Source organism: Triturus cristatus, chromosome 9, assembly GCF_964204655.1.
Source record: "Triturus cristatus chromosome 9, aTriCri1.1, whole genome shotgun sequence".
Taxonomy (NCBI): Eukaryota; Metazoa; Chordata; class Amphibia; order Caudata; family Salamandridae; genus Triturus; species Triturus cristatus.
Window position 1 is genome coordinate 997926692 of NC_140592.1, and position 144179 is coordinate 998070870.

Genomic DNA, 144179 nt, shown 5'->3' on the forward strand with positions numbered 1-144179 from the left:
ATGCATAACTAGGCCCAAACTGAGGTGGCATGGTGTGCAAAATAACGTTGGATTGGGATGTGGCTCGAGTAATTACCAGTGTCTGAGATTAGTTCAAGCACTCCTTCCATAACTTTTTTGTATTCTTTTGAGTATGTAAAACCCCAGCAGATCTGTCTGGCAGATTGCAACATTCAAGCAGGATTTGACACTGTAATGCTAAAAAGGATGCTCACTGCCCCACCTTGCATATTCTGTAAGGTCCAGAGGGGTTGTCTCTGCCCATTCACGTTAGCCTATTATTTACACCTGGGATGAATTTCATGCCTATTCAAATGATAATTACTGGCTGGTATAAGTGGGAAAGCAAATGCAAATGGACCTCCAGAGACTTTAGGTAGGGAAAGGTAACTTCCTAAAAGTACAGTTTCCCTAATATTTATTACAAATCTGACTTCACCATTGACTTGGATTTTTAATAACTATTAAGATAGTCATTTCATTATTTTTCCGGCTACTCTGTAACCAAATTTAGCATTATTAAATGTAATAATTTAACCCAGTAATTTCCAATTAAATAGCCAGCCTTGCTACAGTGAAATTAGCTTGTGTGGCTTTTTAATGAGTGAGGTAGGCTCAGAGGAGTCATTTAAAACATATGCTTATATATGAAGGTTTTCATGTTATGTTGCCAACAGGTAGGCACTGATGCAGCCCAAAACACTTTTGTAGTTTCTGTCTCAATAGAATGGTCCGCTTACAGAACTGTAAATACTTCCCTATGCTACCAATGAAAGGACCAGCATCTGAAGTCACATATGTTGGTGTAGCACTTAGGTGAGAACCTCCACATGTGAGCACTGACAATGCACATAATGCTTAACTAAGGGGACTGAATGCCTACTGCAGAGAGCTCTGTAATGTCTATGTCAGCCTTGCATTTTGCCACAGGCAATATATTGAGTATTGAGTTGAGTATTAGTAGTTATTATTTAGGTGCCATTGAATGATCAGTTTGTGGTGTGCACTGTGTAAATGGTAAAAATATAAAGAATAACCGAAAAAGTAAGATATTTGAGAAAACAATCATGCAGCATGGCAAAGGGGAGCTTTTAGTACCAGTGAAGTAGGTCCCTGTGATAAAAGCACCACTCATTGGGAAGGATATTCCTCATGCCTCTGTCAGAAAGAGTCTTAGAGCTATACAGGGCAGTATGATTAAAAATCACATAATCAATATTTTTATAGCATAGAGCATGTGAAATACATTTTTTTTATGTTAAAGAATTAACAATAAACGCTGCTCACTGTTTTAGAAACTTGTTAAATATATGCATGTTTCTATTTGTTCTTGAAACTAACAATGCATATATACATGCATATATTGGAACATCAAGGTTTTTTTTTTTTTACTGTATATGGTGTGGTCATTAGGGGTGGAAAAAGATTAGGGCTCAAATTTACTAATGCTTAGTGCCAGGTTTGCTTTGCTTTTGTAAGGCAAACCCAGTGCAAAGCGTTATACTGGTATTCAATATCCAAAGCAAATCACGATTTGCATTGGACATTTTACCATAGTAATGCACAGTTGGTCTGTGCGTGCTTTGTATTACTGTGCATCAAGGGGCGTTTCATGGGTTTTATGGGCATTCCCATGCACCCACCAATGAGTTTTGACGTGAATCCCTATCAACAAACATTTAAAGATTTAAAGATGGATTTGTACCACATTCTTACCCCTCCGTGAGGAAGGCACAACAGCGAGAAATGTTTTAATTTCTTCCTGTTTTTCCTCCTTTGCATGTGTGCTGCATTGTAGAGCTCATATATAAAGCAAGAAAAGTGTTAAAAGATAGTTTTTGTACTGTAAGGGTCAGTCTCCTTTCACGACAAATGTCATTCCTTGCCAAGCATACACACCCTTGCAAGAGTGGGTGCGTTGGCACATGGCGGTCTCAAATGTGCCAACGCAGGGAGAGGGGAGAACAGCGCCACATATTCGCAGATGAGGTGCTGTTCTGCTTTCTCCCTTTCAAACACAGCAGCAACCGTAGCTGCAACAGTGTGTGGCATGAATTTTTCGAAAATCTGGGCCAAGCTGCAGAGGGGATCCTTCCGCATTGTCTTGCAAGGGGGGGGGGCGGGGGGGGGGCTGCCCTCAGCTTTTATTAAGCCACTGGCAGCAAATCCATATTTATGCGGAAAAAATGACGCGACTGCACAATTGCATAATTCCAGTGGTCCTGCTTATTGTCCACCCTCTGTTGCTTGCTTCTGGTGTTGTAGCAGTGATGCCCTTGGCGATGCTGATTCTTTCTCCTCTGCTTCTATGGTGTTTGCAGCATGCGTTCGGGTTCTTGACTAGCGTGCTAATCGCCATAAAGCGCTTCGACGCCTCGTCAGGGGTTGTAGACGCTATATAAATACAATTACAATTACAGTCAATTAAGGGCATGTCATCAATTGCTGTGCTATTAATTGGATGCTGCAGGTGTCTCCATTTTGCATGTGTTCCCCTTTGACTTGCATTGCTCCTTGCTTGTTTTTATCTCTGTATTTGCTTTGCTGTGAATAAAAGCTACATGTTATCCAACCCGTGTCTTTATTTTTCAGTTCGTAAATGAAACTGTGAGTGTTTTGAGAGGGCAATGCAATTCAGGTGATAGCGCCTCTTGTGCTATCCTTTTGCGATTGGTTGCAGTGAGAATGGGCCTTGCCAAACAAATACATTTGCAAAGTGGTCTCCAAAGCTGGTGTAGATGGAGTCATTTCCATCTCCTGGCCTGGGTGCTCAATGAGAAGACTGCTTTCACCTTTTTTCAAACTGCGTTCTTCGCCATTTTAGCCGCTGTTCCATCAATCATTGGTATTTTCAGTAATCAGCTGTTATTGATTGCATTGTTGGATGTTTACACTGCAGCTAAATGAACTAAAAGGTGACATGTCGGTACAATTTAAAACGACCAAACAGGTACATGAAGATATTACCCTTTGCATAGTTTGTTGCAATGCACCAGTGGTCTTCTCTGCCATCTTCATGACATGCCATCCACTGTCTTGCAAAGCACCCTTGGAATTTGAGGCATAAGGACATCTGAATAAAAACACCAGTTTTATTTATATTCTTTAACATATACATAGTTATGGGTCCATTTTCCTCATTCTAAGACAAGCACCGCCCTCCCGCTGCGGTACGGTCTGTTTTGCAGGACGCTGCTGAACACAAGTCGCCCTCTCAGTTGTAGTCTATTAGGTGAGATCTTTGCACTGAGCAGGTGCCAGTGTTCATTGATCTGTTTGTTCTGTTATTGCCGCAACAGTTCCACGTGCTCTTGTTTATTTTAAAGTGTTTGCCTTTCAAGCATGCATTGCTGCATCTTTATTTACCCGGCTTGGGGAATGTTTGCGAGGACGTGGTCAGAATACCATCCTGATAGGTTGGCCACTAAAATCCAATGAGGCTGTAGAATACGCAATCCCATGGCACACCCTGCCTTACGCATGAACAACACCAGTCTCTTGGTTCTGTACTCAAGGCCGGTACTACATTAATGCCACTACAAGCAGCTGTCACAAGGAGCCACCACAAACTATCACAAGGTGGCCACAGAATGCAACAGATGGCCTAAAAATAGGGGGGCTTATTTACAAGCCCATTTTGCCACTGGTTTGCAAATTTTTTTGACGTACCGGTGGCGCACTGGGCTTACCCATATTTACAAGGCCACGTAGAGTCACCCTGCATGAATATTCATGGTCTTGTAAATATGGGCCCCTTTCATGTTTTACTCTGCGTGAAAAGCACGTTCCATGGCTGTTGCTGTGGGTGTTTCCACGCAACAACCATGGAACTTGACGCATCCTAGATTTACATCATTTTGTAAAACTGGGAAATGCGACAGAATCCTACGCCTCCCATAGGGAAGTGAAGAAATGGCGCAACAGGGAAAAATACTTTTATTTTTCCACGTTTTTTCCTCTTTCTATGCCAATCATAGAAAGAGGAAAATGCCATTAATTATTGTTTTTGTACAGGAAGGTGTTCCTTCCTGAACAAAAACAATCATCCCCGCGGCACACGCACCCTTGCAAAATGACGCAAGGGTGCCTGCACTGGCGCATGGCAGACAATTGTGCGCCAGCACAGGTGAAAGCGCAGGGCAGGGATGCATCGTATTGTTGTTAATACGACACATCCCTGTGCTTTGAAAATGACACAGAACGGTGCAGCTAAATGGCTTGCACGCCACACAGCACCCTTTTCTTGTAGATGAGGCACAGGATTGCTGATAATGGAAAGGGAGTGCCTCATTATCAAAATTCTATTTTCTCTGTGGTTCTGAAAATTCTTGCACCAGAGCAGCATCTACCAAACCCAAGCTCTGCATCACTGAGCAGAGGAGCCTTCAAGGTGTATTCACGCGATGCAATGAAACACTCACATATCACACACACACAATGCTTTAGCCTTTCTGTGTTTATCCCATATTCAAGTGTTTGCTTGCACAATTTTTTATGAGTAAACTCTGGTGCAAATTGCATGGCTAAAAAACACACATTGCAAGTCTGTGTACCTATGAAGAGCAGGGATGCACATAGTATTACCACATTAGCAGCAGCATAGAATCCACACAACACAGATCTGCAAAGCCACACGGTGTAGATTGCGCCAAAAAGCCATCCTAATGTCAGAAAGTACTTTGCATATCACAAAAATATAACATAATATAACATGACTTGTGACAGATTTTTCCCCTGCCCTACCAGATTGCAAAGAGCACCAGGCTTTGGGGAAAGAGATGTTTCACATAGATGTTGTAGTTTTGGTAATCAGGGAAACTGACTCTTGATCCTTGCTTCCTCACTTGATTATACTGTAAGATCCCTGACTTTTTCCCCAGTTTCTGCTGGGCTGTGAAAGAATGTTCTATAATATATTTTGAGTGAGTTTTGAGATGCATTCTGGGCGTGTGGTCATCTCTTTGATAAATTATGAGTGACAGGAAAAAAATGAAAAATTGGGTTATTTCACTGAAAATCCTTAAAACCTTTTTAGATGCTTTGCTGGCATCTTGGCGCCTGTGATAGTGTTTTGGTGACAACCAGTTCTCGCATCTTCTGGACACTTGAAACTGCTTATTATTCCAGAGGCGGTCATCGAGAAGGCTTTATTGTATATTAAATACCTTTTTACCATTAAAAAAAAAAGATCCCTGACAAAATTGTGAATCCCTCCCATCTCCGAGTGTCCCGATGTATCAAAGGTTTTATGAATGTGTGTGGTATTTTTACAGTGTGAAACTATCCAAGAAACAGTGTAGGGTTAATGGTGAAGACACAGTCACACAAAATAAATAACCCGTGCTTACAGTTAATATATGGAACTGTTTTTAGGTGGATGTGAACAATGTGCAAAAGCTTTCTGCACTCACTCAAAGTGAAGAGATTCAATTGGTAATGTTGACTGACCCACTACCCCATGCTGTATGCTTTAGAGGAAAAAACAATAGTCTGGTTGGTCTCAAAGACCTGGCCTAAAAATGCTATAGTTTTCTCAAAGACCAGACGACAGAAAAGGCTCATCTTTGCACGGCTGCTTGTTACCTTTCTTTAAAAAATTGTTTCTTCACAGAACATAGGGTCTGATTTAGAGAGTGGCGGATGAGTCACTCCATCACAGATGAAAGAGATATATCTGCTGCCTTATGAAAAGTCCCTTATATCCCATGGAACTGGTAATAAGGTAGATGGGATATCCATTACATTTGTGATGGAGTGTCTGCCTGTCAAACTCTAAATCAGGCCTATAGTATTTGTTTAAGGAAAATGTATTCTGGGGACACGTGCACTTGATGCCATAACTGTTAAACGTGTATTACTTTATATACATCTTATCAATGAAAACATAAATTACGCACCAGGGTGAAGTTATGTGGTTATATCAATGTTTTAATAATATGAACCTTAAGTTTATCAACATCGCCGATTTTTCGATTTGTCAAATTACTTGGAAACATTTTACTACTCAAAGTAGTAGTTAAGCCTTTTTCTTTTTTTTTTGCAATCTTACCATTAATTGTATTTTTTTATTACAAGCATATCCCAGTATTTTAATATATCAAACGTGGTTTGTATTAATTTCTGCATTCCAAATAACCCTTGTATTGTGAAGTTAGCTAAGTAGTCCTATTTTTATTATTTTTTATCAGTCTTCGAAAAATAACAGTTCTGTGGAAATGATGGGGCTTCATGTTTGACTGCATAATACAGTCAGATCTCCGAGGGAAGGCAGTAAACCCGCTGAGCTATATTGTATGTTTTCTAGACACGGTGTGCAAAGTTGATGTAAGAAGACAATCCTCACAATATCATTCTGTACTGCAAAAAAACAAGCTTGTTACGTACAGTTATTGTTTGAAATGGTATGGTGTAATTCCAGACTTCAATGCAGTCCCTTTCTTCCTTTTCTCCTTCTCACTAAGACACTCTTCCTTCTTGTGCAGTTCCCCACCGCTCCCCCTCCAATTTGCTCAACTCTCCCCCTTCCAATTGGCTCAACTTTGATGCTGCTGTTTCTCACTTTTATTGACCAAACTGTGCTGAAGATGACAGCCTTGAAACATGCAGGGATCTAGCTACTGATGGAGCAGGTAGAACGTAATGTTGTATACCTCCTCTATTTTGCATGAAAAGACTAACTATATAACCTACTGATTATAATTTTACTAACGGTTTGGTGAGTTATACTAATTTAACCTTTGGATACACAAACTACATGTGGGAAATTGCTGTTTGCATGGCAAAATAACTCAAATAACTAAAATACGTACGCATGTTAATAGTAGTACATGTGGTAATAGATATCGCATGATTTATGTTGCTTATGTGATGTTTGCATTCCTGATTGGATCCTAAAGGTGAATATTATCGCTTTAAATGTCGCTATATGCTAGGAAAATACTAATACATAAAGGGATTAGTGAGGGTATAACATTAGAATCAACATTTCTTTGTATTAATTATTCTTTTGTGTTTGTTTCGCTTAAGTTAGCATTTGGGCCTACCCTAAAATGGAGTCGAAAATCGAGTTCAGAAGTGGCCACCGTCTCGTGAGCGTGATACCTACTGCGCAGACTCGGATGGCTCCATGAACTTCCTGAAGACCCGAGCACCCAATGTCATCGGTCAAGAATAGGATCTCGGTGGACTGCCAAATCCAGACAGTAAAAACTGGTTTAAAATGAACAAGTGGTCTCTGCCGCGAAATGGCGCCCTGACAGAGCGAGCTCCGACGCGGCCGCGACTGCGTCCAGCGGTGGGGGATACCAGGACCCCGGTGGCTGCCCCCGGACTGTCGCTCTCCCGCCAACCATAAGTCCCAGTGCCCGGGGAGATGAGCAGCGGTGGCGGCGGAGCAGCGGGCGGAGGCTATAGCGGAGCTCCGGCGGCACTGAGTGGCGAGGCACCCCGGCGCGAAAATCGAGGTCGGGGCTGTCGGGCCTGCGAGGATGCGCACGGACGCCACTCGCCTTGCGGTGGGTCGGAGACCCCGGCGCTGATCTCTGGTGGGCGCGCATCGGCGTGGACGGCGTGAAACCGGAGTCAACATCCCTCAACGACGTTGCACGCAGGGAGGCCACACATCTGCCAAAGAGTGGAGGTGAGGAGGCGGGAAGCTGCAGGGCCGAAGTGCGTTGCCCCCAGCGCGAAGTATTGAGTCCACAGTGGTCTGGATTGGGCTAGCGGTCCCCCGGGGGCACGCAGAGTAAGATAGCCTGGGAGCACGAGGACACTACCCCTACGGGCGTCCCATCAAAGGCGGGGGCAGCCCTGAAGACGTTACACAGGCATCAGAGGGAGCAGTTGACGGGCCCCCGTGCTCAGAGGGATGACGGCCGGGAGAGTGGCCGGGCCTCCACTGTTCTCCTACACACAGCACATTGGGCCCTAGTAGGCGTTCCCTAACGACAGCAGCAAGGATCCGGAGCCGGCAGCCCCACAGCAGAACACCGGGTCGTGAGAACCACGCACCTGCCACAGAGAGGAGGCGAGGTGGCGAGGGGCCGTGATTCACCGGCACACAGCGGACCAACGAAGGGGGAGGAGGGAGCCATACTCCACGATAAGCAGCGCCCCCAAGGCACGCAAACTCCGCATAGTGGCCTAGGTTCGATCTGCACTCGACGGCCTTCACTGCAGAGGGCACTACGGAAGGACGGTGTGAGAAAGCAGCGGGGCCTTCAGGCGCCCTCAGTGTCACACACACTCGAGGAACAGGTGAACGTACTAGTGGCCACTGACTGCGGCCTGAGTTTTAGGTCCTCTTGAGGTATTGGCAATCAACAGGAGCGGAGCCCTGAGTGGAGACGTTCCATCATGGCTACACCGCGAAAGAAGAAGGAGCGCACGCTGACTGACATGCTGCTTAAAGGCCCCAACAAGGGAGACGGGGGGCCCCCTCCCCCTCCACCTCAAAACAGCAGACAGATTGTGGGGATGGGGAGGTGCCGATCACTCGGGCATTCCTGGAGGCCCTCTTCAACACCCTACGCGAGAACTTTCATATGCTCAAACAGGAGGTGGCGGGGGAAGTGCAGGAGATTCGTAGGGAGGTGGATGGTCTGGGGGAGCGGGTGGCAGCCGTGGAGGCCAGTGACCCACCAGAAGCGAAGAAATTGAACTTCTCCAACAGGAAATAATTCGCCTTAAGGACCAACAGGTGGACTTGCAAGCACATGCTGAAGACCTAGAGAATAGGTCGAGACGCAATAATATTCGGGTCCGAGGTGTCCCATCGAAAGCAGAGGGAGCTGATGTAACCCACTACCTACAGGGCCTCTTTCGGGAGGTACTTGGTGAAGGCTCCCACTTTGAAATTCGCATCTATCGGGCGCACAGAGTGGGTCTGGCGTGGCGTGTGCCCGCTCCCCCGCCGGACATCTTGGCCTTCCTGCCAGACTTTCTCCTAAAAGAGCGGATTCTGCGGGAGGCTCGGCTGAAACAACCTCTCCAGCACCAAGGTCACTCGGTGGCGCTATTCCAGGACCTGTCGGCCACCACTCTTCAAAAGCAGAAGGCATTCAAAGACGTCACTTTGTTCCTGAAAGACAAAGGGATACCCTACGCGTGGGTTCATCCCTTCCGCTTGATTTTCAAATGGAACGGGGCGCTGCGTCAAATGAGATCTCTCCAAGAGACTCGCGCCCTTTTGGGTCTTGAGCGCAGCGAACCGGACGCCTCCCCAGATCGCCCTAAACCTTCTCTGAGGGGAGGATGGCAACAAGTGGGCCGAAGACGACCGCCTATGGCAGAACTGAAACCGGACGGTGCAACCATGTCGCAAGAGCGTGCTGCAGCCCTCACTGCGGTGACTAGAGACACCTCACCTAATGAATGATCTGCTCTACAGATGGGGACACACTCGCAATGCCTTTTAGCTGGCCGGGGTGGGGGGGGTCCGGGGAGCCGGGGATGCTGTAGCTACACGCTCCTACAGGTAACTTTCCCAAAGGCCTGCGATATGAGTGGGCAGGCTTTGGACAATGGTTGGAACTGCTCAGTTGGGGTTAGGGCGGAGGGAGGAGGGGCAATGGTCGGCAGGTTGGTACAAGATGGGGACAGGGGGAGTGGTTGGGGTCGGGGGGGATCTGGGAACAGCGGGGGGGACATTGTCCATTGTTGGTTGTTGGGGAAGTTGAGATGGGATTTGGGCGGGCGGGGTGGGAAGTGGAGAAGTGGGGGATCCCGGTGTGTGGCTATAGGGAGGTTTGCGGGGACAGTTTGCTGCCAGGGCGGCGAGTTTGCCGGAGGTGAGGGCGCCACACCAATTGCTTTCACCCGCGATCAGCCGCTGCTCAGTGCACATATCCTCGCAGTTTTACCAAGTTTTCTATGACTATCCAAGTCCTTACTCTTATCATGAAGGGGTTGAATAATCCCATCAAGCGGCGGGCGATTCTGAGCTACTTGGAGAACTCTGGGGCCTCGATATGCTTGCTGCAGGAAACGCACCTTCTGCCAAAAGACTGGCACAGGATGCGTTCTCGGGCGTTTCCTCATCAATTCTACTCTTCTATGCCGGATAAGAAGGGGGGGGTGGCCATTTTAGCAGCACGACATTTTCAGGGTAGCATTGGTGATAAAATCGCTGAGATAAAGGGAAGGCTCCTAGCGTACAGGATCTGGGTGGGTGGTACCCCTGTTGTAGTGGGCTCCCTTTATGCTCCCAACCAGGGGCAAGAGCCCTTCCTCATCGACGCCCTGTCAGAGATACTTCGCCACCATGACCGGCACATTTTAATTGGCGGCGACCTCAACCTGGTCATGGACCCCTCTAGGGATAGATCTGGTCAGCGGCAGGGGGGGGCAGGGGCGCTTTCAGGTGCGGGGAGGGAGTGGCTGCAGAGTAGGGGGCTGATGGATCTTTGGCAGACGGCTCACCCGCACAGCATGCACTATTCATTTTATTCCCATGCACACCAAACATATGCCCGATTGGATCACTTTTTAGGCACGCCTGATCTCAATGCTCTGGTCGAGTCGGTGGAGATTGTCCCGGCGGCCTTATCTGATCACGATGCGGTGACTGTCTCGCTTGATCTCCGGCCCTTACACCGTCCGAAGGGACGCTGGCGTCTTCGTGAATCCCTTTTACAACGCCCGGATGTTTCCAAGCAGGTGCATGAATGCATCACTGACTACCTGTTGCTCAATGACTCCTCGGCTGTGTCTCTGACGGCAATTTGGGGAGCCCTCAAGGCGGTGGTGAGAGGAGTACTAATCGTCATCTCTGCGGTGGATAACAAGGCCCGCGAGGAGAAACGCGCGGAGTTGGTGGCCAAGGTGGTGGAACTCGAGAGGGTCCACTGTCGTACGGGAGCCCCACGCATGTGGCGGCAGTTGAAGGCGGCGCGGGCCCAACTGTCTAGCCTGGATTTAGACAGGGCAGAATATGCAGCTTTACGACTTAAACATTCCTACTACGTCGGGGGGGACAAGACGGGGAAGCTTCTTGCGAGCAAACTCCGAGCCAGGGCTCAGCGAATTGCGGCCCTTCACACTCAGTCCGGGGAGCGGGTGGAGGGCGATGACCAGATCGCCGAAACTTTCCGTGCATTTTATGCCACTCTATATAGTAGGGACTCTGCGGTCGACGGCTCAGGGGTGGGGTATCTCAACCAGGCAGCGGTGACGGCCTTAAATCTGTCTGGCGCTATAGCTCTAGATGCGCCAATCAGAGTCGAGGAAGTCATTAGCGCGATCTCCCGTCTGAAGCCCCTGAAGTCCCCGGGGCCTGACGGGTTTTCAGCGGGTTTCTATAAAGCCTTCTGCCAGCCTCTTGCCCCGATCTTAACTCGCTTATTCAACTCTTTTGAGGGTCCGGGTTCCAGTCCGACGGACATGTTGGAGGCTGATATTGTGGTTCTTCCCAAGCCTGGGAAGGACCCCACCCAGTGCGCGGCATATCGCCCCATCTCTTTACTTAACCTGGACCTCAAGATATTTACAGGGGTATTGGCGGCTCGTTTGGGCCCCCGACTGCCAGGCATTATTGAGCCCGACCAATCGGGTTTTATACCCAATAGGCAATGTAGTGATAACACCAAGAGGTTGATGCACTTAATTGATAAAGCTCACTATATGGGCTTGGACGCTCTGCTTCTCTCGGTCGACGCCGAGAAGGCGTTTGACAGGGTGGACTGGGGTTTCCTGGATCAGACGCTTAAGCGTTTCGGCATAGGGGATCGCTTTCGGGCTTGGGTGGCGAGTTGCTATGATAGACCCACGGCGACGATCCGGGTTAATGGGATTGGTTCTCGGCCATTCGATATCAGGCGGGGTACCAGACAGGGGTGTCCTCTTTCACCCCTGCTCTTTGCGCTATACATCGAACCCCTGGCGCAGCGGCTAAGGGATAACCCCAACATCTCGGGTATCTCCTTTGGGGGAGAATGCCACATAGTCAGTTTGTATGCCAACGATATCTTGGCGACCCTTGCTACTCCTAGCCGCTCGGTCCCTGCGTTCTTACAAGAGCTGACTGACTTTGGCGAGGTTTCGGGCTTTAAAGTCAATGTGGGGAAATCAATGTGGTTGCCGCTGGGTCTCAATGAGCATATTTCTGAGGGCGCCTTCCCCGAACTCGGGAATGTGCGCCCACAACCGGAAATCCCGTACCTGGGGATCATTCTCACCCCGTCCACGGATCAGACGATCATTCGCAATTATTCTAACCTTCACTCCCAAATCACTCGGGATCTTCGCAAATGGCAGTCTTATCCTCTGTCGCTTTTAGGCCGAGTAGCCGCGGTTAAAATGTCTCTTCTGCCTAAAATATAATACATTTTTCAGACTATCCCGGTAGCGCCTCGCATGCGGTTCATTCCCGCATTACAACGGGAGCTTCACCACTTCATCTGGGCAGGGAAACGCCCGCGCTTACGTCAGGAGATTGCCTACCAGTCTCCAGATGATGGGGGGCTGGGAATTCCCCACCTCTTGACATACTATAGAGCGGCGCAACTTCGATATCTGGTAGAATGGAGTAGGCCCGAATCAGAAAAAAGATGGCTATTTCAGGACCGGGCGATGGCGGGTCTTCCCTTGTGGAAGGTGCCATTTCTGAAGCCTTCTGATAGACCAGCATACCTTAACCGGTCTCCTATCACTCGCTCAGCAGTACGGGCATGGGATGCGGTGGCGACCCAGCGCCATCTCACCTCCTTCCCATTGCCCCTTACGCCCCTATTTGAGAACCCGGACTTCCCACCGGGGCTCGATGCCCGAGCTTTTTCGGAATGGAAGGCCTCGGCCTGTCGATCTGCTGGGCATCTTTTTGATATTGATGGGTTCCTCCCATTTAACGAGCTAACTGACTGGCATGGTATTCACAACCCCAAACGGTTTCAATACTTTCAGCTTCGACATTGGTTGACCCACCCCGACACGCGACCCCTGGTCAGCAGGCATCTTACGGCCTATGAGAAGTGGCTCTTATCGAATCAGTCTGATCGCCACTTGATTTCTGAACTTTATCTCATGCTGCGTCCCCCGGCTCCCTTGGAGCGCTCTCCTGGGCAGCGACGACGGGAGACAGAGTTAGGTAGGAGCTTTTCATTGAAGGAATGGCAGCAGATCTACTATAGAGCTCACCATACCGCTAGAAATACAGCGAGCAGAGAAGCAGTGGTTAAAGTTGCCCTTTACTGCTACCTGACTCCAGCCCGACTCAACAAAATTAACCCAGACCGCAGCCCCACCTGTTGGAGGGGTTGCGACGAGGTGGGCACGCTGATGCACATCTTATGGGGCTGTAGAGAGGTGGCGGGGTACTGGACGGCTGTTCTGAATTACATCGATACCTACTTCGACACAGAAGTGCCCCGCCTACCAGCCTACACGCTGTTAGGGTTACCTAATGATATCACCTTTCCGCTGAAATCTATTAGGGGGAAGCAAATGGGGATAGCAATGGGCGCAGCAGTACACCACATATTGGCACTCTGGGGTACGCAAACTCGTCCGTCTCATACTGGGTGGCTGCACAAACTGTGGTACATTATTGGGATGGAACGCATGCATGCAACTCTCACCCATTCTTCAGAATCCTTCCGAACTATCTGGCGCCCTCTTTTGACGCTGTTGGCGAATGAATTTTACGAAGTTACATGTCCCAGATACCTCCGCCTGCTCAGACTTACTGACGCCTCACCGTCTACAGACGCAGGCTAGAGTTTGCTCCATCAATGCACTTCCATAGCGCAGCCGCACACGCGTAACTTGGGGGTTAGGGGGGTGTAGGGGATGTTGGGTTAGGGAGGGAAGGGGTGGGATATTGTGGGTGGAATGGGAGGGGGACGGATTCCGGCAGGGAGGGTGGTTCGCACATTGTTAATAGCCACCATGGCCTACGGGCCGGGGATGTGTTGCCTCAGCTGGGTAATGGGGTTGGCAGGGTCTGATCCACTGTTATTCCAACTGCGTGAAAATAACAAATAAAGTTATTTTTAAAATGAACAAGTGGATCATACAAGTAAAACCAAAACATTGGAACATAAGGACTATGTCATCTACGGAAGTGTACCAGCAAAATCCATGAGAAACCAAAATGAATAAAAATCGGACGTTTTCGATCAGCCAATCACAGACTTTCTCCGCCTAAAATATTTTCATGTTATCCTGAAATTTATTATAAAAAGAGTAGTATAATAGGGGGGAGCTGGCTGTTCCTGGGTTGATGCTGGCTTATCCTGGCTTGTTCAAATTTCCTGACGTCTATGCTTGCACGATATCTGGTGCTATGGAGATCTTTGGGACTGTAACGTGCTGTGCAAAGAACTTTCGGACTTTGAGCTTTGGCCTGTTTTATTTGGACAATTTAATGGCTAATTAGATTATGCAGAGCCAATGAATTAGAGAAAACCCAGATAGCAAGAATAGGTAAATATTATGACCTGCGATTTGAATTAATTGATCTAGAAATTCTAAAACTTTTGATGAAACTAATGCTAATATTAATTGAAAACAAAATTTAGATAAACACATATTGATTAACAGAAATTATGAGTTTGTGGTTTTTCGTTAAAGAGAATAAAGGATTCTGAGTCTTAAATGTGTTTTAGCTGGTTCTAAATCACCATCAACCAATCCAACTAATTTGGTCCATCGACCAAGTGGGTGGAGTGCCTTGATGTTTGGGATTAGGAATCTAGAGGTGGCGAATGTTAATGTATATTCTGTAAATTGACTTTTTCTTCCCTATAGGTTATAAGGTACCCCCCTACATGTCCAGCGCGATATCATCATCCCTCCTGTGTGCAGACTCGTGAGTCAGAGACATGTGAGTGTTGGTTTTATGGGCCCCACCAATGACTGCATGTGTGAATGAGCCAGTGTGATGTTGGGTCTGCGACGCAGGGAGGATAGTTGTGTATATATAAATTCCTCTTTTTCTCCGGTCTCGCGCTGGATCACTACCTTGGTGAATTAACAACCTTCCTTACGAAAGACAGAATGCAAACATGGCTCTTAAAAGAGCCGTGTTTGCTTTCAATTCGTTGTGATGCCTTTGTGACTATGTCAGCGGCCGCAAGTGCACTGCCAGGGGTAGAGAAGAGCAGGCAAGGCGTAGCATGTGCTACCCCGGAGATCCCCCAGTGGCATCCATGGACCAAAAGTAAAACTCATTTGAAAGGTCCAACCAGCACTTTAAACTCATTTTTTGTCAAAAATAAATACCTGTTTAAGTTTTGCGATTTACCAAATGATTCCCGAACTCCGACGGATTTTGAACGGAAACTTCTGGAAGGATAAACGATTTAGTCAGCTCCTCGTTACAACTTTGAATGGTAAAGACAAAGGACTGTGAATTTGCTAGCACGTTTCAAAAGGCCTAGGAGGGGTATAAAGCCTTAAATACCGGACTTTTTAAATTATACCTCAACTGACTCTTGACTCAAGCCCATGAGCACCGGAAATTCTGAAGCCATTTATTTATCAACTGGTCTGCGCGCGCGTAAAAGCTGAACGGAAAGTGCAGCGGCCGACAAGAGGTGAGGAGTGCAGGGCCTTTGTTTTTCTTTCCGGTTCATGCGGTTGAAAATCCATTGACCGCATTGCACCCAACCTTGGACCAGCCTCCCCTTGTTATGAATCAGCTCTCGGCTTTGTGCGTGCACTCCCGCTAATGACTGCCGTGTATTACGTATATACTGCGCCGGACGCGCGCCTCCGCGCTTCGCTCATTAATGGATTTCGAGGAGGCTATCTCCGGTTTCCACCTGCCTGCCTACGTGGGACGCAAATCCTGCCCGCCTTCCCCATTGTATATTCATCTCAGATCTCAGAACTCAGATCTCCCAGAACAGGTGGGTGCGGTGGTGTTTGCCATAAAATAATTATAAACAGAGCACAAGTCGGGGTTACACTGGGGGACGCTATTTTCTCAGGGTCCACCCTGCCAAGAAGTTGGTCCCCACTGAAATATACAGAACTCATCCCCGTGTAATTTTCAGACACCGGGATAAATTAATCAGTGCCTCCACGGGGGCTTTGTTATTGTAAATTCGAGCTGGGCCCAGAACAGGTGGTCATAATGTGTCGTTTTGCTTAGAGCATCCTGTGTGGTTTTTATCTAGAGCCTCGCACTTAGATGCAAAAGCAATGGAGGGGAAACGATGGCACACAGCTAGTTACTTAACAAGTACTTGAGAGGCATGGTTTTGACTTTGTTCAGTTACTGTGTGTAATAGATGCATGCACTTTAAGAATGTCAGTTGTGTTGGTCTGTCCCAGTATTTACGCAAATAACAACTTAAATATCGCTGATTTGTTTTGTTTCTTTTATAGCGCTACGAATCCTAATGCAGAATGTCAGAACGCTTTACATCACTCATACACATTATAAATTGACAATGAATCATATGTGTATGTATCAATGTATGGAATGTGTTTCATAAGACAGTGAGGGTTACAAAGTGTAGAAGTAACCTGTCCGCTCACTGTGCTGCATTAGAAGGATTCAAGTAACAAAAGGATCTCCGTGTTAAAAGCAGTGACCCACTTACCTGTCTAAATGAAATTAAAAATCTGTCATAATCATGTTACATGATGCGCTTAGCAGGAGACACATTTACCCTCTATGCTACTTTGATTCAAAACTAGGACTAGACAAAACACAGATCTCTCCAGCAAATGCTTTAACCTCCAGAGTTATCTCACCATTGTTCTTATTTCCTGAAATTTACTGGACCCACAAAGATCTCTGCAGCAGGTGCCTTAACCCCGTAAGATATTTTAAAATGTAGCTTTGCAACCAATTGAGCAGAACAAATTTACTGCCATGTTTCTCCTTGTTGCTAATTTTTTGTCTGAGAGTTAAAAAAAATATGTATAAATTGAGGCCCAGATTTTGCGATGGGGTTACGTCACTTTTTTGGCACAACCTTGACGCAAAATCTCATTTGTTAAATCTCATGATGCGCTTAAATGTACTAATGATAGACCTGTTAAAGAGATGTGTGGGGTCTTAAGATCTGATGACACTTCTTGTGATGTCACTTCCTGTGATGTCACTTCCTGTGATGCCATGTGCCATGATATCACTTGCATGCTGCCTAAGTTGGTTAGTCCCCCCCACTTCTTTTTTAGGACTTGTGCCCTGATTATTTGATTATTAAATATTAATACTGTCAACAGTGGACTAAGGCCTTTAAATGGGATGAAAAAACAGTGTGTGTGTGGTATGGGGAAGTGATGTGAGGGGTGTGGCCCACCACATGATCAGTACTACTTTCAAAGAGGTATGGCCTAAGTAATTAAGGCTCTTTGCTTTCAATTCTGAAGTTATGAGAAAGAAATTAAACATTACTAAGGTTTTTGAAAGGGGTTGTAGTCTTTGGAATGTCTCTCAATGAATCATATTTTTCTCTTCACTGCTTTCTTCTGCAGTCTTGCAGACATGCGTGTCCAATTTCACCCCCTATCTTTCTAAAATATTTAATCTGTATATCTCATGCCTAATCCCTTATCTTTTTTTCAGTCTCTTTTCACTCTCTCCTGCATATACTTCCTTAAATCTTTATGACTTCACCACACACACACACACACGCATGCACGCATGCACACACACACACACACACACTGCACTGCACCCCGACCTCTAAGCATTGGATTTTCTTTAACTTTCAACCTATCAATAGTTCACAGCTCAGTACCTCCTTCACACACTCTTGCCTTCAATTACAATTATAGTTGACACACTTGACTGCTGGCCTGTGCGCTCTTCATGGAGGCCAGTGATTGGTTGAGCATGTATTCTTTTTTTTTTTTTTTTTTTTATAAAGAAACCTTTATTTGACTTCAAAGAGTTACAGACATGGGCCTACAACCACTTGGGCCGGCCGCTAAGTAGTACGAGAAGAGTTAGATCATCGATATACAGACATGTCAATCAAAGGATCCCGTTAGTCCGTCCGCACTCTAAGAGAAGGCTGCAGTTGTATTCGAATACCAATATCGAAACAGTTTCAATTTTTAATATAAAACTTATAAACAGTTCACACTAACAAGGCAATAGAAATTATAAGTATCAGGACGTGCTCCCTGGGGTAAGAAAGTCCCCCCCATATAGTAATCATGAATGGTATGCGACAGAGGGGGGGGGGGGCCGGGAGTGGAGAAAAAATCAAGCTGTAACATACTCATGACATAGCAAATTAGGAATGTTCAGCTAGGGGGACAAAGGAGCCTCCGATACTATCGCGAGAGGAGGGGCGCAGATGTCTCCGCGATAAGAATTCCACGTGCCCCACACCGTAGACTATTTCCGGGGCTTGCCTCTCACCACATACACCGTCTTTTCTCTAAACATGCACCAGTCCATATTCTCCTTCAATACCGAGATCGTGGGCGACCTCTGAGAACCCCATAACTGTGCGATGTCGCGTTTAGCCACCATATTCCCCAGAGCCGCCCACTGCGTCTGCGACACATCATAATCATTTGGCTCCCACACGTTCAGCAGACACCTTCTAGCCTCTGGTAACAGAGCGACGTGGGTGGCCTCTTCCATTACCGCATGCACCCGACTCCAAAAGCGAGCCACCTCAGGACATTCCCATATGACGTGAAGGAAGGTACCCAGCAAACCACAGCCACGCTTACACAGACCATCCACGGAGAGACCCATGCGCATCAGGCGGGGTCCAGTGATATACACTCTATGGAGTATCTTCAATTGTACGAGCCGAAGGCGAGCCGGAATTGCCACCTCCCTTGGGGAGGCCACCGCCGATACCCAGTCCTCATCGTCTAATACCAAACCGTCAGCTACCCAAACCTCCCTCAGGTGGGTCAACAGGTCCGCCCGGTCGTTGATAAGCTTTTTATAAATCAAGGAGATTGTGCTGTCAGGCACGTAGCCATCTAGCACCCTGTCCTCCAATGGGGAATATTCCGGGATAGCGGTAGCATCAGGAAAAACCGAACACAACGCATGGCGGACCTGCGCATACCGGAAGTACTCCCCATCGTTCAGCTTGTATTCCGCTTTCAACATGTCAAACGTTTTAAACTTCCCTTTCACCCAAAAATCACTCACCTTGCATATGCCAATCATATCCCATTTCTCAAATCCTTTTGTTTTCCACAAACAGCCCAGCCTTTCTGAAGCATACAGCGGGGTCGCTCGAGTCAGGCGGTCCTTCCATCCCATCGCAGCATTCGCAGCATGCCATACACGTACGGCTATCTTTGTTGGGCCTGTCAACTGCACACCAGGAGACTTCGAATAAAGTGCCCTATTGTAATCCCCACCAGGCAATAACATTTTATCCATCGCAAACGCCGGGTTCAGGGCCAGTCCGTACATCCCGTGATTCACCGCCGCCAATTGGGACGCCCAATAATATCGCTTGATATCGGGGAGTGCAATACCCCCATCATACCAAAGGGGTGTCAATTTTGTGAGAGCGATTCGCGATCGCCCGTCCCAGAACAATTGCCTCTGCAAACTCTCCACCTCACGGAAATAGCGGGCCGGTATAACGTCTAGCGTGTTTTATAGTGCATACAGGAATCGTGGTAGTGACATCATTTTAAACAACGCTGCACGTCCGAGCGGTGAAAGCGGAAGCCGTCGCCAACCCAAAACGTCGGCTTTTAGTCACTGAAGTGGGGGGAGCAAATTCCGCTCATAACGGGCCACAGGGTCTAATGTTATGAAGACTCCCAAATATTTAAACCCCGATTGCGAAATCTGGATAGGGCAGCCACGCGGGAGGAGAGGAGCATCACCCGAGAGAACGTAGACGCATGACTTAGTCCAGTTAATGACCAAGCCGGAGTTACGACCAAATGAGTTTAGAACGTCGACTAATACAAATAAAGACTGCCGGGGAGATGTGAGATACAGGAGAATGTCAAACGCGTAAAGAGAGATGCGGTCCTCAAATTCAGGCGTCCACTGAATGCCCCGCAATGAGGGCTCCCATCGGAGCCAGGCAGCCAGAGGCTCCAAGGCGAGTGCGAAGAGAAGAGGCGACAACGGACAACCCTGCCGCGTGCCTCTTCCCAACACAAAGGGTGTCGACACTCTGCCATTCACTACTAGGCCTGGGCAAAAATTTCGTTCCGTTCGCGGAAATTGCGATAATTTGACATTTTTGCGTTCCGCGGAGAGCGCGAAAATGTCAAAAATTCCGGTTTCCGCAGCTTGGCGATAATTTGTTTCTTGCTCGCGCTGTAAAATGATACATTCTCGCGCGCGCGCGATCGCCTTACCTGAATCCCTGCGTTCGCCGACAAGTTTTCTTGATCCGGTCGCGTTCTCCATGAGATGTTGTATTGTTTTTAGCCATTTGCGCTGTCTCGCGACAGTTCGCGCCCGCAGTGACGTCATGCGTCGCGCGATCACGTCTTTCTTCTCGCGATCATGCACCGCGAGAACAGCTCAAAACAAGATGGCCGCGCCCGCAAGCAACCACATGGGTAAGTTGGCGACCCGCAACCATGCAGAAAATCTCGCGAACATGCCGGAAAAAAACTTCCGCATCTTCGCGATATTTCTGCTTGTTTGCGATAATTTTAAACATTCTCGCGATAATTTGCGAAGGTTAATTCCGCAAATTCCGCCCACCCCTATTCACTACCACCTGAGCCAGTGGTTCATCATACAACAACTTCACCTAACCGATAAACCCAGGGCCAAAACCGAATTTCGCGAGTGCCGCCCAAAGATACGGCCATTCTAAAGTGTCAAACGCCATTGTCGCGTCCAGAGACGCCAAAATGGCCGGCTCACGTATGTGTGCCGCTCTGGCGAGCACTCCATGGAGACGCCTCAGGTTCAGCGCCGTGTTACGGTGAGGTATGAAACCAGACTGATCCGGATGGATCAAGTCGCCAACGACCCTAATCAGACGATTAGCTAAAACCTTAGCTAGAATTTTGGGCTCCACATTCAACAGTGAGATTGGTCGATAAGAGATACATCGATCCCGCGACTTCCCCTCCTTGTGAATCACGACTATTGTGGCAAGACGCTGATCATAGGGGAGGGAGCCCACTTCTCGTGCTTCAAGGAACATTGCACGTAGATGAGGCACCATCTTGTCCGGACGCAGTTTATACAGTTCGATGGGAAGGCCGTTAGGACCCATAGCCTTGCCGGAAGCGACCGAGCGAATGGCCAAAGCAATCTCGTCAGGCGACAACGTCGCGTCCAGCAGTATCCTATCCTCCTCTGACAAAGACGGCAGCGCAATATCTCTCAGCAGTAGTTGAGAGTCATCCTCAGAGCGATCCGAGACTGGGGAGTACACTTTGTGGAAATAATCCGCGAAACATTCAAAAATTTCCACAGGGTCAGTCACACGCACGCCATCCGCTCTCTCAATGACCGGTACCACTCGACTCGCTCTCTCTTTCTTGTCCAACCATGCAATCAACTTTCCAGCCTTATCCCCCACATCGTATAAGCGCTCTTGTTGCTCTCAACTCATCACCTTGGCAGCATCAGTGACCAACGCTCTATAGTCCAGCTGCTTGAGACTGAGAACGTGCAACTTATCATACGTAACACCCCGCTCCAGGTCCCCTTCCAACTCAGCTATTTCATTCTCAAGGCGAACCACCTCCTCAATCTTGCTTTTCTTGGTGTGGGAAATTAGGGAAAGGGCTTGCCCACGGATCACCGTTTTGAAGGCTTCCCACAACGAGACAGTAGATGATATTGACCCCACATTTTCATTAAAATAGTGTTCGAGAGACTCAACCAGTTCCGTCCGGATTTTAGGATTACGCAGGTACCAAGGGTTAATCGGCGCTACCCTCCCCTCAACCCCGGGGGCGACCTCCATATGCAACAGTAGTGGGGAGTGGTCAGAAATACCCCGGGCCAAATGTCTTACTTCCCTAACCATCGCAGCTTGGGCCGCCGGCATAAGGACATAATCAAGTCTCGATAGACTTCCATGAGCCCCTGAGTGGAAAGTGTATTGCGCCTGTCCCGGGTGCAGTAATCTCCAGCAGTCTATAAGTCCAAGGGTATCTATAAACCCACTCAGCCAGGTCTGCGCCCCAGGGAGATCCCTGGGAGGGTGACGATCCGCTCTACCGGATACAACAGAATTAAAATCGCCCCCCATCACCAGAACCCCCCCCCGGGAGTCCCAGGACCACGCGCCCTAAATCAGCAAATGTTACAGTCTGCAGTCCTGGTGGGACATACACAGAAACCAGCGCGACAGTTCTGCCCTCCCACCGTCCTACGAGTGCAGCATACCGCCCCCTGTCATCATGGATTATATCGTCCACCTCCAGCGGGAGAGAGGCTCTAACCAAGATGCCCACCCCCTCGATCCAGAAGTGAAACCGGAGTGAACGGTGAGACGATATCCCCGCCTATTCATAGCATGGCAAGAATTCCCAATTAGATGCGTTTCCTGCAGAAAGACAATATCTGGCGAGAGCCGTTTCAAAAACTGCAGCACTACCCCACGTTTGATCCTGTCCCCCAATCCATTCACATTCCATGAGAGTACTCTCAATCCCCTACCCCCCATTCCAGCCTCACGCACAACCCCCTCCCCCCAGAGAATACGACCCCAACCACCAGTCATATAGCATTACGTTGCCTTGTAAAACATTCAAACATTCCCCAACCCCCCCTCCCCACCAACATTCCCGTTACAACTCCCCCCTCCCTGCACCCCTGCATGAGCCCATGTAGCCCCCCCAACTTGCAGTGTGCCTGTCGCCCTACCATTGACTAACCTACAAAAAGAAACCCCAGAGGAGGAAAGAGTCTCACTAAGCACCCCACAACCCCCGGGCATATAAGAATAAGGCACTGAATAGAAACATCGAACCCAAGTATTGAAGTGTCATCGCAATGTTCAGTCACCGGGAACCTTCTGCCCCGTCAAGCCCCCTCCGTTCTCCTCAGTCTGTTCCTCTCGACTGCGTCGCTGGGGCAAAGTATCAAGCCAATCTCCTACCACCTCCGGCCGATCGAAGAAATGTGACCGATCCTCAAACTCAACACGCAACCTGGCCGGAAAGAGCATCGCATATTTCAGATCCATGTCCCTCAGGCGCCGCTTAACACCCATGAATCCCTGTCTCTGCTTTTGGACCGATTGTGTGAAGTCCGGGTAGAAACTTATATTAGTGTTCTCAAACTTCGTCGGCCCACTCACCCTCGAGGCCTGCAGGATAGCGTCCCTGTCCCTGAAATTGAAAATTCTGGCAATAATAGGCCGTGGGGGAGCGCCCGCTTTCGGCTTACCACCTGGAACTCTATGGGCCCGCTCGACCGCAAAAAATTTACTCAGCCCTTTGGGTGCAAGATGGTTGATCACGAGGTCCTCCACGAAGAGGTCGGCCGCAGGAGCCTCCGATTTCTCCGGCACCCCTATTATGCGCACATTATTCCGCCGAGCCCTACTTTCAAAGTCCTCCAGCCGACGGGCAAATAAATCATTGGATGTCCACTGATTACGGACCTCGGTTTGCAGGTCGGACACGTCTGTTGTCAGGCTCGACGTTTTCAGATCCAAGGATTTGACCTTTTCATTCGTTTTTGAAAGGTCCGCTCTGATTAGATTGACGTCGATCAAAACCGTGTCCAATTTATGGGCCAAGGTGTCGAATTGCTGACTAACAGCAGCTTTCATCTCGTCGATGGCGCCCATGACATCCTGCAACGTTAACTCCGTGGACAATCCCGGGTCCTCCTTGGATCTCTCCGGTGACTTATGCAGTCCACTAGGGGATCCTTTTGACTGAGCATAGCGGTCCATGTTATTTGCTTGGGTATAGCCTCCCCGCCTAGTCGTCTTGGATTTATGCTTATCTCCGTCCGATCTAGCTGCCATTGTCTGGGGGCCACCAAGGTTGTCGTCCACCAACACGATTAGAAATCTCTGGACAGCCGATCTGAAGAGCCTCGGGGATCACGAAGTGTAGGCCAGGCTAGTGTCCAAGATCCAGTCGGGATTCCCGATCTTCCCACTATCGACGTGTCATTGACAAGCCAGGGTCTCCCAGCCAGTTTCAGCGAGGAGACCCGAAACCGAAAGTGAAAGTGCAAGGTACACACCAGCCCAGGTCGTGCATGCCGTTGTTGTTCACTTTCTGCCCGGGCACCACGCCAATTCGAATCCGGGGCAAGGCCAGGAGTAGGCCGCCAACTTGAAGCCAATGCTATCCCGGTTCCTGAAGCCCGATTTAAATTTGGACAACGGGGATCACCTCCGCTTACGTTCGCCCGTAGAAGCCCGTCGATAGAATCAGGATTTATTCAGGATAGACGTGAGAGGTTGCGGAGGCCCTCGGGAGCCCTGTGCCTACGCGGCCATCTTGGTTGCGTGCTAGGCTCCTCCGAGCATGTATTCTTAACACGTTCATGACCCACTGACAGGCACTGTGAGGAATTTGCACTGCTTTTGGCCTGAACTCAAGAACTCTCCGCACACACTTAGGAATATGTTGCATGGAAAAAGCAACAGAAACCCACATCCTGGAAAAAACAAATATTCTTCGGGAATGCGAAAGTAAATGAAATGTGTGAAATGTAAACAGGAGTAACATGGCAGACATAGATTACCTTCATGTTCTCTACAGTCATTGTTTTTGGTTTTAAATATAAAGACGTCAATATAGAGAGCCCGGAAGGGACCCGTTTCACGTCAGTTTATATTTACAGCCAGGTCTGACAAACTTAAAGCCCTAAATTGGCACTATCATTACATGTAAACTCAAGTGGGACATTTTCTCGCAGATTGTGCTACTGAAATGAGCTCAAACTTTCTTTTACGCCTGAATCGTGATTAATTTACCACTCATAATTGGGCCCTATACATTCTGTGTATATAGCGCTTTTCATATTCCTTGCTTTTTATTATATAACTCTTTATACCCCAGTTGAGATTCCAGATTTGGGACTAGCTGAGCACTCACGATTGATCCTGTTACATTATGTGCCTTTATATTACACTTTCCATATCCCTTGCAAGGCATAAAGTGGGGTTCTGCTGGTCCAGTTTTATATTTATAGTGCCTATTACCAGTGGTGGCTGCTCCCGGGAAGCAGCAGTGGGGCAGGAAGGGGTGAGAGTGGGAGGAGGGATGGGGGTGGTAAAATAAAAAAAATCACTTACCTGCTGGCCGGCTGATCAGCCGCTGCGTCCCTCATCCTGGCTTCTTCTGTGCAAGCAGGACCCCCCCCCCACGCTCCCATGCTCCCCATAGCCAATAACAGTGCTGCAATGAAGTGTTGTGATTGGTCTGATCGCCGTGGTTTGGTGCTCAGTCAGGGAATGGGAGCCTGGGCATGTTCTCCACTCAGGCTGAAATGGAGCCTGTGTGGCGAACATTCAAAGTGCACATGACTGTTGGGCCAGCCAAACATTCATGCGTGCTTACATAGTGCCCACCAGTCCTCCCCCTGCTCTGAGAGCAGAGCAGATCCGTCTGCCAAGACGCTGCAGCAGGAACACATAAAATGATAATCACGTTGAGTTATTATAATTTATTTTTCCTTTTTTTTTCACTGCGAAAAGCAGTGGTGCGACGCTCCTCCGCATTAGCGGAGCAGCCACCACTGCCTGTTGCCCCTGGTGAGGTCGTGAAGCGCTCTGATTTTCCTCGGTTCTTTGGGACGCTTTGGATGCTGAAGTACTGGGTTTTTAAGAACCCAGCGGTGCCAGGGAGCACACCCTAGACTTCGAGTTCTTCCTGTCGTGGACCACAGAAACACAGAGTCTTGCGGTGGCGTCAAGGATCGTTTTATTATTGGCTGCAGCCAGTAACAGGTAACCTAGAAGTACAACACAGGTATGTTCTCAGGAGACTGCTCAAAATTACAAAGCCAGTCTTCCCCTTATATACAAAATATTATGCTTCAGGCAAACATTCCTCGTTTTACGGTATGGTCATTCATATGTATTCATTACAAACACAATTATTTACCCAGCGAGGCTCAGAACCCTCATCAGATAACAGCAGACCCCAATAAAAACGGGCACCTCCTCCTCGTAAAACAAGCCATAAAGCAGGAAACAGAGTCAGGTGTGAAAGGGATTAGTCGGGGTTGGTGTGAGATGAAAGACTTTATGGTGTGTCAAGCCCTTATGCTAATCACATGTGGCCGTAGTGAAGAGGAACTGGTGAGACAGGATTGACCTCGGGCAGCGGAGTCAGTTCGCACAGGTCACAAAGAAGCCATAGAAGGTGCACGTGTCCTTTAGGCCTACAAATGGCCTTAATGTGCAGTCTATGTGAGGGCAACCACAAAATGGCTACCGCTCTAAAATGGAGCCGAGGATTCAATATGTAGTATCGTATACAAGGTGAATCCATCGATGAAACGTCATAAAAACACTCGTACATACCGCATTTGCCATTTGCGGTTCGCTGGTACCAAGATCGGCATGATAGGGCCATGCCTCCGAAGTGGTTCCGAAATTTAAAGTACCACAGACCCTCCTTTTGCCCTTACATAGGCAATAACTATACTCATACTACTCTGAGTCCAGGTCTATATTCATAAGGTCATGGAGATGTTGCTGTAGCATCATCCTATTGCTTAGCTCGTCCCTTGATACAGGTTTCCTCACACACAATGTAGCACAGAGGCCACATATTGCAGGAGCACACTGTACACACAGACAGAACAGGAAAAGAATGGCTAAAATCATCCCAATGGCCATCAGAATCTTCCATCCCCAGGCAGATATCAGTTCCCAGAACCACCCCATCAATGACCAATCTCCTTTATCCACATGCATAGATTCGGAGATTTTATGCAGTTTGGAAATGGCCTGGAAAACTGTTGGAGCGTTATCTGGTATGAAAATACAACAGCTAGATTGGATGACCTTACATACCCCACCACGGTCTGCAAGTATGACATCTAGAACCATACGGTTCTGCAACGTCATAAGGCGATCCGCTTGGAGCTCAGCTGTCAAGTTACCAAGGGCACCAGCCGTTATATTAACAGTGGATTCAACTACACGAGTCAGTTGTCTCAGTTTCCTACTATTGACCATTGGTCCCCAAAACGGCAGGAAACCCATGAAGAAGTCTCCCGCTTCCTGACCGGCAGTATCCTCCTGACTAACAACGCCTCTCACAACTCCGGTCTTGTGATAATCAGAAGCAGCAGTAAATGTCGGCGGTAGCAAATTTGCAACATAACACGTGCCCGAGAAATCAGGGGGCAACCATGTATATGCTCTGTCACTGCAAACAAAGTATGTACCCTTGGCAGCCAAAAACGTGATGGAAAGGTGTACATCTCAGTACAGTCACTCTTCCCTAGTTGAGCTCTTGGATTCTGACCATTGCCTTGTAAACAGAACCGACCTATGTGGGGTATGACCCAAATTGGGGATGAACTTTTACGCTGTTTTTCGCCCAGACTGATGCTATACCCTGTCGCGTTCCAACCTACATAAGCTCGCAACTCATCCTTGGGAATAGATGTATATGCATCGATATCTCTGCTCATATCAGCAACTCCTTTCATCAAGGCCTTATTGTTCGTGCTAGGTCTAATGGAACGCGGTGGTCGCGGGGAGTAAGTATCTAGTGCAAAAAGAAACATAGTCTGGAATGCCCATGATGACCCATTATAGCTAAACTGCAGCACTAGATATGGAATACCCTTATTAATGGTATGTGGCATCAGACCACACACCCAGCAATTTGTTGTATTCATAACTAGTTGGTGCTGGTGCAGGAGTTGAATAAACAAATTGTTTACGAACTCAGAACGTCTAGCTTGTTCGTGTTCAGGCAGAGGGTGGAAAGAGTGTAAGGAGACAGTAGGAGGAGGTATAGGCTGTATAGTGGGTGTAAATGGCACTTGAGAAGACAAAAATACATAACCTACAGAAAACATCATTATACTAAATAGTACAAACAGACATAATATTGCAAAACGTTTGCTATTAATTATTTTACATATTCTTTTCTTAACATTTATTTCCTCAACGGGTCTCTCCATCTTGAAAAACTCCATCCTCTAATCGTGCTGTTCGCGGCTGATGAATGTCTTCTGCTCAGGAGTACACCTGTCATTCCAGGGAACGCCCTAGACTAACCAGAACCGTTGACCTAACGTCTCCGGCTTGTACCCCGAGAGTCTTGGCACCGCGACCTTACAGCTGAACCCGGATGGTGGTTCGGAAAAAGCAAAAATCAAAAAAAAGTTTCTCAGATGTAAGAGAGAGCTGCACTTCCCAAAAATATCAAAGAAAAATAATTTTTATTTGTCCATAGTTCTCGGCCTCAAATTATAGCGATTCCTTCCGGGTACTGTCTGGTCTTGAAATAAAAGTTCAGGCTCTGTAGTGTCCAATCGAATTGACGGTGGCACAGCTTCTTGCAAAATATTGTCACTCTCTTGCTCAGAGCTTGTTCCTTTCACATGCGCATCGCTAAAGTGCAAGAAACGAGGCACGGTCTCAGTCTCGGAATCAGCGATCCCCTCCTGGACCCACTGGTCATATGGCAGAGGCAAAGGGATCCTTTTACAATGGACGCCGTGGATCCAGTTCTTTTTGCCTTTGACTCGAACCGCTGATCTTGTTGAGAGAAGGACGAGGTGGGGGCCGGTCCAACGGGGCTCATCATTCTTCGTCCGTTGAAAATTCTTGACCAGCACCCACGATCCAGGATTGATAGGATGTCCTGGAGATTCAGAGACCTGAGGCAGAGTATCATGCACCTGTTGGTGTAAAACACGCAAATTAGCCGTCAATTCATACAGATAATCAAGCAGTACTGGATGTTCGATCTCACTGAATTTTGTAGGCCTTGGTACTCCCCATATATTGGCCAGACGGCCAAACATGATCTCATACGGACTAAGTCCCACTCGTGAGTGCACAGTCATTCTTGTTGATAGGAGTGCTAAGGGCAGCGCGTCAGGCCATTTTAGACCGGAGCTCGCCTGAATCTTAGCCAACTTAAGTTTCAAAGTGCCGTTGTAGCACTCTACTAGTCCAGCTGATTGGGGGTGATTTGCAGCGTGGAATTTTTGCCCAATACCTAATCCCTCGCATACTTCTTTCATCACTCGACCCACGAATTCACTCCCATTATCACTCCATACCATTCTTGGCATTCCAAACCTAGGGAAAATTTCTTTGACAAGGGCTTTAGCTGTGGATAAGGCAGTATTGTTTTTTAAGGGATATGCTTCTATCCACCTTGAGAAGCGCAGACAACAACGAGTACATATTTCAAATTGTTGCACCTTTCCATGTGGATGAAATCTAGCTGCAAAACCTCGAATGGATACGTCGGAGGCGCAAAATGACCAGCTGGAGTTGGGGTTCCCCTACCAGGATTGTATTTCAGACACACCATGCAATTCTTGACCACATTCTCTGCACACTTAGGAATTCCAGCATTTTGCCATACTGGAGCTAACAACTTACAAATCCCTTTCACACTAATATGGGCCATTCCACGAGCCATTGTCACCACTGCAAGCACATATGCATCGGGTAGCAACCATCGCTGATGTTCAGACAAGTCAACCCAACAACCATTTTCATCCAATTTACCCGTTCTTTCTTTCCACACATTCAACTCTTTCCCTGAAGCTTCAGCTTGAATAGACTTCACACTTTCTATTGTATCTTCACACATTCCAACATCACCAACCCATCTTGCAGGGCCGGCAACATACATTCGATTCTTCACATTCTTTGCTGTTTCTTTTGCAACTTCGTCAGCAAATGCATTACCACGGCCAACATCATCGGTAACTTTCTTGTGTGCACTGCATTTCACAATCGCAACTTGTAACGGCAAGGTCAATGACTCAAGGAGATCATTCACCAACTGACCATTCTGAATTTTAGTTCCATGCGAAGTCAGGAACCCACGTTCTTTCCACAAGCACCCAAAACTATGGGCCACGCCAAAGGCATACTGACTGTCAGTATATATGTTCACTTTCATTCCTTTCGACAACAAGCATGCTCTTGTAAGTGCAATTAATTCTGCTGCTTGAGCCGAATTATGTGGTATACGTGCAGTTTCAACAACCGTGTGCAAAGTCGTGACAGCATATGCAGCAGTCGTATCACCATTCGGAAGCTTGAAGCACGAACCATCCACCCATAAGGTACCATCGCATTCAACCAAGGCAGTATCTTTAAGATCCACTCTCCCTTTTGTTTCTTCTTCTGTTCTGAACAGACAATCATGCTGTTCAATCCCATCTGTGTCTGCTGAAATCGGCAATAAAGTAGCTGGATTCAATGTGTTGCATCTTTTTATGTGTACATGACTCGCTAATAGTGTCAACTCATAACCGGACAATCGAGCACTAGTTAAGTGCTGTGTCTTGGTCCTATTTAACAATGTGTCCACTGCATGTGGAACCATTACAATCAACGTGTTATTCATTACTAACCCAGCAGACTGTCGAATAGACACAGCTGCTGCCGCTGTGGCTCTCAAGCAACTTGGCAATGCCTTAGCTACTGGATCCAAAGTCGATGAAAAATACGCGCATGGACGCTGTTTGTCTCCAAAAGACTATGTCAACACTAACAATGCACAACCTTCTTTCTCGTGAACATACAATGTAAAAGGCTTGCTGTAGTCGGGAGTACCCAACACAGGAGCCGAACATAATGCCTTACTCAATTCCGAAAAACTTTTCTGACACTCTTCAGACCATGGGACGAGATTCGGTGTATCTTTACATGTCAATGCTATCAAAGGTTTTGCTAGCAAGGAAAAACTCGGGATCCACTGCCTACAGTATGAAGTAATACCCAAGAAAGCACGCACGTCTCTCTGTGTTCTTGGCACGCTCAATTTTGTAATGGCCTGAATTCTTTCTGGGGTCAGTTTCCTTCCCTCCTTCTTGTCGACAATATTGTAGTTTTGAGAGAGACACTTTGTGATGGAAGGCAGACAAATGACGCAACAATGACACTGTAGCTTCTTTACAAATTTCTTCAGTATCCGCGGCGATTAGTAAATCGTCAACATACTGAATAAGAGTAGCACCACTAGGTAAAACAATTGCATCAAGCTGCGCTTTTAAAGCTTGACTCTATATTGATGGGCTTTCACAGTAGCCTTGAGGAGCGGGTTTGAAGCGGAAGGTTCGTCCTCCTAGGCTGAAACCAAAAATATCCCTACTTTCCTCTGCGATCGGGATGCTAAAGAAGGCATTCTTTAAATCAACCACTGAGAACCAAGCAGCGGAAGATGGAATCATAGTTAACAAGGCAGTTATATCAGGGACAACTGGAAACTGTGGCACAACTATTTTATTGACCTCTCTGAGGTCGATCACAAACCTGTAAACAGGTGGCTTAGAGGGGTCAGTACGTTTTAAAACAGGCAAAACAGGACTATTGCAAACGTTGCCTCTTGTCTCTTCAATTACATCCTTTTCAATCAAATCATAGATGATTGCTAACAATGCTTTCTCACCTTCATTAGAGATCTTGTACTGGGGAATGCGTGGTAATTTAACATTCGCTTTCAAAGTGACCACATGTGGCGGTATTTCCAAGAGGCCCACATCATTAGGACCAGTAGCCCAAAGGACATCCGGAAGAGACGACAATTCAGCTGGCAGTTTATTCTTTGACAAATACATTGAAGAAATCACTTCCTTACCCAGTGTAAGTTGTACTCCCGAGGGGGAACAATATAATGTTGCATGTAATCTTTTCAACAAATCTAATCCTAACAGGTTTTCACCACAACCTGTCGTTAGGATAAGGGGTGCTTCCAGCTCGCAAGGTCCAACAGAAAGGGGCATAGGACTAGAGATCGGATTTCTAACCGGGGCGCCAGAAAAACCTACTGAAACATTCATTTCGCCAGACAAATGCGCGCCAGGGAGTTTTGAGTGCATAATTGAACTCTTTGCAGCACCAGTATCCAACAGAAAAGGCTCTGACACACCCGCTGTAGTCACCTTAACATACGGTCCACTCTGATCCACTGGTACTGAAACAACTCCCTCTCTTTGTCTACGGCTGTCCTAGTGATCATTACCTTCTGCATTTCCATCTTCTGCATAATAGTCATTATTATAGTACTGAGCTGTCCCACCAGTGACACTAGCCTGCTGATCAAAACTGTTCATCGTATTCTGAGGCGGAAGAGGACGCGTGTTCTGAGGAACATTCCCACGCCCTCTACCTCTAGGAGCTGGCTGACCACCTCTACCTCTCGTGCCATAAGCATTATTCGTGCGCTGCAACAATATAGGACAACTATACTTAAAATGACCTTCCTCTTTGCAATACGAACACTGATTGGGGCCCACAGGAACACGCTGTTGGGAATACCCGAACCTTTGCGAGTTACTCTGAAACTGTTGGGGTTGTTGATAGTTACTCTGACCTTGCCTATAGGTATTCTGCTCTCCACGTGGCGGGTAAGCCTGCTGTAAAAGAACCTTCGTCTTCAATTCTTTTGTTTTCTTGTCTGCTCTATCCTTCTCATCTTTATCCCTATTTTCGTAATACTGTGCAGTAGCCAGTATTTGCGCTGATGAGGACACAGCCCAAGAACTCTCCGAATCTTTTAATTTCTTACACAACTCGGGAAGCAAGTTATGCACAAATTTATCAACAAATAATCGTTGACCACCTTCCGTACTCATGTCTTGACCACTGTGGTTGATAAACGTTTCTTCAAACCTGGTGAAGAAATCAGACACTGTTTCGTCTTTCTTTTGTTTGCATGCGGATAATTTATCCCAATTCACACGCATCGCCGGCATTAAAGTTTTCATATAGGTAATAATTCTACCAGGGAGTTCTGCTACTAAGGGCTCGGGTTTTGCACCACAAACTTGTCTAGTGTCTGTACCAATGATATTAGCCCATGTGTCACCTAGTTCTGCACCATGATCTGTATTACGAACCAACCCCCATAAAGGCTGCGGAACGACATTCCCGAATAACATATCTATGTCAGCTAGGTTCATGACACACGATTCTGCAGTCTGTGATAACTCCTTATAATATCCTGCAGGGTTTTTACGGGGGTCAGGCAATGTCTGCTTAAGGGCTAAAACTTCTGATCGCTTCCAAGGAACATGTACCCAAACACGCTGAAAATGAGCTGGAGCAGCAACGATACCGCGAGCGGCATCAGCTGCAACAGCGTCCTTCCATACTGGAGGGACTTCTCTCATAGGGTATTGTTTAACCTTCCTACCAGAGGAGTCATGTTCAAACAGTGACTGAGAAGGACCCTCGATCCTAAAAGACAATAATGTCGCAACTGCTTTCTCAACATCGGGACCCACAATCGTACCTTTTCCAAATTCAAACCGTACATGACACAACTCCTGCGGGCTTAAATCTAAACCATTATCTTCCAATTCCTCACAGAGGAATTCACACATTTTCTCAAAGACGTACCTCTGTTTTGATGCTTCCCATTGATAAAAAACATTTACAACAGACCCCACATTATACCTTGAAGGATAAACAATCCATCTACGTGCCATGCGGTCTAGTACCTCTTTCTCTCCAGGATCAGGCAACTGACTACGCAACTGCTTACGTTGTGAACCAGGGGTCATACTGGATGACCCAAAGAGAGGCGATATAAAACTAGTGACCGCACTAGCTATTCGTTGTCGTGTAGAAGGAGAAGTTGAGGCAAGAACAGGGGGAAAGACAGAGGGAAGAAAAACGGGTGCAGATACAGGTACAGGGATCGTATCAGAAAGAGCACCGAGGAAGACAGTTGATGTACTAGGTAAAGTCGCATTAAGCGCAGAAGAGATAGGCAGTGAAACCGGCGGCCCTTGAGAGGGCTACGCCGTAGGCATAGGAGCCGGCTGAGGAGGAGCTGGCGGCTGCGGGACAGCTTGCGGCAAATTAACTGGAGGCTGTACATTTAAAGGTTGCGGAGGCGCTGTAGCACTCTGCGCATACGGGGTGGCGAACTCAGCAAATGTGACATTAGGGGATCTTTCTCTTTTTCTTCTGCCGCATCTTGCTGAAGGGGCGGCAAAACTGGGTAGCATTTATCAATCACTAGTTTACGTTGCCTGTGCAACTGCTCATTCATTTGTTCTTCCTCATTATCTTTAAACTGCAAGGCTGCTTGCATTATCGACATACCTTTCTCCCTTTTATTTTTCTTTGCCAATTTGATTTCTTTCTGTTTAGCTTCCTTTCGCCATAGGCGGAAAGAATCAAACATCGCCGGCCGGGCTTTCTTTTTAAATAATTTGACTTCCAAGTTATCTAGGATTTCTGTGTCGAAACTACCAGTTTGGGGCCATTTTAAAACACCATCCTTCCTGGTGTATCGGATTCATACTTCATTATACGTAATGGGGCCCACGCCATGTTTCACATAGAGCTCATAAGTTGGAGTTCCAATTGGAGGAACCGGACACGAGTCCTCTAATCGGGAGTCCCTATTACAACCCAAACAAAACAAATTTCCAAATATACTAGGACCAGGCATCGTCGCTCACTAGTCTAGTTTCAAACTTCAAAGGTTTATCGAATACGATAGTCTCGTAAATACACGAGTCCTTCGGCTTTGGCACTTGCAAGTTCCAAATCAAAGCGATCCCAAAGGGATACCAAACTAAGAACCAAACTAAGGACTGGGAGACGCTCCACTTATACTTAACTGAGGTATCGATGACGTCACCAGAAGACTCGTTTAATCGTTTCGCTCTACCAAATCATCAAGGGTCCAAAACAGGGCGATAGTCAGGGCAGCAGTCCTTCGTAGCCGTCGGCAAGCAGGGAACCTCGCAGCAAAGACTTTCGGACCACGTCGACATGCAGGGGTCGATGAAGTGGCGGCCTTCCTCCAGAATTTTCACACGAAGCTCCTCACGAACCTCTGGCTTGGAACAGTACCGCTGAAATCGCCCCGAGGTGGGCGCCAACTGAAGTACTGGGTTTTTAAGAACCCAGCGGTGCCAGGGAGCACACCCTAGACTTCGAGTTCTTCCTGTCTTGGACCACAGAAACACAGAGTCTTTCGGTGGCGTCAAGGATCGTTTTATTATTGGCTGCAGCCAGTAACAGGTAACCTAGAAGTACAACACGGGTATGTTCTCAGGAGACTGCTCAAAATTACAAAGCCAGTCTTCCCCTTATATACAAAATATTATGCTTCAGGCAAACATTCCTCGTTTTACGGTATGGTCATTCATATGTATTCATTACAAACAAAAGGCAGAGTCATGATGACGATCTTACATTTCAGTTCGGCCAGCCCACAATTATTTACCCAGCGAGGCTCAGAACCCTCATCAGATAACAGCAGACCCCAATAAAAACGGGCACCTCCTCCTCGTAAAACAAGCCATAAAGCAGGAAACAGAGTCAGGTGTGAAAGGGATTAGTCGGGGTTGGTGTGAGATGAAAGACTTTATGGTGTGTCAAGCCCTGATGCTAATCACATGTGGCCGTAGTGAAGAGGAACTGGTGAGACAGGATTGACCTCGGGCAGCGGAGTCAGTTCGCACAGGTCACAAAGAAGCCATAGAAGGTGCACGTGTCCTTTAGGCCTACAAATGGCCTTAATGTGCAGCCTATGTGAGGGCAACCACAAAATGGCTACCGCTCTAAAATGGAGCCGAGGATTCAATATGTAGTATCGTATACAAGGTGAATCCATCGATGAAACGTCATAAAAACACTCGTACATACCGCATTTGCCATTTGCGGTTCGCTGGTACCAAGATCAGCATGATAGGGCCATGCCTCCGAAGTGGTTCCGAAATTGAAAGTACCACAATGCATGATTGAAGTATGTGGTTTATGGATTGGCCTTTAGCACATTGAATATCGCTACGCATAATTATGGGTGGTCCAGAAAAATTTGAGAATAGACGCAGCCATGAATGTAGGAGCTTGCCTCAGTTTGGAGGTCAGTATCATACCTAGAACCAGCAGTCGATGTGCATGAGTATTAAATGGAGTCCACCCAATAGTCAGATGAGCAGCCTATTGGCCACTTTTAAATGAGGAGTGTTAGCAATCTGTTCAGAAGAGACAGATGAGCGTCCCATTGAAGAGACTGCTTCACAAACTTGCTAGGGTTATTAAGGTGAAATGAATGAAACCAGACCGGCTGGAAAGCACCTTTGGCGTCCCAAGTGATGTGCAAAACACTATATAAATACCCATAGCATAAAGGACCTCACTGCGAGTGCCCTGCTCATCTCAGTTCGGCCACACACAAAAAAGTATGGGCACACATCAGAACTAAAAGATGTGATATTTCACTCTTGCATTTTTCCCATCTTCACATATTTCCCATGTACCAGCCCATGGCTTGAAAGGGGTAGAGCAAATGCAGTAGTACCATGTGATTCCCCTGTATTGGGTGTGGTATGGCTCCTCCAAAAAACCGGGTATTCAAAGTAAGACCCTTAAGGGTGCACTCACGAGGGTATTTCGAAGCGCATACAGTAACACCCCTGTAGTACTCTTGCACAAACTTACGGTTCTGTCAATTGACCCTAACACATTTAAAAGTAACCAAATGTGAATATTCAGGGAAACGTGATATACTGTTTTTCTTTTATGGTGTCGTATGTATATATATGTATTGAGATGTACTTTATAAGATCTTTGTGATCGAAAATAAAGTTTTATGATGATATACAACTAGTACAAATTGAGACAACTGTAGGAATTGATGTTTTGGGGTCAGTTCACAAAGGCATGAAGAGTGGTAAAGTAGTACTACAGGGGTGCCAAAACCCATGAAAGCTTTTGTAAACCAGCCCCATAGTTGGGCGATAGTAGTGTGAATTGCTGATGCGCAAACGGACTGTTCAGTTTGTGATGGTGTGGTTGCATACATGCCCAATATCCATATCAATAAAGATGAGCTAGTGATCGTATTTACTTATGTATTTTGCAATGTGAGCCGGTAGCTACGGATGGTTGACTCTTTTTTTTACACTTTCCATATCTGAGGTCACCCAGAGCACTCAGTCTTGTAGTCTTTCCTCTTGTGATGTTATTCCAAGAAATGAAAGCTGTGTCCTCCGGGGAGAAGGCTATTTTCCACACCCTGGACTTTAAAACCTTCTAATGTCTTTGAAAGTAAAATCAAATGACACATGAAGAGAGTTGATATGTCTGAGAGACTTATTTTATGTGGCATCCCTGAGAGCAGCACGGTTGTACAAGGAAGAACTACTTTGCTTCAGAATGCAAACCATGTCCAGGCCATACAAGGCAGCACCGGAAAAGAACAACCTGTTCTGAGCCAGATCAACTGCACAGGGGCCCCGGGGCATGCAAAGTGCAAACAAAATATTGACAGCCAGCTAGACGATTACAAAGAGTTTGGGAAGTACTCTTAGACACAGAGCGTGAAGGAGAAAAAGTGGAAAGTATGAGTGGAGAAAATCATATACCTGTACGAGGCTGAGTGATTTTAAATGTATACATCTATTTTAAGGTGCATTTGAAACACTGGCCACAGTATTACCAGGAGGTAACACTGCCTTGGGGAATCCAAGTACCCTGTGCTTAATTTGAGCTTGTGGTGGCAGGTGGGGCTCATCTGCACTCATTTTTAGGGACCTGCTCTTATTTTTCATCAACAGATTCTGATCTAGAGCTAAAGAGAAAACACACAGTGGCGTGGCTTGGACGCCGAGCAGGATGGCCGCCTGAGCTCGGAGCTCTGCTGCACCGCGGCGGACTTTTCCTTTCCTTTCCGCTATCTGCGGCCGTTTCGTCTGGCTTCTTTCGGCCCCTTCGAGCGGATGACACCAGGCTAAGGATGTGACCGCCAGACTTCTCCTTCGTGCAGTTTTTGCCCCGCTCTCGCTCCTGCATGTAAGTGCCTCAGCGCGACCGCCATTTTACGATCGGCGCGACGCGCACGCGAGGCTGAGGAGGGCGCAGGCATGTTGTTGTTGTTATTTCCTCAGAGCCTGGACTTTGATGTTATCGTTTAATCGCTTCTTCCTTCTGCCTACAATGCTCCTACCTCACCAATCCTCCAGCCTCTTTCCATTTTCCAACCAGCACGGCTCTGTTTTTTGGGATATGCTTGGAAAGAGCAATTGCTTCATGTTGACCTAACGAGTGGAATTCTTCCTTCTTTCTCATAAATACTGCCTCACGGAAGACCCCTACCTTTATATTCTCCTCACAAAATGTTGCTTCTAATGTGCTCTATTTGACGAATTATATAGTTTTTGCTTCTTTTTTCATCCTTGAGGACTCCATATTTAGAGTGAAGTCAACCACATCCATACTGCGTGTAAGTGCTGGGATTTCTCTGCAATTATCGTACTAAGTCTCTGTGCATAAGACATCCGCGCTGGCTGGTGATTTCCCTGTTACTATTGGAAGTAGACTTTAATTACTTGTTGGAACTAACTCTGAATTTTGGTTTTTCCATGGTTTTTGCTGTTGTCCTTTACTGCTTCTGCTGACCTCTGTGTCTTCCAACTAAGCATATTGAAATTTTTGCATTTCACGTACGAGGCACATTGGTGGATTGCTTATTATTCATCCCGTCATTGGCACATTCAAGCTTCTATGGGCAAACTACGTAACCCAAAGTTTGTCTTTGTGCCTTCGAAGAGCTCTCCTTCAGCCGCCTCTTCTTCAACGGCAGGTCGCTCTTCTCCCACAGATCAAATGGCGACAGCGTCTTCCAGCCGATCTTCTCCATCACAGTCTGCCTTAAACAAGTCTTCTCCTTCTACTTCCTTGTCTAAGCGCTTGAAACAAGACTCTCCTCCTCCTCCACCTGAGACGCCTCCATCCCCTATATCGATGGAAATGCTGCTGGAGGAGATACGCGCTTTGCGTCCGTTTGTGGAGGAGACCAATACGAAGATGCAGCTTTTTGAGGCTAAATGGTCAAGTATGGAAACTCGTGTGTCCTCCGTAGAACAGCAGGTTACAGAGATTCATACTAATTCTCAGCGTATTTCCTCTCTGGAGAAGTCTCTTCTCACCCTCCAACAGCACACTGAGGATTTGGAAAATAGAAATAGGAGGAACAACTTGCGCATTTATGGCCTGCCGGAGTCCTTGGAAGGAGATGATCCTGTTGCGTTCTTTTCCTCTTTTCTTCTGAAACTTCTGGACATTCCTGCTACTACTTCTCTAAGTATCCAAAGAGCCCATAGGCTTGGCCCTCGTTCCTCCTCCTCAACTAAACCACGAGGGGTCATCATCCTCTTCCTAAAGTTTACTGATCTTCTTCTGGTCCTCTCTGCAGCTCGAACAAAGCGTCAAGTATCCTGGATGGGTCAGAGTTTTTCTCTCTCAAGATGTCTCTAATGCCACTGTTGCCAGAAGGAAGGAGTTCCTGTCTCTTCGAGCTCCTCTACGCTCTCTTGGGGCTAGATATGGTCTTTTTCACCCCTGTACCTTCAAAGTGACTCACCAAAACAATACCTGGACTTTTCAAGATCCAGCTGAACTCAAGAATTTTATTCATATCCAGACTAGTGCTGGCATGGATACATCCAACCCCGCTAATGGTTGATTATTTAACTTTCCCATTTTTCTTGCAGGTTTTGCTGATATGTTCTTATCTTGGCATATGTTTTGTTCCTTTGATGTGGTTCCTAAGTGGTTGCCAGATTGGATTCCCTTTTTTCATGTGTCGTTTGCCTTTGTGTTGTTTTGTTTAACATAATTTTTGTATCATCTGTTTCTCTCATCCTCACCTAGATTTCTCGATGTGTTCCTCTTCATCCCATACGGTTCGTCTTACTCATCTTCCGTCCTGGTGCAGTATGTTGTTCTCCTGGCTTAGGAGGTCACTCTTGTCGAATCCTCCCATACCCCATTGTCATCTTCTTTTTCCCCCTCAGGTATGTGTTTTTCAGTCATCCTATTTGGATATGTACTGTCTCTTCTTGTACTTCTTCTCTCTTGCCTTTTCCCCTCTCTCCCTTCTCTTTATCTTACTGTATCTCTCGATTCTCTTTTTGTCTCGTTCTTTTTTCTCATATATCAGTTGGCACATTTTATGACTTTTTTGTATTCATGGCTTTTCTTTGTTCCTTACAATTTTACTGTTTTTGATTCAAAGTTATTTCATGGAATGTGAAAGGTTTTGTTAACCCTATTAAACGACAGAGAATACTTTCCCATCTAGCTTCTTATAATCCTGATTTAGTCCTTTTACAAGAAACTCATCTCTCTGAGGCTGAATCTCTTAAGCTGAAGAGAGGCTGGGTGGGAACGGTCTTATTCTCTCCTACATCTAATAAAAAGAATGGTGTGGCTATTTTGTGTCACAAGAAGCTCAAATGTAAAGTTCTTTCTCAAGATAATGATACTGAAGGCCGATGGGTTTTAGTTAAGTTGTTAATCAATTCTGTATCTTTGACTGTATTTAATGTTTATGGTCCTACCCACCCTGATTGCAATTTTTGGCCTTTAATCACTTCGAAATGTTTTCAATACAGTGATACCATGTTTATCTTGGGAGGGGATTGTAATCAAATTGTTGATCCGTTTCTTGATCGCAAATCCTCTGCCCGCTTTACACCTCACAAATCACATACACAATTTCTGGATACTTTTTCTAAATCACACCTCATTGACTCATGGAGACTTTCCCATCCTGACACTCTAGATGACTCCTTCTTTTCACCTCCCCATGCCTCTTTTTCTCGGATTGATTACATCTTCCTCTCTCAATCTCTTTCTCAAAATCTTCTATCTTCGTCTATAGAACCAATAGTTATCTCAGACCATGCTCCCATTGTCACAGTTCTTGATCTTCTCCCTCCACATCCCAAATCTTCGCGTTGGCGTTTCAATAATTCTCTACTTATGGATCCTCTTTTTTCTTCTTCCTTTCTCTCCTTTGCTACAGAATTCTTTTTGCTCAACTCCGACCCCTCTTTAGCCCCTCATGTTATCTGGGATTCTTTCAAGGCAACCGCTCGTGGTTTTGTAATAGACTTTGTTTCAAAGAAAAAGAAACGCTTCCTTAATAAACAGAAAGATTTGCTGGCCCATATTAAATCCCTAGAGCATAAATTCTATACTTCCTCTAACAAAACTGTTTTACCAGATCTTATACGTGCCAAACTCGACTTCAACAAAACTACTACCGATAATGCTTCTTCAATCTTACTACGGAGCAGTGCTCGTTACTACGGAGGTCTCAACAAATTGGGTAAACTTTTAGCTAACTATCTTAAATCCCGTAGGGAGCGTAGTTCTATAGACTCGATTTATTCTACCGACAATCTTCTCTTACACAAGGAACAGGATATACTTGCCCAATTCCAACTTTTCTACCAGTCTCTTTATACTCCTGAATCGCCTCCCTCTGTCTCTCTTATTCAGTCCTATTTCGATAGCATCCCTGCCCCCTCCACCTCTCATCTCAACTTCCCTGGTCTTGAGCATGATCTCTCTATTACCGAACTTGATAGCGCTTTAAAGACTCTTACTAAAGGTAAATCCCCGGGTCCTGATGGCTTCTCTGTGGAATTCTATCTGCATTTTTCAGACCTTCTGCTCCCTAAACTTCTCTCACTTTTCCAGTCCTTCTTTATCTCTGGCACCGCTGCTGGTACTTTCCACGAGGCTACGATCTGCCTTATACCCAAGGATGGTCGTGACCCCCAATTCTGTAAAAACTACCGACCAATATCCTTAGTTAATGTGGACTACAAATTATTTGCTAAACTTCTCGCCTTACGCTTAGATCCTCTTCTCCCCCATCTCATTGGCAAGGAACAGTGTGTTTTTGTTAAGGGCAGACTTACTTCGGATAATTCCCGCCTTTTCCTCAATGTCCTAAATAAAGTACCTTCTCTCACCATCCCTTTAGCCGCCATCTCGGTCGATGCTGAGAAAGCGTTTGATAGAGTGGATTGGTCCTTTCTGTTTGCCGCCTTGCGGTGGCACGGCTTTGGCCCTAATTTTATTTCTCTTATTTCTTTACTTTATTCTGCCCCTAAGGCGTCTGTTTTAGTCAATGGTCATCTATCCCCTTATTTTCCCCTCCAACGTGGAGTCCGTCAAGGTTGTCCTTTGTCCCCACTACTTTTTGTTCTGGCCCTAGAGCCATTTCTAACGTCTATTAGGAATAACATATCTATTTCTGGTTTTCCTTATGACAAGACCCATTTGAAACTCTCTGCATATGCAGATGACATTCTCTTATTTATTTCTGATCCTGAAAAATCCATTCCCGCCCTATTGCTCGAGTTTAATTCCTTTTCGCAAGTCTCTGGTTACAAGATCAATTCTGATAAAACTGAGATTCTCCCTCTCACCAAATTTTGTCTCCCTCATCAGTTCTTTTCCACTGGCTTTGCATGGAATTCTTCTAAAATCAAATATCTCGGAATATGGTTTTCTAACTCCATTTCTTCATCCATTCGGTTGAATATGTCTATTGTCCAATCCCGTATTGATAAACTGTTATCCTCTTGGAATCCTCTTTTTCTCTCATGGTGGGGTCGGCTTGATTCGATTAAAATGATGATAGCCCCCATTCTTATATACATTCTTTCCATGCTCCCCATATATATTCCTGATATTTATTTCAAACGCATCGACTCCTGTCTTTCTAAGTTTCTATGGAACCATAAAAAATCGAGGGTTGCTCTAGTTGCTCTTCGTAAACCAAAATCGAATGGCGGAGTCAATTTTCCGGACTTTCGTCTCTATCATAAGTCATTCTCTCTCCGTCAGGCCTCTAACTGGCTTTCTCTGACACCTTCCCCTCTTGCTCTTCTTTGGCTTTCTATTGAACGTTCATTGCTTTCTCCGTTCTCTTTATCTGAGGTTGTACATTTTTCTGCTAAGAACTTAACCACTCCTCTCCCCTTGTTCAAGCACACTTCCTCTCTTCTATACGCTTTGGTCCGTCCTGATCCTATTACTCGTGAATCCTTTTTAGCCTCCCCTATCTGGTATAACTCGCTTATTCTCCTAAACAATCGCCCTATTTGCTGGAATGCGTGGAGATCAAAAGGTCTGGTGTGGGTTAACCAACTCTTTGATGGTTTTCTCCCATGCTCATTTCCTCGATTCTGACTTTTGTTTCACTGCCCGCAATCCTTTTTCCACAGATTCACTGTCCTCATGGCCCTTATACTTGATGTTTTTCCCTTCCTTCGTCGTCATCTCCCATATCTCATTCCCCCCTACTTCAGATTTTGTCTACTCTCCCCAAAGCTTCTCTTATTTATAAGTTTTTCTCCTCCCCCAATCCGAATCGTCCGAAATCTAAATTGGAGTGTGCTTGGGAGTCGGATCTGGGCTGTGACTGGTCTATAGCTCTTTGGGACAAAGTTTGGTCCAGGTCCTTAAAAATCTCTCGTTCTGCCTCCCTGACCCGATCTATGTTTTTTCTATACCACAGATTGTATCTTTCTCCAGTTTCTATTTCTCGCTTTTCTCTTGATAAAGATTCTAATTGTTGGGCGTGTGCCTCCCCTAATGCTGATCTTTTTCACCTACTCTTTCTTTGCCCTTCTGTTGTCATACTCTGGGGTCAGGTGCGGTCTTATGTCTCTCGCCTATTTTCGATCTCTACTCCCTACTCTATCCCTCTTCTCTTTTTAGGTAGTCTTTCTGACACTTTAGATATTCCTCCACACTCCTCTGGTCTATTAGATCTTATGCTCGCTCTGGCTTTTCAACACATATCCTTTAACTGGAAAGATCTTAACAAACTCTCTATACAATGTTGGTGGAACTCTCTTTGTCATTACCATAGGCTTGATGTGCGCTTTGCTGCTGCTTCCACCCCTACCCTTAATAGAGATTTATTTTGGTTGCCTCTCACAACATATCTTGACCGCATGGCTTTGAAACGTACCTCTCCTTTATCCTCTGAGAATTTTAAACCTCCATGAGCGGCCCTTTCTCTGTCCTTCTTCTTCTATCTTTCTTCTATTTTTCCATTTACATCTATTTCTCCTGCATTTAAATATTCCCTATCCTAGGCTTTTTGCTTTTTCTACTTTACCTATTCTTTTGCCTGATTTTCTTCCTATTCTCTTTATAATGCCTTTTACCTATTATTTTTCCTTTCCCTCCTTTCCTCTCTCCTTCTCTTCTCTCTTTCCCCCCCTTTTCTGTCCATAAAACTTTTTTACAAAATGCTTTTTATGTTTCTGTTGTTAGCGAGTATTGATATACTGTTTTCCTTTTTTTAATTCAACATGGACAATGTTATTTGTATGATCTGTATCTCGTTGTTCTCTCTAATTTTCTTTAATAAAGCATTTTCAAACTTAAAAAAAAAAGAGAAAACACACAAAAGGGAGGAGAAGGAGTTAGAGAAAGAGGGAAAACATTGACAAAGGCAGAGAGCAGGAATGAAAAGGAATACAGAATAGGCAGCCTTAGTATTCTACACCTCTACCTTCAATAGGGCTGGCTGGAGGCTTCTGATCAAAACTTTAGGCCCTGGCACTTATTCTTTTACAAATTAAGCAGTACAGTAATGCAGGGTTTGGTTTTCCCCCGAGTATGGTATATTTTCCCCATTCTGAGTTTTGCTGTTCGGAATGGGCTTAACGCAATAATACTGCACGTTTTCCCATTCCGAGATGTCCAACTATGAAACTTGTGTTTTATTTTCCTCATAAATTTTGCAAAGTTTATCTTACACAATTTATGACAGGGAAAATCACGGACTCTTAGCTTGTATACTCACTAATACTGACACTTCACTCTAGAAATGTACCCTTTCTTTCATAACTTTTGAAATTTGGTGTGAGCTGGAATCCGCAGGTCCTCTCAGGACTACAGCTGTGGGTAGGGGGAGAGGTTATCATATGGAGGTATGCTATGTGCACAAACTACATGGGCTACAGTGCACTTTGAGGCATGTTGTGGGCGTGTTTTGGTCAATAGGCATATATTCTGTTGGTTAGTATTCCATAGACAGTAAAGAAGTTCTCATGGTGGCAAAAGCTATGAAAACCTCTTTAAGTAAGTCCTTGTGGGCTGATCATCTTGACAAAGTCTCATCAGATAATCTAAATGGATACCTATAGCTTAATTGCTATCTAATCTAGCTATCCTAGGCTTAGGGATCCTGTATCGTATTGTACTTCAGTGCATTTAGCATTTACATAGCCTGGTGTTGTCCCACTGGCCTTTACAGCCATTTTCCTGGTTGCCTCAGTCTGTATCCGTGGTTGGTTAAGTGTATGTTTATAGTATGACATATATAGGATATGGTGGGTGTCATGAGAGGGAGGGCAAATTGTTGCTTCCATTTTGCTGCTTGGAACTTAAGTGCTGTGCGAAGACTGGTCCTTGAAGCAGAAAAGTGTTTGTTTGATAGTTTAGATTTAATCATTTCGTATTTCCTCTTGTAGACCTTGCTTTTTTTTAGTTGGCTTACTGTATGTTTATTCATTGGTGTGCATCTCTACTGCCAACTGGAGTTTCTAACTTAAAATTATTAAACAGACCAATTCCTATTGCACTGAATAATTGTACAACAAAACACAATAGAAAGACCCCTTATACCGACTGCTTCCATCCGTCAGCATCCCATGCAATAATTTAGCACATCGTAAACATTTTACTTTCGATTTGTCTCTTCTCTATTTCCAACTCATTATCTCGTGAGACCCTATATAAACCCTGAAAACACACACACTCACCCTCGCACTCACACACACTCTCTTTCTCTCTCTCTCTCTTTCTCTTTCTCTCTCACGCTCGCTGTTACCCACTCCTATGTTGGGAACACCAACAACCACTAGAGAAAAATACCAGCCCAGAGCAATGTAAAATAAGCTATGAGAAAATAGACCCCACATAGGCCCCCATTATTAGTGGCCTCCTGTTGGATGTAGCAATTGTTGCACCTCGCAAAATCTGACAACAAGGTGTTTGGAATTTATCAGGTGTGATACCTATTGTCTGTTGTGAGATTTGGCTGCTGAATGGGTAATACCCTGAGATTTTTGGTGCTTAGAGCACAACAATCCACATGTCTCAGTACTTGCTGGGCAATTTGACCCATTGAAACTTAGTCACCTGGTAAAATGTGCTGGTGCAGTGTTTGCAGCAAATGTTGGTATTCTTGGATGTGCAGGAACAGGAGTTACTGCATACATGACAATTTATTGGTCTACTTAAAATGAGGGGCTAATACATCAAATAATTATCAAGCTAAATAGGTAATTTGTGTTCTCTGAGTTCATTTTTACCATCAAGTTCTGTAGAACTACACGTCACCTGAGCCGCCATTACTACCACCTGTAACACAATTCCTTGATGCAGGATTCACTCTGCTACCCAAACCAGCACCGCCACCAGCCATCACCATCACGGTCTAAAAACACATCACCTTCGGGCAGCTATTTTTGCCTTGCAATATAGATAATCTTCCCAAGTTACGTATTTCTCCATCTTCCAATTTTTTCTGCATTGTGGAATACCTCAGCCAGTTTCATGGGATCTGACCACCGAAACATGCCCTTACCACTGTCACAGTGATAATGTGGAATGATTAATCAACATCTATGAAATTCCACTTACCTCATCTTCAAAATATCCCCCCCCCCCCTTTATTTTGAATCACATACTGTCTGCTCTTCTTCTGAGACTCTCTCATTGTCACCTCTATGGAACAGTTTGACTTGCATCTCCTCTCAGATGGAAACACAAGGACATGGGGGTCATTACGATGCGCCTTCGTGTCGGGGAGTGGGACTGCCGCCTACAAGGCGGCAGTCCCACAGGGGGTATTAAAATGCAACCGCCACAGGGGCGGTCGCATCTGCTATAATTAACTTTGCGGCGAATGCTGCTGGCTGCAGCACCCGCTGCAATGTTAAAAATGCATGTTTTACATTTCCCTGCACTACGTGGCAGGCACCACAAGGTGTCTGCCACATGGTGCAGGGAAATGTAGAGGGCACCAAATGTGCCCCCCAAGAGCTACAAAGAACTGCCTCTGGTCAAGGGGGGCCAGAAACAGGCTCGCAAAGTCCATCCCCGCTAGCCTTTCCATGGCCGTTGACCCACCATGGAAAGGCTGGCGGTCATCCAGCATCATAATCACACCGGCGGTGCCTGCTAGGCCTTGCTGGCATGCATTGTGTGCTGAGGGCCTCCGCTGAACCGGTGGGCTCTACGAGCCCATCAGATTGCGGGAGGACGGAATTACAGAATCTGCGATTCCACCCATCATCATAATATAGCAGGCAGGAAAGTGTCCCGAAATCGAGGTGATCCCGGCAGCCTGCCAGTGGCGGATTCACCGCAATTGTAATCAGCCTCATAGTTTGTACATACTCTCAGGGCCTGATTCTAAATGTAAACTTACACCTTTGTGTAAGCTTACTATTTTTATGGTATTCACAAACTACAAGTTAATAGTAAGTTTATGTATTCACAAACTACAAGTTAATAGTACGTTTTGGGCTGCGGAAACTCCGCAGTCGGGGCAGAAAACTCCGCACATAACAAGAAAAGACAGGCCTATTTCTTTGTGTGGAGTTCTCTGCCCCAACTGCAACGTCTGCATAGTCATAAACTTACTAAACACCTGGGAACATATTCAGTTGTTAATACTTGCATATTTGCCATCACAGCTAACCTGAAGGTCAGTATCCTACCCACTCCTGTCCAAAACATATTGACAGCAGATGAATGACTTGTATAAATTGTGAACCAAATTCTACACAAATATCACATGGAAATGCTCACCATCCCACTTAAAGCTTATAACGCTCTCTCAATTACAGATCACATCCTCTCAGTTTCCTAAATTGTCCTTAAAAGAAAATCAATAATCCAGTCCCTTCACCAGGTTTTTATTGCTAGTAACGTAAGAGTATGAACAGAGGTTCATACTCTTACGTTACTAGCAATAAATGATGCAATGTGTTACTCCTGATCACAAATGACTTCAAGAACATAGGTTTAAGACTTACGATAAGATGAAGTCATTAAGATGAGCCAGATCAGTGCACAAATGTAAATCTCAAGTAGACTTTTGGGAAATGACCACTGGAGCATGTCTGCCTGATGATTCAATGTTTAAATTATGTTTATCAGACAATAATTAAAACATTTTCTTGAATTTATCTCTAAAGGTTAAGGATACATTTCAGACCTTCCTAACTAATTGGTAAACACATTGTCGCATATTTTTTTCAGAAATGTTAGGTTTACTGTTGCTCTCCTGTACTCCATTTACACCCCTATCAGGTGCACATTCTACAGTTTACATTGGTGGATTATTTGTGGAGTCTGATTTGATACACTTTTCCTCCTGATGTGGCCAAATGAGTATTGCCATACCTTTGTGTGCTTCTTAAACAATTTATTTTGCTCATCTCTCTTTGCAAGATATACCAGTTTAGAACTAGGTCTATCTGGAGATAATTGTTACAACCCAATCTTACATTGACAGGATATATGTATTTCCTTCTGCACAGCTTCTCAAATAATTCTTTCCCTACAGTGTTGTTACAAGTACCAGAATAAAACTGTGTGACGTTGTGGATAATTCATTTGTGGGAGGGGACCCACCAAATTTGTAATCCAGTATTTTGCTAAGCCAAAACACAGTTTTAATGTCACACAGAAGCAGTGGCACAAAGCAACGCACTTTTCTCCATGGAAATTCATGTTAAGTATTTAAATTGCACCAAGTCAACATTAAAGCCAAGAAACAAACCAATAAAATTCCAAAGCCAGATAAGTAACAGAAAGTAACACTTAATAAGAATAGTGACAAAGACATTTTCAAAATCAGATTAGGAAACCTGGACATATCATTTTACGGTGCGAAGCATCTAGGGTTGTGGTTGACTAGAAGTTAGGTGCTATTTCAGGACTACCAAACACACAAAAGTTGATGGGAGAAACACTTGCAATTTGTCTAACCAGTGGCAATGACTTGGGGTAGCATTCCAACCCATCGTTCTTTTACCCACCATGCCACCTCAGTTTTGACCCACCCATATGTAAATCAGTCTTGATCCTGCTCTAATAAACACAGTTCAGCACGGAGTGCCAGGCCAAGTCTGCCCTGAATCGGAACACAAGCAACCCCATTGGTGCCCTTTAGTTGGGTGTAGCTTGGTTCCTGAGGCACAGTAAGCACAGAACCTATGTCTGGGCCTAAGCTTACCACTTAGATTGGGGCATCAAACACACAAAAGGTGATGGAAGGAATGCCTTCAATGTTTCTAACAACTGGAAATTGTTTGGTGCAAAATTTCATCCCATTGTTCTTTTGCCCACCATGCAACCTCACTTTGGACCCAGCAAATCAGTCTTGACCCTGTTCCAATAGGAACAGTCTAACCCGAACTGCCTGGCCAGGTCTTTCCAGAACATAAACAACCCAAGACTGGTTTCAACCTGATTGGGGCTCTTTAGTTGGGTGTAGCTTGGGTCATTTGACACAGTGAGCTTAGGTCCTACATCTAGGCTTTCAGGACTACTACAATGGAGTGGAGAAGTAAGCATGGCACATTTCACCAGTCAAGAGTTTTTCTTATGAGGTACTCTTTTTAATGTGAATGCTAGTCCTCTACTGAGGCAAGGCTGGACACTGTGTCTTGTGAGGTATTAACAAAGTTCAATAGCTTATTTCTGGAGTCTCACTGAAGCCTTGAGCTTTGGTCCCAAAAACGTAGTATGGTGCAAACTTCAACAACTTAGCCATCGAATATCTATTGGTTGCCAGGATTGTATTGCTATCCTTTTCTTACTTTGGAGTTCTACCTTTGTGCTTAGTCACTTTTTGGGAGCTGACATTCCTCCAACCAGGTAAGGCTGAACTCTGTAGTCGGGCATGGCTCCCTCAGGTTGAGATACTTAATTAACAAGATCCAGCAGAATTGTTTTCCTCCATGGCAAAATATTTGCCCTATGAGGTCATCCCTTTCTTAGGCAGAATTAGCACCATATTCTGGGTCTCCTTAAGGTAAAAAAATTACTTAGTCACAACTTTTTCCAGGTACTAAATATCTTTCTCCTGGTTACTTCTTAAGCTCCAGACTGTTAGAAGAAGCTCCCAGGTCACAGATGGCAAAAGGGCTACTCAAATCTACAGGTTCTGCAGCAAAATCAATTCTAGTGCACTTCCAATTGGTGAGCTGGCTTCTACACAGAAGTCCTTCTTGGTTTTATTTTATATCCATGTGACTATAACACACCACTTGGTCTGACCCTTGAGACCCACTTCTAGGCCCTGCGTACCAGTGGTTAACAAGCAAAGTCCTCAGTTTCCTCTCAGGCTGACTGAAAGCAGAAACTTTCTGTTTTGATCTTAATCTATGTCCGGTTGTTTTCGATGGTGCTGGTGTTGAGAAGCCTTTCTTATAGTGCACACTAACCAATGATTGGTAATAACTCCTTATCCAATTCTAAGAAAATTCTAAAGCATCCTACGTTTGCCTCAAAACATGATGTCTTACTGTAAACAATCTCAAGGATACTTGTTCTGTGGGTCTTTCAAGATTGTAGGATCCCAGTGTCTGTGTGTGAAGCTCTTAATTCCCGTCCAGAGCTAGCTATTGAAATGAGAGCACTTCCCTTGAAAACCTATCTTGGATGGTTCTGAGGTTAGGTCCCCTCCTGTTGCCGCTGGAGTTAGGTTGGCTAAACCCTGTTTACTATCAACGTGCCTCAATGTAATTGGGGGTTGATTCGTCCCCTTCACATTCTGCCTGACTATTTTCAGGGCGGGAAGGAGTACGATTTGTGTTTGTGAGTGGTCACAAAACTACATGTTTGTAGGCTTCTTCAAACTTACAAGGCTAACCACATCTTGTAAATACTCAGTAGTAAATCCATTTATGTCTGCAATTAATCTTTTTGTGAATTCGGGCGAGCATTAATGGATTTATTTTCAGCTATAAACAAACGTTTATTGGCAAAAATACCATTGTGAATCGAGCCCTATACTTAGAGGAAATTTTCTGTATACACCTTTCAGACTGCATAGTCACATGGCAATATTCACTTTGGCCTGTAATGCGGTGATAGTTCTAGATCATAACCTTTTTTGTACTTTTTAGTTTTTTCCCCAACAAAAACTGGTCTCTGATTAAATGATCATGAATTATGTTATTGAAATCACGCTGATACTCTTAGCACGTCCCTTCATCATGGACTAGAATTATATTTGAACTTCTCTAAAGCTGAGTTGATTATTCTTCTATACCCTTCATCAATCTAATGTATGACATACCCATATACTTCTAAAACAAGAGAACATCACTTAATGCTAGTAAAATGTTGTAATTCTTCCAGACTTTTTGCTGTTAAGTTCTATTTGGCAGAGAGAACTTCATTTGAGCTCCACAAATTGCTCCTGCTATAACTTACACCTAAATTTCAAATTACCCAAGCGTCATGAACAATTACACACATGGTTGAACAATAACACACATGGTTCACTAAGTGACTGCTAGAGTGGTGCTGGTGGTTGTTCATTAGTCATTGTTCCAGTGAAGCAGTCACCATTGCTCTGCACACCATCCTGCTTTTTTACACCAGTTCCTGGTGCCTTAGTGGGGGATACCCCCTATGTGTGGAAGATAGCAGGTGAACTCTTCAATCCTCTGTAAGGGGGAAGAAATATTGTCTGATGCCTGGGGGTGGAGACTGCTGACCAGTGCCAGGATGGGCAACCCCCACACCCCATTCTGTTTCTCACTTTTTCCCATGAAGGTTTGGTGGACTTTTGGACCTCCCACCCCCTCGAAATGGGCAGATGTAATGTAGAGTAGAAACCCCAATGTGCCCACACAAGAGGTCATAAAAGCCAGCAAACTTCCAGGGAAAAATAAGGAAAGGGATAGCGTGCAGTGGGGCTTGGACCATCTTGACATCGGATCCACTCCTGGGCATGACACCGTATTTTTGACCCCAAGGGAAACGGAATGGAGGGCTTAATCCCCTTCCAGCCAACCAATATGTTGAAACTATGCCCAAACAAACCTCAAATAGCTCTAATTGCCATGATGATTGACTACAGTTTTCTGGCGCTAGGTGGACTGACACTTGGGGAACCCTACCAACCCTGGGTATTTCTGCAACCAAGAGGCCCAAGTAATTCAGGGCGGTGTACCTTCCATGAATCCCAGCACCTTTTCTTACCAAAAATGCCCTGCAAGCATGAAAATATGCCTAAAAACATACACTTTCCTCTCTCTGTATGTGGGGGATGAGTGCAACATTTGAGACTGGGGTCAATCAGCACCCAGGAAATTCTACGATCCTTAGGCATTTCTGTAAAGTAGCATCCCAGAGGAATTCAAGGTGGTATAGCTTGCATGGATCTCAGCACGGTTTCTTAGAGTGCCCTTCAAACATTAACGTATGGGTTAAAAAACACAATTTTGCAAATCTTTATTTGACACAAATCAATAACTGGCTAAAGTCTTACCACCCTGCACTCCCACTCTTCTAAGTGCTACTCTTTTGTGTGTTGGTGGGCCTAAAGCACTTCATAGGAACAACCAAAACTGTAACCTTGTGAAGACCTCATTGACATCACATGGTCAAAGTTTTGGCTGGTTCCTTTTGTTGGCGATAAGCCACCCACACAGGTGTGGGGCCATGTTTATCGGGGAAAGTGTGGGGCATTTTTTGTCTATCCCTACAGATTCTAGAACTTTCTCTCCCAGAAATCAGAGAAAATTCTGTGATTTTAGCCAAAGTTTGACATTCCGTTTGAGAAAAAGAAGTGGGATCCATGCAAGTCACAATACACTGGACCCACCTCGATGCCTAGTTTTCAAAAAAAGTCTGGGTTTTGTAAATTTTCCTGGATGCCAGCTTAGCCTGAGACCAACAATCACAGCTACCCACATCCCGAGAAAGATTGAAATTGAGAGGAATTTTAAAAAATGTTTTAACATTATATTTTGGGACTATTCCTGTTCTGTGTGAAAGGCCCACCCACACAACTGGGGAACGGCTTTTGTTAGAAAAAGTATGGGAGTGCTGGGTGGTAGGGTTTTGTCGATCCCAAAAAATTATGGAACATTCTGTCTCAGAAATATGTAAAGAATCTGTTATTTTATCCAGTGTATGATGTTTGTAGGGCCTTAAGGGTAAGGTAATGTGGTGGGATCTACATAAGCCAAAACAATCTAAAATCCCATGAGTGTTTAGATTTCCGGAATGTCTGGCTTTGGTAGAATTCCTTGAATGCTGGCAGAACATGTGCCTAAATACTATAGATATTCACATCCCCCAGAAAGATTGAAATTCCAGGGAAAGTTTTTGTCATCAAATGGCATTTTGGGACCTTTCCTGTCACAGGTGATGGGCCCAACCACACAAGTGGGGAACCATTTTTCTTGGGAGAACATTATCTTTGCAGATTCCGAAATCTTCCCTCTCTGAAATGTGAGGAAAATCTGTATTTTTGCCTAAGATTGACATTTGCAGGGCATTCTGGATAAGAAAAAGTGGTGGGATCCACGCATGCCACACCACCATCAGGTGTCTAGTTTCAGAAATGTGTGAGTTTGTTAGGTTTCCTTGGATGCTGACCAACCATGGGCCTAAGTACCCCAGCTACCCACATCCCAAGAAAATGTTTAATTCCAATGAAAGAATCTTGATGTCTTCACATAGCATATAGTGGCCTTTCCTGTCGCGGGTCATAGCTCACTCAACCAAGTGGGATATCATTTTTATCCGGAGAGGCGTGGAAACGCTTGGTGGTGGGGATTTTGTTGATCTCCAAAGATTCTGAAAATTTCCCTCGAAAATGTGGACAACATCTGTTATTTTAGTCAAAGCTTGATGTTTGCAGGGTATTCTAGGTGAACAAAGTGGTGGGATTCATGTAAGCCAAACCGCCTTGACTTCCATAGATGTCTAGTTTTCAGAAATGTCTTGAGTTTGGAAGAATTTCTTGATGCTGACTGACCCTAGGCCTAAATACTGCAACAACCCACATCCCCAAAGGATTGATATTACAAGGAAAATTTTTAATGTCTTCACATTGCATTTTGGGGCATTTCCTACCAGGTGATAGGTTCACACACACAAGTGGAGGTCCCATCTTTTACCAGGAGAAATGTGGAACAGAGAATAATAAACCATTTGTTATTATTTATTGTATTTATCTCCATTTATGGCTTCCAATGCAATTTATTGGGCAAGAAAGACATTTTTTTACAAAATAACGTCTAACTAACATGATGTTATGGGTAGCCCTAAATTCGGAGTTGCATGAATACCTGCTATTCCTCAACTCAGATGCATAAGTTTAGTGCATACCCATTTTTCATTCAGTATATTTTACCTTATAAATTGATGCGTGGTCGATACTCCCTATAGGCTGCAGCTCAGTTGATGGTTCCATGTAGCGCATGTGTTTGAACAACCAACAAACACTATATATCCTTGTGACTGGAAGAGGCTGCTGGGATATAGCGAAATACTACTTTTGTAGATTGGCTATCAGGGTAAAAAATTTACAGATGAAAACTTTGTCACTTATTTTAATTTTTTCCTACTTACTTTCATTAGTTCAACGATTAGTTGCAAGATGCACCAATATTTGGTCGCCAAATACTGGTCGCAAATTGCGACTCACTACATTTGGAACGCATCGCATGGTGGACTGGGGACAGCAGAACGCCATGTCTGAGATTGTCTTTCAAAAAGTAAACTTTTTTTTTTGGGGAGAGGAGTTGGCCTAACGGCTAGGGCGCTCGACCTCGTACCTGGGGAACTGGGTTTGAGTCTCGGTAATGACGCCGAACATCCTGTGATTCTGGGCAAATCACTTAATCTCCCCGTGCCTAACAAAAAATTAATGTGTGTCCTCATGTAATGTAACTGGTGCTATGTAAAGCGTTCTGATACCTGATTGGATTTGGGTCTAGTTCGCGCTATATAAAACTCTGCAAAAAAATGAAAAAAAAAATGCATCCCATTTTCCTGAAAGGAAATAGGACTGCAGTTTAAAGGAAAAGTTTACTTTATTTTTTCTGTTTGCTTAAGTTTACAGTGGTCCCATGGCCTACTCTTCAACAACCTTTTTTGACATTATAATGAGGGAGGTATCCCAAGTGGGCCATTTCCGTTTTTGAAAATGTGTTACCACCTCCTTTGAGGTGTTGGTAAAATATAAATGTTGTGTGACCAGATTTCTGTCACAAAACATTGATACATTAGATACTTATATGGTTTTTGGAAGTGAAATGTGCAACTCGCCCAATTGAGATACGGAATTGGTATCCATATGCGTAATTCCCATTTTTGACGTCAGAAAATCTTTATCATCTCTTTCCCCCACAAGTAGGTGGAAAGTGCAAAAATAGGAAATAAGGAATAGGAAATGTGATTTTCACAAATCTGCATGCATGTGAAAACTGGAAAAGGGTGACGCTAGCACAGCATACCTTTCGATGATGCAATTCTAAGAAAACAACAGACTTTTTTTGCACAGCACATTTTTCCACTTTTTCTCCCAAAAATTCCCGAATTTTGACACATTTTGGCTATTTATTTTATTCTCTCCAGGAAAATCCACAAAACGTTGATGCGTTTAAAGCCCCAGTATGAGGGGAAAAGTATGCACATTTGATCTGGGTATCTTTTGTGGTAAAAAATAAAATAAGTAGGCTTAAGCCCGATCTGCTCCAAATAGCCAGGTGTGTGTTTTGGGTAAAAGGAAAACCTTAACACTTAAGGGTTTAAATTGCAGTGCAGTAAAAATACACTAGATCTCTTGACTGGGGGAGAATGTCTGCATTGTCAGCATTCCGTCCATCATTTGTTTGTTGTAACGTAAAAATACACTAGGCACCAAGAACATAGGTAGGTGGCTATTTCTCCCCTTCAACACACATGTTAAGTACTAGTTACAAGGTAATGACAGAATGGCACAATTATAAAAAACAGTGTTATTGATTGGTAGTCTGACAGAGGAGTGCTGCACACAGTCGAGATTGCTGCCTGTGGATTGCCTCACATGGCAGTCTTTCCCAGCTTTCATCCAGCACTTCACAGGCATTCTGCATTCCCTTCACCTTTATGCGCTAAATCACACTAGCAAGAAACTTCATAATGCCTCAGTTCCTTAATAACCTTCTTCATAATATGCAGTTTCCTGAACATTACATTTTCTTCCGAAAACTTTCCTAGGTATATATTCGCCATTTGTGTTTTAAAACAATAAGAAGTAAATTTCTGCCTGTAATAGTGTTTTGCGTGATATAACTTGCAAGTATTTCTTTCTGGGAGCCACAATGCATCTACACAGAAGCAGTACATTCATCCTTCGCTCATACATATTCAATCCACTGCTATGATAAGAGACCTACTTTGTTTCGGCTCTTGCTTATAACCTGGTTACTACTTTTCCTAACTGTAATGTGTCATCTTTTATAGACAGTTCTCAGACCCACTACATTTAAGGCTCAGACGATTATTTAATTTTTCAAACCAGGCAGAATTTTAGAGTAGGCATACCGATTTCTCATAGTGTTCATGTAAACCACAACAAACCTATCATACAATATTAGAATTTTACAATTCTAGTAATTTTGTCACCATTTTTTGGTACCATTTCCTGTAGGTTGTGTTTTTTCCAATGTTTGTTCAGGTTTTCACAGTGTTTTCTAAACAGATAGTAATAGCCTCAGCAGTATTTTCATGGTAATGTTTATATAATTGGATTTCATTTTGGCAACTTTAGCAGGGGTAAGGTTAAGAGGGCTTAATAAATTCTTCTACTGTCTCTCCTCCCAAAATTCCCTGTGAACAAAATCAATGGGTGATTTTTTTGTATCACTAAGTTTAATGTCCGAAGCAAAACGAGGCCTCCAATTAATGTAACAAACCATTATTACGCCTGACAGAGCTGGTGTAACCTTCAACAAATGCTGTTTTATCATTTTAAGTTACTTATCTCCGGTCAAAATATTGTTCAAATCCGCATCCAAAAACCCTCTACCAGTGCTGTCCAATCCCTAATCTGCCCTTCTCCAGCAGACAAGTGAAAAGCTAACTGCAAGACAATTTGAACAAAATCATCTCTTACACAACCCTCAGCCATGCTGCAGACCTACACAAACTACACAAGAAACAGAAGCAGCTCTTGCTAATACCAGGGAACAACTCTCTTTGGTCGCTAGCAGCGTATAACATTGTGGACAATTAAATATTCTGAACAGGCGGAATTGACTGAAGTATTCCAAAGAAAATTGAGCATCATTGCAGGACTATGTAACATTCTGAAATTAGAGTATGGTGACATGTAACTCTATATAAAACTACCAAATACATTAGGAAGACCAGGGAGTTCTTCAGTACAGATTTTTGTTTAAACGCAAACGGGGAGGAGACAACTTTAGCTAGTCTGACATAATCAGAAATGTACAGCATGAACAATATTGGTGCTAGGAGGCACCATAGACATACACTCATATCAAACATACACTCTTGTTGGACACACTACACATACCCACCATCAAAATTGTTTACAGTTGGCTTGTGAATACTTTTGAAGACTGTGTCACTACTTTTTGTTCAATTTATTTTTCAATATTAACTCTTAATAATCCGTAATGATCTCTTAATCTATTACATCTCCTAAATGATTATTGGTACTTAGTTCCTCTTCCTTGGCATCACTATGGCCCAAAATGCCTGTTTATTTATAACAAACCTGGACCTTTGTCTAAATAATCTTGAATCATTTAAGGCACTTTTTTATAATATGGCCAATAATTTCTTTCTTCTAAGAATATTGGGAATTTCCTCCTATTGTGAAATGCTTTTACTAAAGTTGACAGTAATGGAGCCATAAAGCTGGCAGTAATATAGACCTGTTGCTGACCAATCCTTACACTTGCTAAAATAGTTAATCACTGGCTACATTTGAATCTAGAAATAAAAAACCAAAATACCTACCCAAGTGAACAAGGAGATTACAAATCCTTGCTTCTAGGTCCATAATTGTATTGTGGACTAAACTTTGGGCTTGTAAAGGGAAGTCAGGGCAGAGGTGCACACTCCACCGAGCCATGCAGGAGACATTGCCATCAAAACAGTATACCATTACGACCTGGTTCTCCAGATGAGCGCAAGTCCTGAATAAGACTCTTAGCAGTGCTTTCTGTGATCTTAACCTCATAATTACTGAGCCCGGTATGAGAGACCTTTGAAGTGTGCAATGGCCCTGTTTCATTGTTAACCCTTAAGGGTTTCATTTTACCATCTAGGTCAAATGTATGATGTTGTTTGAGCTATCATCTAACATTAATCTGTAATGGAAGTTAAATGTGTTGCAGATCTAATATATGATGAGCCATTAACCATCAACACTATCTAGTCCCTTGGCTGCTTCAACAGGATTCTTATCCACTTATTTGTCCCATTCTTCTGAACGCTCACAGTAGAAGCATGCCCTGTGCTTCTAACACAGAGACTTTTATTACAAGAGGCTTTGTTGTTAATATGCAGCCCATAGATTTCGACAAGCAGTACTGACCTCTAACTGCAACATGCTGTTCTTTAACTGTACTGCAACATGCTGTTCTTTAACTGTGTCATGGGTGGAAACAACTTCCAAGAATCTACAAAAGGACCGGTGTCACAGTCTCACATTCCCTTGTTTATGCTCTATATAAAGAAAGTAAGAAATAGAATTTATTGTGTATAGTTTATTAAAACCATTACAATTTTAACTTAAAATCATCAGTTTGACAGACATCCCTATTTACAAAAGGAAAAAATCATTTGATCTTATTACATAAAAACTTGAACATAGTGTGTTAGATGCCAAGTCAGCACAATTAAATTACAAATTGCAGAAAAGTCAGCTGGCTGCTTCCCATTGTTTGTGTGGAAGCTCTTAGTGCGTGCTAATAATTGCTCAGTTCTTTGCACCAGTCTTAAAAATTGGCGGTATGCATCTAAAACCCAAGAGAAATGTAAACTGTGTACAAGTTAATGTTGGATAATAATCATCCTCAATTTCATAGTTAAAATGTGTGTGCAAAAATACAAATTTGCATATCACTGTGAAAATGGTACTATCTAAAATCGGCTTAGCACTAAAGGCATTAAGACGTGTATAGCGTGCTTATTAATACCAGGTAAGCACTGTACTTCTATGCTAAGCCTTTTATAGCCACCACCAGGATGAAAATTGTGCAAAATATGTAGATTTGATGTGGCGGTCATATGATGAAAAACACTAAAGTAAGCCCTATTTATTTTATTTTTGCAGTAATGTGCTGACTTGTTGCAAGAATTTGGCTGCCCTGCATGAAGTCTGTAACGGCTGGCTATTTAGTAATGCCATTACAGCTGGTCAGCATGATCTAACTTGAAGAGAACGGAAAGCACGGAGTAGAAAATGCCGTCTCCATTTGTTTACAGCTGGGCAGATACACAGAAAGTGTATGAGTGTCTCTTCTGCCTGTTAGCAAAGTCTGCACTGGGCGGTCGGCCATGTTTGTTTCCATAGTGGGACATGATCTTTTGAGCAATAGGCTCCTAGTCGAATCAAAAGTAGAAGATGCTGAACAGATGGAATTATGTGTTGGACAAGATACGGCTGTGATGACCGGATCTCGTATGAAGATAAAACCATCCAGCCGTGTTTTTTCTTTGCTAGAGCAGCTTTGTCCATTAGCCAGGCTTTTTGTTTTGCAGCATTATTTGCTATTTTTTTAAATGCAGAGAAGCTACAGTTTGTATCCCAGGCTTCGTGCAGATTGAGTGTAGTTAGCGCGTGTTCAAGTGCAGTTGGCAAGTCTTTCTTTCCTTTTGGCTGGTTCTTCAATTCCTTCCAGCAATGCCCAAGCAAAGACTCTTCTTGGGCTGCTCTTAATTTCCAGCACATTTTTAATATCACTGCTTGCCTTTTCGGGAGTTGGTTTGATAACCCAAATTCCAAGCGAACTTGTGCTTGAGATATGAATTGTGGAATCCGAAAGATTAGTTTGAAGAGGCCTGATTGTTGGAGATTCAGAAAATTTGCATCCTGGCCCTTAAATAATTCAGAGCAATAAGTAAGGGTTGGAAGAAACTTTTAGTAAGGGGGAGTTTGATGGACACTTTAATTTCTGTTTTAGAGTGTTTAGTGCAAAGCATAATTTATTTGCCTGTGCTCTTCTTTTAATTAGATGTTCTTTAAGTGTGAATCTTGAATCAACCACCACTCCTAGATATTTGTAGGAGCCACTCTGTTCTATGCTGTTCCCTGCTGCATACCACTTATATTTTTCCTAATGGGCCCCAGTGTTTGCTGCAAAACAGATGACCTTGGTTTTGTTGTAATTTAGCGATAGACCAAGCTCATCTGTGTATTCCAACAGGTTCGTGATCAGGGGCTGTAAGCCTACTGGGGTCTGACTACATAGAACAATAGCATCTGCCTACTGCAAATTTCTAACTTGGCGGTGAGCTAGCTGTGGAGGGTCGCTTTGTACTTCTGTGAGCCTTTTATCTAGATCCGCGGTAAATATATTTAAAAGGCTGAGAGCTAGCACACATTCTTGTTTTAGGCCAATGTGCATTGGAAGCCTTGCTGTGGTTCTTTCCTCTTTCCCAATTTTATCTGGAACCAAGTGGCTGAGTACAGGTTAGCTATAGCCCGTAGTAGCCGTGGTGGATTGACCCATTTTGCCATCTTTTGCCACAAGAGTTATCTGTGTACCATGTTGAACGCTGCTTTCAGATCGACAAAACCTGTGTACAGTTTGATGGACTTTCGCTGCGCTCTTTCGACAAGAAGATTCAGGGCCAGAAGATTACACGTTGTGTTTGTGCCAGGTCTGAAACCTGTTTGAGAAAGTGGAAGAATCTTGCTGGAGGTGACCAATTCTTCAAGATCTATGAGGAGATTTTATGCATATAGTTTGGCTTCTACGTCAATAAGCGCAATTAATCTATAATTTGCCGGGGTCTGTTCTAGTGCTAGCTTTAAATCGGATGGAGAATGTTGCCTCTCCATGATGCTGGTATGCGGTTTGATTGGAAAGCAAAATTGAACAGTGGTGTGAAAAATTCCACCCAAAAAGAATTATCTTGTTTAAAGAGCTTGTTTGGAAAGGCCTTTGAGACTGGTGCTCAATTGGATCTGAGTTTTTTTTAAGACAGTCTCAACTTGGTTGGTTCGAATCCAATTACTCTCAGACACGATTTCTGCGTGGTCATTTTTCGATTGGTGCAGGACGTGCTGATCTTTGTCCATGGCTTCATGTTTGATACCCTTGTAATTGATTTCTGCATGATCGTTTTTTAAATTGAGCTTGGCGTACTGATAAGTTTCCATAAATACATGCTTGTTGTTTTGAGTTAAATGGGCTATCCAATCTGCCTCTAGGATGTTTGCATTATGATGGCGGAAGGAGCTATATTATTTATTTCTGCCCAGAGCTTCTTGTTGTTATTTAATGTACTTGTCTGCAGCAGCTTTAGCCAAATGTTTGTTTGCTGTGATTTCTTTGCAGTCCATATTTCCTGTTTGTATTTCCGCCTTAACTGATGGATTTGATGATTTGCACCTTCGCTTGTTATTAGGGCGTTACCATGTAGTTTTCTTATTTCCCGGTTAAATGCCCTTTTGTTCCCTGCAAATGAGCTGACAAACTCTGGTGTTGTTATCCTGGGTTCATTTCCATAGTGCTTTTTTTGTGATGAAAAGTTTGAAATAAACATCATTATCATGTTATCCCAATTTGACCATGGCGGTTTCATGTTTTGTGCTTGTGAGTTCGCCGTTATATTTTTTTTATGTAATTCAATAATACTCTGGCATTTTTGCCGTTCCACGCAAGCCTTTTTAGATTGTACGGGTTAGGGACTTCCAGCAGATCATTACTTTCAGCTGCTCTCGGGATGTGGATGCAAAGATCAATTTCCTGGGGGCTATGTTCGCTCTCTAATCTATGGATGATTTGGTAGCTGGAGATCATTTGTAGTAACTCTATATCCACTGTTGTGTAGTCTAGGACTGACTTTGCATGCTTTGATATTCTAGTTGGTGCAGCTGGTTGGTCTTGTGGTAGGCATCCATTTTAAATTAGCATCCCTAGTTCGGCTAATGATGAGGAGCAGAATTTTCCATAACGATCTTTTTTGCTGTGATTTATAATTACAGAATGGATGCTTTTCCTTTTAAATTTGTTTTTTTGTGTGCTTTGGAGTGGGTCCTCTAGTAATAAAAACATATTTAAGTTGCCTGACAGCACAGTGCCTGCTTGAGGGAAGGTACATTGCAATGATTTGAGCAGGGCTATAAGGGTCACGATTTTCTCCAGTTTTGCCTTAGATCCCGGATGTATGTACACATTACATATTCGTAGTGAATTTTTCTCATGTTCATGCAGCAATTCATTAGGAGGATATTGCAATAATGAGATTTTAATGCATTGAATCCAGGTTTGTCCTAGCTCAATCGATTCAGATGTCCATGGTACGTTGGTGTTGAGGTAAATTGATAGGCCACCCGATTCTCTTCCTGATGCTTTTCCCTTGGTGGCGTGTTGATGGTATTCTTTAAAGCCGTTGATCGATGTCGGTGCCATAGACCAGGTTTCCTGGGATAGTAAGATATCACATTTTTTTCAGAATAGATAAACGGTCTGCCTCCTCTGTCTTGCTGCCAAAGCCATTGATGTTCCAAGAGCACAATTTTAAGTTGCTTACTCATGCCTCACTTATTTGTTTCTCAGTGCCCCGAGTAGTTGAAAAAATAACTTTTCTGCTATGACAGTCTGCTCCAGGTGCTACCTGATGGATAATGCGTAGATTGGACCAGCTCTCCAGGGTCCTACTGCCCCATGGAGTAATCCGCTGTCTTTTACCATTCTGGGTTCTACTGTTGGACGTAGCGGGCCAGGACACCATTCTGTTTCAATTGTTTTTATTTCAATTCCCCATTTTGCAAAAAGTTCTCTATGGCACCAGAATTCCATTGTAATTTTTGGGTCGCTCCAGGTTACCACCGTCATTTCTCTCCCTTTTGCGCTTGAGAGTGGTTTGAATTTTACACTTTCAATATGGTTTGTGTTTATGTGTTTTAATGTTTCAACAGAACTTGTGAGCTTTAGTATTGCACTGCGGTTAAGAATATCATGTTGTCCTCTTGAGTTGTAATGAGGAATCAATTGTAGCATTAATAAACCTTCTGAAAATATGTGTCCATCATTGCCTAATGGAGTGTCAGCTCTGTGATGATGTAATCCAGCAGAAATTCTGCTGAATACATTTCCTCCTGTAGACATTTTGCCTTCAGTTGGATTTTGAAGGCGAGTTGTTTTTGTCAAGTCTGTTTTTGTTTTCTGAAATTCAGCTTGATCACCTATTATAAGAGACAGATCGGTCTGATTTGCCAAAAGTTGCTTCGTTTTAGGCGGTGGCTGCATTTCAACCAAATTTTTTCTGATATGAACATTTGTTTTTTTGGGAAGTATTGGGATATGCTTGGTTGTTCTAACCGGGGAACGTGCAATAAGAGGCCGCTTTTCTTTTTGGTCTTGGGAAGAGAGCGAGATGATGATGAGAATGCTTTATGACTGCTTGTCTTTGATGTTGTTGAAGCTGGCGGGAGTATGAACTTTCCACAATGATCAGTATGGGGTCTGGGTTCAGACGTGTTTTCGGGGGAATATGTGTTTGCCTTATTTCCCATTAACCCATTTCCAAGGTCTGCCTCATGCAAATTCGCGTGCTGACCGTGTGTGGCGGGTAACTCTTGTGCCTGATTTTGGAGAGTCTTTACTATGGCTTGGCACCTCTACTGTTTGTTATACCTTGATTTTCTCAGTCGCTTGTGTTCCCTTTTTGTTAATGGGTCGGTAGATTTTTGTTGCTGCGGATTAAGAACTGCTGCTGTATCGGGCGACAAAACATCAGATTGTTGATTGCTTTGCATGGGAGTATTATTCGAGGTTTCTGGCTGAATGTCATGTGAGGCTGAATCTCAACCGTTAATTTCGTCCGCACTTTCCAAAGTGCCCGAAGAATTAGTGAGATTCTGTTGACTTGAACCTGTTTTGGTGGAAGCGCTAAAAGCACTGGCTGATGTGACGATATTCATTGTATTTTTTAGTTCTACCAGAATATCTGTCAAAATCCCCGGGATGGACTTCAGTTGGTTCATGGTGCTGGAACATTGACATTCATGATACGTTGTATGGGGGTCTTTTTGCACCTGCTCAATTATTGAATTTAGATCTTGACTATACCCAAGACATGAAACGCTAGGGCTTGCAAAAGGTCGACTTGCAACTCTAATTTTTCTGAGTGCTGAAATAATGCTGAAGAAATAGTTTCCATGATATTGATGAAAGGAGACCATGATGGAGCTTCAAGGGGTGAAAAATGGTCTGCCTGATGGACATCCGTTCGCTGACTTGGAGGGGTGCCATCTCCAGAGTTGTTCATGATGTTCTCCATGGCGTCCTCCTCCGGACCAGTGCTTGATTGAGTATTGAGACCAGACACTGGTCGAGTCTCTATCAGAGAGAGTAAGGTGTTGTAGTCATGAAGGGGACCTGTAAATGTTTGTGTTTTTGCATTAAGAGAAGGAATTTCTTCCTTCTGGGCCTCCTGTGTTAGCCCGAAAGAACTTATTAAGAATTCTAGTGTTTCCAGTCCAGGTTTTGGCAAAGCCTCTAACAGACCCCCTAAAGCTTTTTCATCTTTAGTTTCAGCAAAGTAATTGTCAATGCTGTCCCTGGACAGAGCAGGTGTTTGACTTTCGCCTGATTTAGCCTCCGGAGTAAGTGGGGGAGGTGATGAAAGACTCACAATTTGTTGTTCTAGTGTTGCTGCTTGTGCCGCTTTGGTTACGTTTGTTTGTGATGTTTGTGGTGGTTCGTTTACATTTGCGTTTATTTGTGCTATCACATTTACTTGATTGCTAGCTAGATTCAAAATCTTTGGAATACTAAAGCTGTCCTCTGGCGGGATGATGGTCTGTACAAGCGGCATGTTGGATATGGTTGCGGTTGGAGATGATATTCTTGTTATGGAATCCTGAATTCGGAGCCCTGGAGAAGTTAGGAAGTCTGTAATTTTTATTTTCCTGCCTACTAGTTTTTTTATTGGCATTGGTAACTATATTGATGCTGGTTCCGGGTTTATTTCCAATTCTGTCTCTTCCGTAGATAAAACAGGAACTCCCTTACTGGTCTTCCTGATATTCTGGCAAGCTTTTTCCTTCGGCTTAACTTCTGATCTTGTTCTCCCAGAGCGCATTATGGCCTTCTATCTGAAGGCTGCCCTGGGGGTTCGCACTTACCTCGATTCACGGTTCATGGGGGCTAAGTCCACTTTTCACTTCAAGAGGATTCCTACTTATAATAGCTTTGAAGAGCTCCGCCCGATTAAATCAGATTTTGGTAAAAGGGTGCAAAAAGTTTTATGGATTTGCAGTTTCTCTGCACTGGCACTCCGTGTCTCATGTGTCTGATGGAGTACAACGGTAGGGAATTCTCCGTGTCTCACGGTTTCCTCATGATCATGATTACCCCACCTGGTAACTGAGGCCTGACATTTTTGGCTCAGGCTAGGGCTAGGAGGGGGAATAGTGCCAAGTTCAGCACATGTGTGCTCGAAAGTGTTCAGAAGTGTTTAATAATTCATAGCCTGTCCGAGGCTCAAACTCCAACTCAGTGACTGCGCGGAGGTGAGAGGAGGTGAGGGTAGGGGGGTGGAGACCGGTAGGAGCAAGCCAAAAATAAGCAGGAGCAGGGCACTCTTGTTGAAAACTAAAACAGCGATATGATTAAGCATTCACTGAAGACATGAATTCTCTACAGTCAAAACGTGTTTCTTGTCTTATGTTGACCAATGTCCGGACTCCATTTTGTATTGCCATGTCTCCACGTGCTTTGCACAAGAAGAGTCCTACCTCTTCCCTAGTTGCTCTTGTAATCTGCCTAGTAACAGTCTATAAATAGCTCCTTTGTCCGTCTGGCGCATGCCCAGACTTGACCACATCTGTAATCAGTCAGTCCTTGTTTGACCATGTTTTCGCGGGCTCAGGAAATTGTTAACTCCGCCCATATATTGATCCTGTATCGAAAATGTCCATAAATGGTAATGAATTTTGCTCTATGTTGTATCCACCCACTTATGAGCACCTCTGTTGTGTATAAAAGGGGACCGTGTACGCAAGTTCTTTGTGCTACTCTATGCAATACTGAAGAGTGTTGTGCAGGTTGTAGGACCACCCTTAAGGGTTAATAAACTCTGTCTTTGTATTTGCAGTTTCCGTGCCAACTTCCTTCTAGTTTTCGTACATAGGAGGGCGAACCCTTGTATTTGCGGGCCTAGCTGGGGCCTGTACTCATCAATCTGGCAAGCCACAAGCCGCACCCAACCTGGTTGGGCCGCTTCTGCAGACTCGCCGGGCTCACACTCAGCGGCCACAACTAATGGCGGCCGCGCTCACTGCACACATTCTTACCCCCGCGTCTGGTTTCCTTCACCTTCTAGCGTTGTCCTAATTCTTCTGGCGTTATCTCCTGTCGTCAGCCTTCAAGAGGAGTTTCAAAGGAGCTTTCCTCGGCCGAAAATGTTCTGGTTACAGCGAGTCACAGAGGCACCTCCGCGATACCTCCTTAGCAGGGAATAGGTCTCTTTCTGGTTTGGAACTTTCTTTTCAGAGTACCTTTTTGCTCCGGAGAGGTGCTGGTTTTGCAGAGGTACAGAGAAGCGCAGCAACTCTCCCTTCCAAATTAAAGACGTGTATGCTCTATATAATTTGCTATGATCATACCTCCAATGGCTTAGCAACAATAGGAAAAACACCCTAGCCAATTTCCTTAGATATGACACCAATCTAATATAGCCTGACAAAACTATGATGCATAAGAGTAATGTACTGACCTTAGGGAGAGTGATCAGTAAAAGATCGTAAAGCGTGAGCATGTAAAACTTCTCAAAATAATCACATAACTTGATTAGGATCAAGGCTTATTGATTTATTTGCTTGTTGAAATGGAACAGTGGCCAGAACTCAGAACACCAGCAGTAAAATATCTAGCATATCCTGAAGCCACCATACCATTTGAGTGGCTTTTTAGTGCAGCTGGCACAGTGGGCATAGTTAGAAGGACCAGTCGCTCTCCTCAAAACGTGGAGAGACTCACAGTGATCAAGATCAAAAACTATTTCCTCGGAATAAATGATCAAGCTCCAGAATAAACTACAGCGGCTGAGGACTTCTCAATGTCTCAGATGTGGTGAGTGATCGTCCTCCAAAGCAAGTCCCTGAATGTGAAGATGAACTCTACTGACTGAGCTAAAGTAAACGTTTCGGTTACAAAACACAATGTCTGATGAAAGAAATATAATTAGCTTGTGTTATATTTGGTGTGCCAAGAAATGTAAAACACAAGAGTAGACCAGTGTGCAAGGCTCACACTGATAATTATGGCCTGGTGACTGGCAATAGAGCAGGGCAACTAATTCAACCTTAGGGTCAACCTTGGGAGAGACTTTACAGTGAATAATGGCCTCTAATTCTGCAATGAATTATTCCATTTGCTAACTGAAAAAGGTGGGTCCCTTGCTTAACTTTTTCTTCCCTTTCTTGACTGTAAGTGAAGACTGCAAGAACTGTAATGCTTATGTGTGTATCTTCCATGGAAAAAGAGACACATACAGACATACCCACACTTTTGAAAACAGGGGACTAGAAATTATTGTTGAATGCCAAATGATTAAAGTGACAGACTGGAGTGGCTCGCAAATATTGGTATTTTTCCCAACACTTTCTTTTGATTTACAAACATGATCAATAACAATACACAGAAAGAACGAGGTATGAGGCCAAAGTGACTGCACCTATCATTCAGTGGGGTCCAAATCAATATTACTTCTTTTTGGGTGCCAAGGATCTGAGGTTCAATACCCCTAAACTCCTAGGATCTGAGATTCTACAAATCGTAAACGAAACACAGTGATCCAGCACACCACATAGTCAGTTCAAGATACAGTAATGCAAGACAGAATATGTCAGTCCATTCAAAAGGTCTGGTTTCAAATTTTCTTTATTGAATTCTTCTTTAAAATCAGCGTAGCCAACGCGTTTCGTCCCTAAGGACTTCTTCAGGGCTACAAATGAGTAAATACATAATATTTACAAAATACACGATCATCAAAATATTTACAATTTTATATATACAATCTAAAATGAGCTGTTTTTATATATACAATATTTAAAAAGATGAATCAACAGCCTATATTTTGTAATTTATTCTCCACATTTTATAACAAGACTGTGAAAAATGATAAACATCACTGTCTTTAAACTTGCTGAACCAGTATACCTTTGTACAGCATGTATCGGACCTGAATGCCACTTCCTAAGAAATGTCTTTTGGAACAAACATTCGTTTACAAACACTATCTTTTTTCTTTTTTCACAGATAGGGAAAAAACATCCATTTATAGTGACTACTTCAGTTTTTTCACAGATGGGGCAAAATTGTTCCAATAGTGACAACAATGTTTTGGACATATAATATTCCAACAGATCATAATGGATACAAATATACCTTCTAATAACACATGGGGATCTAAGATATATTTATTATATTTCAAGACCAAAGTTTTAATCTATAAATGCAGAACACAATCTTACCAGAGTTTGAAAGCAAAGGGGCTTAATTTTGTTCTTCTTCAGAACTGCGTTCTATGGCCATTGCTCCCCTTTTTTTCAACCAGAATTATATGTAGCCTAGTTATATAACAAAAGGAGGGACGTAAGTGTAGAATATACTAACTTATTATTTATACTAGCAATTTTATATTTGTCCACCGCTCAAAAATAAACTGTGCCTACCAAATTGTTTTTGTGGGTTAATCTGATGTTCTTGGTGTGGTTTTACCCTGTCCGGGTTCTTAGTAATAGTTATATCTGCAATATACAAGGAAAGGAAAAAAAAATCCGCTCATATGTTTTATATTTTACATTTCCTTATTTATACAGTTAGATATTTTCAAATGGTGTTACACGTGAAAACCAAAAAGCTCTCACAGTGTAACTAACTCAAATTACACTCAATAATATACAAGTGACTAAAAAATAATAACAAATCCAAACATACATGTTGAGAACATATGAGTCCCAACATAAGAATATATAAAAAAAATATATTTTTATTGTTTTATCCATATGCAAGAATTAATGATTCCCGTGTAGAAATTTAAAACATGAGTGTTTATCTGTGCGAGTTAAACTTAACAAAGTATTATTTATTTTATGCTAGAAGTTCTTGATAGCGCTATCCCAAAAAGGAGTCTTGAATAAAAAAACAAAAGACCAAGTATTAAAGCGTGAAGAATTCCCGCCTGCCATTAAAGCATCCAAGCCTCTAAGCCACATTTGCCAGTTAACGCTTACTTGTATTTAGGAGAAAGGTCCCTCAATCAGACGATCAGTGCGATAATGAGAATTCAAAGTTGCTCGCTTTAAATAGCCCGAGCTGTCGATCACCTGTAGCTAATTAGAGCCATAAGGGCCATGATTAGTCCTGTAATCAGCCGCCATCTTGTAAGGGCATTTTTAACTCTAATGTATTAAGATACCAAGAAAAAAGTAGAACTCCTCAGAAAAATCCTATATCTGAGTAGTATTCAAAATCGATAGATAAATAATATACATAAAAAATGTATATCACTTGTACTATCGTCGGCGATATTTCAAAAAAGGAAAGGTACAAAAATGAGCGCCATTTTGGGCCGGTACCAATAGCAGAAACAATTTAGGCGCCATCTTAGAGTGTCTTATCATACCCCAAACACGTTAATATACTATATAATGTTCAACACGTAGCCAATTTAAAGAGAGAGGATGGACAAAAGCGTGCGAATGATCGCCATCCAAAGGTGGCTTATATTATATACAGTTTAGAAATGTAGGAAAATAGGGCGCCATCTTGGAATGTCCAAAAGGGACATATTACAAAATTACTGCCGGTACTAATAAGGGGAGCCATTTAGGCGCCATCTTAAGGTGTCTTATTAAACCTCAGACGCACTAGTGAACTATGTAGTGTTTAAAGAGTAACTAACTTAAAAGAGAAGTAGAACAAAAGCGTTGGGATGATCGCCTTCCACGAAATAGCTCTTGTTAGACCAAATATATATCACTTGTAGTTGCAACATCACAAACTGGGGAAAAGGGGGATTCATAACAGCTGGACTTATATTGATGGCTGAATTGTATAATCTATAATAATCACTATAAATAATTTAAATTATATTACACAACACGAGATATGTTGTTCTATTATAATAATAATTTTTCCCAAGAAATGTCTTTAACATCGTTATTGTTATTCGCGATATGAGTATACTTATTGGTGTACTGACAAACTCCCCTCCTTTCTAAACTCGCATTTTCGAGTAAAGTTGGGGTATAGTACACATAACCTTTTCAGGGACTTTTTAATATGTATCTCCCATACACTCTAAGATGGCGCCTTATTTACGACCTGTTTTTTAACGTGTGTATATAACAAGAGCTATTTCGTGGATGGCGATCATCCCGATGCTTTTGTTCTACTTCTCTTTTAAGTTAGTTACTCTTTAAACACTACATAGTTCACTAGCGCGTCTGATGTTTAATAAGACACCTTAAGATGGCGCCTAAATGACTCCTGTTATTGGTACCGGCAGTAATTTTGTAATATGTCCCTTTTGGACATTCCAAGATGGCGCCCTATTTTCTAAACTGTATATAATATAAGCCACCTTTGGATGGCGTTCCTTGGCACGCTTTTGTCCGACCGCTCTTGTTAAATTGGCTACGTTGGGGAAAATTGACAGCGATCCGTGTTAGCATTTAGCTGAAGCCATCTTGTTTCCGGCAGCCATTTTGTCTGCCATGTGCTCACCACGTGCTGTTTCCTTCTCCACTGTTGTTTACCCTTGTGCTCTGTTTAAAGAACTGGCTATACTTAGACTCTGCTACTCTGCACATGCGCAGAGGAATCTGTAACTGTCCATACATCTGTTTTTAGTCTGTAACTGTCAGGTTGTTTCTACCGGAGTCAGCAACTGCTAGCTCCTCCTTTACTGTTGACTGTGCATTTCTGAATGACCATGTAGGTATGTAATTCTCCTATGTGTGCTTGTACCGCACTCTTTTGAGCCCCTGTGTGGGTATAAAAGACCCATGGTTCTTCTACTCCTTGTGCTGCGTCATACACTACCGAAGGGTGTTGTGTGAATGTAGTTCCACCTCATGAGGTTTAATAAATCTTTCCTTTAACCTTTCAGCTTCCGTGCCAACTTTTATTTACTTGCCTGAGGATTTGTGTGCAGAGAAGGGCGAACCCCTAGCACTGGTAGGCCTGGCTGAGGCCCACTTCTACAACGTGTTGAACATTATATAGTATATAAGAGCCTGTTTGGGGTCTGATAAGACACTCTAAGATGGCGCCTAAATTGTTCCCGCTATTGGTACCGGCCCAAAATGGCGCTCATTTTTGTAACTTTCCTTTTTTGAAATATCGCCAACGATAGTACAAGTCATATACATTTTCTATGTATATTATTTATCTATCGATTTTGAATACTACTGAGATATAGGGTTAAATAGTACATCTTTTCTGAGGAGTTCTACTTTTTTCTTGGTATCTTAATGCATTAGAGTTAAAAATGCCCTTACAAGATTAGCGGCTGAACAGGACTAATCATGTCCCTTATGGCTCTAATTAGCTACAGGTGATCGACAGCGTGGGCTATTTAAAGCGAGCAACTTTGACTTCTCATTATCGCACGGATCGTCTGATGGAGGGACCTTTCTCCTAAATACAAGTAAGCGTTAGCTGGCAAATGTGGCTTAGAGGCTTGGATGCTTTAATGACAGGCGAGAATTCTTCACGCGTTAATACTTGGTCTTTTGTTTTTTTAATTCAAGACTCCTTTTTGGGATGGCGCTATCAAGAACTTCTAGCATAAAATAAATAATACTTTAAGTTTAACTCGCACAGATAAACACTCATGTTTTAAATTTCTACACAGGCATCATTAATTCATGTATGTTTGGATTTGTTATTATTTTTTAGTCACTTGTATATTATTGAGTGTAATTTGAGTTAGTTACATTGTGAGAGCTTTTTGGTTTTAACGTGTAAAAATATTTGAAAATATCTAAATCTGTATAAATAAGGAAATTTAAAATATAAAACATATGAGCGGAATTTTTTTTTTCCTTTCCTTGTATATTGCAGATATAACTATTACTAAGAACCCGGACAGGGTAAAACCACACCAAGAACATCAGATTAACCCACGAAAACAATTTGGTAGGTACAGTTTATTTTTGAGCGGTGGACAAATATAAAATGTAACTTTTTGCTAGTATAATTAATAAGTTAGTATGTTCTACACTTATGTCCCTCCTTTCGTTATATACCTAGGCCACATATAATTTTGGTTGAAAAAAAGGGGAGCATTGGCCATAGACCGCAGTTCTGAAGAAGAACAAATCAAACTCTGGTAAGATTGTGTTCTGTATTTACAGATTAAAACTTTGGTCTTGAAATATAATAAATATATCTTAGATCCCTATGTGTTATTAGAAGGTATATTGGTATCCATTATGATTGTTGGAATATTATATGTCCAAAACATTGTCACTATTGGAACAATTTTACCCCATCTGTGAAAAAACTGAAATAGTGACTATAAATGGATGTTTTTGCCCTATCTGTGAAAAAAAGAAAAAAAAGTAAAACCTAAGATAGTGTTTGTAAACGAATGTTTGCTCCAAAATACATGTATTTTAGGAAGTGGCATTCAGGTCTGATACATGCTGTATAAAGGTATACTGGTTCAGCAGGTTTAAAGACAGTGATGTTTATCATTTTTTCACAGTCTTGTTATAAAATGTGTATAATAAATTGCAAAATATGGGCTGTCGATTCATCTTTTTAAATATTGTATATATAAAAACAGCTCATTTTAGATTGTATATATAATTGTAAATATTTTGATGATCTGTTTTTTGTAAATATTATTTATTTACTCATTTGTAGCCCTGAAGAAGTCCTTAGGGACGAAAGACGTTGGCTATGCTGATTTAAAAGACAAATTCAATAAAGAAAATTTGAAACCAGACGTGCTGAATGGACTGACATATTCTGTCTTGCATTACTGTATCTTGAACTGACTATGTGGTGTGCTGGATCACTGTGTTTCGTTTACAAACATGATCAATGTTTAAAATAATCAAACTAGTCATATAATTTGTGGCCCACCCAGTCTCCCGGCCCCATGTTGGGCTGTGATATACCTGGTGTAGGTATTTAAGTTGGATCAGCTGCAATATCATGGAGACAGTCAGGTCCCAGAAGGCTATCCTTGCCTTTGTCCAGTCCCCTTCCTCCAGCATACCCAAATCACCCTCCCATCACTCTCTCTGTGCCGTCAGGGGATCTGGGGTGTTATTTACTAGTGTTCTGTATATTATCGAGATCCTCTTCTTCCCCATGAATGCACCGTCACATAGACCTCTAGGGTATTGTAGACCGGGACAGCCTGTAGGATGTCACAGTGCTTGTCAAGGGTGTGGCGTAGTTAAAAGTAGTGATTAAATTGTGTTCTGTGAATGTCGTGGGTATCTTGAAGGTGCTGAAATGTGCATATTGTGTTACTCCCCATATGTTTCTTAGTTTGGAGATGCTTATAATATCCAAGGCCCGCAAGCCTTTCCGAGTTGCTGTATGATGTGGCCATATTCCAGCCCACTAAGGGGTTTCCCTGGCGGCACTCCATGCCATTTGATCCACCTCAGTGCCCTGTGCTAACAGGCTACGGATGTCGCAGTTGCAGGGGGGAGGTCGGTGTGGTCAGATGGCCCGAACAAAAGGGTCATCATGTTGTCCCGCTCCATGATCTGGAGTGCTAGTGCCATTGCTGGGTCCCCGGTATCCGCAAACATCCAATCATTGAGCAAGAGAATTTGACTGGCCCAGTAATACAATTGCTGGTCTGTAATGCCCAGCCCCATATCATAGGGACCCAGCACTAATTTAGGGAATGCGATTCCTGGCTGGCCCTCTTTCCATAGGAATTTCACTATAGCTGCGTGTAGGATTGTGAAAAACGTGTAGGGTAGAGAGAATGAGTAGTTTTGTAGAGGGTAGAGCATACAGGGAAGGGAGATCATCTTGAATAAGGTCTCACGGCCCTCAATATTCAGAGGAAAGCTTTCCCAAATATCCATGTCCCGTTTCACGCTGATGAACTGAGGTGCGATATTCATGTCCCATGCATCTTGTCTTGGATGCGTGATATACATACCCAAGTACTTAAAGGTTGGTCTGCCCATTGGAGAGTGGTATCATGTCTTATGTCATCCTGCGGTCCAGTTAGAGGTATGTACGTGAACTTGGACCAGTTGACTGTGAGGTCAGATGCCTCTTCACAGAGTTGGAGCATAAGCATCAGGCGGGGAGGGAGGTATCCGGATTACTTATATAAACAAGGGTGTCATCAGCCTACAGTCAAATTTTGTCTACTAGCCCCGCCAGGCCTACAGAATCCACACAGCTGGGCGTCTCGCCGAATCCATTCGGCTAGAGGTTCTATAACCAGGTCAAATGGATGGGGGAAAAGGACACCTCCGAGTTCCCACGGCTTATGGTATAATGTTGCCATGCAGTGCCTAAAGCATGGGAGAAAGTTAATTTGCTCCATCCCTCAAAATAGGAACTCCCATAGGACTGAATCAAAGGCCTTCTCGAAGGCCAGGGACACCAGGACCCTGTGGTCTTTTACCCTGGTGGACATAGCTATTGCAGTATGTAGGTGACAGAGACATTGTCGGGTGCCACGTTGTGGTGTGAACCCATTTTGGTCTTGGTGCACTGTCGGTCTGATTACAGGCAGCAGCCTGTTTGCCAGTATTTAAACCAGCATCTTCAACTCCAAGTTGATAAGCGAGATGGGTCTGTTGGACGCGCAGAGGTTTCACGGGTTTCAGAATCACTGATATCGTGCCAACCCCAGAGACCATGCAGGAGACCCCCCGAGGCAAAGGCCTCTGCGTACATGCACAGGATGAGCGGTGAAAAGTGTGCCGAGTCTTTCTTTTAAAATTGTAGCGGGAATCCATTCGGGCAGGACCTTTTCCTAACAGGAATTGATTGGATCCTGGCACTGATCTCGTCCTCCATGAATGGCTCTTCCAGCAACTGTCTGTCTGCGCTTAGATAGTCCAGGGATTAAGAGATTGTTAAGGGGGTACAGATAGATGCTCGTAGAATGATGCAAATTCACAGGCAATCTGTGTGGAGTCAGCAAGGAGATCACCACTCTATGCAGTTAATGCAGGAAACTATATGGTGCTACAGATCTCCTTGTGCCAGCCAGTAAAGAAGCTTCCCCGCCTTGTCCCCCATTTCATATATAGTGTATTGCGTTACTAGGTGGGAAAAGGCTCCAGAGTCTATCAGCTCTTGCCAGAGTGACAGTCTCAGCAGTTCTATGTTGTGCTGTGCCAGGGTGGTCTCTCTCATCCTCCACCAGAAGTATTGCCATTTCAAGCTCAGCAATGTCTCAGTATTTCTGTTGCATAGCTGTTGTTTGGTATGAGATCGCCTGTCCTCTTAGAACCGTCTTCAGTGCCTCCCAAGTATTGCCAGGGAGTCTACTGAATCCTCATTGAGTCAGTAATCTGCTCTCTGAGGAAGGCGGCAAAGGTGGGGTTCCACAGCCGCCAGGCATTTGAGGGCCTGGATCCTGGTTCCCGAGACATGGGCAGTCTTAGTGTGAGCAGCAGGGGTGTGTGATCTGTCAACGCTTGTGACAATATTTTTACTTGCACCACTTTGTTGGTGTTCGCTGAGGACTGGAAAAAGTAATCAATTCTGGAAGAGGAGCTGTGTGTGTGAGTAAAACATATATTCTTTGCTGTCAGGGTAGAATATTTGCCATATATCAGAAAGGGCTATTGAGATAGCCCATGTACTTAGGGAAGAGGATTTGCAAAGGTGAGCACTGTTTGTGTCCGCAGTAGGGTTCATGACTGGATTGAAGTCTTCCCCTACCACCGTTCTCCAGGGGGTGGGACAGCAGCAGTACACTTGTGAGTCTGAAGTGTATCTTCCACCATTGCAGGGGGCATAGACAGACGCGAAGGTCCAGTGTTAATCACCCATTCAACCCTCTACCACTGTGTATCACCCTAGGCTATTGTGATGTGCAGCTGTAACCTGCAGTGGAAATTGCTTGTGGAGGAGAATGATTTTTCCCCTACAGGCATTTATTTAACCGCTGTGGTATATTTTAGTGTACCCACTGTGGGTGAGGATGGGGCACAGATTTCGAGCAGGTGAGTCTCCTGTAGCAGGACTACCAGTGGCGAATAGCATTTCAGGAATTGGAAGATGGTGCTCCATTTGATTTTATTATTTAATCCGTTGATGTTACAGAAGAGGATCTGAAATTATTCATGTGCAGCTGTCATGGTGGGTCATCGAAGTAGGAGAGTAGGTGGTAGGAGTCAGTGCTCCTTGGGTTGGTGTATGAAAAAAGCTAGTGCTAACTAAACTGAATGGTTATCAACTCCCTTCTAAACGTGAAGCATCTGTTGCCATCCCCTACTGGTGTGTGAGTGTCCCAGGGGGGTACATCCCCCATGCCCCTCTCCTCGGGGTCCGTGTGCATCATGGCCACACCACTGCCTTGGCCCAGGGGTGAGCTCACCCCAGTTTCTGGTCTACCCCCGCAGCCCTCTGAATTCAGCAATTTCATCACACCAACATTCATCCGGACGTGCAGCATCTTCTGAGCCGTGCCCAACCAGTTCGGCTCCCAGCTCGCGCAGCTAGGCCTTGACCAGGGGAAACCGCCGTCCTAAGTCTCCCACAGCATCCAGCTCAGCTGAACTCATGACATGGCTCAGTCTCTGGGGCAGCTTCACGGGGGGTTGTAGCGACACCAGGTCAGCTGCTGGCTGCAGATATCAGACAGGCTCAGCTGAGTGTCCTCAGAATGTATCCGCCATTGTTCGTGACTGGTCACACCACCCAATCTTGGAATTTTTAAGGGTTGGGTGATCATTCTATGTGCAGATTGGCTTACGTTCACAAGTCTGTGGGAGAGGTAAAAGAATGGACTTTAGTTTAAGGAACTTATGCCAGCTTATTCTCCACACTCTGAAACTGTGCACACTACATTTACCTCAACTCTAAAAGATTCTTATTTTGCTTTTTCTCCTTCAGCATGCCTTCTCTTGTGAAAGGAAACTCCTTTGCCTTCCTGCTCTGTGGTTCAACCCTACTCCCAAGATGGACAATGCCAGAATGCAGTTGCACTATTTTTATGCAGCATCCTTTTAAATTATTATAAACATTTTATTTTGAACTATCCGCGTCTCTCCCTTTTTGCCTTGCCACCGATGTTTAATCTCATCAGTTAGTGGGTTTTGAGCGGATGAGCAAAGGGATCAGATGCAGTGGAACGAAGCAAATGTACAAAAACACAATTGCACAATTTTTCTACACAGTAGTACATGCTTAGGTGTATCTGTTTCCTCAGTACAGCGGTTCATTTTTTGTTTTTACACTGACGCCTCACTCTTTGGACCAAACAAACTCCTTAACATTTGAGTTAGGCAAATTTTAATTTTCCATAATCCATTAGTTAAATCATAAAGCAGAAGTAAGCAGTTCTTAAAAGTACAGATGACTTTGGCAGAGATTGACAACTACGGCCTTTCTAAAATGACGTAATCCTGGAGAATGTGCGCAAGGCCCTAGCAGTTTCCCCATGCAGCAGATTTTCCTGATCCCTCCTTGTGCTGAAGGGCACCTGTTTGACATAAATATGCCAAACACAATCATTGCATTGTGAATCTTTGTATCCAACCGGAATACAGCTCTGATCCTTGGCGAATGCTAAATCCTCTTTCCTTGGCGAACAAGCAAACAGTTAAGGCATTTAAATGGGCAAATGGGTTTAAACTTTGCGCATTGCAGCCTGGCAGTGGAATTAATGCACGCTAGCCGAGCAGCGGCAAGAGCTGGACTTTGTAGCTGCCCAAGGCCTAAAGGTAAAAATTAACATTCAGGAAGGGTAACGGTTTTCAAGGGTGAGTAGTGAATTACGCCAGATTTCAGATAGGTCCGAAGTAAATGACGTAAAACTTCAAGTCTAGTGAGAGTTACTCTGCAATGAGTAAATGCATAGAAAAGCAAAGTGAGAGAAACTCTTTTCCAAGAACCCATGGGGCATATTAGCAAGGGCTGGCGATATAATTATCGCCGCTTTAGCGTCCGTTTTTGGGCGAAAAGCGGCGATAATTATATCGCAATATCATCAAGGACACGCTAGCGCGTGTTTCCTTGATGTAGAGCCCGTTTTTTCACAGTCTCGCCTCGCATCGCTAATGAGATGCAAAAGAGGCGTGGCTGTGAAAACAACACATGTTAATATCGTGAAGGCAGCTTCGCGATATTAACAAGGAGGTGCAGCGATAAAAAAAATCGCGCTACCTCAGCCTTAACTCAGGAATTTAACACCTGTTAAATTCCTGGCTAAGGCATACTTCTAATGGGATATGGATTATGCTGATAGGACCACAGGGTCATATCAGCAATGTTATCGCTGTTTTCAATGGAACATCGCTGGAAAACCAGCGATGTTCCATTGAAAACACCGCTGTCGCTGAAATATTATCGCCATAGTGCTATGCGTTGTAAATATAGCGTTATCATGGCGATAATATTCAGCGATAGCTGGCGATAATTCTTCTATCGCTATGAACGGCCAGCGATAATTATCGCTGGCCGTTGATAATATGCCCCTTTATTAGCAAAAATCAATTTAGAGGAAAAGCAAATTAATATAAATGCAGTTTCATTGAAAGTAAAATCATCCCTTCCTATCCACTACCCCTAGGAAAATTTAAAAAATATAAATTCCCTAAAAAACATATGTGTAAAAAAGGAACAACATTGCGGAGTGCATGATAAAACCATAATTGCAATATTAAAACTGAAAACGGGAAAGGAAGTTCCCGTAGCGAAAGAATGGTAAGGCCGAGGAGGAAGAATGATGTACCAGAGAGTGAAAAAAAAAAGGTTGAACACAGAGAACAGGGAAAAATAAACTGACTTTTCAAATGGATGAAGGAGGAGTTGTCCGACTCCTAAATTACTAGAAGCAAAAGAGCACATAAGGGAGGAAGGGAGGACGAGAAGTGGGGCTTGGGAAGTAATCTGCCAGAACAGTCATTTTAAATAAATGTGACTCATCACCCAATGACAGAGCATGGCAAAATAACAGCGGGTGAAGAATGAAAAATCTATGTAATCCCCAAAGAAAGAACAACAAAGACCACTTATTTTGAATTTGAATCATTTACGCCTCAAACAAGCAATACAAAAAACCTTATTTGAACATCTTTATTCCAAATGATAAATGCGTTTTTATTGTAAATGTCAATTGATCCGTTTTAAGTACAGTGGTTTTTCAGAATCAATATTCCATAAATTTGGTTGACTGTAAAATCGCATAAAAAAAATAATAGGCAATCTCATGAGGATAAAAAGTATTTCCAACTATAGTAAATGGCATAAGAAGTAATATATATAGTGCATGAATTTTTCCAACCTAAGTGAAACCCACAAGTGATCTATAACTGCAGTAAAATATGTACAAATTTAGCTAAAACCAAAATGGGTCTCAAGTAAGGTAAAACAAAGGTAGTACCAACAATATTTGTGACACAGCCATATTGAAACACCCGAATGTTACAATACAGTCAAAAAATAAGTGCACACTAATTCATATATAGGAGCAGGAAATCTCACAATTTAAGTACTGAAAATCATCACTCTGTGGAAGGAACATACATTATTTAAAGGCTTCTGAAATAGAGACAAAGAATGGGGAAGTCACTGCATGAATGTGGAGCAGCAAGGTAGCAGACTTAGATGGACCTTCCAGCGGCTTGCAAAAAATGTCCTTCTGTATTTCTCAACTATATATTCCAACTTAAATCAAATGATCTAGTCTTCGAGTGTTTTATCTCGAGTGTTTCTAAGTAAGAGAGAATCATGGATTTTTCCCAACATTGTACAGCTAGAGAGTAAGGGCCCTGTTCACAAAAGCACATTTGGAGCATGTGCAGTATTACTGCTTTAAGTGCTCCAAAAAGCAATGAACAATCCTGGCGATGGAAATGTCTGCACAGGTAGTGTAGAATTTAATAGTTAATTTATGAGGGACAAGTTGAAGTTGTTGGAAAGTGGGGAATAATTGCTAAAAAATGGGTGCAGTTAAGTGAAATTGTAGGAGGGATTTAGGGAGTGACATGCTTAGACAAACATACATGCACCACATAAGTGTGAGCAAAGTACAATTAGTAAAAGACATATTTAATCTAGTACATTAGTACTATTGAGAACATAGGCTTAAATGTACTCCAGCCCAAACTCTGATTAAGTGAAGCACCACACATGACCAATCACTGGTACTGCAACACACTCCCACAGAAATGAACTAACGCATAGGGAAACATATCAAATAAATGATATTAACCCGTTCGACGCGCATGACGGAACGGTTCCGTCATGCACGTCGGTTGCGCTATGCGCATGACGGAACCGTTCCGTCATGGCCCCGCCCGCGCACGGAACCTTCAGCGTGGCGCGGAAATCCGCGCCGCGCTGAAGGGGTTAAACAACATTTAAAATTGTACTTGGAATTATTTTTAAGTTTATTATTACATTTGTTTACATACATTGTTAGATCTGGCATCCTTGGCGTGGTTTCCCCAGTCTTTTTGCCACCACATCCTATATTTTTGACTGTGCTAGACTTTGTTTTTGCTGGGTTAGGTACTCTGGGCTCTTTACCACTGCTGATCAGTGCTAAACTGCAAGTGCTCCATGTGTAAATTGTAATTCTGATTGGTTATCCATGATTGGCATATTTCATTTATTGGTTAGTCCCTAGTAAAGTGCACTTGGTGTGCCAAGGGCCTGTAAATCAAATGCTACTAGTGGGCCTGCAGCACTGGTTGCGCCGCCCACATGAGTAGCCCTGTAAACTTGTCTCAGGACTGCCATTGCAATGTCTGTGAGTGCAGTTCTAATCTGCCATTTCAACCTGGCAAGTACACCCACTTGCCAGGCCCTAACCTTCCCTTTTACTACATGTAAGGCACCCCTCAGGTAGGCATGAGGTACCCCAATGGGCAGGATGTAGTGTTTATGAAAGGTAAGACATGTACTGGTGTGATTTACATATCCTGATAGTGAAATACTGCCAGTGTCATTTTTCACTATTGCAAGGACTAGCTCTCCCATAGGTTATCATTGAAAGGTTCCTTGTAACATTTTTCAAGTGTAACTTTCAATTGGGACCAGCTAGAGATTTGGAGTTCGAGTTCTCTGAGCTCAGAATTTAAAAACACATCTTTTAGTAAAGGTGGTTTTTAAATTGTGTGTTTGGAAATGCAACTTTTAGAAAGTGTGCATTTTCATGTTTAACCCTCCTGTGCCTCAGCCTGCCTGTGGAATCAACATCTGGTTTAGATTGACAGGGGCCTGCTTGTGTGTTTACTCTAGACATCCACACAAAGGGAGTTGAGGTGTGCCCTGCATATCCTGATGACCCATCACAAGGCTGATGGGTCTTCCTGAGCTAGAGTGGTGGGAGGAGCTGTCACCTGCACCTGAATAGGACTGTGCCTGTCTCTCACAGTGCTGTCTCCACTCCCCTGGAGTGTGTCTGGAGCCAAGGCCAGGCAAGACAGGAACTTGTAAACTACTAAGACTTCAAAGGCCATAAGGGGTATAAGTATTGGAACTAAAACCCCAGACTTTTAGATCACTTCTGGATCTAGGAGAAGAGCTGATTAGCTGTGAGGAGGAGTACTGCCCCTTTGCTGTGTGTTGCTTTGCTGGGTTGGCCTACATTTGCTGCTTCTGCTTTGGAGAGGACAAAGGACTGCACTATGCTGTGTATCCTGCCTGTGAAGTTTCTCTAAGAGCTTGTGTGTGCTTGCCTCCTATTAAGAAGTCTCAGGGCCATCAAAGACTGTTTCTGCAGCATCCCTAAACTCCACTGCTGGGAGTTCTGACCTGCCTTGTGGTGCCAATTCTATTTCTGGGATCTAGGATGTTGTTCCTGCTGCAAAAAGCATTAAAAAGACATCAAAATTGATGCATCGCCCTTCCAGCCCCTGTTTCTCCAACGCAGCACTGCTGTGCGGCAGATGTTTTCACACACCGCCACTGTGTGCCTTAAGAAATCGATGCAGCGTCTGCCTGCTGCCGAAGAAACTGCCGCAGCCCGAGTTCGGCGCACTGTCTCAGAAGTCTGAGACCACCGCACTGACTCTGATGCAGGCCCTGCTGTTTGGCTGACCAGATCGACGCATCGTGGGACCACCGCTGAAGAAACCGATGCAGCGCCTGTTTGCCGCTGCCACATCGATCTCCAGCGCGTCCAGATTTCCAAGCATCGCACATGTGCGACAGTTTTTCCGACGCATCACCCGCAGACCAGAACCGTCTTGGATTTCGACGCATCGCTTCTCCCTACAGTCCGGGTTCGATGTAACACTTCTGTGTGCAGCAGAACTGACGCATTGCCTCCCCGTGGACTCAGTAACCAGCACATCGCTGTGTTTTCAAATGCTTCCCTCCTCCGCAACTGTTTCTCCTTGTGAATTTTGATGCATCTGAAGGTACTTTGAGTAAAATCACCACATCCTTAGTTTCCTATGGGCAAAATTGCTTAAACCTTTAAAAAGTCAGATTTTGAGTTGTGTATGTAGCATTTTTGTAGTTTTGGTCATGTTTGGTTTAGATAAAGAAACTTTATTTTTCTAAGCTGTTGCAGTGACCATTTGTAGTAATTTCACTGTGTTACTGTGTGTGTTATGGACAAATACTTTACACATTGCCTCTAAGATAAGCCTGACTTCTCGTGCCAAGCTACCAAGGGGGTGAGCAGGGGTTATTTGGGTGCATAACTCCCTTATCCTGACTAGAACGAAGGACCCCTACTTGTACAGGGTGTGTACCACTGCCAACTAGAGACCTCCATTTCTGACATACTTTTTTAAATATGCATAGTAACATTTGAACACAATTTATTGTAAATGATATTACTTTATAAAATGTAAATCATAAATTAAATAATACAAAACATGCATCAAAGATTGTGAAACATTCAACACAAAGGATACTGTATGAGGTGAGGGAGAGAAATTAACATTTATTTCAATTTAATTAAAACATAATTTCAAAATAAAACAATAATTCCATTAAAATGTCATATGTTAAGTTTTAGTGCAGGTGTGCTGTCCCTTTTTACTTTGATAGTCTTAGGCAGATAGAAGTTATGGAAATGTGTTTTAATATTTGTTAATGAAACATAAACATATTTTGTAATTCAAAATTCACTTTCTTAAAATTCCCTATTCGCTCATTTTAGGCGTGGAGACTCATAGTAAGTTTACATCTAGATAGAAACCTATATATGGAAATGGTGAATCCCATTTGTAGGAAGATTTACACCTACATGTAGGTGTAGATCTGTAATGGGATCTACACACACAAAAACAAGCATACCTTTGTTAATCAACCCCTACTTGCTGATCAAGCAAGTCAAATAATTTATTTCACACTCACCTGGAAAATTGGAGTTCACCAGTCTGAAATTAATGTGTGAAAGGTGGGATGCAGCAAGCAAACCAAGCATACCAAAAATGATATTAATAATAATGCAATATTTCCCGGCACTGCTACACTGGCACAAGATAAACCTTTGGCCTAAATAATCCCATACCCATTGCCTATGTCACAAAAGCCCCCAAGTATGAGTAGCATCCCACACATGGTTGAGTATGCAAGGCACATTTAATGCAGTCAACAAGTACCTAGAAACAATATGCATACATAAAAGTAGATGTAAACAGCCTTAGGCCATCCAGGGCGTAGGAAGGCACACAGTATAGGCAGGTTGGAGGCGAAGCAGAAAGTAGCCCACTTGGGACAAATAAGCATCTCCATCCATCCGCATGATAAAAGAAGGTTACAACAATACAGCCTATCACATGGTTCCTACCACAATCGGTACTAATTCTATTGTTCACCTACCTGACCATCACTTTACTCCAGTACTAAAAATCTTCATCCCTTCAAACAAATTCAGCCTCACCACTGCCAGCTCAAGCACCATGGCCAGGACAGAAGAATTGGCCAAGATAAGCTCTAACTACTTATTAAGCAAGTCAAATCCATCCAAGCACTGAACATCAGATCTCCTATGTAGGAGACAGCAATTACTCAGGAAAGACACGGAACAACTAAGAACTAAACATCTGAACCTATTCTCATCCTAACCAACAGTTTCCCCCGCATAGACCTAGTTCTACATATAACCACCACTACAGCTCCGTACCTAAACAGAAGTGTACACTCCAATCGCTTTGCTAATGCTGCAACCATACAGCCCCCAACACTACAGATTTCGAACAAATAGCAACCATACAGCCCCCAGGGCTACAGATTTCGAACAAAGAGCACCTACCATTCAAAGCCAAGACCAATCACACCTACAAACTGGCATTAAGTAATAATGGACTTTAAAGGGCTTCTGACGAAATGAGAGCAGATGAGAAATCCAAAACTGTTTTATATTCAAAAACACAAACACTTTACAGAGCTGGTTGAAGCCCTCAGTGAAAGCAAGACTAGCACAAAAGGAAGATTTCTACCTCTAAAAATAAACTGCCACCACAGACATTCCAGGACTGTACTCTAAACAATGTACCATTCAGCAACAGTACTTACAGTGCCAGGCAGGTCTTCCTGCTAAGTAGACCTCAGGAATGCATAGGTGTCCACACCTGCCACTGATAACACCACCGTTGACACATGCTCCATAGCCTGTGCCTACTAAGTTACTTGACTCTTAGCCACTTTGATGCCCATGACCAGTAGCGGTCCGTGGCGGGAGTTCCGTGAGGCGGTGAGGCGGGGCGGGGGAATGTAAACAACGGAATATGGATGAACAGAGGTAAGTACACATTTAAAAAAATAAAACAAATTTCGTTGCGCGCGCTGCTTCCTGGATTCCCCTGGGTGTCTAGTTTTCAAAAATGTTGTGGTTTGCTAGGTTTCCCTAGGTGCCAGCAGAGCTAGGTACAAAAACTACAGCTAGGCACTTTGCCAAAAAAGGGTCATTTTTCACTGTGAAACTGTGGTGTGTCCACGTTGCGTTTTGCGCCGTATCCTGTTGCGGGCACTTGGCCTACCCACGCAAGTGAGGTACCATTGTTCTCAGAAGACTTAGGAGAATGTGGGGTAGGTGGAAATTTGTGGATCCACGCAGATTCCAGAACTTTCCACCACAGAAATATGAGGAAAATGTGTTTTTTTGGATATTTTTTTACGTTTGCTAGGGATTCTGGGTAACAGAACCTGGCGAGAGGCAGTCAAGTCACCCCATCCTGGATTCCCCTGGGTGTCTAGGTTTCAAAAATGTATAGGTTTGCTAGGTTTCCCTAGTTGCCGGCGGAGCTAGGGTTCAAAAACTACAGCTAGGCACTTTGCCAAAAAAGGGTCATTATTCACTGTGAAATTGTGGTGTGTCCACGTTGCGTTCTGCACCGTTTCCATTTGCGGGCACGAGGCCTACCCATGCAAGTGAGGTACCATTGTTCTCAGAAGACTTTGAAGAACGTGGGGTAGGTGGAAATTTGTGGATCCACGCAGATTCCAGAACTTTCCACCACAGAAATGTGAGGAAAATGTGGTTTTTTGGATATTTTTTTAGGTGTGCAAGGGATACTGGGTAACAGAACCTGGTGAGAGGCAGTCAAGTCACCCCATCCTGGATTTGCCTAGGTGTCTATTTTTCAAAAATGTATGGGTTTTCTAGGTTTCCCTAGGTGCCGGCAGAGCTAGGGTTAAAAAAATACAGCTAGGCACTTTGCCAAAAAAGGGTCATTTTTCACTGTGAAATTGTGGTGTGTCCACATTGCGTTTTGTGCCGTTTCCTGTCGCGGGCACTTGGCCTACCCACACAAGTGAGGTACCATTTTTCTTGGAAGAGTTTGCGGAACGCGGGGTGGGTGGAAATTTGTGGATCCACGCAGATTCCAGAACTTTCCACCACAGAAATGTGAGGAAAATTTGGTTTTTTTTACATTTCTTTAGGTTTGCAAGGGATTCTGGGTAACAGAACCTGGTGAGAGCCAGTCAAGTCACCCCATCCTGAATTCCCCTGGGTGTCTAGTTTTCGAAAATGTATAGGTTTGCTAGGTTTCCCTAGGTGCCGGCAGAGCTAGGGTTAAAAAACTACAGCTAGGCACTTTGCAAAAAAAGGGTCATTTTTAATTGTGAAAATGTGGTGTGTTCACATTACGTTTTGAGCAGTTTCCTGTCGTGGGCACTATGCCTACACACACAAGTGAGGTTTCATTTTTAACCGGAGACTTAGGGTAATTTAGATTTGTAAAGCAACTGTTATTACCTATTGACTTTCAATGCATTTCTGCCTTCCCAAATGAAAGACAATGTGTAAAAAAGAAGTCATTTTGAAAAATAACCAATAATTCTCATGCTAGTATGAGTATTCCCAATTTTGGAAATGTGCAAATATCTACTGTTTCTAAATTCTATATTTTGTTTCCATTTCAGAAATACATAGGTGTCTTTAATACCGATTTTTCCATGTATACATTTTCACAGAATAATTGCCATATACCCGGTACATAATAAAAAACCATTGCAAGTCGCTGCTCAGTTTTTGGCTCTGGGTTCATCGGGTTCTTGGTTACCCTACAAGTCCTATATATCCCCACAACCAGTAAGGTCCCGCGGATGTAACGGTATATTGCTTTCAAAGAGCTGTCACAATTAGAAGAAGTTACAGATGAAAACGTTGACACAAAAGGCTGTTTTTTTCAACTAATTTTCAATTTTTCCTATATTTAACTGTTCGTTTCTATAAAGAAACCTTGAAGGATCTACACAGATGACCCCTTGCTGAATTTAGAATTTTGTCTACTTTACTAAAATGTATAGCATTCTAGGATCCATTATTGCTTTCACACCCATTTCTACCATTAACTGGAAGGAGGTTGAAAGCAAAAAAAAAAGCAAAAATAGTCTATGTCCCAGAAAAATGCCAAAACTGTGTAAAATGTTTTAGTTTTCTGACAAAAGTCTGTCATTCCCTAAAAGCTGGGAAAATGGTGATTGCAGCCCCACAAACCCTTTTTGATACCATTTGCAGGGAAAAACCCAGATGCTTTCATTTGCAGCACTTTTTTCCCATTTTTCCCCCAAAAAACAAAATTTTGCTGTATTTTGGCTAATTTCTGGGTCCCCTCCAGAGGAATCCACAAATCCTGGGTACCTTTAGAATACCCAGGATGTTGGAAGAAAAGGACGCAAATTTGGCGTGGATACCTTATGTGGGCAAAAAGTTACAGGGGTCTAAGCGCGAACTACCCCAAATAGCCAAAAAAAAGGCGTAGCACAGGGGAGGAAAAGGCCTAGCAGCGAAGGGGTTAAAAGCAACAGGAAACAGATAGGTGCAGCAAGGAAGATGTCTAATATCACCTAAGATGAATTGAAGTATCGCCCCTTATTAGCTGGGACTGGGCTTCTGTCACTCTCAAGAAAGCGGATGTGGTCTCACGGCTAGACTGTCGACCTTGGAGTTGGGAAACCAATGTTTGAGCCTCGGGGTCGACTCCACATCCTGTGATTCTGGGCAAATCACTTAATCTCCCCATGTCTACCAAAAAAAAAAAAGGAATGTGTCTTTGTGTAACGTAAAGGGTGCTCATGTAAAGCGCTCCAATACCTTCGGGCTTCGGGTCGAGTTTATGCTATATAAATCTGCAACAAAAAAAAGCCACAAGTGACACATTGGGGGCAGCCACACACTGTGGTTGTGTCATGGTTATGTCAAGAGTGACTAACGTCTATTCACCTGGCTGTAGAGGACCAAAAGTGGCAGCCGCAATATCATTCTAGAGGAGCAGGACGGGTATTTTTCCTGTTGTTGCTAGCGAAGATGGCATACCAGTCACTCCCATATTTTTAAATTGGTCTGTCAGTCACCTGTAACCAGTCCTTCACTTATTCATGTCAAACTTAGATGTTGAGTATAGTTGTATCATTACTTGTGTGGTCAGAGGACATGTGGAGCATGTATAACACATGTGGCTACAGCCACACTGAATTCCATTTTGTGTTTGCTACATTCTAGTGGTACCTAAGATGGAGGGTTGGAGTGAGAGCCCATACAGCAGATGTAAGTTTCACTGCTTCTTCCCAGATGTTTCCAGGAATCCTCCCTAGTGGGTCAGATTGAGAATTGTTAACGAAAGGAAACCGAGGGGTCCTTAAAGGCTAGGGAGTATTTTACTGCCCTTTTCTGGCTCATTGTTCTGTGGGAGGGCTAGCACCCACAGGTTAACTGGCAGTTGAGAGCGGTAGCCTCCTTGCAGGTTTTTCCTGAAAGGAGACACCCAGCTCCAACTCACCATCCAGTTTGACACCTTGTAACAAATATATTGGCTAGATCAGTCAAAGAGAAATAAGCAAAAGAGAAGAAATGCCCAGAACCAATCTCAGAGACTAGTGTTCGGATGCACAATCTTTCAGACAGTGAAATGTTAGTGTAAAGATGCTACAGAACTTCCAACCATTATTCCGGGATTTCTCTACTGGATTCCAGGTTTTCCACACCAACATGTTCTGCAGGATGTGGGCTCTCCACTGTTAGCTCCCCTTCCCAGGTTCTAGATTAGAAAACTAAGAATGACATTTTGGACTGAATGTCAGAACTCTGTAAGAGAGATCTTACCAATTGCTAAGGATGGACTTTGGAGGTGTCCTTGCATAAGAGATCTGCTGCTTGCAAGAAGTGGGACTGGGAAGGAGCTCCAGTGAAAGATTGGAACTGCTATGTGAGGGTGAAACCCTGGAGTCCTAGAAATGCCACTACAGCATTCATTACCCAACCCCTTACCCTCCTTTGATGGAGGGCAACATGGAACCTAAGTCTGGCCAACTCCCCTACAACCTCAAAGCACCTCAAAGACGTAAGACACTGCAAGAAACCACCTGAGTGCCATGATGTCGAGGGCAACTACAAAAAACTGTACCCTAGTCTGGGGTCTGCTCAAACTACAAGCCTAGGTGTCAGAGATGAGAAGCAGATACATAGAGGCCAACATGATAAACTTATACTCATGAGGGGTAGGCACCTAGCTAGTTGATTGATGGGTTTTGTGTCTGGACCCATGGACTATCCCCAAGTCAGATAATCCACCGAAGAATTAGCATTGTGATTACACCGCTACATCTACAACTGGTGCTAACGCTGTCTCCTCTCACCTGAATTCTGCATCTGTGCCACATCGCCGACCACACAACAGATGGTTGTGCGTGGGTGAGGTCGCTGTTCACTAGATGCTGGGTAACTTGCAGTGCACACTAAGTAAACATCATGGTCAAGCCAGGGTAAGCCCATGACACGGGTATGGATGCCGCCATGCAAGCGCTGACAAAAAAGTACTGTGCACTAGAATGGAGCCTGGGGAAGGGGGGAGCGAGCCCTACAGCACCGGAAAGGTTAACATCCATGAAGCCCCCTGTCCCAGTATTGTCACCCTCTGAGGAGTCCAAATACTCGTACACATTACTATAGGGAACCCAGAGACAAGGGGTGGGTAGAGAGAGTTGCATGAAAAGTGTCTTGCAAGGCTGTCCCATGGAAGTAGCCTAGGCTACATCCCACTCTATCTGTCCCTACTTGTATTTGCTGCTGGTTCATTCATGTGAACAGTTACATTGTGTGTGTGTGTGTGTGCGTGCGTGGATGCCTGTCTTTGTGTGTGTGTGTGTGTGTGTGTGTATTGTTCTTTTCAAAACAATTTATCACTGGCTGTCTCACTATTGGCTTGTATCAGTTGTGTTATTACGTTCTGAGCTTCTCACCCCACAGGCTGCCTCCCTGACTAATCCTTACACTGCTTCACATGGCTACCCTGGCGGTCAAGTAATAAAGCGTCTACTTGGTGCTCAGTTTTGGGCTCATTGGTAAAGTTAAGCTCCAGGACACCAAAGGTATAAGAGGCTCCGATTGTCAAAATCTGAGCCCAGTAACCTCTGTCTGCCCTGGAATTCCTGAAAAGCTTCCCGCAAATACTATTTGCAAGGGATTTTTTTGCCTATGAGATATTTTGGAAAAGTGAGGTGCCCAAACAGTCTTAGTGTGCATTGAAGTGTATCAACAGGGCTGCAGGAGAGGAATAGGTATGCTGAAGTTACTTCCACTCTATCTTCCCTTGCTTGCTAGTGGTGATTCCAACTCCACAGACAGGTGCTAGCAATAACAGATTTCAAGGGTGCACCAGCTGCACAAGTCTGTTCCCTATCCTGCTCCCTCCCTATCATGGTATGGCCCTTTTGCTACGAAAATGCAGCCAGCCTCAGAGACCCAAATGTGCATTTATGACCCTGGATTTCATTATGTTCTAGCAGCAAATTGTATTTGTATTAGTTTCTCAGTACAATGGAGGGACTGTGCTTGACCTTTGGCCAACCTCCTTCCTCACACCTAATGCCAAGGCATCTCCGACAGTTACCTCTTTCTTGCCGATAACAAGCTATATATATCGGGGGCTGGATGCCAAGCTTCCGCCACTTATACCGTTGGTAGGGCAATGAAGGATACAGAGTGCTAAGAAGCAGGAAGGTGCTCATGTTGGGAAGGAGGTCAGTAGGATGGAAAGATATTGGCTGTAAGTGTCCAGAAGCAGGATGACATGCATGAACTGGGCACTTCCCATTGGGTCAGTAGTTTTCCTGCCTTTTTCAGCTCACATTCTCATGAAGAGGTTTGGATAGAGAGGGCATCAACAGCTCTATCTCATCTGCAGGAAGGACTATGTATGAGAGGGAAGGGCACAGACAGAGGCTAGGAAAGAGCTACGGATGAGTAAAAAAAGAGTGATAGCAGACACGCGTGCCGGAGGAGAACAGTGGATGGGGTAAGGCATCGGCTGTTGGTGAAGCCACAGATGGAGTGCTGAGTCCCTTTTATACTATCAACATGATCAGAATAGGCCCACAGGGGACCAAATGGAGCTGGCAGCATTGCCTGATTCTCAATGAGCCACATAGGAGGAAATCAGTTTGCCACATGAGGCAGTGACGGAATGCATGTGAGCTGTGAAGCACAATAAGAGGGTGACTAGCGCAATGCTGAAAGTGCAACAAAAGGCATGGCAGTGTTAAATAAGTGTAATGCTGTTGGACTTGGCTCTTTTTGCAGGGTCACCCCTGAACGTTTTGCCTTCCTCCTAGCTTTTTTTCTGACATGGTGTTGGTGGTTCTAGGACTCTGGGCACTTTAGCACTGCTGTCCAGTGTAAAGTGCGTTTGCTCTCCGTGGTAAACATGGTAAGATTCGTCTACACTTGCTTGGCATATTTAATTTACCTGTCAGTCCCTTGTAAAGTGGTATTTCAGATACCCAGGGCCGGTAAATTAAATGCTACTGGTGGGCTTGCAGCGCTGATTGCGCCACCCACCAAAGTAGCCTTTCAAACCTTTCTCAGGCCTCTGCACTTGCAGGGCCTGTGCGCGCAGTGTTACTGCCACTGTGATGTGACACCTAAAGTGTGTGCCATTTCTGTGACCCCCTTTTACTACATGTCAGTCACCCCTAAGGTAGGCCCTAGCTAGCCCTATGGGCAGGGTGCATTGTAGGTAAAAGGTAGGACATGTACTGTGAGTGTGTGACATGTCCTGGTAGTGACAAACAGCCATTTTTGTTTTCTCATTACTGTGAGGCTGCCCTCTCATGGGAATGCATTGGGGATTCCCTGATAAGTGTTTCAGTGGTATTTCCTGAAATAAGAGGAGCAGCGTGGTCAAGTTTGGTATGGTTGGAAAAGTAATAATAAATGCTGTGCAATGGTGTGCACAGATTTATTATACCTATTTTAGAAATGCCACTTTTAGAAGTTGGCATTTCTGTGTACTATGTGTCTGCCTATTTGATGTATATTGCATGTCTGGCTTTGGAGTGACAGGGGCTGGTGAGGTGTGTGTGGCTCCAGGGAGGGCAGGGTGAGTCAGTGCTAGGCTGAATAGGGGATCTGCATTTGGAGTAGTGGGAAGAGTAGTCCCCTGACCCTGAATAGATCTGTGCCTGCCTGGGTGAATGCTGGCTCCGCTCCCCTGTGGTGGTCTGATGACCGAGCCCCCACCTGACAAAGGGGAAGAGGAGCCCTGTAAACAAAGTACTCCAATACCCCTCAGAACCAGTTGAGACTGGTTCCCCCAAGCCCTGTGCCAAGGGCAGAACAAAGGGAACATGCAATATAAATATTGGAGCTGTGACCCCATGTCTGTGTGCTTCCTTGTGACTTAGAGGGGGACCTGCAGCTGCTGGGTCCCAGGAGGAACCGCCATGAGGGAGTGCCTCCCTGCTGGAGGGCCCTGTGAGCTGGCCTGCCTGGGCCCAGCCTTGTGCCCATGAAACTTTGGACTAAGCACCTGGAGAGCGCTATATTCCTCTCCCAGGACAGGGAGAGTGCTGGTGCCCTGCAGCGCGAGGCTGCAACCTGTCTGAAGGGAATCCTGGCGTGGGGATTCCCCGATGGTTCAAGGAGTGCAGCGGGAGCCTACCCCGCATTTGCGTGCCGTCCGGAGTGAAGATTCCCCGAGGGAAGCAGGAGCCCACCCCGCACCTGTGTTTATTTAAAGGCGGGAGCCTACCCTGCAGTTGTGAGCTGGGAACAGAGTGGGAGCCCACCCCGCATCTCGCCTTTCTGAAGAGGGGCTACCGCACCACGAGCGGCGACCAGGAAACCAGGCGGGCTGCCTGGTTGTGGGCAGAGCCTTGCCAACACTGAAAGTCAAGCGGGGCTATCGTGTGGAAGAGAGAGCCCCGTGTGTAGTGCCCAGGAGGAGGCTCGCTCCGTGTTGCCCAAGAAAGAGGGCTTCCACTGTGCCCATGCGAGCGGGTGGCAGGCGCTTGATGCCACCTTGTTCCATTTGCTGAACCTGTGGGAGTCGGCCCACAAAACCAGAAGTAAGGCAGGAGCTCGCCTGGTTGTCGGCGGGACCTGGCGGAAGGTGAAGCCGGCGCCTCGCGGGCTCCGAGACCCAAAGACAGACGAGAAGAGCCTGGAGATGGCCGCCTGCATCTACACGGTTCCTCACGAGAAGAGAAGGATCCCTGCTGGGATCAGGAGACCAGACGTGCCGGCGCAAGACCCTTTGGGTTTCTGGGGGCCAGCATCCGTGCAGGTTGGTGAGTAAGGTCTGTGAAGCACCCTGTTGCCGCCTAATTGTGTCACAGCTGCACCGCCGGATTGCGGGCATCTGCAAAGTCGAGGGCACCACTTTGGCCACATAGAGTAGCTGCCCCGAGTGGTAGTGGGCAGCTGCCCTTGAGGAACCTATGGTGTGTACTCTAAGTTTGGGGGCAATATTGCTTGTAGAGCCCCAGAGTGGGACTCAGGAGGCACTGCGGTGCCAGGGCAATTTCTCCAGCTGCACCGTTAGAGTTCGGGTAGTTGCAATGTCGGGGGCATGTGTGTTTTCAGGCCCTAAAGCTAAGGGCCCTGACATTTTGGACAGAGGGCATTTTTAGCCCAGTTGTCCTGGAGTCAGGGTGGGTACCTCAGTGTTGGTAGGGCGCAAGGCCCTAGGGTGATGCCTACCGAGATTGCATAACGTGTTTACGCTGATGATTTGTGCATAATGTGTTTATGCTTGTGATTTATACACAATGTGTTTTATGCCTAATGTAATATAATGCTGAGGTCATTATTGTACCAGTAGTTACTGGTTGTGTTATTTACTACTTGTGACTTGTGCTGTGATGGTTCTAACAGTGGCCCGATTGGCCCTGCCTTGTATATAATCCCCTGTGAATATTGCCTAGTGCCACTTGGCACAGTGTACATTGTGTGATTATGATTCTAATGTGTTTTGGATAATACAAAGGCTATTTTTTATATAACTTTGTGTGGAGTTTCTTTTGTGGTGTGCCTAGTGTGTTGCTGCTGTGTGCGTGTGTTGCGCAAACGCTTTACACATTGCCTCTGGGATAAGCTTGACTGCTCGTGTCAAGCTACTAAGGGGGTGAGCAGGGGTTATCTTCAGCGTGTAACTCCGTTGCCTTGACTAGAGTGGTGGTTCCTGCCTTGCTTTGGCGCAAGTCCGAGCCAACCAGAAATCCCATTTCTTACAGATGCTCTGCAGCAGCATACTATACCCATGCCAAGGATGTAGATGGGAGCATGGACTTGTCCATTAATTGTGGGTATGTTCCCTGGAGAGTGATACTGAGGGTACATATACTGAACCGAGTGTTTGACAGATAGATTCACTACCTAGCCCACAGTATTCCCAAACCTATGACCATATGTGGCAGGAAGTATTGGCGATGCTGATGTCTGTGCTTTAAAGAGGCTTGCAAGTCTTTGCTCGCATGTTCTTGGCTTGATTAGCGATGGTTGCAACATTGCATCCGTTTCCATCTAAGTCATATGCTGCCTTGGCTTCGAATGTCTTTGTCTGCAATACTCACACATGCCTTATATTGCTTCTGTTATATTCCTTTCTCATAATAAATGTTTTAATCACATTCTTGTCTGTGTCTGTTCTCCCTTTTTCATTGAGAAACACTTGGTGGGAGTTTTGCTTTTGGGTGGATGGACTTGCAAATTGTTGCATTTAATGACATTTCCACTTTTCATTTGTGAGAAACAACCCTTGGTTCTGTGAATCATGTGTTTGTTTTGTTCTTATGTGTTTTGTGGGTTCTTTTGGTTCCTTGATTTCAATCTACGCTTTCTTGGTGGGAGTGGCCAGAAAATTTCCCTTGTGTTCATGGAGTCTAGGAGCTTATTTCGGTTGGCAAAAGTGGTGTAAATGGTCATATTTGCCCTGTTTGCTCAATGTGTTGTTCACTTTCAGTTACAGTGGATTTTGGGTTTGCATTTTCTTACCGTTAATAAGCATCTGTTCCATAGCTGGGGAATCAGTCATGTATGGAATAATACTGGCTATATCATCAGTCGCGGCAGGCTTCTGGATCCGTGGCCTGTTTCCATCCTAAAGGACCAGGTGCAGGTGCTCACTGCTCCACTCTGCTGAATTATGAACAGCTCCCTCATGGCTGCTAGACCACCCAGGGAATTTAATGAGGTGAATGTTTTGCTTCTTTAGAAAAAAACAGAATTATCTCAAGAACAGCTGTCAAGCTACAGAACAACCTCTCATCTGCTGGCCACAGCCAAATTGTTAGAGTTCCACATGGCCAAACAATTGTCTTTGTTTCATGAAGAAAGCCATACTCTCGATGTCGCCCTAGCCAGTTTCTGGCATCACAGCATTGGGAAGGCAGTTCTGGTCTTGATCTTGATCATGCATTCCATGAATGTTCTGCATCTGGCTTCAGTGCCCTCATTTTACGAAACCTCTCAGTGGCATTTGACATTGTTGACCATGGCTTCCATTTGTCCAGACTTGGCCGAGATCAGAGTGAAAAACATGGAGTTGTGGTGGCTCAGCTACTTTTTGAGGGAAGAGATACAGATTGGGTCACAGCCTCTTTTCTATTCTGAGGCTTTTAATTCCTCTAATAGAGTGCTTCATGTCCATCATATTGCCTCAGTCATTAAATATTTATGGGGCCAAGAGTGTCTTCTCCGCCGTGGTGGTGGAGCGTCATCCCACTGCTGAAATGCAGCAGCCAGAAGAAAATAAAATGACAATAAAACTATTTTTTTGTCATGTTATTTTTCACTTCCAGTCGTGTAGTCTAGGGCAGGGCCATGTGACAGCATTACCAGCAGGGGGAGGAGAAGTGATAGGCACTGCTCCCAGACCGACATGCGCACTTTGATATCTCCAGGCTGTTCCTTGGAGATATCAGCAGTGCTAAGGGGCACATGCTCCCAGTCCCTTCTGGAGTGTGAAACCGGCCCTCTCCGCCCAATCCTAGCACTTCTTGTGCTGGGAGTAATAGCATGAGAGAAGCACTGGGATTGCATGTGGAGTCTGGGAGCCTGTGGTTGTAGGGATTGCAGTGCCAAGAGCAGCGCGATGCGGGAGTAGAAGATCGCGGCAGCCAGCAGCAAAAGCTAAGGCTATATAATTTTTACCCTGTGCTGCCCCCCCCCTTCAGATTGGCATCCGTAGCCACTGTATGTGGTCCCACTGGCTGCATTCATCCAGACCATGGCCTATGCCTGTACACTTATACAGATGACCCGTAGATCCTGCTCAGGGTCGGTGGCGATGGTACTTCTCTGGCCTCTTTTCATGAGTGTATGTTGGAAGTTTGGAACTAAATGGGTGGCAAATCTCTGAAGCGTGTCTGATAAAGCAGAGATTATGATTGTAGGTGACATGGCTGGTCTCTTTCCTTTTCGCCTAGGGAAATTGACATGTGCCCTGTGCTCCTTTAATATTCACAGAGCTGTAGGATCAATGTTTGTGATTGCCTTCAGTTTGATGCCCAGGCGAATGCTGTGATATTAACCTGTGTCTTCCCGCTGAGGAACCTCCAAGGTATCATTTCCTACTGAAGTCAAGAGACTGCAACATGACCTTCATTGACAGTCATTTGAACTACTGCATGACCAGTATTTAGCACTTACTTCACTGCTGTTGAATACTGTTGAACAAATTACAAGTAGTCCAAAATAATATGGACAGGCTAGCCTTCAGCTCATCTGGATAAACTCAGACAAAACCTTTGCTTTACACCTTGCAGTGGCCATTGAGCGGGGCTAAAGTCCCTTTGAAAGTGTATGGCTTGTCCAAACATTAGGCTTTGATTCTGTTTCTTCCTGTATGACAACATGTTTCAGTTCTTATATTTCAGGGTGAAGGGTCTGATCTTCTTCAGAAAATTGGCTCATGTGTCTAGCTGAGCAATCCTTTCACCCACTTGTGTTTTGTGCACATTAAAGAAGTTACTAATTAACATACTATAAAGAGCGTCTTCTGGATAACAACAGGCAAACGTGGAGAAATGTGAGTTGAAATCTCTTATTTATTTTTTAAATGATAATAGTGAGTTTAAATCACTGTACTCTTTGAACTATACAATCATCTCAGTGCTCGTAAAATAAACTCTCATCCTCAGTTAGACCCATTTCTTTCTGCACTACATGTTTTTCATTACATATCAGCTGGTAGAGTTTCAAGAACAATAGACATTTGGCAAGAATTGACCAAAACAATGTATTTTACCTGTAACGTAATCAATTTGACAATAGCACATAAACTATCAAGGGTGATGAAACCCTTATCTAATCTATTGATGGTTCTCAAATGGATGAGAATGTCGACACAGGCCCCATTCTCAGGGACTCTTTCTAAAAAAGCTGTGGATTGTGATTTTTAGTGTTCTTGTAATATATCTACCCACCGCTCCCCATGGTGAGGGCCCATTTGAATTCGGTGTGCTCAATACAACACTGTTACATTGGTTATTTGTGCCAACAGGACTCGATTTGCATGGGAAGGCTCACTCTTTGGGAAATAGTCTGAGAAAGCCGCTGCTTAGGAAGCATCTCTGCTACATGAGAAAGGAAGACCCCAGTAGGATCTGCTCCAGCAGATTACAGATAGCTAAAGAGTGTGCCTCACTTATGGGAACATGCATTGGCAATGCCAGTAGGTCTTACACATGACACCTATTGGCTTTTCTAAGCCATTTTTCCCTAGATGACTGCCATGCATATGTTGACACACACATGGTGGTCATCTTGGAAACGTTTTCGTAAAGCAAAAAAAAAATATTCAAAGATGGCTGCTGGGCGTGTGTACGCATATGCAGAGGACATCTGGAAAGGGGTTTTCTTTATTTGGTATGAGTTAGTTAATAAAGAATCCCCAGTTAAGAATATGGAGATCTCATGTGCTCCAGGTTTAAATTTCCAGAGTATGTAAGAATACTCTTCATAATGTTGGACAGCCTACAACTTTGTACTTCTTCGCTCAAAGAAGAGCGGGTTTTGGACGTGGCCCTTTTTGCAGGGTTATCCCCAAACCTTTTGCCTTCCTTTTCTGTATTTTTTCTGACCTGTTTTTATTGGCTTTAGTTCTCTGGGCACTCTACCACTGTTATTCAGTGCTAAAGTGCATGTGCTCTCTCCTTAAACTTGGTATGATTGATCTACACCTGTTTGGTATATTTAATTTACCTGTAAGTCCCTTGTACAGTGGTATCCCATATGCCCAGGGCCTGTAAATGAAATGCTACTGGTGGGCCTGCAGCGTTTTTTTACGCCACCCACCAAAGTAGCCTTTCAAACCTGTCTCAGGCTTCTGCGGGGCCTGCATGCGCAGTTTACTGCTGCAGTGACTTGGCATTTAAAGTTACTTGCCAAGTCTGTAACTGCCCTTTTACTACATATAGGTCACCCATAAGGTAGGCCCTAGGTAGCCCTATGGGTAGGGTGCTGTGTAGGTAAAATGTAGGACAGGTATCTTCACAATGTGACATGTCCTGGTAGTGACAAACAGGCTATTTGGGTTCTCACTGCTGTGAGGCCTGCTACACTCATAGGTTTGCACTGGGAATTCCCTGATATGTTTTTCCGTGGTCATTTCTGATCTAGAAGGAGCAGCATTGCTTTGTTTGGTATGTTTGGAATAGTGTGGATAAATCCTGCTTATTGGTGAAAGTGGAATTTTCATTACTATTTTAGAAATGCCACTTTTAAAAAGTGTAAGTAAGATAATGCTCCGTCTGTGAAGTCTTTGCCTCTATGTGCACTACACTGTGGCACTCGAAGAGTGCAAATAGTATTCAAGTACTCAATGCTTTCTAATCTCGTCATAAGTGTTACAACACTCGGGATACAATAGAATTAACAAATAATGTACAAAAACATATACAATCGATGTTTGCCCAACAAAATTCTTCTTCTTTTATTGAGCTGGTTTGCAGTCCATTCAAATCAAGAGTACTTCAGGTCATGAATAACAAAGTTTGTGGATGTAAGCTTCTTATTACAGTGTTCAAAATTCCCAGTGCATTTAGGACGATCTGTTCCGCCCTTCATCAGGGCAATCTATAATTCAAATGAACATGAATGACTATATACATTATTACATTTCTAAACGAAAACTAAAGTCAACAGTACGCATCTGAGGATTACGCTGGGTCTCAAGAGAAAGAGTGAGATAAGAAATTGTCAAATTTAGATGGAATAAGAAGCCGACAGCTGCATGAAAAGGAACAACAGAAAAAAGCTGTCACCAATGATGTGTCCGTCAAATATACAAAAAAGATGTGGGTGAAATACTGCGATCACCATTCCGTGAATTGGTGCTTGTCCAAAACGGTGAAAAAAACACAACCGTACCATAGAAGCTAATATCGGACGACCTGGTACGTCTAATGACACCACAATTATCTGATAGGTATGATCAAAGAGCACAAAGTGGTGCTGCTGTAAAACCAAAATCATCTAGCAACCATGCTGCGACTGTATTGTCAATACCATCTGCAACACAAACATATAGGAGAGTCCTGTAAGTAAAGGTCTAACAACGCTCTCAGTGGTCGAACACCCCAAAGTATCCTGTGCTCACCAGAATGTAAACACTTTAAGTGAACATCCGCGAGCAGTTACCCAAATTTGTTGGCGAAGTCCGCATGACAATACTGTAGAAACATGTGGTTAGATCATCAACACATTCTCTCTGGGATAAGCCTGACTACTCTGCCAAGCTATCAAAGGGGTGAGCAGGGTTATTGTAAGTGTGTAACTCCCTTAACCTGACTAGAGTGGTGGGTTCTCTCTGACTTAGATGCATACCCTAGCCAATCAGAAACCCTATTTCTAACGGCAGGATTCTCACACTATAAAATGGTGTGACGGAACAATTAAAGTATGGTTAAGGCTTATGTTTGTATGAAAGGTAACATTCAGTCTTGTGCTGCCAATATGTTTTGGGTATATCAAAGCTAATTTGGCCTAGTGCATTCTTCAGGAAAGTTGTCAGATAAACATGCATTACGTTGTCATTTATTAAGAGGGGTGCCACGATCCATTGGGTCAATGCTTAGTTTGACATCATCAAAGGGAGGAAGGCTCTTGAAACCCTTACTGCAAATATATCTATCACAGTGCATTTCGATTGCAACCCAAGGTGCGGCGTATGGGGGCTGGGTGCTTCTACATGTCTCCAGAGGGAGGAGAATCGCTTCCTGAGAAAGTTAGTATCAGCCCCAGCATCTTCCTCCCATTTCATTTGCCACAAGGAGCTGGGTATAGGCTATCTGAGCAACTATCCAGAGTTGACCAGCTACCCTGTGGCTATCCGTTTGGAGTGCAAAAGGTGCCACACTAACAAAGAGCATAGTCAATGATTGTCTGGCCAGCAATAAGGGCCTCTCTATCCTCTGGTAGGCCTTTGTCTAAAAAGCCTTGGAAAGCGTGGGCCAAATAGATACGTTTTTGGTAAGAGAGCCACAGACTGCTGTTTGTAGGAAGCAAGTGGAGCATTTATTACTGGAGAAAGCTGAAACAGACAGATTATGGGCCAAGAGTAAGAAAAGTAGTGTTTTAAATTATCTGCATTATAACTAAGGGGAGCTCAGCCCAGATTACTAACGGAACACGAAAAGCAGCTGGGCACGGTCCTTATTGTTCAGCTTTAGGGCTGGAACGATAAAATATCTTTTATGCTTCCCAAGTGGGTATCAGCACGATTTTGTTTGCAGGCATATTGCTTCTTACATGCCCTGTCTGATGATGACATTTGTTGCTGCATAACTATGTTCATTCAAGCTGCTGCCTCTAGAAAATAACAATGATAGATTACTGATTTCTTTCTCTCTCATTTCAATGTTTAACCACTTAATCACTTATGAAATATGATGTTTTTTTAATGTATATTTATTGTATTTTATCATGTGCTTTTATTGCCTATTTCTAAGCTGAATAAAGCTGAATAAAGAAAAAACCAAAACGAAAAAAAACCAGGAGTGGGTCAGTGCCTTAAAGCTCATGCCTCGATTTCAAGGAGAGCTATATCTGTGGAAAGAAAAACAAATATTAATGAGAATCCTCTCCAATCGGCATTGTGCCACAAAGACAATCCCTAGTTGTGTGTTTCTTTACTTTTCCCACAGCACTTCTCTGGTGCAACCACATGCATGATCTGGTATCCCAGGTTCATGTATGTCTATGGTTTATTTACTTTGTTATACATTTCTACAAGGGTTTGCCTGGTAGCCTCATTTAGCTCTAAAAATTGTTAACCCAATCTTGTTGTAAATAGGATATGCCCATGGTTTCAAGAGAGCAGAAACAGCAGACTTGATAATTGAGGCTGCCATACTTTAGTAAAGTGTATGCATGTATATGTCAGTGTTTGAATTTTGAAGTCTTGGACCCAGATTTACGAAGGTGTCATGCAACGCAGCACAGGACCCAAAGGTACTGCACTGCGTTGTGTGATGGGAAGAAATTAGGAGAATGCCATATCTACCGAGATATGTCACCCTAGCGCTGGTGCAGAATTGTGCTGCCTCACGCCACGCACATACCTTCACGCAATAGTAAAAGGGTGTGTGCATGATTCTAGCATAGCTTTTGTACTGGAAGGATAGCCTTCCAGTACTAAATACTATGACTAGACAAGTTTTTAAACTTTTCTTACTTTGTATGGGTGCTGTACAGTGCAGCACACATACAAAGTCGGAATAGAAAGTAGAACTCAGAAGATTTCTCTTGGTGCAAATCCCTGTCTAATAAAGTTAGTTGATACGTTTTTGCTCAGAAAGTAAGGGTGGCTGAATGGGAACACACATGCACCAGCCATGTAATGCCCCATTGAATCTAAGGCCCCGATTACGAGATTTTAGCGGAGTGGTGTTGCGCCGGTGCAAATCGCTGTGCCGCCACTCTGCCAAAGCTTGCGTTGCCCGCCCACCAGATTACGACTTTTTCATAGTCTGGCAGGCAGGTGGCATGATGGTCCTATAGCGGTGCCTTGTTTAAAGGCGTCAGTGCCATTAAAAAAGACACTGCAATGGCTCCTTACTACAAGGTTCCGGCACTGCATGGACTCGAAAGTCCATGACGTGCAGGAACCTATGTGCATGCACACAGGGGGGCACATGTTATGACCCCGTGTGCATCCACATATGTTTGTGGCACGGGGGGCTCCCTTTCTTGCCTCTCAGCCATGCTTTTCATGGTGTTGGAACCACCATGAAAAGCCTGGCTGAAAGGAAACTCGTAATATGTTTGGCGTGACCATGGTGGCCTCGCCAAGTGTATTGTGGCCTCTGACCACCGACTCCTACGCCAGGAAACAGGGGTTCCTGGTGGAGCCGTTGGTCCCAGGATGGTTCGACTGCCTGAGTCATAATGAGGCGGTCAAACTGCTGGTGCGACAGTTGCTGGATCTGCTACGGCCGTGCCACCATGAGTCTGGTGGTTTGAGGACCGCCAGACTCGTAATAGGGCCCTACGTAACCGAAAGCAGAATTTTGTGCTGGTTTGCATTACTTCTACAAGCACATTTTTTGCATTTTTTTAAATTATTTTTATTTTGAGAAAAAAAGGCACAAATAAATATGTTGTACTATACATTACAGTTGGATGATCTGTTCCATTTACACACATATACTGTTAGCAATCTTATATACACAGTACATAGAACCATTCCGCTCAAAGTGTAATTTATACAGCATTACCTTCAGCAGTATTGAACCCCTGTAAAAGGTAATCTTCTTGAGGTATTGATGACAGTTCGCAAATATCTCCCCTAGAGGTATTCAATTTTCCCCATTTTTTGCCCACGTCTGCCTGCCACTTATCTTTAAGCTTCTTCATCTGGTCTGACATGTTATTAACGATATTTTTATATGTTAAGGAGATTGCTCTTTTGTCTAAGTAGTCCGTTATTAATCTGTCCTCTAATGGGGATGCTTCTGGCAGGTTGGTGCCTGGGGGGGATTAGTGCTTCAAGGGCGTGTTTAATCTGTTGGTAGCGAAAGTGTTCAGTTGGTGCCAATTTGTATCGTGTTTGGAGATGTGATCACTTTTCCCTTCACCCAGAGATCGCCCACCTTCGATATGCCGATGAGGCCCCAATTATGGAAGCCCTTACTTTTTTCCAGTCTCCCCAGCTCGCCGTACTCCATAGGGGTGTCGCTTGTGTGAGTGTGTCGTACCATCCCAACTTTTTGTACACTGATTTCCAAGTTTGGAGTGTATGGTTCATTGGGCCTAGCATTGGACGGGTCTTATTGTAGAGTGCTCGATGTAGTCCCGTTGGTCCTAGCTGTAGCCTATCGAGGGCATAGGCAGGGTCCGTGTAGGGAACATGAATCCTTTGGTTCACCACTATTAGTTGGGAGGCCCAGTAGTAATACTGTATGTTAGGGAGTGTGATACCTTTATCGTACCAGGAGCGATATAATTTAACCATAGCTATGCAGGCTAGTTTATGGTCCCACAAGAGTTTAGTCACTTCTTCCTCGATGGCCCGAAAGTATGTTTGTGGGACTGGGAAGGGCGTGTTTTGGAGGGCGTAGAGGAACCGGGGGAGCGCCATCATTTTAAAAAGGGCTGCTTTCCCTAGGAACGATAGTGGCATTGATTGCCAGTGCTTAGTATCTTTTTGTAGTCGTATAGGGGCTTGAAGATTCATGAACGATTCCGGGTCTCGGGTGATGTGGATCTCTAGGTATTTAAAAGTGTCGTCCACTACTTTTGCTGCGCAGCCAGTCGGGAGAAGTGGAGGAGGTCCCTTCAGGACGTACACACTGACTTTGCCCAGTTAATCGTATACCCTGAGTCTCGACCGTAGGAGCTACAAATATCTAAAAGATAGGATAGTGAGCATCTCGGGGAGGCCATATATCAGAGGATATCATTCACATATAGTGATATGCGGTCCTTCTGGTCCACAGTCCATTTAAGTCCCCGGATAACCGGGTCTTGACATACCCAGGATGCCAAAGGTTCCAGAACTAAAGCAAAGAGGAGGGGCGATAGCTGGCAGCCCTATCTTGTACCGCGGTGTAATGAAATATCCCTCGATCTACGTCCATTGGCTACTACCTGGGCCACTGGATCAATGTACAGTAAACGGACCCAGGAGCAAAATTTCGGCCGGAAGCCTAGTTTCCGGAGAACAGCGAAGAGGAGCGGCCACTCGACTGTGTTGAAAGCCATGCAGGCATCCAGGGATAGCACCATGGCCTCTTCCTGGATAGTATGACTACAGCCAAGCACATTATGAAGGCGTTGAAGATTTAACGCCGTGTTTCTTCGGGTATAAACCCGGATTGATCCGGATGTATCAACTTTGCTAGGTGTGGTGTAAGTCTGTTAGCCAAGGCCTTTGCCAATATCTTGGCCTCGGCATTAATTAACAATATTTTGGTCTGTAGGAGGAACAGTCTTCTTCTGGTTTTCTGGGTTTATGGATGGCCACTATTGTCGCCGTTCTCTTATCATGGGGCAATTCCCCTTTTTCTAAACAGTCTCTATACATTGTCGCCATATATGGTGGAGTGTTGTCGTGTTACTCTTATACCACTCGATGGGAATACCGTTGGGACCCAACGCTTTACCGGACTGTAATTTGCCGATTGCCATTGCTATTTCGTCAGCGGAGAGTTCTATTTCTAAGGTTTGAGCCTCTGCTTCTTCCGATTGAGGAAGCTTAATATACCGGAGGAACTCCTCCACGTCAGTTTGCGTGAGTGTGATCATGGAAGCTAAGACCTGTACAGAGTGGTCCGCTAGCAGGTCCACTATGCACTGGGGATCTCGAGTTAAATCACCCGTGGGGAGCTGGAGTTCTGCCACCCATCTATCCGCCTTTTCTTTTTTATCGAGCCAGGGCAGGAGTTTCCCGGCCTTGTCCCCATTTTCATAAATAGTATGTTGGGTTCTGGTGAGTCACGTTTTTGCTGCTTCCCAAAGAAATTCCTTGTATTCTTGTTTCTTTAACTGCAGTAGGTGGGTATTCACATCAAATGGGTCCTGACTGTGGGATCTCTCCAGCTCCTCCACTTCCTTTTCTAGCGTCTCTACAGTTTTAACTCTCTCCCTCTTATGGTGGGTGATTAGTGAGGTAGCTTGTCCGCAAAGTACTGTTTTGTAAGCCTCCCAGAGGACGGTTGGGGAGGAGACAGAGGGCACATTTTCAGTGAAATAGTATTTAGTGGGCTTGGTTAGCCCCTTCCCTATCTCTGGAGACTTCAAATATCCGGGATATATGGGGAAAATACGGTTCTGTGCTGTAGAGTGCCAAGTGTAAAGAGCACTAACCGGGGAGTGGTCAGAGATGCCTCTTGATAAATGTCATACTGATTGGAAGTTCCCTAGGTCGGCTGCAGGTGCCAATAAATAGTCGATTCTAGAGAGGCTTTTGTGTGCCCCCGAATAGTAAGTGTATTGTTTCCTCGATGGGAAATGGGTTTGCCAAATGTCCACCATACCTATCGCGTCCAGGAAATCCATCAGTGCCGAGTGTGAGCGGTGTTGCTGTCGTGGGGGTGTACGATCTAGAATGTCATTCAAAGTGGCGTTGAAATCGCCACCTATTATTAAAGAGCCATGTGGGAGGCGTAGGAGGAAATCGCATAGTGCTGCAAAAGCTAAGGAGTGGAGCGCAGGCGGAATGTATACAGAGATTATATTGATTATTCGGCCTTCCCATTGACACAAGATCGCATCAAAGCAGCCTTGGTCGTCCGTGTATGTGTGCTTGACTATGATCGGGTATTGTTTCTGTAGAAGGATTCCCACCCCCCTCGAGCCAGATGTTAATTCCGAATGGACAGCTAATCTAAAACCCCATCTGTCCAGTGCCTTGCAGACTGTCCCCGTTAGGTGCGTCTCCTGCAGTAGGGTAATCATGGGCACCTTGCGTTTCAGATATTGTAGGACTAGCCCCCTCTTTAGTTTATCCTGAAGACCATTGACATTCCAGGAGATGAGCAGTAAATGCTGTTTGAAGAATGTCATGGGGAGTATGGGTTCACGTGACTGCAGCATGAGGCCTTTGTGTCGCTTGCGCAGTTACTGGTAGATTGCATTCAAACATTGCATGAGTAGTATGTATGGTCAGATCATGTGCCCAAGAGTGTAAACAAACAAAAACAATAAAGAAATATGAACTGTCCCAGAACATCCCAACTCCCTCCCCCCTCCCTTCCTCCCTGCAAGACCTTTGTTGAATTTCCCGCCACCCCAACTTTGCAGAGTGCCTAATACCCATTACCCAATTACTATGTGGGGGGGGATTGAGCCCTCCGTATGTCCCTCGGGGGGTCAAACATTGGATAAATAACCTTTACAACCAATATTGATGTAAAGTTTTGAGATGTCATAGTTCCCCTGCATACAAAAAGTCTTATCAAAGGATCAATAGTCACTTGCCCAGTTTTTGTGTATTGTTTCAGTGGATCAGCAAGGTGATGGATGGGTCTTTGCTGCTAGCGGCCATGTCCCGTTGTGCCCCTGTGGCTTTGATTGTTGTTGACGTCAAATAGTCTTTAACAGATAACAGATCATGCAGAACCTGTCCCAGTGTGAGTGTTTAACAGGAGTAGTTCAGTCCTCCTCTGGCCGGCGTTCTGTTTCCGATGGGTTTGCCATCTGAGTCATGGATCGCTGTGTTGAGTGATTTCGCTCGTTGTTCCAACCGGATCTTCCCTGTTGTTGGACCGAGTGCCAACCCTCCAGCCAATCTTGTGCCTCCTTTGGGGTGGTGAAGAACCATGCCTTTCCATCTGCCTCCACCCTCAATTTTGCTGGAACAGCATAGAATATTTGAGCTCACGGCTTCTGGGTTCTTGTTTCACCGCCAGGAAATTTCGCCTTTGTTTGGCCACTGCCACGGTGTAATCTGGAAAAAAGTAAATCGTGCTTTGTTGAAATCGGAGTGGCGGGGCCTCTCTCGCTGCCTGAAGGACAACGTCCCAGTCGTGAAAGTTAAAAGAATCAGCTTTTGACAGCAGCAGGAATCATCTGGTTTGAGTCAGTTCCAGCGTTTTTTCAGTTTCAGGTCCATCTGAAACAAAGGAAGAGACAAAGGTTAGAGACAGTCATGCATGGAATAAGATAAGATAACAAATATTTTGTGCAATGCTATTGAATTCAGTATAGAATACTTTTAGAACTTTACAGTGTAGTGGCAAGATATGAAAATGTATTTAAATTGTTTGCCTTGAAAGAATACAGAGAAGGAACATGAAAGCTTTGTATGCATATGTGACGTCAAAGTTATTATTGGTATAGTATTATGAAAACTTGCAAGCTCTGCTGACTTTCTATATGATCATCATGACCTCTGTAAAGGATCAGAGGTCTGTTAACAAAGTAAGCTTCTACTGAAAGACATCTCATAAAACAAACAATCCGCAAGTCTTCTGCATGCAATTAATACATATAGGTTTAATGGTTTTTGTAAATAGAAATGACGCAAATACTTTATGTTTAATACTGAGGGAACCTTTTGTTGTTCTGTTCTGTCTTGCTCATAGCCTCCTGTTTTCAATAGTAAGACAGTAAATACCATGGAAACATGGAATCCACTAATAACTCTGATGCCTGGTGAGTAACTTGAAAAGCTGCTCACCACAAAACGTACCCATATCCTTTCCCCAATCTTAGATTGTCCAGTGCCCATGATTGATAGTATACATTGGATGGTTGGTAGGATTTTTCTGACTGTATCTTTGTACATCGACAGGACTTATGCTATCTGTAAGAAATTTGAGTATTAGTTGAGGGGGGTGGTGAGAAACCACCTCAAATAATATTTGCAATCCTAGTCAGAGTGAATCACAAAAGACACTGCTCAACCCCCTGCTATCTATGGCACAGAGCAGCCAGGCTCAACTTAGAGGCAATTTGTAAAGTATTTATGCAGTACTCAACCAGTAATAAAGTGACAACACAACACAAGAAAAATCCCAAAACAATTTAGAAAAATAAAGAATATTTAAAAAAATAAAATGACAAAAATCGAATAACTAGAACCAGAGGTATGAAGTGATAAAAGCTGGTTGTGCTAGACTGGGTCAAAGTCAAAAGTTTAGGCCAGCTGCTACAGATCACCTATCGGATACAGGGACTAGGTTTTCCTGATGGAAAGTTTACTTTCTGACTTGGAAACTCTAATGGAGGAAATGTTGTTGTTGACATGTCGTGGAAGGGACAAGCTGTAAGCTGGATCGAAATCGGTGCTCGACGACGGCATGTGGCTGAAGCATGGAGTCCTGGTGTGGTCATCAATGAAGGTGGGAAAACTCCGAACAGGCACAGTCCATGCCCAAGAAGGCCTCAATGGCGATTGTATGTTGCTCGGTGTTGGTCTCGGTGAAGTCCTCTACATTTGAACTTAGACACTTTTCTGGAAGTTATTTCTCCTTCAGCGGTGCATGCCAGCAAGTCCAGACGGACCAGAGATTCGACTGCTGTGGCTTCAACTATGCCTCTGGTTACCATCAGTTCTTCAGTTAGAAAGTTGCCAAAACGTTTTGAATGTCTACTGCAGTTTTAGACTCTGGGCGACCACACTCTAACACCAGTCAAGGGTCCTGGGTGACGCCACTTGAGGGTTAGTACTCACTCCAACAGAGGCTAGCATCAGGGTCGAGAGCAGGTCCAGTTGGAATTGGTCAGTTGGGCATTTGCAGGGGCAGCGGCCTCTGGAACTTATTGCGTCCCTGTAGATCAAACAGAAGGTCAGACAACTGACCCACGGAGTAACTTCTGGGGTCCGGGGATCAATGCAAGCAGAACCAGTCTTCTGTCAGGATTCAGACAGCAGGGCAGTCTGTTACTTCACAGGTCCAGGAGTGTTCTGAGGAGAGATCTGTGGGGTACTGCCTGTGGGTGGAAGGCAAGAATTTTGCCATAAGCAAGTTTTGGACAGTTAATCTCCTCCTGCTGCGTTTGGGCCCAGCTTGACCAGAGAAACAAAAGAGAAGCAGGCTTAAATGTGAGCTTCATTTGGCACTAACAAGGTAGGCATCCTTTGAAGCTCTGGAAGGGTCTGGGCACAGACCCCAGGCCATCTTGTAAAGGGAGAAGTCCCCCTCCCCATCCCTACACCCAGAGCACTTTGTCCACTGTCTGGGAGCAATACCTATCTCACTACAGGGGGGGGGGGCATCAGGGGTCAGATGACAGCTGGTCAGTGACAGGAAAGCCTTTTGGTTTTTGCAGGGAAATGACAACTTTCTAAAAGTCTAATTTCCAAAATAGTTACGAAAATACTACTTGACCATTAAGTTGGATTTTAAATTTGTAGTAAAGTGAGCCGTTAAATTATTTTTCTAGCTACGCCCAACTGGTTTTAGCACTTATTAAATGTAAATGTATAAACCAGTGTTAACCCATGGAACAGCCAGCCTTGCCACAGTAAAATTGATATTTTTCACTTCCAGGACATGTAAATCATTAAATGTAAATATCCTACTTTTTAAATACCATGCACCCTGCCAGTCAGAACCCTTTTCTTCTTGTCTTCTGGGCCCAACCAAGGGGGTTGAACCTTTTATTTCTGTTGTTCTGGGGCCCGGCCTACTATGGATTCTGATTAACAGGGCCAAGTACCCCTTCTACACTTGACTGTCAATGGCAAACGTGGTTGTGCAGTCCTCTCGGGTGGGAGGTGTGGATACAGTTTACTGAATGTGCGCTTACAACTCAAAATGGGCGCAGCTGCAGCAATAAATAATTTGCCAGCCAAATACTCACTTTATGAAAAAACAAAAGTATTATGTTTCTATCAGTAACCACGCAAAGGAAAAATATGACATTCTCAAACAATAACACAGTTTACCCTTGAGGTCTTCACTCTAGTGTTTCAATGGTTATTCCCTGTCCCACTCCCCTCTCATGTTACCGATAGGGGTTATTCCCGATTCAGTGTTGGCAACATCCAGGGAATACCTTACTAGCAGTCCACATCTTAAGAGTCAATTCTGATTCTTAAATTCAAATCAAAAGTGTCCTAGCGCCGCAGCACTCTCAGCAGCAAGTTTACCCGGGATCGATAGGCCCGAAAGAAGTCTTACCCGCTCCGGTAGTAGTGAAGCATGCAGATTACTGAAGTGCGCCCTGTCTGTGGGCGCTCGATGTAGCTTAATTCTTGAACAGGTGAGTCGGCTGCACTGTGACGCACCGGCTGCCCTCTACCGGCGCAAGCTGTCTCCCGTGGTCGCACTACGGCAGTGATGAGAGGTTTCTTGCACTCATCCTGAGGGATAAGCGTATCCATGATTCCAATGGGGGTGTTGCTTGATTCTGATGCTCTCGTCCTTGATCCTGAGCTTGTATGATGTTGCTCCCACGACATCCTCACTTTCTCAACGGGGTTGGACGAGTCACAGTCCTCATTGTTCCCACTGACCTACGAGTCACCACCACTCGCAGTCTACGGGCTGCAGCATGATCAACACAGCATAAGTATTTCATGCAGCCCCTCCTGGCATATGGGATTGGCACACAGCTGCCACACAAAACGTCATACCTTACCACACAGCAGTCTTTACCACAGCAGCCCCTCCTTGCATACGAGGTCGGCGGAACATTACCGCACAGGCTTCGCATCTTACTGCATGCCAGGCTTTACCACGATGGCCCCTTCTGGCATATGGGGTTGCCACAAATTTATCGTTAAAGGGTTCGGCCCTAACAACAATGTATTCTTTTCCATGACTATCTTCATAAGGGTCCTCTCCTAGCATATGGAGATTGCCGACTCAGTCCTGCACATGGGCAGAGGCCCGATCGGTCCAGTAGACAGTTATTCACAGCTTGCACTAGGAGTCCACTCGACAGGGCACCCCACTGCACCTTGCTCCATCCAATGCCTCCTCTTTCTCACAGGGCACACTGGTCTTGGCAAGCAGGCAGGCGCTGGTGCTCCAGGGTAGGTGGTCTTTGACTTCCCTAGGTGATGTCCCCTCAGCCTGCATGTTTTGGCTCTTAGTCCTGCTCACAGCCAGAAGCCTTGCAGTGCTTCCCCTCTTCACACAGCCCGTCTTGCTGCTTGGAGTCTAAACCTGCCCTTCTTTTAGTCCATTTGCAGACCCCAAATGTGATTTATGGTCTCAGTCTTTGAAGTTTTATTTTGGGGTTCTGCTTCATTTGAAGTATCTAATTCTCTGTTCCCTCTTCCGCTTGAAAATCAGTCTGTCACAGCAGGAGTGTCTCTGAAGCTAATAATCCCACAACGCAGGCCATGGGAGGGACTAGAGTTCACAGCTGAACGTCAGCCACAGTGATATGGGTTTCAAAAGGTTAGCTCTGGGATCCTAGCCCTGCTCTTTATGGTTCTCTTATTAGCCCCATCATCTTCCTGAGATGTGCCTAGGCCCCTCCCATGTGACCTCTAACTGAATCAAAGAGCATCCTCTGAAGTGTCCTGGGGAGGCCTGGTCCTCCCCTCCCCAGTGTGTGTCCCTCCCAGTTTACAGGAATGCAGCAATCCACAAATTTGTCTGCGAGGATCTCTCTACCGCCACTCCATGTTTCACCATGCAGGCCTGGGTCTCCCAAAATGGAACCCATGCTCCTCCATATATTGTACCATCTACAGGCAAACATAAACCTAGGGCATGCATACATGCACTGCACAGTACTGTATCCTCCAAGTACTGTACCACTCACAGGCACACATACATCAAGTATAAGCATTTAACATGCACACATGGCACTCAGCACTGTACCTTTATTTACTGTACTACTCACAGCCACACATACACCCAGCATATGCACTTAACAAGCACACACTGCTCCCTTCATGTATTTGCACCACTCACATGTACACATACAACCATACATGCACTACTCACTACTACATTATCCCTGTATGGCAGCCTCCCCAGTCACCCATACACCCAGCGCAGGTACACCGCGTCTGTGCTGCGCAGCACTTCACACCAATCTGATGCAGGCCAAGGGTGAGTTAAGCACACAGCAGAAGATCCTTTAAAAGCAATTGATACTGTAGGCCTCAATCCAGTGACACAGGTTAAAAAGGACTCCTTTACAGTGATACTTTAGTGGGTGGTACAATAAGTGTTGTAGCCCCCTAGTAGCATTTAATTTGCAGACCCTGGGTACACACAGTACAATACACTAGAGACTTAAAAGCAAATTAAATGTCAGTCATATATATACCAATTTTAACAAGTTTGAAAGGGAGACAAGCACTTTACCACACTTTAGCAGGGGTAAAGTGCACAGAGTTCCACAGCCAATAAAAATATGGTGCAGTAGAAAGGAAAAAAAGCCTGGTTGATGCTGTAGGAAGAGCTATCAAGTTAATGACTTGGTGGAAAATGATCTCACTTTGATAATAATCAGTTTTTTTAGATGGTACTCAATATTTCTGCTATTCGGGATCTCACCAATACACATCGAGGTAATGATGACTGGTAATATTAGGTTGTAAATTGTAGTTAGCTAGCTACGGCCAGTTCACATGATCATTTAATCCTTGGATGTGTCTAGACAACCTGAAAATCCAGCATTGCTTTATTTGATGTTTATGCACCTGTGAAGAGCTACCAACATGCAGCTTATGTAGTTTGTATCAGATCATCCATTTGGGAGACTTTCTATGTCATGCTGATGTTCCAAAGAGTGAGTTACTAATTTAGTGGATACATGAGCACAATGCATGCAGCTTTTGAGTTTCATAATTCAGAAACTTTCAGATTGTAATTCCTATGTAGCACGTGCAATCATTTATATTATATGATCTGCATTTTGTCTTTGTTGCTTGGGAGTGCAAAAGAGAAAACTCTCTGCCACTAGTTTTCGAGGTAAAAGTCAAGTTGGGATCCTGGTGTTTGAACCATATCAGAAATGGCATTGCTGAGTTGCCTCTCCAATCACAAATGATGAATACATCAAAGATATGTCACTTCTGAAGGTCGATTTTCTTCTCTATATTTGTTTTTCTCTGTTAGGATACATTTTTGGTGCTCAAAGGTTAGGATGTATCAGTTTCACAAACTTAGAACCAAAGTAACGCCCATGGAAGTGCCACCTGAAAAGATGCCCGTTCAAGTACCTCATGCATGCCTACAAAGCCCTCCACGACTTAGGGCTTGCGTACCTCAACCATCGACTGAACTTTGACAACGCGCTAGACACCTGCGCTTCTCTTAACTTGCCCCCCCATTCGTCGCAGCGGCGGGTGCTCCTCCTACATCGCTGCCAAGACCTGGAACAACCTTCCCCTCCAGCTCCGCACAGTCCCTCACTGGCAGACTTCAGAAAGAGACTCAAGCCCTGGCTCTTCGACGGAGACACAGCACCCAGCTACCCCTAGGGTTGACAGTGCTGCGCTCTACAAATGCTGTTGATTGATTTTTTTTTTACTTTATTAATGAGTTTTCAGAAAGATAAAGAGCAAGAAAAACACTACAGCAGTAATTTCGGATTATACACTGCATAGCACGAACAGTAAACAGAGCGACAATAGAATAGTATTAGCATGACATTTGTTACTCATAGTCTGCAATCTATCAGCATAATGACAAAAGGGATTACTATGCTTCCCGGAAACATCAATATATTACTAAATGCGTAAATAATCTATTGTAGAATAGACAACCAATTTCACATGTGATCCCCACATCGGCATATTGCTCAACCCACTCCAGTACGAGCATGTTCTGCTTGGGCTTCATCCTCTGCAAGTTTTTCCAGTAGGTATTGCCGATATGATCCCCAAATATCTTTAGGCTTACATTTAACAGGCATCCACGCATTGTAGTTTTCATATTGCGGGGAACAGCATACTAAGTCAGTGTGCCATTTTGTTTTAGTAGGCAAAGGACCCCGCAACCATCTCATTGCAACCCTGCGCTTGGCCAGCGCTAAACCTATGGCGGCCTGCCTACGCACGTTTTTGGTATATTTTTATCAAACCCCAGTAGAGCAACCAAGGGGGATGCTGGTAGACTCTGATCTAGCATTTTAGACAGGACAGTGAATACCTCACCCCAAAATGCACGTATTCCGGGACACTCCCATGCTAAGTGCGTAAAGTGAGCATCTGTTGCAGCACATCTCGAGCATCTATTTTCCTCCCTCAGCCCGTATCTGAATAGCCGCACTGGCGTATAATAGGTTCCATGAAGGTATTTAAAATGAAGCAGTCTGTGCCGACCATTCTGCGAGATCGATTTAATGTTACTGAAGCACCAAGACCACTGCGCCATTGTAATTTCTATCCCAAGTTCTTCCTCCCATTCCAGTTGAGATTTCAGTTTTACCTGCGCATCCTGCTCTTTGAAAAGTGTGTAAAGCATTGTAATACCACGTTGTGGAGAGTTAGCTTACAGCAGGTATGTCAGTGATTTGATTTCTTAAGGTTCTTGCATAGCTGGATCCAACAGTACGCGCAGTGCCCTGCAGACCCTGTAAGCTGTGGTGGCCAGCCTGCCGTCTATCTGGGTGAGATAGGTCTTTTCTCCGCCACTCTGGCTGCACTGCTGTCCAAAATATATTGAGATTTCCACTGTCCCTGTGTAGATCTCTGTGCTTTCAGGTGAGCCTCCTTTATGACAGCTCCTCTGAAGGCACTGAAAAGTAGGTGAGCAGCCACAATTATTTCAGGCGGCCGCAATGCAAACATTTGTTTTCCAAAAACAAAATTCCAAATTGGTAGTTTAAGTTTGAAAAAAAAAAATTACCCTGACCCCAAGGGAGTTTTTTGGCAGGGGTCATTTTTATAGTTTTTTGCTGCATGGACACCAGGATTTTCCTGGAGGTTCTGAAGAGGAAAAGTACATCCAACCATCCACTCTAATTAGGGCGGATGGTTTGCACCTACACTCACTGTCCCAGCACCTTCGGGCCCTTGACAGTGGTGTAATGCAAAATTAGGGGGCCACCCTGCAGAATGTGATGAGGGGCCACCACGTCTCCTAGATCGCATAGATATTTCTTAGTCTTGGGCTCAATGGAGGCCCTATGAAGGGTTGCCCTCCCCCCATGCTGCAGGTGCCAGCATTACGCCCCTGCCATGGGGACATGCTGGGTCTCAGCAAGAGATATTAAATTAGCAGTGTTGCTTTTCTGTATCCTTCTGCTTCGGAAAGCAGATTGTTTTTCTTGAGCGTCTATTGGTTTCCTAGTCTATTCTTTGCCCTTGCATGTATTCTGCCAGCATGCAATGGCATAGCTTAAGGTCTGACGGGGCCTCCTCTAGAACAAGGAACACTGGGGCATCAGCCCAATATTTTGGGATATGATATGCTGATTACAATTATAGTGTACTTTGGTATTTCTGTACCCGATATTGTGACACACAATCCCGTTATTATCAGCGGCAGGCGGCGCAGTTAAGCGTGGTGGGGTGGGGCAGGGTGGGAGGGGGTAAGTTGACAAATGATGGAATAGGTAAAATTAAATAAATAAATAAAGCCTATTCCATCACCTGTCGACATCCCCACCGCTGCTTACCTTAAGTAAAACTCTTTCAGATGAGTAATTTCTGTATATTCATTGCTGAATTCCTGCATCTATTCCAGGCTGCTCGAAGAATCCATTCTTTGTGGCATCCTGATAGTACTATAGTTTGCAAGCCTACTCTGCACCTTTGGTGACAAATCTGGTAGTGTACCCAACGTTATCAAAGAGTGCTCACTTGTGCTTATCTTTGTGTTGCATTGCATTTTGATGACTCCAACAACAACCATACATGTTTCTTGATTCATTGCTCATGGATCACCCCATTCCAAGGAGGTGGTAAAGCAAAAGTTTTCTGCCGACAGGGAAAATGATGCCAAAATAGAAAAGTCTCTTGGTATGGTCTCGATTCTCCAGTATGTGCCAATTACTGCAGGGAGGGAACCGTACTTATCTTGGATAGGGAATCCCGAGCAGAGATTCTATCGAACACGTCTAAGATTAAGCACAGTCCAGTTCTTAGTGGCCTTCCCTCTGACAGGCTCCTTGTTTGCCTCATTCCCTAGGTCAGGGGCCGCTCTTAGGGCGGAGAAGTGTTGCCCCACTGCTTTTTCGCAGTGCGAGAAGCAGAATCATATAATGGTATTTTAAATACCATTTTATATTTCAGCATCTCGTGCTGCGAGAAAGCAGAAGGCAGGTTATGCCTGGTTGGGGGCGGGCGGGAGGGTGGGATGGCCGGTATGCCTGGTTGGGGCGGGCGGGTGATCGGGTCAGGGAGGTGTGGCTGATGTGGGTCCTGACTGTTTGGTCGGCCCTCTGGGGTCGACCAAACCAGTCATGCTCACTCTACATTTTCTCTATGTAGGCTGCATGCATCCTCATTGAGAAAATGGACTCCGTACCGGCGCACGGCTGGGCGCCGTCCTCACCAATCACAATGCTGCCATTTCAGCGTTGTGATTGGCTTAAGGGGAGAGGAGAGAGGATGCATGCTTCCTGTTCCAGGAAAACGCGGGCGTGGAACCCGGCCAGGTGCAGAGGCGGCGTGGGACCCGGTAAAGTAAGTTGTTTTTGTTTTGTTTTTTAAACCCCCGTGCAAATTCCGCACAACCCCTCCCCCACATGCCCCCCCACCCGCAAGTCATTTGAGCCGCGACTGCCCTAGGTGTGCCTTCAATGTGGTCTTTCCCCAATATACAAAGCCCTCTATGCTTTTTTACACCCTGTATTGCACTTTAAGATCGTGCTTTCTGCACCCTCTCTTAAATCATATGAATCTTCTTCATACACACCGAGAAGGGTTGTACATTTTACAGCATTTAGATGCACCTTCAGTATGTTACTCAGTTGTAAATTAAATTTCTTCTGCTCGAAGATTAAGAAATGCCTCATAATTAGACTAATCTCAGACCTTTGTCTAGTTGTGTAGCACTCATTTTTACATGTTATTGTATTATTAACTAGTGTATAGACTGCCTGGTTTTATTGATGTACCCCTTTCATATTTCCTTCTAATTTAATGGGCCCAAAATCGGGGCTTTTGTCTTACTGGTAATGATGGGTTGGTTTACTACAAAGCACTAAGTTGTTTTCACTAAATGGGCATGTCTTCACGTTTTTATGTCTTTTGTCTTTTCATGACACCCTAATATTGAAAGCTTGTTTTTATTATGGAGTGATATTGATGTTTTATTCTGTGCTTTTATGGCCATGTTTTAACCGTATAAAGATTTCATTGACTGACTGACTGATTGAGTAGTTTCTGCATATTTATGGTTGCATTTCCGCATCTCTTCCAGGCTGCTCCAAGAATCCAGTCTTTGTGGCATCCTGGCAGGACTATAGTGTGCAAGCCCAATCTGCACCTTTGGTGAAAATCTGGAGGAAGGTAGTGTACCCAACGTTATCAAAGGGAAGTCACTTGTTTTTATCTCTGTGCTGCATTGTATTTTGAGAGCTCCGAGAACTGTTCATGTGTCTTGATGCATAACTCCTGGATTACATTTCATGTAATTATTACAAGAGTGACTGGACTTTCAGTCCCTCCCAGGGCGGTATATCGAGTATCATTTCAAAACACGGGCATACCGACTCGAAACACTTCTTTGTCAGCACCTTGTAAGAAAGTCTGCCATTTTGATAATTTGAGACTTCATTCAATTTCAAAACAGTTTACTGCTCTAAAGATTTTCCATAAGTGCCAACACCTGCTGCAGCGAAAATGGGTCGCTTCATCAGTGCAACATTCTCCGGTGGCATTGCAGTAGAACAGTGCCAGTTATGTACTTTGACATTCAATCTTTCACGTAACCACTAGTGATGCTCGAAGAACCTCTGTAGGGGTTCCGGGAGGGACATAGTATCCCCAGACCCCACCTCCTCCCCCACCCACAAACACACACACGCATATCTTCTACCCCCGCATTACTAAAGAGCTCTGAAATATGCAGTATGTTGTGTAGGGATCAGAAACGTTATGCACCATTAACACGGAAGTGGGAACTGGCACACGCGTTGTTGCCATTGGTCGTACTTAAATAGCGCTGACTCATTTACAGTGGGAGAAGGGAGGGCCCACGAAAGGGTACAGGGCGAGCAGGACGGCACTTGCAGCCCGGACAGGTCCAAACGGAAACCCGCCAAATCGGTAGCAAGCTGAAGCCTAGACCCGAAATCAGAAACCCAAAGAAGGGGTCCCTCCCCTCCCAGGTGATTGAGAAGGCTGGGTCTATAATGCAAGGCAGTGCGAAACGAGCAGAAGATATGACATGGCCAGCAATGCAACATGTACATAACCATGAGCAATGTGATACAAATATATATAAATTGTTGTTTTACGAATAAACTGCGACCTTTTCAGGCACCCAAGAAAGTTGTCTGTGGTGATTTAAGGTAGCAGAGCGCAGTTGGTTTGAATGATGGGGGGAGCAGGGAAGGGAGACTCGCCGCCTGGAGGGTGTTATTTACAGTGCCTCGAAATGACAAAAGTGTGTTTCGAGACCTTCTTTTAAACCCATTATTGAAAACAATGCAAAAAAAAAAAAAAACTATGAGAATTCAGGTGCACTAGCTGATTGTATTAGGCATGACTGCATGCCGTCCCTATAGCCTCTGGCTTCCCTTTCCCCTTTAAGCTTCCCCGCCCCCGTGTCAAGGTACAGAACAGGACAAGGAAGACTTTTTTGTACCTTTACAGGCCTTGGTGTTTTTTTCAGTTGTGCTTAAAGCTGCCTAAACAAGTTGACCTCAGTCCAACAGGCAGCGGAGACAATAAACAAAGAACTAATTAAATGTTTGAAAACGCCTTGAGGCAGGGACAGAGATGATGGAACCGGGAATAAACAGGGAAGGCAGCACTGCACGCCGCAAACGTGCTGGAGAACTGGCTGGTCCAGGACTTCGCCAGGGCGGAGAAGCAACCCGGAATGCATAATGAATGTCAAACAAATCTACAGGAACATAGGCTCGGGGGAGATTAATGCCTCACACATGGGAACGTTGCCAAGGAATGCCTGAACTGAGCAACAGCAGCACAGGAGAAGGGACGTGCTGTCCTTTGCCACTGCAAGGCTGGGTTTATTGCATGATTGGGTGGAGGAAGAATTTGCAACTCTTCATGCTTCTTTGCTGAATGTCCTGTCCACATTTGGATTAGGGCTGAGAGGTAGTCTTGAGTTTTTGTGTACTGGGGTCACAGTACCAGTGGTTGAACCACAGTTTCTCTCTCTCTATAAATATATAAGTTGCACATTACATTTTGCAGAAGAGCTTCACGCAAAAGCTGTCGAATGTTGGAATTACAACCTTCTGAGTTGTGTTATAAGAATTAAAGATGCTCAGTCAGGGCTTCTTTTAGTATGACACATTATTGGGGTTGCCTTGCAGGTGCCCCATCAGGACTTTGGTTTATTGGGTCAAAGTCATGGATGTTTGGAGGAAGAGGGTGTAGAGTGTTGCGAGAAGGCAGACAACGCAAGTGTGGGCATTATTGAAGAGTTTTTTTGTTTAGGTTTCTTGCTAAAGGCACATCCTTTTTCTATTCTACCCATTCATAGAAGTTTGTTTGGCAGAACAGGCTTTGTTATACATCTGCGTGCCATCGGCTTAGGGGAGGGAATCCCCGAGGTAGTCCTATAGAATGTGCATGTTCAAAATGTTGGGGGGCACCTCATGGCCTCAATAGTGGCCAAGTCACAAATAAGAGAAGCATGGGCCAAGTGCTTAATTTGAGGTGGCGGTTGCTGTTGGGACCCACCTGCACTCCTTTTTTTCATCATCAGACATTTACTGAGAGCAAGAGAGGGAAAACATAAGGCGAAAGAAGAAGTAAGAGAAAGACGAAAAAAGTGTCACAAAGGGAGAAACAGGAACATAAGTGACATAAAAGGACAGGGAGTGTCGCATTGGTAATCGGTGTGCTAACATTTAATAGCACTGGTGGGGGGCTTCTGAGCAGAGCTTTGGACCCCGGCAACCGTTCAGATACAAATTAAGCACTGCATGGACCAATACTTCATGAATAAAAAGGCTGCGATGGAGCTGGGCTTGCGGTGAGGGTGTGGTGGTTGGCACTGTCGATGGCAGTCAGCAGGTCTAGGAGGATGAACATGGAGTGGGTGTTGTCATATCCTTGGCCGCGGCAGTCCTGCCTTATTGTGCCAAGGGCAGTATCAGGATATATTTAACAGTGCTGTAATACGTCACTGCATTAGGACGTTTCACAACATTTAGATATCTTTTATAATGGTAGCACATATTAAATTACATTTGAAATATTTGAGGCCATCCCTCAAAGTTGTTGGTCTGAATGCCCTATTGATTTATTTCAGCAGCTTGCTGTTGTGTGTAGCAGGGAATAGTGTATCCAAAGCTATCAAACGGGGAGGGAATCTGTAGTTCACATATCCAGTAATCGCAGCATCTCTAAAGAGTGTTAAAAGTTAGTTATGGATACAGACCGAGACCTTTCCAGCAGCCAAAAGGATGTTATAGAAGTTGTAAGTGAGGTCTCACCGAACGATCTATGCTCACTTTTGAGGGCTGCATGTGCAGAAGGATGGAGACATACATTCACCATGTCGCTTGTGAGAAGGCCGGATTCTTGTCTCTACCTAATTATCTACAAGAACCCTCTCAGTTCGCCAGGATCTTTTTACTTGCCAAATAGCGTAGAGGGAAGAAACACAATTATCAGAACATATCTACCGCAATTTGACATCATTCATTAAAGAGGACTCAAAATCTAGGAATTTGACCTTTTATTATCAGCAAAAACATCTGAATATATAGGCACCTCAATACAAGGCACAAAAGATAAATGGGAACTAACACAAATGCTACTCTAAATGCTACTCTACGAAGTATCCGCATTCGACTAAAGATAAAAAGGATTAGAGCTTCTAAAAGCATCAGGTACAAAATTGCTATCGTGATGTCAAATTTCAAAGTCATTAATCAAAGCATTTCTGTCCCTACTCTATTCTAAAGTGACATCCCTACACAACATTCCCTTTCAGGTGAGGAAAGCATAAAACGGTGTCAGCAGTGAAACTTCCTAAGAAGTCTTCACTTGATGAGAGCTCGATCTGTGGTGCTCCTTCTAGCCTCGATCCTAAGTCTCGTCTACTCAACCCACGGGGCACTGTCCCTAATACAAAACCCCAAAATCTTTGTACAGGCCCTTCAGCACACCCCTCCAGACAGGTCTTCCTTCTGTAAATTTCCATCCGGACTTTTTCATCTTCCTTTCCCCGAATATTTCACGTATATTCCAGACAATAGCAAGGAATTGAGGAAATATATAGTTAACATTACTACGATTCACCAAGAGATTGCAAGTTTGGCAGAAGAGAATGTGTGGGAAAAGATTGGCAAGGGATTTGGGCACGTAGGGAACTGGTTTGCAGATTTGGGGAAAGGAGTTCTCGGATACGTGCTGAAGCCAATAGTCATTGTGGTGGTTTGCGTGATCTGTTCAACAATTTGCAGACTCTGCCCTCTTTTGCCAATAGTTCATCTAATGCAAGACGATTTTGCAAAACCATCGTTCTTATCGATAACTTCTCTCCATCCACCAACAGCAATGATTTTGCTGTGTTCATTGACAACTCATCATCCACGGTTGCTAACTTTCGTATCTTCACATCATTCAAGACCACGCCCAAACTGGGTATCATCGCTCCAAAAATATCACCAATCACTGCTCCTGCACTTGCAGCTCTCCGCACTCTAGAATGATGTCCGGTCTCCAGCAGATTAAAATCTTCTGCGTGATATATCTTCGGGAAAATAACAGCCAAATAACAAGTCCCATACCACTGCGCAGGCAATCTCACGTACGCATTCCTTCCGCATACATAATACACTGTCGGAATCTCTTCTACCGGACCTTGCAAAAAATTCCTAGCTGAATCTTCCATAGTAAAGGTATGATCACACGTACTATGTCCAACCCAGGTCTTGTCCTTATCAGACTGAGGACGAGCAACACACAAATTCCCCTTCTGGACATGGTCTAAAGCTATGGGTCCATAACTTCCTTTTGACTTATGTAGTTTTTCCTCATCAGTCCAGTCTGCTGACTTCTTTCCTTCATCTTGATTCTGGGTTAATTTTCTATACCTGTCTTCAACTTGACCAATACATTTCTTTTCAGTGTCTGATAACAAACATGTCAGATTATGTCTATGCGCATAAGCTGTATCTAAACTTGTAGTCGGTATGAAATAAGTCCGAAGTCTTTCTTCTGACTTATAATAATCATACTTATTCAAGTGCTTAAATGCCGGTACGTCAGGAAGCACTGTGTCATAATTAGAAAAATAATACTCGAACTGTTTCCTTTCATAGAACATAATAAGCAATAAACTGGAAGAGATCCCATATGTCAATGGAAGGTGATGGTATCTAATACCCTCATCTACGGAGCAGGCAGCTGCATACACACATAGCAATCCTTCGCATCCATCGCATCAACATACTCATACAACAGCTTCGCATAAGCATTAGGTTTGAAATCGCCTCTAGACAGATATATATGAAACATACGACTTTCTTCTAGTGTCAAAGCTCTTCGGGCTCCTACGGTATCCCCCTTTTTACTGGAAGTGGTAGGTGTAGGTGTCCCCTGAACCTCCCCCTCCTTCTTGCGTGCCACTACATAAGACGCTATAACTACTGTAAATATAGCAACTATCACTACCCCTAAAATTGTACCTATCACTAATTTGGCTCTACGATGAGAATTTCCAGCTTCAGCCATCTTCCCACTGTGCTCAAAGTCCAATTCAATGACAATGGGCAAGAGTCTCCTTCTCATCCAGACTTGCGTCTCAACCCAAGGCAATCGTCCTCTGTAGCAAGTGTTCCCTAACAAAATTTCAGTTCCTTATTTACTCGGTTCAGAAAAGGCTTCCCTAACCCTTTTTCGATATCTCCAACGGAAAAGTCCCTAAATTTATTTTTCTTCCACTCGGGTCTAGGTTATCTTCTTTTCGAGCTTATACTCAACAAAGTTCATCATTAGTCCAAAATATTTGCCGGTTCCAACAGCTCTAGGACCCCCTGTAAGATTTCAAGTTTGAGATTTTTCAGTTCTTGGGGAGCGGGTATGATAGCAAAGGTCGGGAAAGCCAGTGTATCCAAGATCAGACCACGGACGTTACTCAGAAGCGGTGGATCCGGAATATTGATAGTCAATATCCCCTCTATCTCCAATCCTGGAATCTTCAGCAGCCCTTCCACTTTCAGAGTCGGATAACTGCTGACCAGTGTGATCGATCTCAACCTCCACGTACTCTGCAAACCTGGCATCTGTCACTACGTATGTCCACTCTGGCGAGGCGTACCTTTGACACGGCACTCTTGCTCCCCTCGATCTTCTCAGAGCATCTGGAGCTTGATCTTCGTCACTCTGCTCTGACTCTGTCACCTCAGACACTGGGGCAAGATCTCTTCTTTGTGCCAATCTCACGTTTACCCGTTTCTGGCTCGCGGGCCAAACTCTTCCTGCTTCTGTGACACCACTGCTCTCCCTTCTGGTACCCTGTGCACAGCTCTCTTCTTCGGCAGAATTTGACTCAATACTGCCCACTGCAACTTCTCCTTCCTCCGTTTCCGATTCAGGGTTATTCTCACATCCCCTTTCGGCTCGGTCCAGTGGACAACCAGCTGCGTCAGCCACCCCTACAGCTTGACTTGCCCCCTCAGATGGCTCTGCCACCCCAGCTGGGTTTTCGTTCACGAGAGGGGCTGTATCTTCCAAGGGTGCTGGGACTCTACGGGTATGGGAGGCATGCACCCAGTTCGGCATTCCCCCACACTTCACTGCCGTGTTCGTGACCAGGATGACTTGGTATGGCCCACGCCAACAAACATCCAAGCAACTCTTCCTCACGTGTTTGCGCACCAATACCCAATCTCCTGGGCACAAGTCGTGGCACAGGTCACTTGCGGCTGGAACAGCTACTGCCTGCACCTGCTGGGACACAGAACGGACCACATCAGCCAGGCCTTTACAGTAGTCGAGAATTACATCATCAGTGATATTAATCAAAGCAGAGGCAGGTATTGCTGGCACACGCATCGCTCTCCCCATGAGGATCTCATGGGGTGACAATCCAGTTCTCCTATCAGGCACACTCCGGAGACTCATGAGAACCAAAGGCAATGCGTCTGGCCACTTCAGAGAAGTCGAAGAGCACACTTTTGCCATCCGGGCCTTCAATGTCCCATTAACTTGTTCCACAATCCTAGAAGCCCCAGCAATTTCATGATTTCGCTGTGGAAATGCGTTCCGCTGTCTGATTCAAGAGAGGTCGGGAAACCGAACCGCGGGATAAGCTCCCTCAGCAGTAACTTAGCTACAGTTAGTGTGTCGCATCTACGTGTTGGGTAAGCCTCCACCCATCTAGAAAAGACACATACTATGACTAATATGTACCTCAACCCATTACACTTTGGCATCTCAATGAAATCCAACTGCATCCTGTTGAAAGGCCCACCTGACCTCCCTATATGACTCAATGTCACAGCTGTTCTCTTCCCTACATTCATTTGTTGACAAGGGACACACCTCTGGCACACAGCTTCAGCCACTGCCCGAAACTTCGTATTATACCATGTTTGGCGAAACACTCGTACCATGGCATCTCTACCAAGATGTACAGCACCATGTATTAATCTTGCCATTGGGTTCAACAGACTTTCCGGTAACACAGCTTTTCCATCATTGGAAACCCACACATCCACGTCTCCTTTCTCACATCCCGCTCACATCCAGCCATCCCGTTCCTGGTCAGACACTTCATCCTGCAGCTGTTTTAGCTCTTCCCATGTATCAGCCATGGCTAACATCACACTGAAGTCGGTTCTCTCTTGGCTTCCCTCAATATGTCGTTCTGTGAAATTACATCCCTGTTCTGCACAAAATCGAGCAACCTCATCTGCATAATTATTACCTAGTGACACAAAATCATTTCCCTTCGTGTGAGCAGAACACTTTACAACTGCAATTTCATCTGGACATTGCAACGCTTCCAACAATTGCCTCACATAATCCCCATTTCTGATGGGTGACCCAGATGATGTCATGAACCCTCTCTGGGACCATAGCTGTCCGAAGTCATGAACGACACCAAACCCATACTGGCTATCCGTATAACTCATTATACGGACCTTGTCAGCAGCCAAACAGGCACGAGTCAAAGCAATAAGCTCAGCCACCTGTGCGGAGTATACCCCTTCTAAACAAGCGGCTTCAACCACTCCAGTGATGGTACATACAGCAAACGCTGCTCTCACCTGACCAGCACTGTCTCTCAAACATGAACCGTCCACAAAGAATATTTCATCTGACTCTGGAAGTGGTTCATCAACAATATCAGGTCTAGGTTTGGTGCACAATTCAGTCACATCGAGACAGTCATGATCCTCACAATCTTCCTCATCTTCATTTGGGGTAGGTAACAATGTGGCAGGATTTAAAACAGAACACCTCTTCAAAGTCACATTCTCTGCCGCGAGGATGACTTGTTCATAACGCGTCAACCTATTGTTCGTGAGGTGCTGTGTTTTAGTCCTGGTCATCAATAGTTCAACAGAATGTGGCACATGCACAGTAAGTGGGTGACCCATTACAATGCTCTCACATCTTTCGATACTGACACCTGTTGCAGCAACGGATCTGAGACATCCGGGCAACGCAGAGGCTACTGGATCTAAGGTAGCCGAAAAGTAGGCAACTGGTCTACGGACATGCCCATCAACTTGAGTTAACACTGCCAATGCGCAACCTTCCTTTTCACAACAGAATAGTGCGAACGCCTTGTTATAGTCCGGCATCCCCAAAGCTGGGGCGCAACACAAGGCCTCTCTCAGTCTCAAAAATGACCTTAAACAGTCTTCATCCCATGGTACCGGATCACTCACATCCTTGCGCGTCAGCCGCTGTAAGGGCTTCGCTTCAAAGGAAAAGGTTGGGATCCATTGGCGACAATAACCAACCATTCCCAAAAACATTCGAACTGCCCTCTGGGTAGTCGGAACAGGCATTTTCAAAATAGCCTCTATACGGTCTGGTGACACCTTCCTTTTACCTTTTTCAATCCGGTGACCCAAATACTGCACTTCACTCAGACAGTACTGTAATTTACTCGAAGACACCTTATGCCCGTTCTCCGCCAGGTAGTTCAACAACGCTACCGTATCAATCCTGCAGGCGTCTTCAGTTTTTGACACCACGAGCAGATCATCAATGTACTGCACAAGGACAGACTCCTGTGGAAGCACCAGACCTTCAAGGTTCCTTTTCAAAATCTGATTGAAAATAGACGGGCTCTCAGTATATGCCTGTGGGATACGACACCATGTTAACACACGATTTTCCAGCTGAAAAGCAAAAAGAAATTGGCTCTCCTCATGCAGAGGGATCGAGAAAAAGGCTTGACACAGATCAACCACTGTGAACCATTCCGCTTCACATGGGATTTGGAACAGGATCACAGATGGATTCGGTACCAACGGGACAACATGGGACAACTATCTCATTGATTTTTCGCAAATCTTGCACTATCCTGAATTTTCCGCTCGGTTTCTGTAATCCCATAATGGGCGAATTACATGGGCTACCCATGATCTCTCTCAAGATTCCCTGCTTGATCATAGACTCGATTACAGGTCTAATTCCCTCAATAGTTTCAGGTGATAACTTATACTGGGGTGTTCTCGGGTAGTCTGCGTTTGGTTTGACCTGGATTTTCACTGGATCTACTCCTTTAACTAGTCCGATCTCCTCACCACTGAGGTCTCATACATCAACTGACACGGAGTCCCTCAGGTCGAATGGGAGTTCTTCCACCGTTAGTGCTGGATACATTTCCACACACCAACGTTGGTTCGCAACCTTAAAGGTTGCATCATCGTCCCTCATCTGCACTTCCACTCCCTTCGGGGTACAGTAGGTAGTACAATTAAGCTTGCACAGTAGATCTCTTCCTAACAAGCAGACTGGGCTAGAATCGCACACCACAAACTGGTGTAGATTCCTGAAATTCCCTATCCTGATGGGTATGGGTTCCATCAGTGGGCTAGTCAGTTTCTTCCGGAACCGCTGCAGACCTTACAGTCGATCACGTAGCACCCGTATCAACCAAAAAGGTCGTAGGGTGACCATCGATCTCAGCTTCCACAAAGGGCCCCTTCTGATCTACCTCTAGGACCGCTCCGAGCATACAATCATTCTCTCCTCCCCAGCAGGGTCTCGCCACTGGATCTGGGTCATCTTCCCCATTCACTTCGAACAGGGGCATCTGCACATAGGTCCGAGCTCCCTGCTGCATATTCGGTATCCGGGGGGGTTGGGGAACCTGCACCTGCGGAGCACCCGTCCCCCCTTTTGTCATCCTTGGTCGCGTCACTGTAGGGACTGTGTCCGTCACAGGAGCCTGAGCTATCTCCCCTTCTTGCTGCATTTGGTTCAACGGGTTCAAAGGACACTCACGTTTCCAGTGTCCAATCTGATGACAAAGATGACAAGCTGTGTTCTTTTTCAATACCGCCACATCTATTCCTGTCCAAGGGTCTATTCCCCTTGGCCTTCCCTGTCCCTGGGCATTCTGTGCTCCTCCTTGATAATTTCCCTGTCTTCTTCTCAAGGTTCCTCCATTAGGCAGTCCCTGGGCTGTCTGCATCTGTACCAATAGCAAATTGTCTTTCAATTTCCTGTGCTTAGATTCTATCTCATCGCTACAGTATCTAGCATACCGTAGAATCTCATCCACTGGCTTGTTCTGCCAACAAATCAAATGCTGCTGTATCATGAGGCTAACCTCTGGCCTCAATCCCAACACAAATTTAGAAACAAACTGTCCCATGTCTTTGGTATCCAACGCATCCAGGCCACTGTACTGTTTAAAAGCTTGTAAAAGCCTCTAGTAAAACTCATGCACTGTCTCCTTAGGTTCTTGCACTGTCCTATCTATCTTCACCCAGTCAATGTCTTGAGGTGAGATTTTCAACTTCCACCATGTGATTACCTGTTCGAACTTTTTCTTCACTATCGGCGACGGACCATTTGTAATCGGGTTCCTGTCGGGCTCCGAGGACGGCCACTCAACCGAAATTTTACATGCCGACCACAGATCACCCGGAACCACTATGTCAAACAAAGTATTCAAGTCAATCCACAGTACTTTCGAGATTTTGACAAAGCGATCAACTTGTTTATACCACTCCACAGTCTTTTCCCTCAAACGGGGAAAATCATTTGTAAAGGCAGCCAAATCACCCCTACTCCAAGGTACATGAACGTACCCTCCATTCTGTACCTCCCGTAAAGGGAAGTTCCCTATCTCCGTCATGCCTCCACCCGGAGGTGGCGTCTCTCCTACTACTCCCCTGGAGCTTTTCTTCTTTGACCACCTTTCTTCCCATTTATCACGCATGATCCATGCCCGCATTGCTATGATTAGATCTTTAACATGGGTTCTCAATCCCGTGACTCTTTTCCCTTCCAGTTCCTGATCACTGTACTGTAACCTATGATTTCCTTGCAATGCTTTAGTCTTCGACAAATCCACCCCATATCTCTTTGCCAGCTCTGACAATTTCTCATGTGCTGTCCGCGGTTTGCGAGTCACATCCTTCGCTACGAAGAGTAATTCATCCTGTTCGTACGTTAACATTCTCTCAAGGGGTAAATTTCCGCCTATTATTTCGTCCAATTCTGCCTTTAGTCTTACGACATACAGCATCCTCCCTCTCAGGGCTCCCCTCAGGACTTCTCGACAACCCGCACCATCTCTTTCGTCGTACCAACATTCTCGTTCCTGTGGCCTACTCTCTCCTGACATGCCCATAGGTACAGAACGATTTGCAATCGTCCCTCGTTCCCTCTCTGCTTCCAACACGCCCTGACTTTGGGTTCTCACTGGTGGTGTCCACATTCTTAAGTCTGATCTTGACTCAGCTAAAGACCTTGGTCTACCAGGTCTCGACTCTCCTTGTCCTCTCGAGGAGTCAGCTGTAGCTGGCAGCGGCGTACTCCATTCTATAGGCTTCGGAGTCTGCTCCATTCTCCTCACCGACCCACTTCCTTTGACCACACTCCTCACCCCTACCTCTGACTGCTCTGAGCTTCCCACCTTCTCTGGCTCAAGTTCATACATCGACTCAATGGGTCCAATAATAACCGGTATTTTCAACGCATCCGGTAACCTCACACCTCTCTCAACCTCTAGGCTAGTTACAGGCTTATTCCTCGTATTCTCGGTTCCTATCGAAATCTTTCCTTCCACCCTCACCTCTAATCGGGGTAGTACTCCCCTACTCTCTTCTACCTTTGTCTCATTTCCTTCTGAGGCATCCGGGTTATATGGAGGTGGTCTCTCAGATAACAACCTTTCCAATAAGCTGTCATCCGTATCACTGCCCTCTTCCTCCTCTTTCGACTTTTCTTTTATATTGTCAGTTTGTACTAGCAAGGGGTACAGTCTGTGTCCCTCTATTGCCTGTACTCTCCAGCTTTTCTCTTGCGCATCCCATCTAGCATCCTGGAACGCCTTAATCGACCTTTTCACACTTTCTTGGTTTCTATCCCTATTCCTATCATGCGCTGCTCTAATCCTCGCATGTAATGCTTCAAATTGTGTTGGCTCAGGCAAAGGTCTTAAAGCAGCCATCACGGATTTCAACTGGTATAACACTTCTAGCCTGAATGAGCCATACCTCGGGAAAGCTAACTCTCCTTCACTTTGGGTCAATTTGTGCCAATTCTCAAGCCAAATTATAGTATGCAACCCCACATTTCTTGCCATGTAGTGTGCTGGCATATCCTCGGGAGGGGCTTCTTCTCCCTCACGAGTAACCACATGTTCATCACCTCTACACAATTCTCGAAAAACTTTAAAACATTTCATAATGGCCAAATTCTGAGCGCATACAATTTTCTGTTTACTTCCTGGTAACTGTCCACCAATGACAACGTCTCGCACCCCAACCAACCTATCGCAGCGCGACACCTCTTGACATCACTTCTCTCTTCCACTCGCAGCCGTTCTCCCTATTCCCAACTCACTTCTTACTCTTGCATTCATCCCATCCATACACTGAAATAACCGTTTGTCCCAAACAAGTTACTTCTCTGGCTGTCCGTCCACAGCCTCTGACTGTCCATCCACAGTCTCTCGAAATTGTCGACCTCGGTTGACAACTATCTGTCCCCGTCCGGGCAGACAGATCGCCTCTGATAGGTTACAAATACTCAAATCCACATACAGCAACCCACGACCAGCGTCTGGTTGTCATACACTCACACATTCGCTCCCCCTATCTCGGTCCAGGTGATCGATGGTACCTCACGATCCCCTTCAGGTGGTCAACAAAATCTACCACAGGTGTATTCTAAACCCAATCGCTTAGGCTTCTCATTGCCTAAGACTTTCCCGGGCTGCGCGCGCTCACAGCCTGATCTCACAATCACTCAACGTTCACACCAACTCCGCAAAACATTTCACACAAATTAACACCGCAATCTACAACATCGCATCCTATTCATACTCACTCCTCGAACTGCTGCTTTCTGCCGCACTGCTACTCGCCATCAATGTCCGTACGCCAGGTTGTCTGCTGCCCACCTTCTGATGATTCAACATCACTTAACATTTATGGGCCTCAAGTATACTTATCCTAGTCTAAATCTTCCCTCGCTACCAGAAATAAACCATCCGTTTCTTCTACCAACTGAGAAGGCCGGATTCTTGTCTCTACCTAATTATCTACTAGAACCCACTCAGGTCACCAGGATCTTTTTACTTGCCAAATAGCGTAGAGGGAAGGAACACAATTATCAGAACATATCTACCGCAATTTTACATCATTCATTAAAGAGGACTCAAAATCTAGGAATTTGACCTTTTATTATCAGCAAAAACATCTGAATATATAGGCACCTCAATACAAGGCACAAAAGATAAATGGGAACTAACACAAATGCTACTCTACGAAGTATCCGCATTCGACTAAAGATAAAAAGGATTACAGCTTCTAAAAGCATCAGGTACAAAATTGCTATCGTGATGTCAAATTTCGAAGTCATTAATCAAAGCATTTCTGTCCCTACTCTATTCTAAAGTGACATCCCTACACAACATTCCCTTTCAGGTGAGGAAAGCATAAAAAGGTGTCAGCAGTGAAACTTTCTAAGAAGTCTTCACTTGATGAGAGCTCGATCTGTGGTGCTCCTTCTAGCCTCCCTCCTAAGTCTCGTCTGCTCAACCCACGGGGCACTGTCCCTAATACAAAACCCCAAAATCTTTGTACACGCCCTTCAGCACACCCCTCCAGACAGGTCTTCCTTCTGTAAATTTCCATCCGGACTTTTTCATCTTCCTTTGTTCATTAATTCGACCTTGGGTCCCAGGCTCCTTCCGTACCAGGAGTTGCGCTTTCACATTCCAATTCACTCCCCTCCAGTCTGCTCCTTCTATCTCAACTCCTACAACAAAGACTTATTCTAACTAACGAGCAAAATGTCCTTGCACCTGCAACAAAAACAGGGAACGGAAAAACCCTCGCATCATGAAGTTTTACATTTCACTGCTATTTAAGCTTTACTAAAAGCCCTGTCAGCCTAATAATCATAGCTAAAATAAGGAACGAAGAGGCCTTCTCTTCTACATAGAAAATTAGGCCTTGCAACATAAAACACATTACAATCATTATTTCAACATAATCATCTTATACTCATACGTGAGTAACCTACATTCTAACTTTTAACATGTCCTACAATTACTTAATACATCACATCATTGCAGAACTAAAACATTAAACGTAATACAAATACATTTCATAATAACTGATGGCCTTTATTTCACTCAAGGCCTGATTACATTTCTACATCTTCTGTATCTACGAGTATATTTCTATGATAATTCTAAATATTCTTGAATTATATGCGGGTGCTGACTAACAGTGAATATGGTGCACCCCTACAAATCTTAACACCAGTGATGCTCTCTCACTTGCATCATAAACTTGTTTTATACCCTTGTGTTCCATGATCAGTGGTAGCTAAAGGGCGTCTCCATTTGAGCAACAAAAAAATATGGAAGGAGTGCTTGAATTAATCTCTACCACTAGTAATGTCATCCAATCCAATTAATTCATTTGTTGTTGTAATGCCATCCAATCCAATGAATTCATTTGTTTTTGCACACTATGCCACCCTAAACAAATATCAACTATGTGAATATTAGTCTTGGGACTACTACAAAAAGAGCTAGCCTGGCAGTCCAGCCCAAACTACCAGGCCAGGTACCCTCCAGATGGGAACACAATTAACTCCACACCAGTATCTGTCTTTTACGTCCTTATCATTGAAGTGCAGCTTCAGTCCTGTGCAAAGTGAGCACGGAACCCACAACTAGGTAGAGGTATACCTATCAAACTGTTGATGTCTCAAAACTAAAAAGGGATAAGAGGAATGCTTGCATTATGGTGAGCCACTAGTAATTTCTTGGGGCTGCCTTGTAGTCCATCATTTTTTTTTGCTCACTATGTCAATCGAGGCAGAGGCCAGCCTTATGCAAATTAGTCTTAGTCCTTTTCTAATGGTAACAGTCTAGCCCAAATTGCTAGGCCAGGTCCCCTCCAGAAGGGAACACAAGGAACTTTACACCAGTTATGGCCTTTTGGCCCTTCTCAGGAAAGTCCAGTGGCACAGTCAACAGAGGACCCACTTCTGGGCATACCCATCCCACTTACGGTATGTTACTTATAAAACCAAAAAAGTAATATACGGAATCCTGGATTTAAATCTCAGCCACTGTCAAGTACTCCGGCCATGTTACAGTCCATTGTTTTCTGCCCACTATCCCATTCTAGCCATAGACCAGCCGTATGCAAATTAGCCTTATTCCTTCTCCAATAGGAACATCACACCCTGACCTGCAAGCCCAAGACCCCTCCAGATAGGCCAACCCGCCAGGCCAGGTCCCTTCCAGATGGGAACACAAGAATCTGATTGGCTGAGATTAATTCAAGCATTCCATCCTTTGTGTTTTGGTTTGGTCCCTAATAGACGGCAGAAGGGCTATTGCACTCCACATGTCCATTCTCTTTCATTTCCTTGCCCTGTCTCTTTTTTCTTTCTTTCAGTATTTCTCTTGTGTTAGGCATTTTAACACCATGTTTCAAAGAGGCCTTTGTACTTTATTGTTCTAATTACAGGGTGTACCCATATGATACTGTTTACTCATCATGCAGCCTTGATGATTGTCCTGACCTTTTGATCACCTCGCTTGCACTTCTGGAGCATTTTCAACTCCTACCTCCATACCCAAGATTCTTTAAAAAATTTCAAATCTCACAACTTTGCTTGTCATTTCTTTCATTTGTTCTCAGACTGGACCTGCTGTATATCTTAGGTTGCACGGTTGACAGCCTGTGGACCACCTGTATTGATGGAAGATGGAAGCAGCCCGCTATGGTAAACTACACAGCTAATATCCAAGGATCATATATGTCGAGCGACGGGGTGAATGGGCTCAGGTGCAGTGTAATTTATAGTTGCGCTGGTAAAACTCCAGGTAGAAGACAAGGTCCATCAGCTAAAGGTTTGTGTGCACTGACCTTCAACTACATTGCTGAATGAGTAACACATTTGTACACATGTTCAACCAGTGAGCCTGAACGCCATGCAAAATATCTGTGAAGTCCTTGTGAGGGAAGTCATTATGCCAGACTCCTGAACTCGGGGTTCTTCGGGGACAGCAGCTGTTGCTTGAAAAATTACCTACTAGAGGCCTAGACAAGGCCGAACTAAGAGAACCTCGGACGAAATGTGCCAAAAGTAATTTCTTTCCAGAAGAAGACGTAGTTTTACACAGCCTAGGGACTCAGTGATCTACTCCACCTGCATTCTCGGGGGGAGAGGGGGGGGGGGCTCAAAATTGTTTGCACCACAGACCATGCTGCAATGTTCACATACTGTAACAGAAACCTCCCAAACTCTGTTAAGTGTAAGATCAGGCAGAGGTTGGAAGACTCCTCTGTGCCCCCTCTTGATAAAGGTTTTGTTGTTCTGTGAAAACAGACAGAGCCCATGCCCACAGAAAAACTTCTGGGTTGGACTGGGACAGTCTAGTGACTCGCTTGAGGTCCAGTTGTCATCAGATATGTGACATGGGGTGGAAAGAGGGAGACATTTGGAGTGAGGGTTGGCAGGAACTGTTTGCCCTGTCCTCTGGAATAACTCATGGCTGCCCTATCAGGCTAACTAGCCCCCGAGTGGAGAAGAGCCTGCATTTCTGCCTTTCAGCAGAACAGGGGAGAAAAAGCTTAACTGAAGACCATTTTCAAGAGGACCTCTCTGGTGGTGGCCCAGTGGAGCACTCCAGCGCCGGTAAGTAAGTAGTTGACCTAAGTCCAGTGACTGAGGTGAAGAGCAACAAAGTCCTGTTGATTCTCATCTCGGTCCTTGTTAGAACCGGGTGACAGGTCCAACACTCCTCCTTTCTTTAAGTAGCACCATGATAAGATAATTTAAGGACCTGGCCTCAGAAGGATGAAGAAAGGAATACATATCATGCGCTGCTAACGGCACTGGCAGGCGTAATATATTATCTCGCGAGTGGCACTTTCAACAAAACTAAGAGAGCGTGGAGATGTTCCCCCAGTTCAAAGAAAAACTAGCTGGTCTCTCCATAGTTGGGATTGGTTCTTGCAGCCACAAATGCATATTTCTACCTCCATTGTAGCGCCAGGATGCCCGTAGGGTTACAGAGCGCTTTATAAATGCCATAAATAAATAAGATGATTGCTGGGCCACTTCACGACACCTGCACATGCACTAATAGTGATGGAAAGTATCATCTGAAAGACATTGGGCTTGAACATTCCCCATAAGTGAACAGGGTTCTTTATGAGCCCCTTGCATTAACATAGTAAGGTGAAATTAAGTCTCTCCTCCAAGTCTTTGGTTTATTATAACCTTGAAGAATACAAATAAGTGATGGAAGGAATGCTTCAATTAATCTTGGTCTCTGGTAATTACTCAGTGCTTCATCCCAGCCCATCATTTTTTTGCCCACCATTTTTTTTGCCCACCATGCAGCATCAGATTAGACCCAGTCATTTGCAAATCAGCCTTGGTCCTGCTTCAACCTTATCACTAGCTTGTCCACCCTTGCAAATCAGAAAGGGACTCCAATAGGCCAGAGGACAATGAAACCTCCAAAAAGAGTGAGGGTCATTTGTCTGTTGTTTTGCCCCACCAAAATAAAGGAATTGTCTTGGGCCACTTAACTAAGCAGGTAAAGAATCTGCCATGTGTGGTACCCAGCTGAAAGATATGGCCAGAATGAGGTTAAATTGACTTTGGGAAAATAAACTCAAACTCTTACACATGGCCCTCTTCATACTATATCTCCCCTTGCTTAAAGGGAAACAGATTTGACCCTATGATTGGAATCTAGAGGAACCTTCAAGGTAGTCTCAATATCATGTCATAGGCAATAGCCAACCAAGGAATAGTTCTCATTGAGCACCTGATCGAGTGTGAATGAGCTGCTGCAAGTATAAAAGTCTGGCGCTCGCAGTTACAGTTCTATGATCTTTCAGATTTCACCTCTTAAAGATGCCTTGGTTTTCACCTTGTCCTCTCTAAATGGTTGTTGATTCAACCTTTTCTGCACATTTGTGGTTGACGTCTTTATCATTCCCCAGAGTAAAATATAGTGTACTGTGATCAATTTTAATACCTTTTCGTTATCTGTATGGTTGGTATATTGGATGTATACCTACTGGATGAGAAGTCCTAGTGTGGCTTGGAAACTATGTGCCTTCCTGCCTTGTTTCGTATTTTACTGTCTAATCTTACATTTTATCCACTTAATTTGTCAGTTTTTGGTACTCCATAATGTGCTTCTTTTTCAGGCTCTTTTGAAGCATTCAACAGATTATGGAGGCGCACCTACTGTTTACTCCCATCTTTTACACTGTTTATTCCTGCTGTTTACTCCCACTGCGGTCCTGTACTTGCCTGTGTGGCAGGTGATGGTTGATGATGAATACTAGTGCAGGATACATGCCAATTGTATCTTTCCCTCTCCACTGGTGAGACAGCCTAATCCCTCATATTACTATGCAACACCCATGCAGTTCCTTAAGGATAAAATGATTGCAGCCCTTTGAGTGCACAGCATTGAGTTCACATATATCTGGTTATTGTGGGTCCAGGAGACAGTGTGCAGGATGAATGCTATCTGTGAAAGACACAGCATAAGTATCTACACAAAATGGTGGTTCCCCGCAAGATATTTAGGTCCTGTCAATATGACTCGATGTATACCCTGTGTTTCATTAGTCCTGTCTGCAAATAAGTCCAATAAAGAGTTGGAAAATCATAGGAAGACCACTTCAGCCTGATTGGACCAGTGTTTGGATTTTTATCATATCTTGTATTTTGGGTGGCTCTGGCTTTCAGCCTATGCCCCAAAAAGGAATAATTTTACACAAAGAATTAAAACATAGTTTTTTGTGACCTAGTCCTGGTCCTGAGGAGAACCCGAAAAGATTTCAAGGGTTTTGAAACGCATTGACCCAGCTAGTTGGATATGACATTAAGTTGTATAAACTACAAGCAGCCAACAAACATGGCAATCAGCCAGTTGTTCCATTCGACCCCAACTAGCTTGTAATGGCAGCATTCACATTTTGACTTGTGTATAAATCTGCTGACCGCCATTCTTTTCAACTAGAAATGAAGGATAGGTCTGCCTATCAATTATGTTTGTGTATTCACATGTTTTTAATTTTGTATTCATTCTTGTGATTATGTATGTTTCATATGTGTCTTGAACCGGTGTTCTTTCATGTACGACTTGTTTGAAATGTCCATGACTCTTTATTTTGAAAGAAGCAAAGTAAAAATTGAAGGTGAATTATATCACTAAGACCACTAAATCCAATACGGTGGTACTGCTTTTTGTAGTTTTCAAATGAATTGTAGCACCCATACACCTTATAGTTCTGTTATCTATGAAAGACACAGCATGAGTATCTACACAAAATGGTGGTTCCCCGCAAGATATTTATGTCCTGTCAACGTGACTCGCTGTATACCCTGTGTTTCATTAGTCCTGTCTGCAAATAAGTCCAAGAAAGAGTTGGAAAATCATAGGAAGACCACTCCAGCCTGATTGGACCAGTGTTTGGATTTTTAGCAAATCTTGTTTTTTTGGGTGGCTCTGGCTTTCAGCCTATGCCCCAAAATTGGGGTACATACAGCCCCCACAAGCTAATAAGCAATAAAAATCTGGACTTTGAGAAAAAAACTGTCCTGCCAACAGCACAGACATACACAGGCATTAAAGACATTACAGACAGCCCCAATTTCCACAGCTAGGAGTAAAAGATATCAACACTGAGGTGCCGAGCGCCCCTCACCTGGCTGCAACTACTGCACTAATTATAGCCTAGCTCCCACCTAAATCCATAGTATTGATTTATTGCATATCAGTTCGCTTCAAGTCTCTCACCCCACCACGCAGTATTCTCATCTCTTCACTCCACCCTCTACTTTCCTTTTATATTATTACACTATTGATTTCCTCTCTCATGCACTATCTCTAATTTCCCTCCTTACTGATCATTCACTGTGCTCTCCTTCTTTCTTACTTATTCATTGAGTTCTTTTTCCGTCACCATATCAGTTTGCTTCCAGTCTCTACCCTCATCACTCTGTATTCCCATCCTATCCCTCCACACTCTACTTTTCTCACACTCTCATTCTACATGCATCCTCTCTTTCAGCCTGTCTCTCATTTCTCTCCTTTTCTCTTGCCTTGTCACACTGTATTCTCATTCTCCCTCAAAATTTCACTCAGTTCTTTTAGTCTCTTTCACCCTATCACTTCACTTGTTATCCTTCACCCTTTCACTTTGTTTTATCCCTTTCTTTCGAATTCAATACTCCCTCTCACACCATACCACTCTGGATTCTTTCTTTCCCATCCAATCAGTTTCCTCCTTCTCTCACACCCTATCGTAACATTCCATCCTTCTCTTTCAAGCTTCCACCCCTTCCTTTGCTGTTTTGTCCTACCACTTTGTGCCTCTTATGGCCCTTCCCTGACTGTCTGGTCCCTGTCCCCCAAGCCTTCTGTACCGTTTCTTCTCTCACAGTCCCTCCTCTTCCCCATATATATATTTACTTCCCCCCTCTTCTTCATTCGCCTTACATGTCTCCATCCTTCCTTCCATACCGTCACGCTCCCCTTTCAGCTGACTCTGTTGCCGCTTCACTCCCTGCGGCATGCTGTGGCTGTTGCTTTCCTTGGCTGACACCAGCAACCGTTAAAAGTAAACACAAAGCCAGGAACCAGTCAGGTGCTCAAGAAAAAATCAGAACTGACAGCCTATTGCAGCTGCTGAAACGCAGAAGACTCCCTGGCAGACCATGCTGGGAGAAACCATTGGCACCAACAGCAAAGGTGGAGTAGCACCCCACGTTGACAGTGGTGGTGGCAGAGGTCGTGCATGTAGTCTATGCAACCCTCAGTGGATATTTGGATGACACTTGTAGTCATGATGGTAACTATGTGGGGGGGGGACAGTAAGCACGTAGCATGTCTACTGCAGAGCTCTGTCCTCAGGCTTCTTCATGTCTTTCCATCTATCCAAAAATTTGTCAAAAAATTAAAATGTTATTAATGATTGCACCCTCGTCCTCTCACCTATGGCGAAGTTGCAAATATAAAGTCAGGTAAGGAGATACCACTCTGTACATGGCTGGCAACAAACTCACAGCAGAGAAGACAACCTGTAAGATTTAGGAGTCTAATGAGGAACAGGGTAATTTTTGCCTTACTCTCTTCTCAGATTCACGAAGAGCTGATCACTGATGCTGACCCTCACTCTTGCGTTCTCTCCCCTTGAGTTGCGTCCCGCTCACCCCAAAGAACCTTCATTCGGGCCTATCACTCTCTCCCCTCTGTGCACCACTCTGATGTGCCATCATTACACATCTTACTACAATGTTGCCAAATTTGATGCAGCCAATCACTGCCTCGTATTGTTGATGTTTCTGGGGCTGCTCTTTTATGGTTTTCTTCATATGTTTCTAAGCGCTCTTACAATCCTGGGCTGGAAAAGTACACTTCTTCGATTTCCCTTCACTTTAGAATCCTCCTATTTAGCTGCAGTTTGGCTTTGAAGATATTCTCATTCAGTGGCCTGAAACTCCAGTAAGAGGCAGATGCTCTGCTACGTAGCCCCTTCCCCTTTTCTGCCACACCACTTTTCCTTCCTCATGGCTTTACTATCTAAAAATGTAAATTCTACAGCATTTGTTGTTCTTTCTGCTTAAACGTATACGTGTTTTCCTCTATGTGTATTTGCCCTACTCAGACTTGGGGGGTGATTAGGATGGCGGGCGGATTAGTGGTAACGGGACCACCTGCCAGCCATGCGTTGGTCCCGCCACCCCAATCATGATGCGACCGCCACTGCGGCGGTCGCACCAGGCATCTTCAATATTGCGGCTGGTGCTGCTTGGTGCAGCACCCGCCGCAATGGTGAAGATGCTATGTTGTGCATTGCCATGGCGGTGCCTGCCACCTTGTGCATGGCAAAGTCCCTAGTAATGCCCCCACCCCCCTGGGGGCCTGCAATGAGCCCCCAATGTAAATCCGCATCCGCCTTTTGCCGCCATGGAAAGGCCTTAAAAGCTAAACATCCTAATATGAATGGCAGTGCCTCCTAGGCACCGCCACCATATTGTGGCCCAGGTCTGCCCGGCTGGTAATCGGAATGATTGCCGACCGGCAGAAAAGCGGCAGATGCACTTTGCATCCGCCGCGTTACCCCCGCCATTATAATATGGCAGGGGGGGTAAATCGGGTTGCGATCCGCCCGCCATCCTAATCAACCCCATAGTGAACTATTAAGACTACCTCTGAGGTGGTGCCAAATTTTCCATGTTTTGCATGTTTTCACTTGCCTTTTTTGTAGCTATGGAAGCTGATGACAGAAATAGAGAATGTCTAATGTTCGTTTGCACTGCCATTGCTTCTATGCACATTGACAGGCAGACCTACTGCTAACAATATGCAAAGAGTGTGCTTTGGGTCCACCCCATTCAACCATTGTCTATCTTCAACAAACCTCTTTCAGTCATTGTTTTGAGACTTTGAGACCCTGTTGAGTATTCACCTCTCAACCTAATGCCATTGGCTCTTTGAGTGTATTCTTCCTTCTCTACTATAGAGCTTGCACTGAACTGCACGAAGGATGTCTTTACAACTAGAGCCCTCGCTTCCAACTGCTGCTCTCTCGTGGGGTCTCGCTCTAATGTGCAAACAATGTATGCGTTAGCACATTAAAGCTAGACCTACTGTCATTGCCTATGCTTGTTTTATGATGTAATGAGCCCACTGCATCTAACCTTATTTCACTTCATCAACTAAGAAATTAGCATATGTGCTAAACTTTGCCATTTGCAGTCTCAGTGTATCTTGGTTTCATTATGTTCTTTCAGGTCTGGATTAGTCATTTATTATATTGGGCATTTTCCCAGGGGTCTGGAGCCATTTCAGGTCGGTTTTTGAAGGACGATGGCCTTTGCTTTTGTTGCCAGATCGCCAGGGTTAATATGTCGGCACAGCAGGCAAAAAGAGAGAGGGAGTTTTGTGTGTAATAACCTCCTGTCACTCTGATGTTCTCCCTCTCCTCTCCTCTCCTCTCCTCTCCTCTCCTCCCCTCCCCTCCCCTCCCCTCTCCTCTCCTCTCCTCTCCTCTCCTCTCCTCTCCTCTCCTCTCCTCTCCTCTCCTCTCCTCACCTCTCCTCTCCTCTCTCGTTTGGGAAAGAATATGGTGTAACTTTAAACGTTCAGCAGGAATCCGTTGTCCAGCATTAAGCTGGGTTAGAGTCTGTTGTGTATTATTGCTATTTTGCTATTGTTGGATGAGTTTTGATATTAGAGGGCATATTTACTATAAACTGACGGAGCGCGGTGTTACGCCAAAATTGGTAACGCTGCACTCCGTCAGTTTCAAAACGCAAGGATGAACCGTATTTACAAGAATGCGGCGCACCCCTGCATTTCCCCTAGCACAGGCGCTAAAAAACTGCCTAGCGCCAGCGTAGGCACCCTTGCGCGATGTTGCAAGGGTGTCTGCGCTGCAGGGGTGATTGTTTATGTGCAGGAGGGAGAGCTTCCTGCACATAAACAATCATTACAGGTGTTTTGTTGTTTCTATCTGTGCTGCAGAATGCAGCACACATGGAAAAAGAGCAAAATACGAGAGGAAATGAAACCTTTCTCTTCGTATCGCCTGCTTAAGACCAGGTAATCCCTGGTGATATTTTTGGCGCTGCCCCATACCTTGTAAATATGGGGCAGTGTCAAAACGCAATAGGTGGGTTTGTGGCGGAATGTCCACTGCAACACCCATGGCACGCCCCCTTCACGCTAAGTGCTGCGTGAATAGGGGCATTATTTACACGGCTGTGTTAAGCCACATTAAGTGGCTTAAAGACGCTTTGTAAGTAAGGGGAAGGACTTAACGCCACCAGAACATTGGAAAAAGTGACATTCTATTGGCGTTAACTCCTTGTACATATGCCCCTAGGTGTCCCATAAGCACCCAGCCAGTTGTGCTTGAAGCTGTTGGTGAATTTCCCTTCCACTTCAGATGTAAATACCTGTGTCTCATCATTTCTTGTCTCACCACGTACCAGGACAACAACGGATCAGAGAAATTTGCAGATATGAACTATTGATGCGTGATTAATTTTCCTCACACAAAGTTGTGCAAAGTTCCTTATATTCGATTCATTGCAAAATTTGTGAAGATGCCAGTTTTGGGTGCGCCTGTGTGAGGTTTGCCTTTGTACTACAAGATCATTTTTACCGCTTTACCAAATAGTGCTCATACTATTTGTGTCTAGGAAAGATGAAAAACGTGGGCGTATTTTTTCTCTGCAAGTTTTCCTTTTGAGTCATAAATTGTCACAAACTTCTTAGTTTTCACATAAATATCACGCAGTATAAACCTTTGCAACTGTCATGAATTACAAGGTTTTCCATGTTAATAAACCTTTGCAAATTCGTACAAAATATGAACTAGCGCCTTTCCTCTCTTTGATTGGTGAAGATTGATTCATTGTTCAATATTGCATTATCAATCTCTGTGCTGTCTTGAGATGCGCTTGAGTGTCCTCCAGGCTTCTGGGGCTATTGACTTGAGTTAATCCCAGCTCCTGATCTACGTAGATGAGGAACTGATTATAGACAGGCCCTCGCTGTAAGTGATCTGGTGTTTCTGGACCTGAAATGTATGTGTCTGAAACCACCAGACCTAGTTTTGCCAGATGTGTACATGCACATGGCAAACCCACAGCTGGAGAAGGGCAGGGACTGCTCACAGAGGCGTAGCCCCCGAAAGCACTACAGCCACCCCTAAGTTCTTCTTGACACCACCTCTCAAATCAAATGGTAAATGGCAGCAGAATAGTCCTCATAAACAAGAATACCCTGTACATTTTCACCTCATAATCCTGGGTCATTCTCAATTGATGGGACTTTAACTCATTATGGGCAGGTTTGGATGCAGGGATACCAGCCAGACTTGGGAGATTATGGATCCATGTATATCCACACCTACATTCGGCCAACTGCTAACGAAGGCCATAGAGTATGCAGGGTTATCACTCTGCTCTGATAGAGATTATTCAGATCTGAGTATTCATGAGTAGAGGGGGTGATGCCCTGCCTGGCTATCTTGTTTAAATACTAGAATTTCAATATATTTATTACAGAAGTAAAACAACTCATTTATGATATGAAGAAGCAAACATTCAAATGAGAAAAAGTAGAATAAGGTTACATTTTATAAATGATACATCATTATATGAGTCAATTATAAAGAAACATTAGGAAAATAGACTAATACAGAAAAAAGTGGAGGGTAGATAAAGGAAATGTGCAATAGGGACAGAAAAATACATAGGGGCTCATTATGATGGTGTTAAGATCAACACCACCGAGCCGGCGGTTCGCGACTGTTACGCCATCGTAACGAGTAATACCCCTGCCATATTATAATGGTGGGGGGATTTGCGGCGGACACAAAGTGCGTCCGCCGCTTTTCCGCCGGTCGGCAATCGTTCCGATTGCCGGCCGGGCGGACTTGGGCCTCAATATGGTGGCGGTGCCTAGCAGGCACCGCCATCCATATTAGGATGTGTGCGGTGTAAGGCCTTTCCATGGCAGCGATACCGCCATGGAATGGCTGGCGGGGATTTGCTTTGGGGAGCTGGGGGGTGCACTAGGGGGGTACCCCCCTCCATTTCCATGCACAAGGTGGCAGGCACCACGCGGTGCCTGCCACGTTGTGTATGGAAATGCACAACATGGCAATTTGGCATTGCGGTAGGTGCTGCTGTAAGCAGCACCCACCCCAATGTTAAACTGCGGAATGTGACCACCAGGGTGGCGGTCGCATCCTGATTTGCGTTGCGGGACTGCTGCATGTCTGGCGGCCGGTCCCAAAACCGCGGGAATGGCGGGCGGACTCAGGTCTGCCCGCCATCCTAATCGACTCCATAGTTCGAGCAAAAGTACATAGACAGAGGGAAAATGCTAACAAAATATTGCAGAAAAGATCAGAGAAAGAGTGAAACTGAAACATATTATGAGACAATTACATGCTTCACTTCCTTATTCTTGCTTCATACCAATTTCTTGATGTTGACCATATCACACGAGGTTTTGTGAAGAATATCTCAAGCCTCTAACCAATTTGTTTGTATACCTCATATCTATATCCACCCGCTTCTGAAGACATTTGCCAAAGACATGCCACAGGCAGGGGCGTAGCTTTGTCAGTAAGATTGGGGGGGGGGGGGGAAGCTTCAGATCTTCCAACCTTCCAACAATCACACTGGCAAATAATGTAAAAAGACATTATGGGGGGCACGGTACATGAGAGGGGCTTAAGGGGAAGTAGTCGAGAAATGCTCCTGAATAGGCAAATAGAAACATTGTCGGGGTAATAACTTAGGTGGCAGTTGTCATTGGTTTTGCAGTGAGACACTGACCCAGGGCAGAGATGTTGACTCAGCACTTGCGTACTCACACTCACATTCACATCCTACAAGCGCTACAGGTAACACTGTTGATGCATACTATTCACACGAAGAACAGTAACCAGGCTGGCTCGTAATGTTACTGTACCTGCAAAGTACAAGGACTTTGTTCTTTATTAATTATTACTGAACATGGCATTTTTGTT

General features: G+C 44.5%; 1 long non-coding RNA gene across 1 annotated transcript; it reads left to right on the forward strand.

Annotated features, from left to right (window-relative positions):
* The first annotated feature begins 15729 nt into the window (after positions 1 to 15729).
* On the forward strand, positions 15730 to 117276 carry LOC146799183 (uncharacterized). The gene is made up of 3 exons (XR_014968444.1): positions 15730 to 15845; positions 39684 to 39826; positions 117188 to 117276. It is a non-coding gene; the product is annotated as an uncharacterized LOC146799183 (long non-coding RNA).
* The last annotated feature ends 26903 nt before the right edge of the window (positions 117277 to 144179 follow it).